Below are 144179 nucleotides of genomic sequence, written 5' to 3' on the forward strand. Positions count from 1 at the left end.
AACCACACTATAATATGCAAATTAAACAAAAACAACATGTAGAATTTGTGTAATCATCAGAGGACAAAAACAAAAGCAAGCACACTTGTTTTGACGAGATGTTTTGTTTGGTAGCAAAGTCTAGTGAGTATAGTCCAGGGTACCCTTTTCATGTACAATGACTCACAAGTTTTGAAGATACTTTTCGAAGGGTACTTTGGGGAATTCACATTTTCGTATCTATATTCCTTGCCAACTACTGAAAGATATGCCAAAGTCAGAAATTATAAATTCCATACATTAAAATAATTGTGATTAAATGATTATGTATAGTTCCACCGACAGATTTCGATGTATCACTATTGAGGTTACGAAAAGGAAGGAAAATTAGGGCTTATATGGTCACAGTCTTAATACTCTTTCCACCAAAACTCCCTCTCTCCTACCATACTGTTGAAGGATACACCAAACCAAACTCATTTAGTAATCTCACCAAAATCATTGTTAATTATACAATAATGGATTCCTCTACCACTCCCCACCCAATACTCATTATAGAAATTACGTTCCTAATTGTATTTTCCATATTGTCTTTTATCACCCAAAATCTATAGTCAATTCTTTTTTTAATATGACTTTCTTAGGTCAAGGAAACCTTCACATATCATACTATACCCACTTCTACACTCCTTTTCTTATTGCATCATATCATATATCATACATATATTTCGATACATCTAATACTCTTACATTATTTTTATGATAATTTAAAAACAATTTAAATACATCTTTACCTTTTATTAATGTAAAATATTGTGATATAAATTCGTAATATTTCACATGTAATATGGAATGTGTTGTGTGACATTAACTATCCGAGTATATAGAGATTTTAAAAAATCAATTTCCATAAGTATATATTTTGAATAAAAGCAGAAAGTTAAGAATCCAAATTCTTAACATCCATGGTATATTAATGTTGAAATTAACTAAGTAACTCTAAGATAATATAAAAAAGTTGACAGCAGAATCCAGGGAAATTATAAACAATGAGATTATTAATATATAGTGTTTAATTAATAAGTAATGAATTATTCATCCATCAATCAAATATATTACCATTTTTGGAGCTTGACATAAATGAGAAGATAGAAGTGAAGAGTAAGTAAAGAAAGGTGAAGAGACAGACAGATAGCCCGCCGGTGGGGGATAGGTCACCCTCCATACATGGAACAGATGCTTCACTTAAGGAAAATGGTAAAAAGAAAGGTATTTGTTTTCTGATGATAAACTTTCCTTCTAAACCTATTAATCCAAATCTCCCAACAAACACTATTACATTCCTTATATATATATTTTTTTCTGATTTATTCAACCAAAAACAGGATGAACACTCACGGGTTTTTTCCAAAAAAACATTTTGCAATATTGATATTATTCGAAATGTCTTTTCTTCTAGAGTTTTGGTAAGGTTTTTTATTCCTTGGTTTGTATGGTACGTACAGAGGAGTCTCCAGAGGACAGAAACAGCTCAGCTAATAATACCTGAGCATATGAGGGAACCCAAAGCCAAGTGGGCCACCACCTCCACTCTTATTTTTCACATCTCCTTCAATGCATCTTTTCCATGGTTTTCTTTATTTAGTACTAATAAACGCACACACTAATCATCATCTCATAAACAACTTATTCTCTGCGTGCTAATTGCGAACTAGTACATTTAATTAATTAATCCCCACTTTTTTTAACGCCTAAAGTCGAAGATCCACACAAAATAATAACTTTACATTACGGATTAATCACCCTCAATTAGCAACTTTCCAAAAGGGTTTCATTGTACAACTCATGCAGAAGGTGAAAAAGTTAACGAAGACAGTCAAAACACTCCATCCACATACTTATTCACAATAATGAGAGTGGGTTTAATGTTTACGGTTTATCATGGTTCATTTATTCACGAGCCAGGTAGCAGTTGGGTTAGTGGACCCCACTCCTTTGTTTCTCACTTCCCTTTCCCCCTCCAATGAAAACCCGCCACGTAAGCCTTGGATTTTCACGAAGCAACCGACACCTCTGGATTTACCCACAGCCATTGACACTGATTAGTAATAACTAGTGTGACTTGTTCAGTCTCATATCGACCTCAACAACATCAAAGGCAATAAATCACACCATTTACCCCACCGATTCCAAAACAAAACCTGCTCTGTCTCAGACACAATCTCACAAACACACCGCAACACAACATAAAAACAACATTGGTAGTGTCTGTGTTACTCTCTCTCTCTTTCTCTCTTCTCTTTCTGTGTTGTGTCTGAAGCAAAAGCCGCCATGGATTGCCGCATCTATGGCGTCACCATCCTTCTCTTCCTCCTTCCAACCATCACATTCTCTCTCCCGCAAGGCCAAATAAACTCAAACTCAATCCTCGTGGCTCTGTTGGACTCGCATTACACTGAAGTTGCTGAGCTAGTGGAAAAAGCCATGCTCCTTCAGACGCTCGAAAACACGGTAATGAAACACAACATCACAATCTTCGCACCCAGAAACGAAGCTCTCGAACGCGATCTCGACCCTGATTTCAAGCGCTTCCTTCTCGAACCCCGCAACCTGCAGTCTCTCCAAACCCTTCTCATGTCTCACATCGTCCCCAAAAGAATCACTAAACCCGAATACCGATCCGGGTTAAGTAACCCAGCTCGGCCCACCCGACACAAAACCCTAGCCCCGAATTACCACCTCTCTCTCCAGACCGTTAATTCCACTCACTGGAACGTCGACTCTTCACGTGTCACCCACCCGGATTCCCTGACCCGACCCGACGGCGTCATCCATGGCATCGACACGCTCATCATCCCTCGCTCCGTACAAGACGACTTCAACCGCCGCCGCAACCTCATCTCCATCGCCGCCGTGAAACCCGAATCCGCTCCGGAGGTCGACCCGCGCACCCACCGCTTGAAAAAACCAGCTCCCCCGTCGCCGGCAGGCTCCCCACCTGTGCTTCCGATCTACGACGCGATGGCGCCGGGACCCTCACTGGCGCCGGCGCCGGCGCCTGGACCGGGTGGACCCCACCATCACTTCAACGGAGAGAGACAGGTGAAAGACTTCATCCAAACGCTCCTCCACTACGGTGGTTACAACGAAATGGCGGATATTCTGGTAAACTTAACGTCACTGGCGACGGAGATGGGACGGTTAGTTTCGGAGGGTTACGTTTTGACGGTGTTGGCTCCTAACGACGAAGCGATGGCGAAGTTGACGACGGACCAGCTGAGTGAACCGGGTTCGCCCGAACAGATTATGTACTATCACTTGATTCCCGAGTATCAGACCGAGGAGAGCATGTACAATGCCGTTAGAAGGTTCGGGAAGGTCCGTTACGACACGTTACGGTTGCCTCATAAGGTGACGGCGCAGGAGGCTGATGGCTCCGTCAAGTTCGGTCACGGCGACGGGTCCGCGTATTTGTTCGACCCGGATATTTACACGGATGGACGGATCTCCGTTCAGGGAATCGACGGAGTTCTGTTACCGCCTCAGGAGGAGGAGGCTGGGCCTGTGACCCGGGCCCAACCCGCTAAGGTCGTTGTTAAGCAAAGAAGAGGTGCGTTAATTGGTTGTTTAATTTTTTTTCTCTTTTTCTTCGCTTTTACTTTTCTTTTTGGTTCGTGGTGTTTGTTTGGTTGTTTTTTAAGTCAAGACGGGGAAAAGCTGATTATGATGTGCGTTTAATTTGCTTTTTTAGATTTAACTTATTATTTGCGTTTACTTTATATTATGCGGCTAGACTTGTGCTAGTTTTATTTATTTATTTTTTTTCAATTATTGATTAAGGATTGGTAACGCATGTGTATAGTTTATTGTTGTATAAATTTTAGTGTATAAGCTGTTTATACAATCAAAGTTTAAAATAGGATTAAATAATTTTCATACGAAATTCTTATATCTTAGTTGAAAATAGATTGTAGCTAAGATCAAAAGTTGTAGTTTCTTGATTAGGGCGTTTGGAATATGTGAGAATTTGTGCAATGTTATAAAAGTTTAAAATGGATTCTTAAGTTTTAAGAAAGAAGTGTAAAAGTTTGAAGAGTGCAGTGGCACCACTCAACGTATCGAATTGCTTGTTAGGTCAAGCTTCTGAAGGGTGAAAAGAAACTTTTGAGAAAAGTTGCGTTCTTATGGTGCTGATACCAATATTTTATTGTCCCACCTATACCAACAAGTATCATCTTCTACTTCTAACCTTTTGCTTCTCAAATGCTTCACCATTTCTCACTAAATTAGTAAGTTCCTACTTTGTGCATGCTTGCATGTAGAATTTGGGAACTAGATGAAGAATAGAGATGAATGACGTAAAAGAAAATTATCCAGATAGGATGAATTTTTTGTTGGTTTAGATATTTGTGAGCTCAACCTTTGTAATCTCCATCTACAAACATGTTTGCTTGTCAACTGATTTTTTCTTAATTTCTCTGATACTTCTGGTCACATGCTAATATGTATATAAAGAAATTATCTGTCTTATTTCAGTAAATTTTTTCTTAATCTTAACTGATTAAATGCTTTTAGTTTCTAAGCTAAAGTTTGAATGGCATGGCAGGAAAATTGTTGGAAACAGCGTGTTGGATGCTTGGAAGCTTTGGTCAGAATTCCAGATTCATCTCTTGTCAATAAACTGCTCTTATCAGCATGCTAGCAAGACTCGTTAAGAACGAAAATAGTGAGATTCTAACTCTGTATCTCATGTTACGTGACAACTATATTTAGCTTGGTAACTGGATCTCGTTGACTTAATTAAGGATTAATTATGAAGAGAGTATTCTTGCATGTCAACTTTCATCTATTTTGTACAATAATTGAATTTTCAAAGCTAAAATTCTTGTGGCAGTATAAAAATCTGCTAAGTTGGTGTTCCCTCTCTACCATGTGGGCTTGAATATCAAATTCTAAAAAGTATAAAATATGCAAAAGTAAACTTCATTTATTGTTACTCTTTCATATCCATTTTGGTTAGTTGCTGTTGGGGTTAGTTAATACATTCTGTAACAATTGTTTTGTATTAAGTTGACCTTCAAGTTAGTTAATACTTACACATGGTTGGATGCAGCTGCACAGGAAATTCCAAAGATGTAAAAAGTCAACGGAATGTGAAGGCCAGGTTACATGAAAATGGTTAATAGCAGGTTCTATGGGTTTGGTTTATATTCCCCAGTTTTTGTGATGCTCTTTTTCTTTTTCCTTCTCGATTTTCTCCTTGTGGATTTGGGTCTTGAACTGGAGAACAAAAGCTTCTTCTTCTCAAGTGTAGTAAAACAATATATAGTGCATATATGCAATTTAGATTCAGTTCTTAGCAGTGCTGCCACAAATCGTTAGGAGGTTGTGTCTGGTGGGATGAGAAGGCTTTTATGTAATAAGATGGCAGGGAAATCTGTGCCCGATTCAGTAAGTAATTTTACAAATGGAAATACAGTAATAATCGATCAATAAAATGATTCTTTTCTGTATTCACAGTTTGTAAATTTCCTCTTCATCCCTTTCTACCATTCATCTCTCTATTTACTCTAAAACGAGTTATAATTGGTTCTTTTAGTTGTAGAAACATTACATAATTCAGTGCCTCTATCGTATATGATGAAAAGCATGATTTTAGTCCTCGATGATGATTGAAAATTACGAATATAACGTCCAATCACAAAACCTCATTATAGCTATAAAGTCTGCCAGTCAACGAGTGTGATCTAACAACACAGATAAAAACAAATATGGCCAAGAAGTCTTCAACCATTTTAACTGTAGACATTCATATAGTATAACCCATGTGATTTTACAGTTCTTTTTTTTTTAATTTATTGTATGAATATTTAAAATAGTAAATATGATTTACAACATTCTGAATCTGAAAATGAAAGGTACATCACCTCTTTACTGCGGATTGGCAAAATTCAAATATTTTACTCACTATTATTACTGTTATTATTATTATTATTATCTTCAGATTGCTCACTCGTGTGCCGAAGAATTTGGGGCCATTTGTTGAGTTGAGAAGTCACTTTCTTAGTTTTTAAGCTCACAACAACCACAGGCCCACGCAGATTTGGATCCTCAAACATAATGCAATTTATAAAGTAATAATAAATCACAGAATTGTAATGGTTGGTGAGTGATATTTAATTTAAGAAAATATAAACAAATCCAATAATGAATATATTATAATTCACTCATTTCTCGTCAATTTGTGCATATATATAAGATAGTGTGCCCTCAATTAAGAACATCCGAATCTTGGGAAGGTGTAGGAAGCCTTCCCCTTAGTTAGGGCGATTAAGATCATGAATTCCCTAACCGAAAAAAAATATTATTCATACTGATACAATGAATAAACATAAAGAAGTTAAGTTCAATCTATATAATGAAACCATATATAAAACATCTTTGAAAAACTGAAATTAATTTAAATAGAATTAATTCATGTTATCCAACTTATTCTTCTTCATATCTATTGGTTCATTTTCCCAACAATTGAACTTTTCCCAAAACAAAAGGAGGCAAAAATTGATAAAGTTTTACGTAATTTAGAATGAACTCATTCAATTTTCTCCGTTTGGAGTACTTAATATTGCTCATCCAGGTAAAACATCATTTCGGCATTCATGTCCTTGCAGAAGAATATCACGGAAGAAAAGAGTAACAGCTCAAACCAGAAATAAACGCTTCATAAAATAGCAAGCAAAATTCTAACTTCTAACGTGGACAGACTGAAACAATCTACAGCCACCACAAGTAGTCAATCCATGTTCTCCTTGGAAAATTTACTAAAACTCAAACGTGAAGTTATGAAGCCTGAACATCAATTACATGAAGAGCATGGTTCTATACAAATACTGCTAGTGGCTCGACAGAAAGGCAAGATGTCTAATATTTCACCTTTTTCTTTTTGGAGCTTGAGCAACCTTTTTCCCAGATGCGGAAGCACCTTTACCTCTACCAGCCGATGCCTTCTTGGAACTCGAATTACCCGTTCCCTTCAGTTCCAACTGTACTTGCGTGGCTACATGAATCAAGATGTATAAATCATAAATCACTTAAAACTCCAATAAAGCAACCTCCAATGGCACATGACGAGCACCTACCTTTTGAATTCAAGCTTTGAAGTTCTGATTGCAGCTTCTCTCCCTTGGTGATGCCTTCTAATGCATCACAAGAACAAAAATTGTCAGAAGCAATCAATCAATATTAAAAGAATAATAATAAAACCAAATAACTTACCCAACTCTTCTGTATCAGAGGTGTTCTCTTCTTCACTCTCGTCCAAGGTGTCATCTTCATTTTTGCCTCCTTCCTCGGCTGGTTCAAGTATAGCAGCAATCCGCTTCTTAGGGGCCTTCTTTACACCAGGAAGTGTGATTTGGTCGGCAACTCGAACCACCCGAGATCTGCTTTGCTCTTTATAGGCTTTTGTCAAAGCTGACTTAACAGCAGGCTGGATCCCATCTAGTGGATTAGATTGACCCTGATGCATGTAAAATCAAAACATTAACCCGAGGTTGATAGTAGTTTGTAGTATAAAGAAAAACATCAAATATATTTAAGGAACCTTGAATTTTGATAACTCTACTATAGTATCAAAATCTTCCTGACTGATAGAGTATGTATTCATGAATTCCACAACTTGTTGAACCGCTTCAGCCTGGTCATTATTCCGAAAGGGCAATTAAATTTTGTTCAGCATTTCAGCTTAAAACATTTGGAATATTTAGAATCAAAGAAACACATATACTTCCAACCTTAGGCAGGGTTCGTAGGGGTTCAGTCAGTCGTTTAAGAATAAGAGTAAGGTATTCCATGCGAATGGTATCCCTGCAAACCATTTAGTGAAGCGTGACTATAATCACTCTACTAGAAACTGTAGTAATGGAGATCACTGGAGATGTAACTCTAGAAACCTAATAGATAAGCCCACATTGTACATATAAAACGGAAGCACCAAAAGATTGGCATAATATTCAAAAATATAAAAAAGATGACACAATGTCACCGGATTTTATCTGCATTTTATTTCTTTCCAAAATCACCAAGGTTTACAAATTTGCATGTATCGACAGAAGCATTTAGCAAGTGACAATAAACTCACAAAAAGATGGGATCTGAAGGTAAAATATTGAATTCATATTTACCTTCCTGAACTGGATTCACGAGAAGCAAGAATGTGAACATGAAGATCATCCAAAAGCCTAAAGTTTTTACCCATTGTCGAGTTCTTCCCCAGCCACCCACCAAACCGGTTGAAATTGCGTTCTCCCTGCAAATATAATACGTGTTATGATAGAGAACTACAAGCAAAATCAGATGAGTTCAATGAAAAGACCAGTATAAAACGACCCACAAAAGCCCACCATGAATAGGGATAATCAAAACAGGTCAATCAATTCACCCCGCCAAAATGGGTTGGTGGCATGACTGAACCCACCAACCCGCAAAAACAACCAACGCAACTCATAATCAACCGAATCAACAATGGACTGCAACTCCTAATCCACCAAGTCAACAACGGGCTGGGATGACTTGCTCAGTTGATTCCTTTCAATTTGAAATTCTAAAAGTGAGGTATTAGGATTGTCATTATATCATCAACGATTTGTGTTTGCACGTTATGGTTATCAGTGGTTTGAATTTTTTTCATTTTCTGTTTATATTTATTTAGTGATTAACTTGTACGGTATAGTTTTTTAACCTACTTTAATTATTTCAAGTTTTTAAAAATTATATTAACCTAACCTGTCTGTTATGGAATTTCCAAACAATGAGGTTGGGTGGACACATTTTGACACCCTTAACCATAACTATAGTTTATGATGTAAAATCATCCTTGACTCCACTTTAATGTTTATTAAGTAAAGATATTGCAGAATGGTAGACAGTTTTACATCTTTAAGTATCTAAATAGGAGAATGCAATGAAACCAAGTCATGAGCCAAGCATACAAGACATTAATATAAAGACATATAACACTTGTAAACTTGAGATAACGCCAATTTTTTCGAGGAGAGACCTAGAGGAGATTGGAAACTGATAAGTCATGAGCAAACACATATAAAGAACCATGACGCTACCTCCAACCAAAAATCTTAATGCAATAGTTTTGTGGGTCTTTTCTTCTTATATGTTTTTATTCTTGTATATTTTTACACGAGATGTGAAACTCCAACACATACTTAACTCTAATGAACTCCCCCTCAAGTGTGTCCCTTTGACATTGGTTATACTCTCCCTCGATGGAAGTATTCTTCACCCAAACCATGTTGGTACACATTTGAGCTAGTCACTACGACCAACGACTTTGATTGTTAAGTATTTTTTAGGGAAGACACCAGGCAAATTTAAGAGATATAAGTCACGAGTAAACCCATATATGGAATCATGACATCCCCTTCAACTTAAAACCTTAAGGAACACTCTAATCAGATCCAAAACTGCAGAATATAGTAGACTGAAGTGAAAGATGGGTTTCGCTGGAGATGGATGCCTCTGTCACTCGGGTAGCATAGAAGGAAGGGACTCTGGTGCTCTAGTTTTCAAAGGTCCGTAAGTTAACTTTGTCCTCACTATAGCAACCCTTCTTTATGGGCAAAAAAATTTTAAAGGGCTGACACGTGAATGAAAAATGAACTCATCATATACTGTCACTGCTGAAGGCTTCTCAGCCACACGCTGAATGTGCCATTGATAACTATGTTCTCCCCCTGAGCCCAAAATAAAGAGGGCAGCAGGATGGTAAAGACATACTGCAACTGCCAACACAATAAATTTTTTACCTGTTCAAGTATTTCTCTTTGGCCATGCAACAATGATGCACTGAAACAGACAAAGATGAAAAAGTGAATGGATAAAAAACTAGATAGAGCAAAATCTAAAAGAAAACTGTTATTTGCCACATCAGTTACAAGGTTACATACGGAATTATGCATGTTGCTGTACAACTAGCTTGAGAGAGCTGCCACTGTCTATATCTGCGAATCTGAACATTCACTATATCCCCATCAGCAATAGACTCAGCAGCACGGGCAATCAGGTTCATGCGTTTTATCCCATTGTCATCCTTACCGGCCAAGCTTGGTTTATAATTAATATAATTTTCCTGCAATGAATAATACCATAAGGAACAGTTATGAAAGGAGTACTTGAAACACAAGCCACATTTGCAGCATTCAAGAATACGAATGTTCATGGATCAATTTAACCTAGGGCAGGTTTCAGATATATTTTCAGGATAGGGAATTCTAACAGATAATTGGTATAACAACTGATTGAAATCTAAAACCATACCAATTTTAAATAAGCCATTCTGCAATACTGTTCATATAAATGTACACGTGAAATCAAATTTGAAAGATGTTAATATAAGAAGTGCTATCCAAGCCATTGTCCACCAAGTTCTTCAGGCTATTGGTCTTCAAAGATAATAATTTAAACAAGCTAAATTGATAAAATAATGAAAATGAATTACCAAACCTGAATAAGAAGAGGAACAAGATCAGGATCACTCATGCTAAGGTTTATCCTCTCATCCATTTTCAACTTCCCAGCATTAAAACCAAAAAGCCTACAAGAAAAGAGATGTTGTTGTGAAATTGAACTTGGCCACAACCTTCTGAGCAGTTAATCCTTCAGATTTGAATGAAATCTAAGCCATGCAGAGCGCCTCCAACTTGGCCACAACTTCATATTTTATTCCAAGGGAATAAAATATTGTTCAGTCCATTAAGGAGGCCCATTGAAATTCTAATGCTACGAACGAAGGCATGAGATATTCAACAGTATATAATGAGTTTAAAGACTAGTACAGAGATAAAATATATATTATACTTATCAACAGCCGTGAATGGTGAAATGTCTTCATCCTTTGCATTGGTAAGAAAGCGTTGTCTAATGTCGTCATAGTTGATAATTGACATAGAGAGGCTCATATACTGTAACTGATTTACTGCCATCCGCATATCTCCATTAACTCTTTCTGCTAGTTCCTCAAGAGCAATCTGAAACAATCATTGTGAACAATTTAAGAAAATAGGTAAGTGAACGCAAAGAAAATATTTCACAATTTGAGATGGATATAAATTATTGGAAGTAACTTTGAACCCTCGAAGTCCACACAATTAATCCAAAATAAAAATCCTCACAAACAAGATGGAACTTCGTAAGTCAAAAAGAAATCACCTCATTGACTTGAAGCCCTTCAGACTTTGCAACATCCATCAACCTCTTTGCCATCTGACATGAATAAAATATTAAGTTCAAAACTCTCCGTCCTCAGCATAATTGTTTTTTTAACATGCAAAGGAACTAACAAACTTAAGAAAGTAATGCTACATGTTGCCGAATAGACCTGCATTTTAGGCTATGCAGACTACATATAAAAACTAAGATAATCTAATTTCCAAATGCAATGAAGCACATATCACTTAACAATAATAATCACTTTTATGATCTAGAACATGGTCATAAAATTGCACGAGTTAAAGATCCCAACTCCTCATTTCAATTTAATTAGGTAGCAGGCTATGAAGAATTGTGGTGGAGTCAAGTAAAACTCAACCAAACTAGCAAGTTTGTGATCAAGTTGGCGAGACTATTTGTTCTTTTTCTTTTAAGTGAAACAACTCAAGTTGTGTTGTTTTGGCTTACAAAGAAAGAAGAAAAAGCAATTAATGTGTAGTTCGCATTTCTCTCTCCCTTTCTCTTTCTTGTTAATAGAAATGTTTTTTGTTGCAGGTTGCATCAATTGTCTTGTGGAGGAAGCCAGGCGGACAAAGAAGCAATAAAATCATGACACTTGGATTGTTACAATCTTAAGTAAAAAAAGTTATACCCAATCTATTAGTTATATCATTTGGCCTAGTAATAAACATTGGATCCAACACTTCTCCATTCATGACAGTACTTCTAAGGTTTGTTGCAAGATTTTGGGCAGTTGAAGGTTGTCATCATGGTTATCGAACAATGATTTGTTCTACTCCCTGCCTTTTTGTGGGATTGCATAAAAGTTTGGAAACTCCACAAGCATGATCTTCTCCTCTACCCACTTACTTTCAATTTAAGGAAGACATTGTGCATTTTAACTGAAATCTGCACAACTATTGAAATTAATCTCTCCTTGCATTATTGAACATAAACTAAAATTTTATTTTCATATTTACTTCTTATAGTCCGAATTTACTACTTCTGCAATTCCTATATTGTTAGTACCATCTTATAATCTAATATACCTAGGAGTGTATAAAAATTCAGCAAAAGGAAAAGGGAATGCCTCTCAAATGTTAAAAGTAGAAGTAAAATGGTACATATTAGGTGGAAACACAATAGATGAAGATATAAATGGAGTCATAGTATGGAATCCTTATGTCTTAAGCACAACAAAGAAACATGTTACACACACACACACACACATATATATATATATAATTTACATTGCATTAAATAGAGATGGGCCTAGATCCATATAGTAAAATACATCTAGCACTCTCCCTTAAGTTAGAGGAGGGTGGGAAAGGTTGTGGGTTCAACTCCCCCCACTAACACTTAAGAGTTATAAGGTTGGCTTGACAGGTTTGGAAGGGAGGGTGAGAGAGGTTGTGGATTCAACTCCCTCCACTAACAAAATACTAACAACTAACATGTGCCGATCAAAAAAAAACTCTACCTTAAGTTGGCATATATATATATATATATATATATATAGAGAGAGAGAGAGAGAGAGAGAGAGAGATACATAGATATATAGATATATATAGTAAAGTACAGCAAACAAATGTTATTGCTAGACTTGTTATGAATTTGCTACTTCACATTGCTTGAGCTTATTTAATGGTAATGAACTACTAGATTTGTTAACTTAATAGAGGATTACTATTTTGCATTGTTATGAAATTAAAATGTTCAACCATTATGTTATTTATAAATATTTTGACAATCTTTTAAATATTTATGAACTCTCATGAGCCTATGAACCTCTCACAGGTTTATGCAAACTTTGAAGTTTGGCAATCTTGATATAGAGAAATAACTCAGTATTGAGATTATACACCCCATCTATGCCATAGAGGGGAAGCAAAGAAAACAGGATAACCAATAACAAACTATTTGCCAAAAAATAACAACTGACTGTCATCATTTCCCTCCCAAAAACAATTAAATTAGCTCCACAGTTGAGGCAAGGTATGTAACATTTAAAATAGTTATATTTGGCTGGAGGTACTTCATTTAGCACCACCCAATAATGACTAACTATTTTTATTGATAAAAACAGAAAGACCTGCTGCTTTGTAGGCTTCCGAAAACTTAGAAGCAAACAGTAGTTCACAAGGCTTTTAAGTTTCTGGCTGTAACGGTCATTGCAAATGCAGATAATAGGAATTTTTGATATCTTGATGGAAGCAATAAGATCAGCAACACCACCCCTATCACCAGCTGACATCCCATCAACCTCATCCATAATTAGCACAGATTTGGTAAGCTTGGACCTGAAATTTATAATTAAAACGATTTAACAAGGTGCATTATGGACTCAAAACTTACATGTTATGATGAGAGATCAACCGTTCCATATTAGCACCAATAGACTCATTGGTTACAAGCTCCTTAACAGAATTTGTCTTGCTTCCACTAATTCCTTTCTCAATTTTGTTATCAGCTTTTCCACGGCTATCACTAGCATTAACCTTCAATGCATGTATGGACACATGTGAGAGAAATTACATGGCAAAATAGATTTATCCAAATATACAAATTTACCGAGAAATATTGCAACCTCTATGGCTTGGAAACCAAGCTCCTGACAGACCAACTTTGCTGAAGTTGTTTTTCCTATACCAGGGGTTCCACTTAACAAGACAGCTTTTTTCAAACCAGAGTCATTTTGCTTTTTACCCTTTGTTTTGTTACCAGTGTCCAAAAATTGTTCATGCCAAGCTTTTAACCAGTTACGTAGTTGAACAATCTGTACATTACATTTAAGGAAGTGAAAACTGATTATTCAAGTTCAGGTATACATTAGAACAGAATATAACCGCTAAAATATGCCAATGAAGACTAGTGATATACAAGTGACTGGTTCCCTATGACATCTTTTGGATCTTTAGGTCGATATTTCTCTGTCCACATGACAGAAGATTGAACAGTAGTAGCAGCCTTTGGCTTAGCTTGCTTAGAAGGTGAGCGTGAAGACAGAGGAACTGCATTTGTTCATAAGGAATGCAACTCAGAACGTACATAAACAAATACCCTTTGATTGTAATAAGTTAATTTGAACCTTCTGCTAATTCATGAATATAAAAAAATGATAGTTAAAAGAACAACCAAACAATGCAGAAAATAGAAGCAGAAAGCATAAACTTATTAGGGCTTACCCTTTACTTGCGATTTCGGAGAAACTTTTGACGGGGATCCTACTGCAACAGCCTTATTCACAGGTTTCTTTTCTGCCTGTGAAGGAGCTTTTGCAGGTTTTGATGCACGAATAATATCAAATAATCCATCCTCCGTGAGGAAGGAAGTTCTATATAGAAATATAAAACATAGGTCGTATTACAATGGAAACAAAAACTGTTTGAAATGCTTTGTAACAGCATAAAAAATAATGCTAACCCTAGCTCTTTGGCCTTTTCAGACTTCCGTCCCCCAATGTCTTCATCACATAGCAAATAATTCTGCAATGGAGGGTGTTAATCACATACTGATTATAAAATTAAAACACACTTGAATGCAAAACCCTTATCCAACCGTTTTCTTGCTGACAGATCCAGTGACTCGACCACCATGGCGCTTAATCAAATCTTCAGCTTCTTCACGTTCCAAACTGTAATTGTGCAGAATAAAAAATGTATAAAAACCTAAACTAGAGAAATATGATCTGTAGACCCAAACTTTCAAAAATAGAATGAGAAACAATATTAAAACTAATAGTGGAGGACAAAAGATGAGCAATGAACAAACCAAGTTCTGAACAAGCAAGTCAAGGAAAATATGAGAAGGCTACGAAAACAATTTAGAATTCAATTACCTGTCCAGTGTTCCACTAATCACAAAAGTCAAGCCAGCTAAACAGTTAGGAGCACCTTCAGGGACTTCCTGACACACAAAAGAAGTCTCAATTCATTGACAAAAATTTTTTTAAAAAATAAATCAAAAAATCCAAATGCTTGATAAATCTGAACCTTTTCTCCTTTGTGTGGAGGATCTTTTCTTTCTCCAAAATTCATGAATCCACCCCTACCACCTCCTCTACCTCTCCCACCACTTGATCGCCCAGGTGCTCCCCTTCCACCACCACCCCTTCCAGCAGATTTAACAGCAGACACGGCATCTTTGTCATCATCTTCGTCACTTTCTTCCAAAACTGCAGATTTTTGGGGAATTCCTTTACCTGATTCACTCTTTAATTTTTTTTTCGGAGTGGTCTCAGCTAACTTCTTTTTATTGGTGGGCAAGACAGAATCATCTCCAACATCTTCATGAATTTTCTTAGGCTCCGGTATATCTTCACTGTCCTTCACATTCTTTCTTTTAGCAGGTAACTCCTGCGTTTCTTTCTCATCTTTCACCTTTTGCTTGTTTGTGTTAAAATATTTGCTAGTTACCCTTCTCCCTGAGATTTCTTGACCTCCAGCCACCTGCAAGAAGAGCAAAAATAATTTTCCCTTTTCCCTTCAATAATTTTCTATACATTCAAATACCCTACCATCCCAAATGATAATAATTAATTCCCTGATTCGCCAAGCACCGGAAGAAACCTACAACAATATTCAGCTGAAAAAGATAGAAATACGCGAAAAAAAAACAAAACAACGACATAAAAAGTTTGCTTTTATCCATTACTTATACAAGCAAACAAACCCGTAACAAAAAAAAAGGTATCCCAAAACGATATTGTTGTTCTGAGGACAATATAAGAACCAAAGTTTCGCATTCTTCAAATTCCATTATTTTTTTTCCATGCATGCCCCCATTTCCATTAACCATTGGAAATAGAAACTAAACATACACTCTGACTTCAAAACTCACTGCATTTAAAAATGAAAAAAAAAAACAAAAAATAAAATAAAATAAAACATACAGCAGCAGCACACTAACATTTTTATCGGACTGGGGTTTATCCGAAGAAGGCTTGGATTGATTGGAAGGCTTGGAGGGAGCGGCATTGTTGCCCTTGTCATGTGATTTCATAAACCACTTCCTTATATCACTCTGCAATTCGACAGAGAGAAAGAAAAAACATAAGGTAACAAATTTCAAGGTGCAGAGAAAGATAATCGAAACGATAACGGTTTTTAAGAGGCGAAGAGAAGAGAAAGATAGAGAAAATAAGAACCCTAACTTACCATCTCTGTTTAGGGCGGGAGAACAGAAAGTTTGCACCACCTGAATGCAGACTGTGTTGTGACTTCACTCCAAAACAGCAATATTATAAGTTATTTTATTTATTATTTTAAAAGAGAAAAAATAACTTCGGCTAATTTTAAAATGAAGACTTGAAAACCCATAAATATAAAATATTAATTTTAATTCAAACCAGAGAAATAAAGTCAAAGTTACTAGAACATATATATAATTAACTTTTCTTAGTACCATAGAAATAAAAAATAAATAAAACAGAATCAGTATTAAATAGTATGTATGTATGGTTTAATATATTTAAGAAAATATATGTTTATTTTTCTTCAGAAAAAAAAGAAAGTATTTGTGGAAAGTAATATGTCTTATAATTAATATTACTATTACTATTTTATGATATGTAAATATTCTCCTCAAAATTTATTTATTTTTTCTTTCGGTACAGAATTTAAAATTTAAAAATATATTTAAATTTATATTCAACTATTTAAAATGTGATGATTTGGTTTCTTTTTTGTTTTCAATATTTACATTTAATAAACAAATAATGCGTATTTATTTATTTCTGTTTTGACATTTTTAAGGTACTGACTTATTCTTAGGAAGTCAAAATAAATGACATTTATGTTTCTTAAATACTTTAAACAAAAATAATTGAAAGACGTTAGTTTAAAAAATCATACTTTCAAAAGATTGAAATATAGTCAAGTTATTTAAAATGTAAAATTTAACTTAAAAAAATAAATTTCATATTAATTTCATTAATTTTTTGTCGTAAAAATAATTAGTTTTGAAAATAAAACTTCTCCCGTTTGAATGAATGAGAATTTTTTTTCCTCTACATATATTTTGTTCTCGTTTCTGTTGTTTTTCCAATTTTTTTAGAATTTTTACAAAGAAGTTATGTTTCACAAAACTATTTATTTTCGGTTTTTCATGCTGGAATGGTGAATAATTATTGTTTTTATCATTTCTCTCCTTCAATTTCCACCTATTCGCTCATTGTACAAACGTATTTCATAAAATTATTCGTCTTTCATGGTAGTATTAAGTATTTTATTCATGGTGGGATTAAGTATTTTATTTATATCATGCTAATATTTTTTTAAATATAATTTTGTTGTAAAATTGAAATTTATTTATATTCAAGATGGTTATGCTATTTGTTTTCGTAATTTTAGAAAATAACTTTTATAGTCCATTTTATTAAAAAAACATTAATTTTTTTAACGAGCAGCATTTTACTATAGCATCTATCTTTTTACACGTTTTGTACTTTCCTAAAAAGAAAGTTTGTGAATTAATTTTTTTTTTAAGTGCAGTGAAATGTTTCACTGAAGGTAAAAGCTTGTAAATGTTGAGTTTTACTAAAATTAAAACATGTTGAAACCTTATTTATTTCTATTGAAATTGAAATCCATGGTATTGAACATTATACGTGGCATTGAGGAATTTTGTGAAAATCAAAAGGTTGATCATCTTTGCATGGAATAGATGCAATTGTGTGGTATTTTTTATGGTTGAGAGGGAGAGTGATACAAGTTAGGTGAGTGTTTCTTTGTATATTTTTATTGAAAAGTTTGGTCTTACTTGACTAAATATTATTTGTCTTTATTTTCATTGCATGCTAACAATATTGATGTTTATGGTGGTCACATTCAGGGTTACCTTGTTTTTTTTAATTGGTTGTTGAATAAAAATTCAAGAAATGTGATGCAAATTCATTTTATTGATTTTCAGTGGAGAAGATGTTTGTGTTTAAGTAGATTAATAAAGTCTAATGAAAATTCTTATTGGACATTTAAGATAACTAAGTTATCGAAATGTGAAAATTCACTTTAAAAGACTCGACTAGAAATAAAAGATGATGAATTTAAGTTTATGAAAAGAAGAAACAACCTAATGAAACATAAAACACAATATAATAAAACATAAGCTAAAAAATGAAATAAAAGATGAAAAATCAAAAAGGAAAAGGAAGGCAAGGTGGTCACATCACTTGGGGATCAAAGCCACCTAAGATAAGTGGTGGTGCAGATAAGTGGTGGTGCAGCCACTGGAACATAAGTTTGAAATAAGACCACTAGTATAAAAATCGTGTACAACGTCGAATATTTTGGGCTTTTAAGGGCGAATTCGCGAACGACGTCATATTAGAAGACGTTAAATTGACGTCGAATTTTGTTAATATACGACGTTAATTTGTCTTCGAATTTTGTCAATATACGACGTTAAACAATTTTTTTTTGTTTTTTTTAATTAATTGTTATCCTTTTTTACAACTCTACGAGACCTGAAAAGCAGAGAAACAACAAATTTCAGTTTTTGGTATTTTATAAAGCAAGAACTATGAACGTGTAGTGTAGTATCAACAACAAACAACAATAACCAACAAAAACAAGTTCAATCAAACAACAACAACAAACAAATTCAACCAAACAACAACAAACAAGTTCAACAAAAAAACAACAAACAAGTTCAACAAATAAGTTATTCAAAACAAAAACTAACCTTCAAAAGGTGGGTTCGTCGAAATAAAGTGTCATCACCAGTGATAAAGAAAGCAGAATATGCCCATGAAGGACAAGAGCACGAAAGTAATTGGTCAATAACATATGAGCCTAACCATATAAGGGATCGACACTACTCTCTACCCAAAACCTTAAGGCAATGGGTTAATGAGTCTTTCATCTTTATATAGTGATCTACTTTCTCATTTATATCCAATGTGGGACTTAGATTCATACTTGGATTCCAAATAATCAATTGTTAATTACAAACAAAGTCCCACATCAGATAATACAAGAGATGGACATGAGTTTATATACACAAAAGATACCTTCATTGGTAAGAGGCCTTTTGGAGTGGTACCAAAAGCAAATTCGTGAGCGGACAATATCTTACCAATATGGAGATCTATGTGTGTATGTTGACCCTCCCTACAAATGGTATCAGAGCCCATGGTTCAAGTCTGGTGATCGGGTTCAGACGAGTATGTCCCTCCATGGTAAGGTGAAGCCTTGACAGGTGGCCAGTGACAGATAGCTAGATGTATCATGAGAGGTGGAAAGCAATAGATGCTTAGTGTTTGACCATGGATCGTGAAAAGAGAGCAAAGAGAAGTGGCGACCATGGTGTACTCGAGGATAAGAAAAGACTTCCGCTGTAGGGGAGGTGGAGGTAGAGAACCATAGTCCTTTGTTTGAGGGGAGGATTGTTGGGTACAAACAAAGTTCTACATCAGATAAAACAAGAGATGGACATGGGATTATATACACATAAGATACCTCCATTGGTAAGAGGCCTTTCGGAGTGGTACTAAAAGCAAATCCGTGAGCGGACAATATCTTACCAGTGTGGAGATCTATGTGTGTATGTTGAACCTCCCTATAAATGGTATCAGAGCCCATGGTTCAGGCTTGGTGACCGGGCTCAGACGAGTACGTCCCTCCATGGTAAGGTGAAGTCTTGGCAGGTGGCTGGTGACAGATAGCCAAATGTATCATGAGAGGTGGAGAGCAATAGATGCTCAGTGTTTGACCATGGATCGTGAAAGAGAGCAAAGATAAGTGGCAACCATGGTGACTCGAGGATTAGAAAAGACTTCCATTGTAGGGGAGGTGGAGGTAGAGAATCATAGTCCTTTGTTTGTGGGGAGGATTATTGGGTACAAACAAAGTCCCACATCAGATAAAACAAGAGATGAACATGAGTTTATATTCACATAAGATACCTCCATTGGTGCGAGGCCTTTTGGAGTGGTACCAAAAGTAAATCCGTGAGCGGACAATACTTTACCAGTGTGGAGATCTATGTATGTATGTTGAACCTCCCTACAAATGAGATATTTTACCCTTATTATCATGATAAAAAAACAAAATTATTTACCCTTATTTTCACCACAAAATTTATTAATACAACTGGTAATGACATATTTTACCATGAATTCAGTAATGAATTAAGAGAAAATGTCAACCCTTCCTTAACTTTTTGCCTTGTAAATCTTAGTTTTCTTTTAGTTTGTTAAGTGGTTGCACCTTAAGCTTTAATGAGATATTTTGATCACTAATCCCTGCTTTCATGTGCTTAAAGTGGTTGGAAGAAGTCTAGGCATCAAATGAAGACACTGGAGAGCAAGGAAAGCAAGAAAAACAACAAAAATGAAGAACCATAATTCTGCTGAAGCTAGCCCGGGCGCCCCTGGTCTATGGGGGCTTGAGCGCCAATGCATCAGGACCGTCGTGCGCTTGAGCCCCCCTCTTTCTGGGGGCTTGAGCGCCAACTTTGCTAACATGACATATTTGCCCTATTTAACTCAGAGGCGCGAAGAGCTTGGGATCTTTTAACACTCATACGCGTTTTCTCTCATTTGGAGCTCTTGGAGGCGAGCTAGGAGCTGTGGGAATAGTCCATCTTCTTCCTTGGGTCTTCTTTGTTCTTCCATTTCCATCATTGTTGTAAGCTCAAGCTCTCCATTCATGGAGAGTTAGTTTCATTATTGTTGGGGGATTGATGCAGCCACCAAACTCTTATGTATTGCTACTGATTTGAATATATTTGATGCTTCTTTCATGATTACTAGTATTTTGTTCCTTCTCTTAAAGCTTGTTGTGACATTACTATCCATGGCATGATTTTAGGGTTTGCTTGATGTTGGGAAATATTGTGTGAACCTAGAATTGGAACAAATTACCCAAAGGGAATTGTATCTAGGGATAGAACTTGAACTTTTGGTTGTCTTAGGTCTCAAGTCTTAAAGCGGATTAACTTGTTAGGTTTTCCAAGGAATTAGAGCTTAATAAGGAAGTCTAGGCTCTTTCTTCCAAGGGATTGAGTTTGAGTAAATTAGCAGATTGATATTAGTAAGTAAATGAAGAATGTGTAAGTTTACATGCATTAGAGTGAAGTGGGTGAAATCATACCCCCAACAATATCAATTCATATCACTTATAATCTTATCCATTTTCAAGTGTTTGAGTCATCAAAGATCACTTTTACTATTTATGTTTCATCTTTACTTTCATTGCATAAAAACTCGAATTATGGAATCATTCTTTAGTCTAAGTTAGTTCGAAATTATACAATTGTTCAGTGACACGAATCTTTTGTGAAACGATATCCGGTCTTACCAGTTTATTACTTGAAACGATTTGATACACTTGCCAAAGCCTTAACAACCACCGTTCTTCAACACTTTTTGTTTTCACGTACACATTAACCTTTTATTTCAATTTCAAGCATTCCTGGATGATGTTAGATATATAATCAAACCACAAATGTAATCACATGACAATAAATATATATATATATATATATATATATATATATATATATATAATCCAAAAAAACTAAAAACATATTTCACTTTTATTTTATACACTGTTATGTTTCCGTTCTTTTTATTTATATACAACTTCATGTTTTACGTTTGAGAATAAAAATAATATAAAATAAATGAATAAATTAATTAAGATAAAATCATCGAAAAAAATGTGTTAAAGTATTTAAATCAAAGCTTATATATAATTCATATACACATGATTTATTCTCAATAAGGCTTTTTTTTCTTTCATCTCCATAATTCTTAAAATATCATTTGACTTTTGGAAAAGTGACTTCCAAAAATTTTGAATTTTTTTTGGAATATATATGATAATTTTTAGAATAAGCTTTCGTAATATAATTTCTATAATAAGTTCTCGAGAATTCATTAAATGCTTTCCGAAACCAATTTTTTTAGAATAAACTTTTTGGAATATATATGAAACGTTTTAGAACAAGTTTTCCATAGACATAAATGCATTTCGAGACGAGGATTTATAACAAAATTTGCAGAATAAACTTTTTGGAACATAAATAATAGCTTCCGTAAGGAGTTTTTTTTTTTTTTCAAAATGAGCCTTTTCTTTTCTTCTTCCTCTCACAGAGAACAGTAAAGAACAAATGCACAATAGTAATGACACAACGCGACAATGGCTATAGCAACGATGACAATGACTATAGCAGCGATGATTACGAGTAACATAGGCGTGATGCAGTTAAAAGGGGTATTCTAGTTTTTTCCAATTTCAATACCAGGTAGTTAATAATAATGGGGTGCAAGAGGAAAAAACCTAAATGTCACAATGGGCAATATTTTCAATGCAAATTCTTCCGACATCTCCATATTTTCATCCTACACCCTCATGAATATAAAATGGTGTATATAAAATTTCCATTTTATCCTTTGTGCAATTTAAAAGTGACAAATATTTTTCAAAATACATAATCCAATAGTAGTTTTTTTTAAATGTGAAAATTGATTTTCAAATTATATAATCTAGAAGCTTCTAAATTATGCATTATTTTCTTAAGAAAATAATTTTTGAATTACACAATTCAAAAGCCACAAATAATATCCCGATTGCACACTTCATAAGCCATTTTTTAAAAAAGTTTCCAAATTATGCAAAATATCCTTCGTTTTTTTTGTATAAAATACCCAAATGTCATTGACTTTCAGATTATCCAAATCTGAAGATTAAAAATAACTTTCATGCAAAATAACTTTCAAAAGTTTTGTTTTTTAAATTGTGAAATTTGGAAGTCTTAAAAAAAAACTCTTCCAAATAATATAATTCAAAAATTAGTTTTTGTTTTTGAATTTCACAATCTCAAAGTTACTTTTAACTTTCAGATATACAGTACAGGACGAAAATTATGGAGATGCTGGAAGAATTTGCCTACTTTCAAACAAATCCGCATTTTTACTATCTTTTTAACGCAAACCCTTTGTTCCAATAATATTTACTTTCAATCTTCTGGCTAGCACAGAATTACATTAACCTTCTAAACACGGTCACGATATTAAGTTAGAGGTAGTAGTTGCTGTTATCCACTCCCGTTGCAGCTAAGTTCATTGAAGAACAATTCATATAAATAGAAAATTTCGAATATCAAACCAAACCAAAGTAATATTTTGGATATTCATTCTTCATTTTGATAATCAATAAAAACACTGGTAGCCACATATAAAAGTTGTTTATCAATGGAAACACCACCAACCACTGTAATGGTAACGTGGAAGCAAAACTTGTTACATAATTTCAATTTCAAACCAGGAATTTAAGACTCATTATTGATAATATTGAATCAAAACCCTCTTCAATTGCCAAGTCAACATAGCAAAGAGAATCTAAAGATTGCCAAGTCAACCTAGCAAAGAGAATCTCATTTCAAGTTGTATACTGCAACAAAAGGCATGAGAACACTTCCTATCCATAGTCTACCATCCTTCTCCTCCACTTCACTTATCGCTCTAACAACTTTCCCCTCACTGTCCTCCAATATCTGCAATATTCTACCTTCAGGACTATACTTCATAACTACTGCATGTTGGTGACCTCCTATTTGTAGCATGTAATGAAATTTTAATGGTATAGGAAGCTTGAGTATGATTTTCCTTATCTTTGGGTACAGACCCATATAGTATGGATACATATACCTTCTACAATGAAGAGCTACCCAAAAATCACCATCTTCATTGACTCTCACATTGTCAGGAAATCCAGGTAGAGTGGCTAAAATCTCTGAAGTCCCAGCCTTTTCTCCTTTCAGCCAGTATTTACGTAACCTACATAACAGAAAATGGTTTGAGAAGTTGACTTTTGCAGTAACTTGAATTCAGATATAGAAGTAATTGCTATCAGCTGACAGCAACAATCAATCAACTGGATTTGCATCATTTGCAACCTAGAGAGATATATTAGTATCAGGCTTTGAGTAAATAAGAACTAAATTTCTTATGCCCAATTGAGCATAAAGCATGCTCATGTAAAAAGGTAAATAACAAACATTGGGAGAAATTCATAGGTTCTCCAAAGCAAGAGAAGATTTTTGTAATTAGAAGTGTAGCATTTCGATATTGTGTTTAGTCAAGTGGAAAACACATTGATGATGAGGTTGACTATATGAATCACATGGTGTCATTCAGCTTGGTTAAAGATCAAATATTACAAGATTCATTTGTGAAACAGAAAAAAAAAGCCAGAAACTTTTCTTGCTTTAAGAGCATATAAGAAATTCTACATAAAAGATTAGCATAGAAAACGCTGAAATATGATATATTAGATTCACCTGCCAACAACCCCTTCACACAAGACAAAGAAGGAACCATCCTTGCTTAAGGTAATGCCATTTGGGAATTGAATGTTCCTAAAAAGAACAGTGGTTTCCTTAGTGACTAGGTTGTATTTCAAAACCCTGCCACTATCATCCCCAGAGAATACCAGTTGAAGGAAATTCCTGTACAACAATTATGTCAGAATCACCAGAACAAAACAGATGAAACAATACAGTACAAGCATTTTAAAATTCCAAGCCCTGAGGTAGTAGATTGGATCATTCTCCTATATTATTCAAATTTCTCATTTCTATAAAATGTAGGACGCCCACAAACTCCAACAATAATAACCTTTACAAACATTTTAAACAATAACATGCCATTTCTTTAAACTGAGCATGATTTAGAAACAAAAATGACCAAATAGTGTATTTATAGTTATTGACTAACGTGTATAACACTCACCAATAATATCACGCCCACACCTCCATTAACAAATACTAATGTAGCACTGCTATAATGTGATGTGTGGCAACAAGTTCAACATTCCTAATTATGGTATCAGTATTCCCTTTTCAGCAGTGGTACATTATAGTTATGTTAGAATACTTTTATCTAAAACGGTGACAAAATAAAAACTTGCAACTCTAATGACGATCAAAATCCTACCTCCTCTGATAATGAGCACTGCTCTCTGTAAAATAAACATTCCCTTCCCCATCGACATCAACATCATTAGTGAATTTCAGTGGAATCCCTTCAGCCTCAGTTACAAGAGATGTTGCTAAGCCACCCTCAGGCCCCACCTTCAAGAGCCCAAAATATGCATCTGCAATGAACAAATCACCTGTTTTCTTGTCAAATCTGAGCCCCAAAGGCCTTCCACAGATATGCTCAGTCTTCACATAACTAAATGGGGTTGCAGATGCTACTGGATTACATATCTCCGACCTGTGTTTAGAAACAAATCATAACTATACAGTGGAAACGATATTGTATGCAAACTTAGCCACAATCTGGATGAGGAAAAAGGTTAACATTTAGTCATCACTCCAATGTTAAAGATTTGTGCTTAAACTTAAATAGAAAATGACACTGGCATGTAAGGTCCATCAATCATGTCACAAGAAGGTAGCGTTTCACAACAGTATCATGGAATATGATATGTGAGGTAGAAAATCAGAGACTAGGGGAAAAAAGGTTTGCATTGATAGTTCTGTTAACATCTTCAAGTAAAGAATTGATAGATTTTCATCCAATTAAGCCATTCATCTATGAATGCAGCTATGATGGATTTGAAATAGGCTGTTGAGTTACAAACCTTTCATCGTTAGAAAAACTTATTTTCAAAGTGTCAAAGGGAACGGGGTGACTCACAGGTGCATAGTCACCCCCCAAATATTCCAACGTTTTTAATATTCCTTTATTAAAATAATTGTGGCACACCCGAATTACTGGCTTGTTTCCTCTGTCGTTAATTTAATATATTTACTGTTACTAATTTTATTCAGATTACGAGCTCAATGGATCAATGACCAGTGACACTCTAAAGTTTGTGCATCTAATGAATTATTTAAGTTCTAATAAAGCCCAAAATACAAAATACTGAAAAAAGAGAAAAAGACTCTAAATATATATATAAACAATGATATTGGAGGAAGTTGAGTAATAAAAGCCTAGATAACCACCTTTTATTAAAATCTTTCCAACATCCTCAACTTTAACACGTGTAACATATTATAAGATTCAAGTTGTTACTATAAAAAAGTCAGTTTAAACTCAGATGTCTCTTTAAAAAGCCAATAATATTATAATACAAAGTTTGCAAAAGGAGACTCTTCCGCGGTCTCTAAATAGACATTCTTAAATCTAAATATTCTTTTTTTTTCTTATGCATTTCAAACCCAATCATCCAATTGGATAAAAAAATCCCACAGAATTGCGTCAAACCACCGTCTGCATTTGATATTTTCAATAGCTAAACTAAAAAACATTTTTCTATTATAAAAAAACTAGTAACTTAAGTTAATTTGAAACCTTACGTTAGGGCTCTACCTTATGATTCTGGAATCATGTTAAGAAATTAAGTAAACCAAACAAAACAGGACCTGTAAAATAAAAAAAGTATTTATCATATAAAATGCACAAAACCATACAATACCATTAATAAAACTGTCCTACGAAATAAACCTAGTTAAGAACAGTAGTGTAGTAAGAGTGAGGGAATGAAGTGAGGTAGTACCTATTGGGAGAGGTATAGGCAAAGTCAAGCCAAGAGTGAGAGTTCCAGAAGACGATTCTTCCATCAGCAAGACCAGTGTAAGGGCCACGACCAAGAGGATCGAAAGCAATGCTCTCTGGTCCCTGCACCTCGTTCAGGAACTTAATCTCGGACTTCTGCAATAGATTGTGTTTGTCTTGGTCGGTGGGAATGTCCGACCATGGGGGAAGGTCCACCCTCTTGCTCTGGAATTCCGGGAAATGGGCTATTGGGCTGTGGTGGAAGGGGTCCAGCCCACAGTAGAGAGCAACCAAGAGGAAGAAGATCGCAAGACCTCGCAGCAGAGTCATGGAAAAGTCGTTACGAGGAAGAAAGGGTTGTTGGATCAAACAAACTAATAGCAGCGTGGGTTGGGTAGGTGACCAAGCATTAGCCTCGTGACCACCTAAAACACTTCAATGTCCAATGCATTTTTTCAACCTCCATCAGACAGCCTTCTTTCCATTATTAAATTCACCACGTTCTTAATATTTGTTTGATAAAAATCAGGATTAAATAAGTATTTAATTTTGGATACATTGGTTTTTAAATTTTAAAATGTTAATTTTTTTTATGTTGAATGTATTTTTCAAATAACATTGATTCAAAGTATAAACAAATTTCAATTAAGTTAAAAAAATTTAAAAAAAAATTGAATTCAACTTTTTTTTTATTCAAAATTTTTCATTCTTATAATATTAATTTTTTTTCATTAAAGATATTAAGTTTCTTCTCAATAAAATTGTTTTACTAATAGATTAATTTTGAATTAATATTATTGGTTGAAGTTAATCCTTAATATTTTATTCTATAAAGTATTTTAAATTTTTATAAAGATAAATTTCACTGATTAGGATTTGGATTGGAACATGACCCGTGTCCTGTTCATTGCAACAAAGCACTTTTATTGGGCCAAGAATCAGACAAATTGTAACAATAGTAGATGGATATAATAGAATTAAAAAAAAGAAAAAAAAACAAGAAGAAGTAACCCATATAATTAAATTTCTTAATAAATGAAAAAAATAATTAATATATTACATATAAAAAATAAGTTATAATTAAAAAATAAATTATAACTAAATTAAGGTTTATATTTTTAATAAAATTTTTGAAATTAAATTGAGTGGTATAAAGAGGGCAAATATTATAGTTAAAAAATATGGTCCAAAAGACATTTTTTTTATCAGGTTTGAAATACACATCCAAAGTAAATGTTTGATTGATGTTTTAATTCATAATATAAAAATATTGGCATCAACTAATTTAATTTAATTTGTTAATACAAGTTAAGTAAAGTCATGTCTGAAATAATTATGAATATAATCTAATTTAATATAGCAACAAAATATATGTTTCACATTTTTTAAGTCACAAAAATGATATTATGGAAAAGATCTGAACGTAATAATTATATGTATGCTTGTTTAGTTTAACAACTATCTAATGTAAATTCATATTTAAACATAAAATGACATCTAAATAAAAATATTTAATTTAAACTAATAATTAATTACAAATACATTAAGTTTTACGTATCTGATATGAATAGTCAACTTCTTAGCCAACATGGTGGTTGGATGTCGAACAATTTGTTTGTACATTGTTTGTACATATTTTACATCTAATATATTATTTAAGAACAATTGATAGCACCTGCTTTGCATAAATTTGGGTAAAATATTAAATATGAGAGTAATACCTAAAGTAGAATGATCTAATTAGCGTAACGAATAAAAAAAAAGTCACAATGTCTAAATGTTTTTTCACTCTGTGATTCAATTTATTTGCCAGTGAGACTTTTTATTTACTTATTCATTGAGCTTATTGTTATTAATTTATCTTGAATTTTCCATGAAGGAAGAATGTTTGAACTTTTTGTTTCTATCTCGAGATAAACAGATTTTATTGTTTGAGAATAATTAAGTATTACATTTAGAGATATCAAATAATTAATTATTGTATTATTATAATATTTTGAAAAAAATAATAAAATATAATAATAAGTTATTATATTATAAAATATTATAAGATATTTTATAATATTTTAAGGCATGTATAGTTTTTATTTACGTTTTAGTTTTTTTAATTGGTTATATAAATTGAGTTAATTATTAGAAAATCTATTAATTTATTGTCCACCTAGTTTAGTTATGTACTTTCTTTTACATGACATAGATTATTTTTTAATTAATTTGCAAGGACATCAGTTAATTTTGACATTTGTTATAAAATTAATAATTTCTTATTATAGTTGTAAAATAATAATAGATATGTGCATCTCACACACAGTTTATAAGTTAGTTCCGATTATTTTTAAATAAATTTCACTTTTATTGATCACCAAATCAATGGACTAAGAAAGTCCCTTCCAAAACCTCATTTTAAAGTAGGTTAAGGTTAATTAGTAGCAAAGTGGATTTAAATCAACTAAAATTTTTAATTAATTTTTAAATATAATATCTTTAGTGAGAGTTGAAAGTCTAGCTGAGTTAGTCTAAATTAAAAGTCGAACTGAGTTAACCCAGGCTGATAGTCAAGTTGAGTCAGTCTAGATTGAAACTTAAGCTTAGTCAACCCATATTGAAAGTCTAGTTGAGTAGCCTAGGCTAAAAGTCAAACTAAATCAATTTAGATCAAAAATTGAGAAAATGTTGTAAGGGTTAAAGTTCGAGAAAATTCAATAAGAGTCAAAAGTTGAGACGAGTCATTCAAGATCAATGGTTAGGCCGAGTCGACAAGGACCACAAGTCGAGATAAGACAATTTAGCAAATACTGAGTTGAGTTGGCCCATGTAGAAGGGGTGGAGCCGGGTCTTTTCACGTTGAAGGTCGAGTTGAATTAGACAAGGGTCGAAGATTAAGCAGTGTCAACGCGGGCTATTGGTGAAGGTGAGTTAGCCTGAATTGAATGGTAGAGTTGAACTAATTCAAACTAAATGATAAAACCGAGTCATCATAAGCCCAATGTAACTTGTCTATCTTGACGTGATATGTACATATCAACTCATAAGTTATTTCTTATCCATGAAACTTTTATTACTATTTTAACCTTGTAATCTTTTTTTTATTAGTTTTTTAACCTTGTGAGTTTTTCTCTCTCTCTTGCAAATGTGAGCCAAAGTCAAGTTTTATGAATTAGACTAAAATGAAAAATATAAGTATTAATAAGAATTAAATATTCTTTCCCATTAACTTTCAATAAAAATTGGAATTAGTTAGTCTCTTAATATACCTGAATTTAGTCCTTTTAACTAAATTATGTTAAGTTTATTTGACATAACATTTGATTTGTTTATAATATTTAATTTACATATGTTAATTGAAAAATACGTTTGAAATATCAAATAAATATAATAAAATTTTATTAAAAAAATAAATTTACATACTTTTAAAATTTGGATACTTCAAAATTACAAAAAAAAAACTAATTTTAATATTCACTAAAAATTAAGAACAAAATCATACTGGTAGATTATGAAAACAGTAAATGGAATCTCACGTGGATTTTATCATCAACATTATAAAAAATTTATGCTACATAGTGAAGTAAAGTGGATACTACATTTTATATATTATTTTTAACTTTTACAAGGAAAAGAACAATATGCAATACGAAATTCTCCTCGTTAAAAACTAACTATTTATTTAAAAATCTTCTTTTAGTTTTTTATTATTTATTATGAAAAGTGTTTTAAATATTATATACTCATTACTTATGAAATATATATATATATATATATATATAATGATAATAACAACTTGATTAACTTTTAATTAAATGGATAGGAGAAAGTTTTTATACATTTTATTTACTTTGTCAAGCATTTTTCTATGTCCGTTAGGTTAGGTTTGTGTATAATGATGATTTTTTAAGATATAACATATTTTCTCATCCATCAAAATTTGGTGACCTTTAAGAGTGTGTTCATTAGGAAATAGTGCGTGGATGATTTTGAGGGATTTGAGAGTTAATTTATATTTGTTTTCTTGATCGGATTTGGAGGTTGGTGAATGAAAGTTAATTTAAAACTAAAGTTTGTGAAAATGTAGAATTTAACCGGACGTCATAAATAAAAAAAATTATTTAATTAGTAAAAATAGAAAATGATTAAAATATTTTTAATAATAAAAGTAATATAAATTTATAATTGTTAATATTATATATAATTATAAAAATTATTATAAAAAGAGAAATTAATATTATGTTTATTATTATTATTATTATTATTATTATTATTATTATTATTATTATTATTATTATTATTATTATTAAAACTGTAGGGGTCATGTTTTCCTTAGTGAAGTTATGTTCAATGAGCATGACTTCAAGTTTTATTTTTGACATCGAAGGTCATGTGTTATGAACAAAATTTATCAATGAAATCGTGACAATTAATAATAACTTTCAGTTGTTAATTTTCAATCTTCGAACATAAAAGTTGTAATATATGGATACGACTTTTGTTTTTCTTTTGAAAATAAGGATCTGTGGATACTTTGTTTTTATTTTTTTTTAAAAAGAATTAAAGGAAGAAAGATGCAGTGGATGATAACAGAGTATAAAAATATAGCAAACAGTAATTATTTTTGTAAGTAATGGTTCATTTAAAATAATATAATTTTTAATTTTGATTTTTAAGTATTAATAATATTAAAATTTATCTATGAAAAAAATTGTCAAAAAGATTTTAACACTCAATAAATATATTAATTACAATCGTTGAAGATTACGTTATTACATGTAATAAAACAATTATTATATAAATTTGCATTATTATTCTATGAATTTAAATTGTTCTTTAGTTGTAGCTTATACCCCACTTAATATATCTTTTACCTTTAATTCTTTTAAAATAGGAAAAACAAAATACTCTATATCCTTACTTTTCTAGAAAAAAAAACAAAAATCATGTTCAATAGATCATGACTTTTATGAAAAAAAAAACACATGTCTAAATCATTATTTATAATTGAAAATTAACAATTAAAAGTAGTCATAATTAACTTCGGTTTCATCTTACAAATTATATTTACAACACACGACTTTTTTATAAAGTAAAGCATTATATAAAGATGAAATACTTATTACTTTAAGGTTTTGAAAGTGATATCAATCTTTTATGTGATTGGCTTCAGATGTCATTAATATTTGTGTCTCCCTTGTGAATCTCTTTCTTAATAGACTCAATAGTTATCTCATCTATTAGCAAAGACAAATCTTTAATTGCTACCTAAGCTGAAAGAAGAACAATGATGGTCCCATACCAAAGAAATAACTAGACATCCCATTAACAAGAATAACCAGAAATTACAGAGTTTTAACATCCTTTTAGACTACACTTTTGCCAAAAGCTTAAAAAAATTTCTACTTTTGTAGTAACATAACATATGTATGATATACTGTTGAAGACCGTCACCATGTTTCTCACACTCACCGTCACCAGTCAAAAACATCCCGAATGACTTCGACCCGAAATTGGATAGATTTATATTACTGTACAATGATTTGATAAAAGCCAAATTAATGCTTCTTTTCTTGTTTCATAGATTTCACATATCTTAAGAAACAACTTGTCTGCAACCAACAACAACCAACCATCAATCTATCTCACCAGCCACCATATCTTGTTCTAAATATCCCTTCCAACAATATTAGTTAAGGAAATCACCAAAAAGTTCTGCCAACTCCTTTTAGCCATCATTTATTTGCTTTACATATTACCTTTTAATTAAGGCAATGTTACACTCAATCACTTCTCATACAATAATTCCTTAATAATAATTTTACTTTCAATCACTTTCCAAACAACCTAGTTTAATATCTTACTTTAAATCATGCCATCATGTTGTGATGATTATAAATCTTTTTTAAATATGATATTATGCTTTGAACGAATATATAAATATGTTTTAAATTTTAAAATAATTAAGAGAAGATATAATGTAGGTAAGATAGAATAAGAACGTAACTTTTTTTAGACTCAATAACTTTTTTTTTAGTAAAGTGAGAAAATTTAAAATGCATAAAATATATACTTTTTTATAACATTTAGTAGAATGTTTTGGCCATGCATGATTAGTAGAAGTACATTTTTGTTGGAACATAAACAATAACACGAGGCTTAGCCACAACTTTTGCTTACAATGAAGTTACATCCACTTTAAAAATTGTCTTCAAAATATCTCCAAACGATTCAATATATATTGTGATGAAAAAGACCTCTGTAACGAAAGCAAGTACAAGGTTCAATTGATCTTTTTTTGTGTGTGGTTAGCGTCACTAAAGATGAAGGTTATGTATGAACATGAGAAAATATGTTTATATACCTGCCATTTATCTCATGTAATTTGCATATCACTTATGTTTTTACACAGGTTGCAATACTCACAATATTCTCGTTGATAAAAAAAAGCAATAAATATATATTTTTATATAATTTATATTCTCATGCTAAAATAGAAAAGGTTAAATAAACAAGTTATTTTCTGAATTCACAATAACGTATATTTCAGATTGCTATAAGTTTAAAAGAGTCATTCTTAATAATATAGGGTAACTTAATATTTTTGTATGGCTAAGTTAGGAAAATGTATAAATCTAAAGAAGAGGCTTAGGAGTTTAAAATTTAGAAACTTTTGACATAGTTTTATTAGGAAAATAACAATGGAGGTTAGAAAAAAAAAGATAAGTACGGCCTTATGGAAAGATATTTTTGGAGTTAAAGTATAGGTTTTAGGAAACTTAAATTATATATTGAAAATAATTATGAATCTTAGTGGTGGGATACTTAAGAAAAGTATGTGAGAAAAGTTTTTGGACGAAAATTAAAACAGGTTTTTTACTGCTGATTTAGGTCTATTGTTAAAATGATTGTCGATAAAAGTATAAAAAAAAATGACTGAACCGCCGTCAATTCTCTTAAAATCATGACGATTTTCAAATCAGGTCGCCATAAGCTATCTGAAACTTTAAATTTTTTTTTTTACAAAACAACAACTGTTATTATTTTAACCGTCATTATAATCTATTTAAAAATTTAAAAAACAAAAAAATTTACAATTAAAAAACTTGGACAAGTTTAACTATAATCATCATTGAAAATAAGTTTTTTTTAATGTAGTATTTACAATTTCTTTTTATCACAAACTTGTTTGAAATTTTCACACAAACACATTTAAAAAGTTCAAAATATTTAAAGATCTTAAAATTGTAACAAATAACTAAATAACTAATATATATATATATATATATATATATATATATATATATATATATATATATATATATATATATATATATATAAAGTACTATAAACTAACTCTAACCACTCTATATTTTTATCCATTGCATGAAGTAATAGTCACACTCATAACTTTCAGTTTGTTTATTGCACTACACTTATAATAAAAATATTTAGATGAATATAAATATATTGAGGAAAATTTATGTGACCTTCTTAGTGTTGGCATTTGATCTACCACTCAATATACTATATCCATTAAAAACATTAAAATTAAAACATTCAATGTTAGAAAACATGACATTTATTCAAGGTCAATGTAGTAGCGGGTGTTTCATAAAATAGATTTACGTATCTATTATACTTGCAGAACTAGCGGCCGCCAATGACAACTGCATTGAAAATTAGTCAAAAAATATATTAAAACTTTTCCATCCCTATCTTGTAATCATCACTTATCTGTGATAAATTAACCCAACTCCGATCCATACTTATGTTTTGTAGATACGTGATTGAAATTAGTTCTCTATAAATTCATGCAAATCTTACTTTTTCCTCATAAAAGGTATGATCTTATCTCATTCGAAAAGATTCACTTTATTATAACTGAATAGTACAAAAATTGTAATTATTACCCCTTATATTTTGCAAAATTTCGCATTGGTCTTTAGGTGACACGAAATAAAAATAGTAACAAAAAATCTCCACAGTCAAATATGAATACGAAAATCAACACAAAGTGCAATAAACCAAAATTGAGTAAAATATATGAAAAGTAAATTATAGTTTATGTATTAATCAACTAACAAAACATGATTACTCTTCACTAACTGTCCTATAAGCCAATTCAAGATTTAATACAATTATTGTTAGTACAACCTCAACTATAAATTAAAATTAAATTTATGCTGCTTAAAATTGGAGTACTAGACAAATCAATGTATTTAATATCAACCGAAAAACTAATGATCGCTCATTGTTTGTTGAAGGTCGGATACCTTCAGACTTAATCCTAACACGTTTAACCGATAATTCAAATAACAGTTCATACTCATTAATTCCAAACTAATTAAATTAAATAAAAACTATCTAACAATTCATACTTATTACCGAAAGAAAAAAGAAAGCATTTTTAAAAATAAACTTATTCAAAATTATGCATTTACATTAATACATTTTATTAAATAGTAATAATGAAACTAAATTAAAATTAAAGTATACTAACCATGAGGAAGAAAAGCAGCAAACGAGAGGTGATGGGGAAAATGTTGGCCAATAGACCACAATGGCGACGAACAGGGTGGTCACGAACATCAACAAATAGGTTGGTCATGAATGTTAACGAAGAAGGCGAGAAAGGTGATCATGAATATCAACGAAGGAGAAGATGTACGGAAACCAGGTAAGAAAGCCCAACTGCACTGTCGAATGGTTATTAACAATGCAGTGACCTGTAGTGGCTTACGAATGATTGTGTCATAGGCGATGAAAGTGGTCGTGAAAGATACCGACAATAGGGGAGAAGACTTATGCAAAACATGTAGGAATTGCACTCTCGAACAATTACTTTAACGGTGGAAGCGACTTCTGGTGGCTTGCGAATGATGGTGCTAGCGGTAATGAGCGATAACAATGAACATTTTCAACGACAAAGAAATAAGCAGTTGCCTGGGTAAGTAGTGAAAAACTAGGGTATGCAATTTGAATGCCCTGTAAAAGTGAAAATTAAATGGTCATGTGATGATAGTTCTACTTAGAACCATCGTTATTTTTAATAACAACGATGATTGTTACCCCCAACTAGGGATGACAATGGGTCGGGTCGGGCGCAAATAGTGTGATACCTGAACCCGACCCGTATGTAAAAAATTGTACCCATACCCGCCTCGCTACCCGCCGAATACTTGCATGAAAAAACCCTGCGGATTTTTTTCAACCCGCTGATACCCGTTTCAACCCGCAATTTTTAAAAGTAATAATATTTTATGATTTTTTAAAAATGTTTAAATTAAATTGAAAAAAAACATACAATTTTCTGAAACAAAATTGGGCCAATGTTCAAATAATTTATTTTATGAAAACGGGCCAAAAGTCCAAATCACCTTTTTTATTATTAATTTTTTTCTTGAAAATAGGCCAAACCCAAACCCTTCTTTAGGGTTTCTTCCTCAAGTTCATCGTAGTGGTCCTTTTCCTCCCCATCTGGTGCAGTACGAAAGCATGAGAATGATGCCATGTGACCGTCCTCATTCTCACCCAAAAAATTAGGGTTCCAGAATGTAGAGAGCTTTCACCGCGAATTGGACTAGGGCAAGGATGCTTCGCGGTAGCTGCTGGAAATTTTTCCCCGCGTTGGAGGTTCTCTCGTTATGATAGGGTTTCTCCTTTTCTCTTTTGCAGCGGCGCTCTCATGGTGGCTCCTTCGAAGGCGGTGGTGGCGGCACAAGTTACATTTTTTGTTCCCTAGAGCCGCGATTGAGAGGTGCAATTAAGTTTGCAATTTTTTTTTCTGGAATCTCTGTTTGGATTCTTCTTGCAGGTTGCGCGAGAGAAAGATGATGAACTCGCGAGATTTACGCGACAAAGATGACTGGTTGGCGCTGCTTGTGACCGCAATTTAGGGTATGGAGAACAACTAGAGGAAACCCTAGGATTGAACTTCATTTTTTTCTTCCCTTCTCTGATGGCAATGTGAATGAGAGGAGAGTGTATGAAAAAAAGTTGAGATTTAAGGTTTGATGGCAGAGACCAGATACAATAGCTACTAAGAAAAATAATTTAAAGGACGAAGGATAAATCCCTACCCCAACCATTTTTCAGACGGTTACGGATATCCGCAGGTACTAAATCCCTACCTCAACCATTGTCATTCAAACAAAAGTTAATATTTTAATGAAAAGAATGGTTTGAACACGAGAAAACACAAGTTATTATTTTAATGCATGAGTTAGGCAATATTACACTAGACATGGAAAAGAAGAAAAATGGGTTTGGAAGGATAGTAAAACTAAAATTTACACATTGAAATCAATGTATAATAAAATTAGAAATCAAGCTAAGATATTAATTTATATGAACTATTTTTGAATATCAAAGTGTTACCAATTGCTTTGAAAATTATTGTTAAATCTAATTTCAACTCGAGACGGTTTAACCAAAAGCGGGGTGGATGTCATAAGTCGTGAATGTGTCATGTGCGCAAGAGGTGATAAAATAATTCAACATGTATTATTTAAATGTATAACAAAGGGAAAATTTTGGAATATGTGTGCCAAATGATTGAAAACTATTACAAATCACAACATAACAATAACATCATTTCCAAAATTTAGGTTGCCTAGGTTAACCAATAAATGAAAAATAATATGGAAATGTATATGGATTGCTATAGGATGAATTGTATGAACATATAAGAACAATAAAATTGTTTGGTTCACTGTGAAAGTTGTTGAGAAGGTATTCAAATAACTCAAATAAAGGCTTGGATTTAGATTGCAATAAAGTGCCAAGTTAAGTTTGTGTATTCCGGTTGGTGTTTTTATCCAATTTTATGCATAAAAGTCTAGATGATATGATCATGTCCAAGAAAGATTACGATATTTTCTAAATTTGAATCCTCAAGAGGCACAATAAAAATAAATCAAAGAAGAACAATCTAGCATATTGATAAGTCAAGTGAAGATTCACCACAAATATGTTAATCTTTGATAAGAATATGAGTTCAAATCCAAAATCAAAGAGAATCCTCTCTCAAAAATGCAAATGCATATATTAAGACTAAATAGTGTCTACATTAGTTTTTGGTATCTCTATATATAAGTATATAAGTTTAAGAAAACCTAGAAACCTAAAATAAAATTCAAAGCCCAAAACACATAAAAATAACAAAAAAAAAAAATCACAAATGCAAACTTTTTGCCTTATGAGACCCGTTCGTCTAGTGAATACAAATTGGCTCACCCAACGAAGTAAAATTAAATTAAAATTACAAATTATTTAATTTCTTAAATTATTCTTTAATTGTGCTCATAATCATAATCATAATGTTCTTTAAATTCTCTCTTTAATGAAACATTATAAGATTTAAGGAGATTGTTTTGATCTTGGACCTTGTCATAAATCCTTTGAATTGCGAATGTTTTTTTTTTCAAGTTCTTCTCATATATGTTTTAGGAGATAGTCCTCTATCTAATAGAGCTTTTACATTCTTATAAAAATATAGCCAAATATTCATCATATGACCTCATAAAAGTACGTATTGAGGCCGAAGAAAAAAAAAGAATAAATGAAGTAGGTTGGACCTATGATCATCATGAGTCATACATCATATTCTTTGTTTGAAGGTAATAATGCAGGTAGACAATTAAATCAAATTTGCATGTGAAACTTAATTCTAATTCTTAACCATATTGTTTTGATTAGCATATAATAAGATGAGCCCAAATGTTATTATATTCGTTGTTAATCCAATTTTTATCATTTTTAAAGGATGAGATAAATATCACGTATTTGTTCTAATTATTGTCTTACGACAAAGTTAAGAGCTCTAATATTTCAAATTGCAATGGATGTTTTACTCAAAGCAATTTTCTTACCATGCAACATGTGAGTTATACTCCATGGGAAAAATATAATTAGGCTCTATATGAATGACAACAAGAAATTTTGAGAATGCAAGTTTTGAAACAAATTAATGTTTTCTTATCGTTCATCTTGTATTTTTCTTTTCAACTAAATATTTTTCATTATTTAAAATATTATTTATTATTATACTAATAAGTTTTTTAATCCGTCATAACAATAATACTTTATATGGATTATATATTAAAATTTAGAAAATGTAGAAAGTATGATTTTGTAAGATATGAAGGGCGTGAGGTGTATGAAGTGAAATGATATATTTTGGGATAAGTAGGAACTAACCCTAATCTCGAAATCCCATAGAATGTCATGTTGGAAGTGACCTTTAACACATGAATGGGGTTTGGGATGATGATGAGAGAGAGGACAAAGAGACATAGTGTCAGAAGGGTTTTGCATGAATACGATCTTGTACAAAGCTCTTACAAGCGAGAAGGAGGAGCTTCTTGGTGGCCCTGCTCATCGCAAGAACTATACCGCAACACAAGGAGGCAAGCTATCGTGGCTTTGACAAGGAGCTTGAAGAAGAATGAGATTGGTCACCACCTACAAAATTAATAATACATAATATTATACTTTTATTTATATATATATATATATATATATAGTATTTTTTAGAAGAATATGTATATTTCAATTGTCATTCTAAATCTTAATGATAGTTCGTTATATTTAAAAACAATAAATCTAGACTAAATATTAATAATAATATGATAAATTTAAAAACAACAATGTTACTAAAATATATAAATCTCATAAAATAAGATTCGAATTCATTTATATGTTGTAATTTGATTTTACTCTAATAAAGGTAGGATCTCCAACACAATAAACATATATTTTCATATAGGACAACAAATAATTTCAACTTTTGATTTCCTTCAATGTTATGGTTGACGTGATTAAATACTGTGGTTGATTTTTAAGAATGATCACGTATATTTTATTTTAATAATACATGTGATAATTAATAAAAATCAAATATATATTTAATTACCTTAATCATTAGCAAAGTTAAAACAAAATTTTCAAGACTTTTTTAATATTATTGAAAATTTATATCAACTAAAAATAAAAGTTAATTTATAGTATAGAAATTAAACCTTGTATTATAAATTGATTTGGTAGAAAAATAAACTTAAAGTCAACTGAGTAAGAAAATATGTTGGAGATCTTATATAATTAAATATATTGTGAAATTACACTGTATAAATGAATAAAAATATCATTTTATAATTTAATTTTATAAAATTAAATTAGTCTTAGATTTAATTCTTAATAATTATACTAAAAACAAAGTAATAAGTTTATTGTAAAACTATTTTTTTTTCAGTGGTGAAAAGTATAACGAGAAAATAAGTTTTATTTGATTTTTTTGAGTGACGACGCACTTGAGAATTATATAGATTCTGCTATCTATCTCAATTATTTAGGGGGGAAATTATTGGTGGGGTGCTAGTTGTAGCTAGTACGATACGTATCCCTACTTTGTGCTTCTTCACATTTGTAGTTTCGACAACTGCATGTTGTCTTTCCTTTATTCCTTTTCCTAAACCATATTTTCTAATAAAAATCAAATATATAATATGAAGGTCATGTAGTCAAACTTTTAAATTTTCTAAAAAATCTAGCTTCTCCACTTTCATTTATTCATAATTATTCAACTAATATTAAACACAAACATTTTTAGGTTTGAATTTTCACTTTTATGTATTTCACATTTGTTTATTAAAACTAAGAAACACATAGGACAATACTCGCTAAATATGTATTTGATTGGTAGAAATGAATTGTCAAATGTGAATTATTATTGAATGTCAATTTTCTATTTTAATTTTTTTATAATAAATATATGTAACCGGCAACCATGGTACTACGAAAAAAGAGGGGTCCCGACTAGTGTCCTTCTTTTTGTCATAATCATACTAATTTATAATTGTTTTATAAAGTTATCATTTGATATTGTGACACATGTTTTGCATTCACAATTTTGTTATGGAATATTTAATTTTACAGTATTTTGAATTAGGAATGACAGGAATGAGTAGTATCAATATGTTATCTATCATGTTTAGAATAACTTACTCTATTATCGTTTAGCTACTTGTCAAATATTCATCAAAAAATATTTTTGATTTTTTGGATTGAAATGCTATAAGACATCCAAAAGACGCAAACTTTTCTTACGAGAAAACTAGCAAAGGGAGAATGTGCTATTACACTACCCAAAGACACGAGAAAAACTGCACCAAAACACAATGGAAACTTATTTTAATCGGTTCAAATGGAAGATAATTCATCAAAGACTAATTTAATCGGAGTAAAAGTAAGTTTAAACGGTTCAAAAGAGACAAAACGCACCTGGAAATGCAATGTCGCAGAGAGAAAAAGCGAGAAGGATGATGATGAAGTGCGCGTAACTACGAGTTCGATTTCTGATTTAACAGGAACCAAGACGTCGGGCACAGGGGGCACCGACGTCTATTCTCGACTAGACGTCGATGACCTCACTAATATGACGTCCATTCGATTTAAAAATTAATATTCGCGGTGTATATCGACGTCGGACGTAAGGGAAGCCGACATCCAAAACAACTTTTCACCTACCCTGTCAGCCCATTTAGACGTCAGATGGCGGGATCAGACGTCTATATGGCGGAAAAAACAACTTTTCACCTACCTGTCAAGCATATAGACATCTGTGACACGGGGTCCGACGTCGATAATCGTATATAAACGTGGGGATGGCGGGATCATACGACTATATGACGAAAAAAAAAAATTTTCATCTACCTGTCATACATATAAACGTGTGTTAGGAGGGGTACCGACGTCTATAATATTATAGACGTCAGGGACCCCCCTAACCGACGTCTATATGCTCAACTTATTTACGAAAATGCCACCAATCAATAATTTACGTTGGTTATTTTGAAATCCGACGTCTACGGAGTGACGCTAAAGGCCAATTTTACACTAGTGAAACATATATATATATATATATATATATATATATATATATATATATATATATATATATATATATATATATATATATATATATATATATATATATATATATATATATATATATATATATATATATATATATATATATATACACACATGATATCTGCCGATATTTTTTTTAAATTTAAGTTAAATTATTTAAAACAAGTCTTACAATATAAATAAGATAAAAAAATAATTTTAAAATACAATTTTAATAAAATTAGATATTAAATTATTTATATAAGTAAATGCTCTCTTTAAAAGATAAATTTAAATGAATTACGTCAAAGTATAAACTTAAAAAAATTAACCTTTTTAAAAATCAATCTCATCTAATAAAAAGTATAAATATATAAAATTAAATTCTAAATAATTATTTAATAATTGATATTTTTTTTTTCAAATAAGTTTATACTGGATATTACTCTCATTACATAAGGATATTATTAGAAAAAAAGAAAAAAAAAGATCACATCAAACTTATATAAAATTACATGACACACATAGACCAAATACTTATTACAAAAAAAACTAAGTGAAAACATGAACTAATAACACTAAACCCATTTCCTTCCCAAAATTTCTTATACTTTAAACTACATATATCAGGATTTAAACTACATATATAAGGAAAAAGACAAATTCTTTAACATATGAAAACTTTTATCATTAGTTAGGAATCCCACGTTCCAAACAAAATCTTTAAAACTCATTATGTTTTTTAGAAGTCATTATTTTCAATGATTTAGTATTATAACTTTCTTTGACCTATTCTACTATGTTTTTTTTTTAGTTTAAACTGATGCATCATTATCTTTAGTATTAGAATTTTCTTCTCATCTAGAATATTAGTCTATTTAAAAGTCAATTTCAACTCATTCGCAAAATAAATTTCTTTAGACGTCAAATAATTAAGAATTTTCTCAAAACTACTAAGGTGAATCTAGCTGTTGTAAACTTTATAAATTATCGCGACAATAGGAATGACGTCTTTTAAAGGAGATAAACCAGCTAAGAAACCAGACTCCACTAATACACCACCATCTAAATTCTTAACAAGAGAATATCCTTTATAAAACAAATATTATCATGATGAACCACCACCAACCCAGATTCTGACTAAGTAACATGTTGTGCCAACACAGTTTACACTATAAAAGACTAATCACATACTCCACTATATATTTTACTAATAACATTACTTTATCATTTATTTTTAAGAATATTCAAATTATATTAATTGATAATGATTAACAAACAAGGAATATTCACCCATTAACTAGGATGTAATTAAAATACCCATATTTATTATTCGCAGCTATTCATTTAATATCTTATATAAATTTTATTTGTGATGTGGAAATATTTTTATCATTTCTATATTTAACATACATCTTATCGTTATACTAATATGAAAGAAATAAATATGTTTTTTCGTTTCCAAACTATTATCAAAATTTGTGATTAGTCTCTAAATTAATCTATAAAGAATTTTATCAATTAAACTTTATTTAAAACATTATTTCCAACGAACTACTCATGAAGGTTATATTTTAATGGAGAGTAGTTATTTGACAACGTAAATTTTCTCGTACTTTCAATTTACACTTTAAAAAATTATTATTTTGTTGTAACATTTAATTTATATTTATTTTTAATATATATATAACTAAAATTTGTTGTCAAATAGACGTAAAAAATAAAAGTGGTGTCAAACCACTTTTTTTTTTCTATTTTAATTATGGAATTCTATTATTACAAGAAAAACACTCTGCACGTCGTTTATTAGAAAAGATGGTTTATATTGACTTTGATAAAGTATAAATACTAAATGCTTTATAATTTAGTTTAAAGATGAAACGTAATATTTTATATTAGTTTAAAAACAAAAAACAAAACATGTTTATTCTAAAATATAATTATTGAAACATTTCAATTTCATAGAAAATATAATTCAAGTAAATTAAAAATTTAATTAATTAATTATTAAAATAGACTATTTATGTGAGAATAATTGATAATACAATATTGATTCAGTGAAGGATATTACAGGAGTAAGAATGTTATTAAATAGAGTAAAACTACATAAAAATAACTTCAATTTGACCAAAATACTTTTTCCTTTTATTTGAAACCAGAAAAAAAATACTTACCACGAGTAACCAGTGATAAAAGTTTATAATTTACATGAAGTATTAAGTTAAGCTTAATTAATATAATAGATAAAGCATATGGTCTATTGTCCAATCAATTCCCCATCAATTGACAATGCTCTCATTTTCTACTTTACGTGAATAATATACGCAACATTTCTAGCTGGATGTTGCGGCATCACCGTTTATTGTAATTATATGTTTCGTGTAATTAAATATATTTCTAATTAACTACTCAAATTTTTCTTACGTCCAACGTAATCTCATTTAATTTAAGCAAAATCTTGAACACTGATAGATCATGTGAATAGACATTAAAAATATTCGTAATTTTACACATCTTTCCATTTACTAGTTACCCCTCCTATATCTGAAAATATAAATAATTTGTTCTAAATTCTTTAAAAAAAACGAAAAAAATAAAAACATTTAAAGATGAGTGAGTGGACTATGAGAAATGAGAAATTCTAAGATGTATATAGTAACTATTGTTATTAGATTTATCATGCGAATTAAAACGTGATTATAATAAAGGCCTGTAATTTTAATGGAATTTAATACTAACATGAGTTCAGTAACATTAGTGTGTTATTTGAGTAAATATATTCGAGATCTAAATATACTGGGAATTGGAAGATTTGAATCCGATAACTCATAAGTCAATTTATACAAGAGATATGGTATCAAATTTTTAACTAATGGTATTATCGACCTAAAAATAATTAATTTAATTATGTTCATTTTTTGGTAATATAGAATTTTTATTATTTGGCTTGACGACGGTGAATTAGGTGAATTGATTTGGTTAAAAATATTTGTATTTTTTTTTTTTTTGTATATATTTTAACGCAGTACAATCATGATGAATTAATTCGACTCTTTTATTTATAATCATACAATTATAATGGATATTTATTTGATCAAACATTATTATAAATATAGTAATTGAAAATTAAAATATCAATAAACAAACAAATTAAATATTTAAACTATTTAAATATTATTAAACAATATAAAAATCTCAATTTGCTAATCTATATAATTAGAAGTAATAAATAATTATGCTAATAAAATTATGAAAATAACCTGTTTAATAATTTAAGTGAGTTAATTTGAATTTGACCTACATTTAAAAAAAAACAATTTTTTAAAAATTAATTAGACTTAAACTTGTAATGAGTATTTAAATAACCTTTTAAAGGATATATTTTTAACTCAAAATTTTAATATTTTAGGTTGGAAGTGTTCCTCACAATTTATCGTATTAAAGTTTCTCTAATTACATCTCTTGGTATTATTTGTATTCGAAGAATCCATTTATAAGTAAGTTGAAGCAATTTTTATAATGGTGAAAATATTTTTTGATTAGGAGAATTGAGCTGGTAGATGTAATTTCCATCAACAGAAAGATCTAAACGAGAAGCTGTATGCTAGAATGAATGAATTATGCAGAAACTTGTGTGTCTAGAGGGTGTCTTTTATCGAGCAGCTGGCACGCATAATTTGGTAATTATTTGTTTAGAATAATGAATGATGTTGAATGAAAGACAGTGTGAAAGAATATGAAGTTGTGCAAAGGTGAGGAAGGTGATGCAGGCGTGTCTTGCACACACACAAGTTATAACTAAATTTAGAAAACCCCCTAAATTCTTCTAACCCATATTTGTGATGAGTGTTAACTCTTCTCTCAAACACAAACTCACATCATAATTTTCAACACTTTTAACTTTCTATTTAAACTTTACAACATCCTCTTTTTGGAACAAAGAATGTGTTGCTCCAATTTTGTTCCTCACTCCTACTTTCTCAAAAAGGAATGTTTAGTGTGTGTATATATATAGTGTGAAACTAAACCATACTATTGAATTTATAGAGCAATACTATTTCTATAATGATTTTAAATAAAGAAAATACACATGATAAACTTGATAGAATGAAAAAAAAGAGAGTAAAAATATTGAACACATTTTAATACTTTTTAATTTATAATATCCACAAAAAATCACATAAAAATACCCGATAAACTGGTTAATATGTGTGATTTTACATGAAGGACTTAATTAATCTATACATGATTTTCAGATGAAATAACTTTAAATAACTTTTGTTTAGACCTAAAAATTTATCGTAAATTTGATTACAAGAAAATCATTAAATAACAATCAATTTCAAAGATAAAAATAATTAGTCACTATATTACTAAATCAGATACTATTTTATAACTAAAAATTATTGATTAAAAAAATATTTTTATTATGAATAAAATATTATAATTAATTTTTAAATTAGAATTTAAATTGATCTCTACTAAGATTTTAGCTAATTAGTATTATTGATTCTAAACTAGTATCTGATTTTGAATTAAATAGATTAGTTTAAACATTAATATCTTAGTAACTAAAACTTTGTTAACTAATGTTAGAAGTTAATTTAGATTCAATTTATACATTTTAAATATAGTAATTAATTACTTTTATCTCTAAAATTAATTGTTATTTAATGATTTTTTTAATTTTAGTCTACTAACTTTTTTTATAATAGAAATCACACATAGATTAAATGATTACTAAAGTCCAATTTTTATGCAATCAAATTTATTGAAAGTAACAAAATTTCATTAAGTAATTTGTTAAAATACTAATTATGATTTATTAAAAAAAAATCTCCTATTAAGAATTCTACTGACCAAATATTCATAGATACAAACAGACACGGAAATGGAACAGCTTATGAATATTTAACGACATGATTATTCTGAATCATGTCACCCAATGTTGGTGACAAATGCACATGTTGGTCATGCCCGTCTAGAGGTTCACTCTGTTTAGTTTTGGATCTGAATATGATTAAGGTTTTATTTTACGAATCAAACGAATAAAAAAGGATTCTAATTATGGTGATAAATTCCACGTGGAGAGTTTCACGGGGAAATACGTGAGATGAATGTGTACAAGAACACGTCTAATCACTTTTAACGCAGTGCACCGCCATAGATAAACAGAAACAAAAATGGACAAAAGTTATTTTCCACCACTTCCTATTTCCATACTCTTTTCCACCTCATGCTTAATTACATCAAAAACATAACTTCTTAATCGGAATGTTTTTCTCTTAATTCATTTTGTGTTCTTTGTCTTAATCCCTGCACAATAAATGAACCTGTTCCATCACCTTTCTATCAGAAACTCATTATTTTATATTATTTTAAGAAAAACAACATGTTTCTATTAATATATTTAATTTAAATAAACAACTAATACATTTATAGATTTTTTAATATTTTCTTTATATTCCAAAGCAAATAATGGAGGAACAATCCAAAAGTAACAAATACAATAAGACAGAGAGAAAGTTAAACAGTTAACTTTTGAAAAAGTTTCATTGAAAACTACAAAGACAATTATTTTCATTAAAAACCCTGGTTAGCTAGGTATCTATCTATCTATGAACGGTAACAAACGTAGGAAAAAAAGTTCAACTCTTTGAAGTAAAATGAAACCCTACAAATTCTTTCATTCCACACATAACAACCTTAATCATAGATGAACAATGTTGTGGTTTTTTTAATGTTTTTTTTTCCTATGTTAGATTGAATTATGAATAGTTTATTGGTTTGGAACACATCCCTAAACATTCATTCCAAATTTCTAAGCATTGATAGCTCGCCCCCCTCGTCCGCTACAGAAAGCCAGTATGGTTAGAGATGGGTCACTCCCACCCACTCATTCTCTCAATCATAACACAGACACATCTACACACCCACTCTCTCATCGCACGTGTCACTCACACGCGCACACTTCCCATAATCCATCTTTTCTTCCTAAATCAAATGCCACTAACCCCACCCCACTTCCCCGACCACACCACACTAGTCCCATCTTTAACCTATCTGCAAACACACACACTCTCTCTCTCTCTCTTCTTAAATAACACAACAATAATAATAAGTAAATAAATTATTTATTTCTTTATTTATTTTCTCTTCCTTCCGCGTCTTCTGTAAATCGTTGATGATCATGTTCACTTTTCTTTCAGCCAAGTGATTCTCTCCCCCGTGATCTGCCTATAAATCCACCAAGCACACACTCAAAGGACACAGTCACATATAGATTAAAAATGTCAATGGAAATGATGGCAACGGAACGTGTTTGTTATGTTCACTGCAACTTCTGCAACACCATTCTAGCGGTACAGAACTCTCTTTCTCTTTCTCTCTCTATATCTATCTACCTATCTATGTCTCTCTTTCTCTCTCTTTCTTTCTTCTCTTTGGTTATTTCTTTCCATACTCTTCTGAGCTTTCTGTTGCGCCACGCCCTTCACCAGCTAATTTGGCAAGTCTGGTTTTTTCTAATTTCTTTAATCGATCGAGATCGTGAGATGATACAACAGCCAGGAATAAAGAAAAAGCGCTTCTGGGTACCCATCAAAAAGCGAAATTCAGTTCAGACCTAATCAGAATGCATGTCTGTGTATATATATATATATATATATATATATATATATATCCACATATTTATATATATTACATAAATGGATGAAAACTTAACTGTTGGAAAGCATGCAACAGAAGTATCCCAATTTATACATAAGGGTAACTTAATTCCCGGGGAAACACTCCAATCTATCACTTAAAGTGAATTAATTCGGTAAATGGGGTGGTTTTTTGTACCAAGGATTCCACTGCTATGTAATATTTTATGAGAAAGTGTAACTGGGTTTTGCTCCCTAACCTCTACCTTGATACGAGTGGTGCTAGTTTGGTCAGCGGCAAGAGATATATATGTATATATATATATATATTTATATTATATATGCAGCCAAAGTAATAGCAGAAAGTTATGAAATTAAATAATTGAAACCCCTACCCATACCTAACAACACAATTGTGAGAAATAAAGGAATTTTGTGAGTCAGAAGTGGAAGAAATTTTGAGATGCTTAAAAAATGCTTACACAGGCTCAGCCTTGAGATCTATATACTAGGGTTATTAACAGGTATTAGGGTTCCCCTCTTTTGTTCAACTTTGTAATAAATAATAATTTTTTTTGGCAGAAGAGTAAACAGCAACTAGTATATGAGTATATGATTTCGTTTGGTATATGGTATTTTTTATTCTTTGTTGGTCTGTGTACTTGTGTGCTAAATTAACACGGTTCAGAAAATTAAATCTGAACACAACAAATCCATGTGATGGTACGCAGTGCAGTTTCTCTCTCCTCAGTCTTTGATTTGATCCTTAATTGCCTTTCTGTGGCGATGAGGGTGAAGCATCATATCGTCTTTTATGATATCGTATATTTCATCAAGTTTTTTCACGGTTTTTCACGGTTTCAGCCTTGTTGCTTCCCTTAAGTACAGAGGCAGTGTCCTCTCTTTCTTTCTACAAGAACTTGTGGGGATTCTGATAAATTCATATTTCACCACCAGAACAAGCTATATCACATCATATCATATGCCCCCTCTCTCCTTTTCTTAAATCTTTCTTGTTACTTTCTTTTGTGTCTCTCCTTTCATCATAGCATGTTGAAATTATAATTACCCCTTTTGAGAAAGCATTCTCCTTTCTTCTCTCCTTCTCAAATGAGATCTTACCATACCTAAAGGGCTAATCTGCTTCATGATGATACATCACTCTCTTCTGGTAGTGGTTAACGGTGGTGTAGCCCTTCAAGGCCTTGATGGTTTCCGTTCCAGTCAAGTCCTTTTCACCCTCTCTCTTTCCACCACACTATGTGCAACAATTTCTATCTTTTATCATCTTGCCTTGTAGTGTCAGCAAAAAGTGATGCGCACCCACAACAAGGGGACATTGTGAGAGATTGAGAGTACTGAATTTTAAATCGCCCCATGTCAGGTTCAGAGCGTTTGCTGCTATTATATGGATGTATTGAATGTGCCACACCACACCACACTCTCCCTAGCTGGACACTGCACACACACCCTTAAAAGTATACCTCTCTCAGAATGAATGAGAAAAAATTACTGCATTCGCTTCCCTCTCTAGCTTATTTATCATCTTCTTATAACCTCTTTCTTCTGGCAGCTGTGCATTTTGTCTTTTTCTCTGTTCATTTTTCATTGCAGTGCTGCATGGTGTGCTTTGGAAGCACTTTTCTTGGGAATGTGAAAGCTTCACTTATCCTATACATGTATTGTTAACCTCTTTTGACAATGTGAACACCCGTATATGTATGTATGTATACATACACACATATCTATTCATATAATATATATATATATATATATATATGTAAGTGCGTCCATTGGTGATCAAAATTGTGCAGCTTTAAGTTCTTGGTTTTCATTCGTGAATGCATGTTTTACTGTATGCATACAAGTGAAGAGGATGTTCTTATACTCACTTTTCTACTGTATATCGTGTTTATTATGTATTTGAAAATGGGGTGTTGCAGGTTAGTGTTCCATACAACAGTTTGCTAACCATAGTGACGGTTAGATGTGGACATTGCGCTAATTTGCTATCAGTTAACATGGGAGCATCCCTTCAACCATTTCCTCCTCAAGACCCTCAGGTGTGTGTATATATATATATATGCATATACATTTCAGACTGTATTGGTCAATTCCCTCTTTCTGACTCCATGGGCAACCATAAATGAGATAACATAATTTCTTTATACTCAGAGAAAAAAAAGAAGAAAAAAGCCTGCAGCTCTTTGAATGAATAACTGTGTGATCCTTTACTAATTCTTCTGTGTAATCTGTTGCTAATGAAGTCACAGAAACAGCACCTAAGCTTTGAAGAACCCAGCAGCAAGGAACTGGGATCCTCATCTTCAAAATGTAACAAAATAGCGCCATTTGAGGCAGTAGAGCATGAACAACCAAGGATTCCTCCCATTCGTCGTGAGTATACATTCTCACATTTCATGATTAATTTTCCCTCCTTTTGGTATCTGCTTTTGGATCGTATCCTAATTCGCCTAAATCTGAATGAACAAAAAAGCAACATGTATAACTAGACCAGCTACCTGATGAGGAGCTTTTTAATATCAGTGACAAGTTTTAATTAAGGATGAAAAAGACTCAAACTACTCTCTCCATAGCAGCAGAAGCTAATTTAATACAAGCAGCAGCAGAGCAGAACGACCTTATCATTGAGGGCCACTAGTCATAAAAACAAGTTTTTCCAGTTTTTTCAGAGAGTCGGCGTCCATCTGAGTAACCAGTTTTTATGTGCCCAATTGGGGCATCTTGTTTTCTCCATCAATTTTAATGGCCCCCTCTAAGATGGTGACCTTACATAACAAAAAATTGACCCATCCTTAATTCATTGCTGTCATGCCATGCCCTAAAACAAGAACAAGGACTTGTGTATTTTATATCACACACATATACACATTTGAACGCAATTATCCACGTGTAATTCATTTTACAGTCACAGATTCCTTTCACCATTATATAATAACAGCTCATCATGGTAATTATATTGATACTTGCAAGAAAAAGGTAGTAAGAGGTAGCAGTACTTAAGTTATGTAGTGGTCGATCTTCTCTCGCTGTGAGTGAACTGTACAAAGCAATGACGACAAAAACTGTTTCAGAAATAAGAAAGAAAACCCAATGGACTCTTGGATAAACAACGGAAATTTCAATGCTATTTGAATGCTAGAGCATATAATTGAATGGTCCTCCACAACCCAGTTCCACAGCTTCAGTCTGTCCAGGGAATTTGGCCTTTCGTGTGAAAAATTCCATATCTCAACCAGTTTTTCTGTTGGGGAATCTCTGATGTCAATTTTTTAGGTTATTGATGATTCATTCTACTTAATTTTTCTCTTACATCGTTATTCAATATTCCTAATTAATTCATCTCATGATTGTTCAACAGCTACAGAGAAGAGACATCGTGTGCCTTCTGCTTATAATCGATTCATTAAGTAAGTAGTTTTCGCCCTTTGTTATTTTAAAATCAACCTCCTTGCTTCTCCCTAATTACTGTGATATATTATGTAGGATTTGATTAAGGACTGAAATTATCATCATCACCATTATTAGAGATAATTATACGCATTTCGTTAAAGTTAATGTCAATTATATTTATACTTTCCTGACTTTTACTTTTTTTTTCAGATTATATAAAAATAAAAGTGATGACATGCATAATAATTTAAATTTTTTAAGAGTCAATAAAGTATTATATTGGATAATTTGTCATTGATTAATAACATTTACCATTACATTATTTATTCTAAAAAGTAGTATATATATAAAGATAATAGTAAAGGGTGTAATTACTAAAGAAAGAAACAAGCATTATTAATTTCAAGCGAAATGATTAAAATTTTATTTTGTATTCAAAGAATAAAGATGATCCAACAATCCAAGTAAATAAGTTTCTTAATTCTAAAGTACAGTAGAGATGATTCCATTGAGTAAAAACAAATAGCAAGTCTTTTCAAGTGTCTGATTTTGCAGGGAGGAAATCCAAAGGATTAAGGCTAGTAATCCAGATATCAGCCACAGGGAGGCTTTCAGCTCCGCAGCCAAAAACGTGAGTTTAACCTTAATTACTACATTAATCAGTATATATCATTCTCTGATCCATACAACTGCGTGCTGCACTTTTCTACATTTTTCATGTTTTTTGGAGCCACTTCTGTCAATTTACAGACACTCTTGTCTCTTCTATAAACTTCTTGCTCAAGGTCACAATCCAATATTATTCCTACGGTTATTTCAAACATCTTTCCAAAGTAATCATCATCTAGCTTGAGGGTATATGTGGGAAATCACATTCTTTAATTGGTTTACAACCCAGGAACATGCTATTTTATGTTATAGCCGTGTGTGTATATATATATATATATATATATATATATATATATATATATATATATATATATATATATATATATATATATATATATATATATATATATATATATATATATATATTTATTGGTCATATACAACATGAGATGTTGATAGAAAAACAATACATACAACATCAGATTATCCAATCTTGTAAAGACAAAGTTTACAAAAGCGGATGCATTAGAAATGGGATGTGAATCAACATTTGTTGAGGAATATGTTTAAGCATTTGAGTGGGCAACTATGTTCATTATCATAAAACCGTATCAAATCTCCCTTTTAAAAAGCCTACAACCAGTCAAATTAGGTCAAGTTTGATAGGCCATAGCCACTTTCACGTGATCACTTTGTTAACCCTAACACATGCTGTAACCAGTGTCACTTGTCTAATTCGTCTACATGTGATTCCATCACTCTCCTATGTACTACACTGTGCTGCTTTTGAACTCTCTTATTTTTCCTATGTACCATAGCATGTTTTTCACCGCATTTTATTTGGACGCCACACACAGTCCAAGTTGATTGAAAAACCAGACCTGATCGATCACCCTTCTTCAAAATGACCATGCCTGTTCAAAATTATGCATGTTAATTTGTACAAGAACAGCACAAGCATCACAGACATTAGAGTTTCCAGAAAAAACTCTCACTTTATCCATCACAACTAATGCCATTGAAAGATATATATACAGAAAAAATAACTAATAAAATGGATCTGAAAGAGTTGTAAAGTGAGTTACTATAATAACATGGTCATGCTAGCCATTTTAAAGACTAATAAGTGAAAATCTGTTCAAAGTTTTGAAGTTAACTTTGGAGTTTATTAGTTATATTACCTGCCAGTTCCTGCAAGAATCTTGACTATATATGGCATAAACAGCAGTTCATTGTTATATATAAATATATATGTTTGTGAGTCCATGAAATTTGTCTTTATGAAGAGTGCTTGATGTTTATATGTGTATGCAGTGGGCACATTTCCCTCACATTCACTTTGGGTTAAAGCTGGATGGTAACAGTCAAGGAAAGTTGGAGCAGGGAGAAGGAGGTGAAAAGACCAATGGATTCTACTGATATAAATGGAAGCCTGTGAGTATGAGCTTGTTTTTTTCATGCTTGACCTAAATCAGTGAAAATGAGGTTGATCAAATTTCCCAATCGTACAACTGGATGGGAGACTCCTGCAAATTAACCTCACCCTCTCTCACCAATGTTTAATAGTACATGTATTGCCCTTTTCTATATAATAGATATATCGTTGTTATGAAATGATTGCCATTCTTGTGATTGCATTTATTGTGTTGAATTTGAGCCCTTAAGTAAACAACACGTTCCTCTATATATCATAATGATGATGATGCTTCTTCAATCATCATAATCTAAAGTGTTTGAGTGTGTTTAAATCTCTCTTTGCTTTCACATTAATTTGGAAGACGTAAAGAGAAAAGATTGTTACATTTATGTACTGTTTATCTAAATGATTTATTCTTTTTATGACAACCCCTAAGACCACCAATAATATTTCACCCTCTCATAGGACCACATGAACACCTTTTTCATCTCTGAGAAGGTTACCGTTTGACCATTTTTGGGTATATAGTGCTTCCTCTCGAGAAACTCTTTTTTACCCACCTTGCATGGTAGTTCCTTCAGTAAATTAAAGAGTGTAATATTACATTTCTTGCTCTTTAATGGGCTCCTTTTTTCTTCTTCTTTCTTTCTATTTTTCTTCCTGGACCATTTTTTCAGTTAATGGAGTACAGCCCTATTAAAAGAGCAACATGTAGTGCAGGTTCTGCATGCATGATCACCTGCCACACTCGCAGAACTCAGTTTGTTTTTAAGCTTCTAAGTAAAAGGGAATTGTATGGAAAGCAGTGAGGGAAACACTCTATCTCCTCATAAATTCAAACCAAAACTGTCCAACTTAAATAAACTAATAAAACAAAAATATAAACCAACCTAGGAAAATAGGTGGCAAAAGAAGAACTCACAATATTAATCATGAAATATCACTATATTCTACAGATAGTTGTATTTTAATCCTTTAGAATCATAATCTGTCATTTAAAAAGATTGTAATATATACTCTTTAGCATCAGTATATATCAACATGCCCATCAGTTCTAAGCAAGAATATCAGATAAATCTTCCTCAAGTATACAAAATCCTAAAATTTTAGTGACAAAATGATGAATTGTTCAATAATATATCAAACTACTTGTTTCAATAATTAAAATTTTCCTGTCAGATATAATGATAATTTTTTTATGTTTTAAAAAGTTGAATCAGTACATAAATGTATGAACCCAGTTAGTTGGAGTTCATTGATGTACATCTGTTGCCTTTATGTATTTCCGTAATTGGTTTCATTTTCATCTTCTACTTTTATATTATTTATATATAGAAAGAAGGAGACTTAAATTTTGATGCTATATCATTAATGTAAAAGTATCATCATTTTACATATGATTTCAAAATAACTATACAAAAAAGTAATAAATAATCACATGCTTCATTTACGTGTGTATATATTTTGTGAATCTTATTTAACTATAATTACCTTTTATTCTCTCAAATACAAAAATTTAATGACCTAGAAGTTTTCATTATGAGAAAATATCAACTGTTTGATATTAATTATAACTATACTTTTGTATTAAAATTCATTTATATATGTAACCCAAACAACAACTGCTTATAAATACTGAATATTAAAAATGAAACATTAATGTTGTAAGTATATTCCTCTTGTTTAGGGTGAGTTGCAGCAAACAAAGATTTTAATTGTAAATGTGGAAAGAGTTCTGTGTTTTTATAAAGTTTTGTTTAAATTCGTGAAAAATAAAATTATGTAACTTTTTAACAAACTTTTGTCATTTTATTTGAACAGTTTGATTTTTCATGATCAGTTGTTTGTAAAAGACTTCGTCAACTAATAAAATTTACTTAAAATATAACTTTAAATTGTAATTATGATTGTTATAAAAAGTAGAGAATCGATCATTCAATTACAAACAACAATGTACTGTAAACCACTTGAATTTTACCATAATTAACTTAAAAATCATATTAACAATATTTTTTAATCAATTTGGAAAGTATAATTTCTGTACAACACCCATATACACTTATCAAACTCTCATAAGAAAAATTAATTAATTTTAGGCCACCTCTTACATTCATTTTGCAGAACCTATACATATGCCTATTAAAATCTTCCCTTACATTTTCATCTTATTAAGAATGTGACAAGCACCAGTTGGTTATACAAGAAGTCTATAATTCTACTTTTTATCAAACAATATTGATAAAAGTATAAAGATGTGAGATTTAATCAGTAAAAACATGTATAAGTTGCAGGGTTTTAGAGAATATAAGAAAGTTGAAATGGTGGAATTCAGTTCACTTGATATGCATTAAGAATTAAAAAAATGTGAGTGATAGAAATAGTGTTATATATAGAGAGTGATAATTAAGAATGTAATTAAGTGTGACATATATAGTAAGTATAATGTATCGGTATATATAGATTATGAAGTAAAGAAAGTAATGAGTAATTAATCTGGAAAATGTGAAAAGGCACGTGAGTGGTGGAAGCAGAAGATTGGATGGTAGCTGCAGAAAGAGGTTGTTTTGTTTTGTTGTTGGGAGTGTTTTCCATTATGAAAAACTACTATTGGTGCAGTCATGGTGACGTGACGTATAATGTTAGACACAGTAGAGGGGGTGGCTATATATGGTTATGAGATGCATGGTCCTTTGAAATGCTACTGTTCCAGCATCATAATGTTTGATCCTTGATTGAAGGAAGGCACACGTGAGAGAGAGGTTTTAGGTTTAGATTTAGGGTTTTGATAGGTTAGAGAGTGTAAAATGATTGTTAAAGATGGTTTAAGAAATGGAAGATTAGAAGAATGGAGGTGTTTGTTTGGTGGGAAGAGGTCAAATGTAGAGAATCTGAGAGGTCAAATCAAGGAGGTTGGTGGGGTTAAATGGATCCATGTGAAATAGGGTGTTGTCTGATAGATGGATAGATGGATGGATGGATGTATGACTTCACTTTATCTTTCTCTGCACAAAACAATAAATGGATGTCTCTCACCCAAACCTATTCAGACTGTCATGTCACTTACACACACCTTTCCTCTTCCCACTCATAACCCTAATTAATTCTCTTTTACATCTCATCATAACTCATTAATCTAAATTACCTTTCTCATTTCTTCTATAAAACCATATCAAAACACACTCTATTTTTATAAATATGTTTTTAGGTTTCAAAATTTGAAAGTGAAAGTCAAACTCATTTCCGTTTAAATTTTTAAGATAATTTAGTTTATAAACTTTTATAAATAAATAAATATAGTCTTTTTATTCAAATTTTTTAAATGTATTAAACAAAATTTTAACCTGCTATAGAAATTATTTGCAAAATCAAATTTAAAATATTACTTAACATGTTAAAAGATTTCACACAATCAAATTATAAAAAAATTATATTTATTTATTTTTAAAATTTGAAACAAAAATCATTTCAATTTTATATATAAATTTTAAAACTAAAAATATATTTAACCATTTTATTTTACGTTACTATGAAATATATACTATTAAAATATATATAAATAAAATCATCTTTATCATTTTTTATGAAATTTTTATTTCAGAAACTTAAAATATATTAAAAACTACGTATTTAGTAAAATACACCTTCCCTACCTAAATCATGATAGCTATCTCAAATTACAGTATACCTGGAAATTATTTTTGGCAAGAAATTGTGTTTTGAGAGCTTTCTTAAATTAAAGTATTTTTTACTATTTTTTAAATATTTAATGTTTTCCAAACTATCTTTTTTCTTATATTTTATTTAAATTAAATTTTAGTTGTCTTAAAAGAAGTTGTCAATAGTCAATGTAACCTAATATGGTAATATGAATTGTTTATCAATACAATTTATAGCTTTAAAAAGTATACATTATTGATGAGTTTTAATTATATATAATATTTTTTTAACTTTTGGAATGCACATATTAAAATACTAGTAATCAATTTTACTCCATGTATTCTTATAGCGATGATTTTTTATTTTTTATTGACAAAAAACATATATAAAACACTTAGAAGTATATAACTTTTTTTTTTTACAAAATTATCTCTAAATATGATTCAAACATAAATAAGTTAAAGAATACAAAATAAAAATTATAAAAAAAATTCGTCACATAAAAAATCGTATTTTTTTATATTCTATTGTTTTAACAAAACTTTAGAGAACTTAAGTTAACTTCTTTTTGGAACATATTAAAACAACGTGGATTCATTTTATTAGAATAAGATTACATAAATATAACCTAAATCTAACCAAACATCACTTTCTATCTAAAACTTTAACAATAAATTTACTTTTTATGTAATAAATAAGTCAAACATTGATTTTAACTTTGTTTTTCTTATTAATCTTTTGAATTATTCCCATCTAAAATCCATGTATATCTTAAAAAACAATATTTTGGCATTAGTTAACCATCTTAATATAATCATATAATATTAAAAGTTACATCGTTAATTTAGCAGTTATATCATTATATTATTATAAATTGTTGTGTTAATTATATAAAAAATAAAAGCCGAATATATTACCTAAGTCTATAAAATTACTAAATGGTAAATCTACACATTATAAAATTATTTTTTTAAAATAACTAACATAGTATAATATATTTATATACGTAGTTAATCATCTAGTGCATAATAAATACATATTGCAACATAATATAAAAAAGGGTATAACTACTAATGTGTCTAGCAGAAACTCCATTGTAGGTTTTGCTGCAGCACTTGTGAGAGTTGCAGAAGGAGATGATGGAAACGAGTGTGAGGTATCCTTAAACACCTTAATCTGATGGATTTGAAGAATCCAAATCTGCGGTTATATAAATGCAGTAGCGATAAATATGATATATGAGACGGTATATGAAGTAATTGATGATTGCAATATAAAAAGAGAAGTTACAGATATATAAGAAATAAGAATAGTGTGTAGTAGTAGTCCTTGAATGGAAGTACGTAAACAGTGACAGCGAAAGTGGTGAGTGGGGAGAGATAAGAATAGGAAGATGGTGGAATTCCATGGCAGAAGTGGTGATGATTAAAGGAAGAAGATGATTCATTTCTTTATTCTGTTCACACCAAGTAGTAGGCCACATGACATGTAACAAGACATGCAAGATAATATAAAGTCACATTGATTCCATGTTTTCATTCTACCATTCAAACATTACCTCATATGGAAAACTATCTCTGCTCATCGCTCAAAGTCATCAAAAGCTCAAAATAACATTAAACCCTTTCATTCTGACATCTCTTTTATATTGGTTGGTTATGTTATGTGTTTTCTGGTCATAGTGTACATTAAATCACATCTCTCTTTAATATCAAATATTCATTTTTTAACATGGTATTATAACCATATTTATTAGAAAGTGAGATTTAAGCAAAACTCAACTCCATAAAATCGGCTTGTAAGATGAGGTTAGCACCTCACTTATATATTATAATTTGGTCTTATCTCTAGTCGATGTGAGACTTCCAACACACCCCCTTCACACCAAGGTATAGACATCTCGTGCGTGATAGTAGAAATTGGGTGGTGCGATAGTAGCCCGACAATGGGTCAAAACAGAAATGCCCACTTAGAACTCACTAGAATAGGCTTCAACCATGATATCAGAGCCATGGTTAGAGCCTATCCTAGCGAGTTCTAAGTGGACATTCTATTCTTCTATTCCACCCGCAATCGGGCTGTTATCGGACCATCCAATTTCTACTATCACGCATGAGATGTCTATACCTCGGCGTGAAGGGGGTGTGTTGGAAGTCCCACATCGACTAGAAATAAGACCAATTCTTGGTTTATAAGTGGGTACAAACCTCACCCTATAAATCAGTTTTGTAGGGTTGAATTAGGTTTAAAGTTGGTTACTAACAATATTAAAATGTTATATTTGATTATTCAACATGTTATTCCATTAATTAAAATTCACTTCTTAGCTAATATAATATGTATAAATTGATTTTAGAATGAAATTTACACCCCTATGGATACAACTCTATTTATTTCATGTCACAATTTTAGTTTTGGATTATGAAAAATGAATGTCGTGTTCGGAGAACACAACTTCGAAGTACCGATTTTGAATTAAAATTTTTTAAAAAGTAGAAATAGTACACATCCATTTTTAATGTTATGAATTATTATTTTGAGAGAAAAGTTTGAAAAAGGGTCGATGTTGGTAGCTAATCAAAGTCAGTATAGTGGTCTTAGTTACAACATGGCATGTGTCCTCTTTTTTTTGTCCCTTCCATTCCTTACAAAATAATGCATCTAAACTGTAACCCAATTAAGATACGGATCATTTACTTTCGCCCTTTTCTTCTCTATTTTTTCTTTTACAAAAAACCAACTAACAAATTAAATACTTCCCTGTGCCATGAATATTAAAAGCTATATATTTTTATAAGCTTATATCCTTGCGTAAAATTAACTAAATTAATTTCATCTATTTAATTAGAAAACTTAAAACATCTATCTAAAGACTTTTGGTGACCAAAATCATATTTTTTAACAAAACAATTATAGTATTTTCCGACTCTAAAAGAAAACAAAAAAGCAAACAAATTTGGAGAGAGAATATATAAAGTGTCTATAATTAGCATTAATCAAGTGAGTTTCTGACAAAATAGATTATATTTTTTACCATATATTTGCAAAAAGATTGTACAACTCTTGTAAAAATTAAAATAAAAACTTTATCTTATTAGCTCTAAACAATATAATTATAAAATTATCTTGATTATTAAATGTTACTTTTCATTAGAAAAAATAGAGTCTTAAATAGTGATAATTGTCGGAATTTTCTTTTCTTTATCTTAAAACTCTTATACTTTAAGAAGACAATTTTGATATGCTTCCATCTAAGTTTTGACCTCTCATTTCCTAAAATTAAAAAAAAAAAAAAAAGTATAAACGTCCTTTCAAAAGTTTTGTTTTCGGCAAACACTGGCAAGTGCAACAAAAGAAAAATGCATTGAAAAGTTATCACAACTGACCAATAACATCAATTAAAATGTTGATGTTTTCTTCATCTTAAAAAGCTCAGTGTTTTTTTTCTAGAAGAACCGATGGAATATATATTATAAAAGAAATTACATTGAAACCTACAAAACATGATTATGTGAGCTATAAATTTAAAATTTGAAATTTTCCTAATAAATACTCTATATCTTAAGAATTCAAAATGTTTGCATTATATAATCAATTAATTTTTTGAAATTATAAAAATTAAAATATAAAAGTATAGGTTTTATAAAACTATTAGAGAGAAACTTGCAAAAGAAAAGCTTAAAAAATATTATGAGATTTAGTTAAAATAAAATAAAATTCTATATAAAAACTTAGAAGACTTTTACTTTGAAAATATAAGCTCATAAGTATAGTTGTACAAAGTACATATTTTATTTAAAAAAATGAAAGTCTAGCATAAGTACATTTAATATAATGAAATAGATTAATTTTTAAAAAATAATCTATTTAATAAGAAAACTTAAAACACACTAAGCTAAGGTGACGTGCCTTTTGGGCCTTATATACCAATATTTGGTTAGACTTGAGACAATTAATTTAATTAATTTAAAAATAATAGTATAATGAAAGATCGTTATATATATATATATATATATATATATATATATATATATATATATATATATATATATATATATATATATAGTATAAGAGTAAAATGGTCATAAAAAATTATATTTTTTTAAGAAAGAAAAAAAGAAGATAATATTAAATAAATGTAAAAAAATTATATATACCAAAATATCATTTTTCTTAATTTAAAAACTGGTGGTCACTAATGTTATCTTTATTTAAGAAAAAAAAAATCATTAAGTATTTTTTGTCTCCTTAAAAAGTTTGTGTTCTGATAAAAGTTTGTGTTCTATTTTTAGTCCATACATCTAAAAACCCACAAAACTGTTTTCAAAGAGATAACTTTATTTTTCATTTAAACTTAGATTCTAGTTTAGATAATGTAAGATCCTACTCATTAAAATAATCATTAATAAGAAAATGCTTGCATATAAGCTCAGATTAGGAATTTGCTATGAGTTTGATATAGAATTTTCATTATGCATAGGTATAAGAAAAAAATTATTTTAAAAACTAAGTAATTAAATAACAGAAATCGGCCACTAATATATTTTATAATTGAATTTTTATGGTAACAAAAGTCCTAATAGCAAAGTAATTAATGGCTGGTTTTTAATTTTGCCTTTAAAAACAATCATTATCATACACATTCTTTGTTTTAAATTACTTATTTAGTGTATTATGTAACCTAACGTATTTTCCTTATTCTCCTTTTGATTCTTTAATTCATTATAATTGGAAAATTCTTCTTTGTTACATAATTTTTCATTATCTTTATTAATTGCCTTCATTCAATATTCACTAAATTCATTTATTTTAACTTTAGAGGTATTTTTCTTTTCATCACAATTTTAATTAAATTTTTTATTTTATTCAAATGATATATTACGCCTCAGAAAACATAAATTACAATTTTATCAAATTAAATAACTTTTAGATTACATTTGACTCTTCCTTTTTTTTTTTTCAGGAAAGAATGTATAGTATCAATAGTGTAAATCCTTAGTGGGTAAACTAAAAAGACCATTTTATTTTTTCTTGGATTCTTAGTTTCAAATATATTTTTTCACTATACAAATTTTTATTCTCCATCTTATTATTTGGACTATTTGATAAACAACAAGATCACTAAAATCCTTTTATTAACTTTGACAATGAAGAAAATAAAATGTATGTTCTTTTTACGTTAAATTGTTAATAATGTAATGTGTTTTTTCTTTATAAGAAAAATATTTAATTAATATTTGGGATAGTATCCAAGAATTCATACTTATTATCCAATGAAAATAAAAATAAGACAAATTTTATACTCAACAAAAATGAAGACAAAGACATGTATATATGAATTTTATACACATATTTCCACACTGGTAAGATATTGTCCGTTTTAGGTCAAGTTTTCATGGATTTGTTTTTGGTACCACTTCAAAAGACCTCTTACCGATGAAGATAATTATCTTGTGTGTATATAAACTCATATTTATCTCTTATTTTATCCTATGTAAAACTTTGTTTCTACCCGAACAAAAAGTAAATTACTTTATATGAGAAGCACTTTTTTTACTACATAACAACAGGACTGGCCAATATTATGATAGTAAGAACAAAAATTAGCATGGAATAATCTCTCACAAAACAATTTTTTAAAAAGCATAAATTAGATTCTGGTGTTGTATAAAAAAAACTGTCTGAAAAGTAATTATTAAATCATTGTATAGCAGAAACAGTTTCTTTTTTTGGACATAACAAAGAGGCCATTATGTATTAAATAACTGATTTCTGAAAGTGTTGTGTAACTGAAGTGGCACAAGTGGCTTCTTCTATGTCTAGTTTGATCATCCTTGTCTTATTTAAACTTTACCTCAGTCTCTTGCATTTAAATTATTATATCTGTAAATGTGAATGACAAAGACAAATTCACCCTAAGTCCTATCAATCACTGGTCCCTCCCTAAGGCTGTCTCTCAAGTACTTTCCTACAACACACCAACACTTCTGCCACTCCTTAACACCAATATGGAAATGTGGTCCATGATGCTCAAAACTAACAAATGTCAGACATTATGTTACTATACTACTGCTCAAATCCTGTGCTTCTGTAATCACTCCAAAATCTTCTTTCTTCTTTTCTCCCTCAACACCTCCTTCAGAATCAACAAACTTATCCTTCAATCTCTTCCAGGGCTTTCATGTTTAATCTTTCTCATGCATACATTCATCTTCTTCTCTTAATAATGTCAATCACACAAGAATCTCCTACTTTTGTTACCTATATATATATATATTGTATTGTATACTTTGTAATAATGGTGATAATAATAGTAACATTGTCTTATCTTATCAGCTACATGAATTTTACAATGTCATTGTCAGAGTTAGAAATCAAAGTTTCAAGATATTATTTATCATAAGATAAGATGTCTAGTGACAATTTCATCCAAAATTTTAAACCTCATTTTTGTCTTCTGGTCTCATAGTGAGATCTCTTGAACAAAATTAATTTCCATTACACAAATGAGACTTTAATTTAACTCACCTATAAGAAATTTACATAATTTCCAATCCAAACTTTTAAAATAGTAAATTTATTGATTTTTTTTATACGATATTCAACTTTCTCATTTTTATTCTATACAAAACTTGGACTCCTATTTACATTTCCAAGAATCTTCATGTCAAATGTAAGTCTCTTCACATTAAAAATTAAAAATTTAACCTCTTTCAAGCTAAACCATGAATATTCCTTTATTTATATTGTTATTCATTTTAACAAGACACATGATATGATATTGAGAAAATATTTATTATAAAGTAGAACACCGATTAAACATGAATTTAATGCATTGAATTAATATCACTTTTAATCAAAAGCCTTAATATAATAAATTCAAAGATTTTTTTTTCTTATATAATATTTAACTTTTTCATTTTTTCTTTTATATATATATATATATATATATATATATTCTTACAGAAACTCTTCTGAAAAAAAAAAAACATAGACAGGTGCAGATTTTGTCTTCTCTTGATTTGCTGATGGGGGTGAACATGGGTATTGAAAAGATGAACAGCAGTTTTAGATGGACAGATGCTCTATGATGAGCACCTGGTAGCACAAAGGAACATGTACGTAAGATTTGTCACTTCCATGCGCAATACAAGCTGACAGATCAAGATTATTATCTGCAGGAAAATCAACATGTCTCCAGCTTCTTCTTCATGAAGTCACTATATTGGAACCCTTATCAATCACCAAACTCTCTGTTAGTCTCAACGATCTAACTTCTCACTAGCTTCACAATATCTAACACTACACAAAACTGCACCTCAGAATTTACTAACACTCATTCACACACTTCACAATGCGCAGTATAACCTTCATAGTAACAACTATTGTTGAAACTTGAAGTCAATTCACAAAAAAGAGTTATAGACATGTTCTGTGTAAGACTCTAATATAAAGAACAAAATGAGAGAGAAAAAACCATAAACATAATCATATGAAAACTTAAAAGACAATATTTTCTTGCAGAAAGTGTAGTATATGTAAAGTACTTCTGATGTATTGTTAATGACAGTCTAGTTACTGTGGCTTTGATGACATACTCCACATAACTCCATAATGTACAATGACGAGTTACATATGCATAAATTATTTGCATGCTAAAGTTTGAATGCATTACAATCGGCAAGTATAATATATTTAAATGACAGCTTAATTAAGTTTTGAATTCAAAAATACAAAAATTTAATAAAGACTTCATTGAAAGTTTTCAACTGTATCAAAGACTTACAATTGCACTTTTAAAATACACAAAAGCAGGACGTAATTTATTATATATATAACTTTGGAAACTCAATATTCATAAATTTAAGAGTTTACTTAAAAAAATATATATTTAAAAAACTATTAATGACATGTATATATAACAACTCCGTAATAAAGCATAGAAACCACATTTGTGATATTGCATTAATTCTAAATAAGATCAAACTTCATGAATAATTAAATCATACATAAAATTCACAAATGAAGATACAAATTTCGAAGTGAAAATATTTCTAAATGAAGTTAATTTTTCAAATTATCATGAGTCCTAATCAAATAGTTACCTTGTAAGGTTAATGGAACAAAAATTACATATTCGTAATTCAAGAATATATACAAGTTTACTCGAAATTATTTGAAAGAGCTCAACGAGAAGTTAGCTTCTTTTTTCTATAATTGTAAGCTTATAATGGTTATTCAGGGTGTCCAGCTCAAAAATAGATCCCCTGAAAATTTTGCTATTTGTTTTCTTCTTGATTACATAATTGTCCACTTAATTAATTTCTTTTAAACCCACTTTTGTGATCCATCAACGTAACTTAGCTTGAATAGCAGCAGCAATAAATTTGCAAGCTCCGTTTCAGTATAACCTCAACATCCAATAATTTCTAAGAGAATCTTTAATAAAGCAAATGTCTTCGTGGTTGTCTTATTCTGATACAATATTTTATTTTATTTTTCTTCTCATTAAATAAAATCTGTATTTTATACAGAATACAGTCGCGTATTTTACCGTTATAGAGAGAGGAGGAGATCGGGGTAGAAGAGAGAAGAAAAACAAATCAGTAGCAAGAAAAATCATAACCAGCAAACTTGAAAAATTAAAACCAGCAAACCAACGAAAAAGCTTAAAAGATGTTCTCCTTCTACAACCAATCAGTGCCAACAGATGCAATGCGCAACAACAGTCTTCTTGGAATCGCAAGAAGCTCTTTAAGAAGCAAGATCTGATGGGCTTGTACAAGTTCGCGATCCAGGCCCACCGAGTGGTTGGAGGCATCGTCTTCTGCCGTATGCTCCTTGCCTGAGCTCCGATTGCGTGCACCCCAACGCTACCATTCTTCTCCCACGTTCTGATCATGCAGGGCTATGGTGTGTACGGTTACATGGGCTGGGGAAGAAATTAGAAGAAAAAGACTTATGGGATAAGTTTAACTAACTACAAAAATTATATGAATTGCTCATTGTTCACCCTCCAAACAATTTTATACAATTAACTTGCTTATTTATAATGTAACATCAGTCACTTAATAAAGTTCTTAAATTTATGGCATTAGATATACTGCATCATATGTCCTATCATGAGTCATTGAACATTTAAAGGCCATTCTTCTGTGCCCAGCTTGGATTTTAGAGTTTTTTTTTTCAGTAAATCACTTTAGTCCTAAAAGTGTATATCAATCACAATAGTCCTAAAACTGAAAAAAAAATAATAAAAAACACTAAAAAGATTATCTAAAGTATAATTGATCAACCATACTACTTTAAAAATTTCAATGTGACTGAAATTATAAGTGACCAACATGACGATAAATAGTAAAGCGTAGAAACTTATTTAAAATCTCCTTAGCTTAAAAAATCAAGGTGTCAACAAGACAAATTTAGGAACTAAAATGGTTCACTCGTTTGTTATCTGTTTGGTTGTTTAAATTAGCGTTTTTTACTATTTGAATCACAAACATCGAAGACCAGCAGCAGAAGCATAAGGTTTGGTGCTTTGCTATGCTTCTTGTGTGGTTGGCATCGATGCTTGCTACAAGTTATCCGAGTAATGCTATCTCTCCGAATGCAGTTGAATTAAATGAAATACTGTATTACATAGTTTTTTATGTTATTGACTTTAATAAGCACAAACAACAAATATCCTAGCGGTTCTACATCTAAATGCACAACACCAATGTTGCACCTCCAATGTTGATCTATATAAATAACAGTTAACTTCCATAAACAGGGTAACCAAAAGATGATAAAACGACAAAGCATTAGATCATGTCAATATAATTTCACCTGCAGTAGAAACCCAAAATGAGAGATAAACCTTTGGGTCAAAACTCAATTGTAGTAGCGTGAACCAGTGTCGTAGACACGACCACCAGGATATGGACCCCTCGGTTCAAATCCTTGATCTCTACCACCTCCAAGAAATCGAGCTCTCTCCTTGTAAGGATCAAAGTGATCAGCGGAATAACCTCGTTGCACTTCTCCACCTACACCTGGAGCATTCGCATTGTTGAAACCATGAGGGTCTCGGGGTGCCATGCCACTGCTTGGGTAAGGATCCCTTATGAGTTGCTGGTACTGTTGTTGCCTAGCATGTGCTTCCCTTTGAAGAAATTCAGCTCTTCGGTTGCTATGCTGAGCTCGAAGTGCTGCCAGTTTTTCCTCATACTGAGCATTGATTGCATTAATTTTCTGAAAAGAAATATGTAGAACTTAGTTAAAGCTCAATGGAATTGAAAAAATACAGAATTCAACACGAATAAGATTATCCTTGCAACACCCAGTGTGCTTCAAATATCAGCTTCAAGACATAGTTATATAGATTATTTAAAATACAAGGAAAGATGCAGGTGACAACTGACCCAGTGCTCAGAGTTAGCTAAAAGAAGAACCCAACTCAATAATAAAAAATAAGAATACTCATGCAAAGATGATTTTGCACATCAATTTAATATCCAGGAAGTATTATAAAAATGGGTCACAGAACTAAGATCAGACAACACACTGGGCTAGTTCATATAGTTTAAACGATGCACAAAAGAACACGCAACTGATGTATTCAAAGTTTTGCATTATCACTTCAAGTTTATTAACCTAGATGCAAAAAGAGCAGTATATAACTGCAGTTTCGCATTTGCACAATGACTTCAAGTTTATCAAATGGAAAAAGCCTAGGTATACAAGTTACAACAAAACTATCCATTACAAACAATTTTTTCCTTCCATAAATCAAGATAGCAACCCGTCGATAAGCTTGCATTGACATAGTTCGATCCCTGCAAATCGTAATTCTAAGAGGATCTGTATCTGATACCTTGGTGTGTTTCTAACTTTCCGTAACAGCTATAAAAAGTTTTATAGCTTCAACAGTATCTTTAACATCTTCTAAAAAAAAGGTAAATTGTCTAGCATCTATTAGGAAAAAGAAAGAAACAAGACTAAAGAAGTTGCAAAAAGTGTAGAGGACATGGGGTATTTCAACAACACAGTAACAAATTAATAATGTTTACTTTTTATGTTTATCACAAACCTCTCTGTGTCTGGCATATTCTGCATCTTCAGCATCATTCTGTTCTTTAGTGAGTTTAATAATGTCATCACGAAAATTCTGCTCTAGACCTTCAAAAGTTTGTGATAAGTGATTTCCTTCGTATCCAACATCCATATCTTCTTCATGAGCCTGAGATCTGGAATCATTGTTGTTCCGGCCCTGCCCTTGAAAATAGGACTTTGAAGCATCAACCCCTTGACCTACACTAGAACATGAAACGGTTCCCCTCTGTTTAGGAGTTTGAAAACTCTGTCCGTAATATAAACCTGTGTAACCAGGCCTTCAAGACACGGAAGCTAATGTTTTAAAAATTCAAAACTAAAATAGGTTCTGAAAATGTGCCATGTTTGCTGAATTAGAACTCCATAAAAGCAGACATCAAAAGTAAAATAAATTCATCTCCTATACATCAAGAACTACTTTTAAGTCTGTTCATTGAAAAAGAAGCAAAATTTGCAGAAAGAATGCCAGGAATTAGAATAACTATATGCATTTAATAGCAAAATGGAAAGGATGACATTTAAAAGGATTATGCTGCCCAATTGAGTCACGCTAATACCTCACTTCTAATTTAGAAACAAAAATCTCCATATTGAAATACAGAAGAAAGATTAACAATCACAGTCTACAGGGAATTTAACTGTTTTTTTTTCATTTAGTAGAGATGATATAACTCTCCGCACAAAATTAAAAAAATATGTATGTATTTATATTATATTGATTTTTAGTCCTAGAAAGTTACAAAAATCATGTGCTTTTAGTCCCTCACCTGAAAGTAAAACCACATTTTTTAAAATGTTGGGACTAAAAACACACAAACCTTTTATAGGAATTAAAACCAAAAAAATATCATACTTTTGAGGACAAAAAACATATTTAAGCCACAATATTTTAGATAACTATGACTACACCATATAACGTCTCTTCCTCTTCTTTTCCTAGTCTTCTTTATAATCTCATTTACTATCTCTTTGTTTCCTCATCTTCTCTTACTCTCTCTCCAATTCAGCATTTTCACTTTCTCGATATTTTTTTACAAAATTCAGTACACTAGTGCAGCATGAGTTATTCTTCTGTCTTATGCCATTTATCAGGTGATTTAGTTCTGGCAATAGCGTAAAAAGCAGCAGATATATCATACATACACACTATTCTCCTTTAAGTCTACATCATAGATCCTACTTTTTATTTAGTGAAAAACCAACGGTTCAACACTAAATATTTTTGTCAATTTCATGAAAAAAATGGCAAGAAATCAAAATATACATTATACTAAATAAACATAAAAACTTGTAAAAACAATACTTAGTTACAACTTCAAGATATATGGGCCCCTCACGTGACATACTTCAAAAACATGATTGTTTCCGCAAAGCCAGATGCAGCACATAGCTAGGTTAACAGAAGGATAAACAAGTGTGAAGTGGCAGCGAAAAATTCTTGCCTTCACTAAACATTCGAGATGCCATTGAATTGGACATCTTCGATTCGTCCATTTCCCATCTCCACTGACCCTCTGGCTTGGAATTCGCATACGGATTCTCTCTTTCTGGAGTAAAGGCTTCGAGCCGTCCTTCAAAATTACCAGACTTGGCCTCCCCCCTTGGACCGGCCACCATATGATGCATCTGACCACCAACACTAGTGTTGACCGATGGATCCCCATAGTGCCCCTGCCGTCGCATTGTCACAAACAACTCCTATGTGAACACAACCTCTGAGACATCAAAACCACAAAACCCAAACCAATCACTAAACCACATAACCCACACTGCAATCATACAGCAACATGCATGTACCGATTACTTGCTCTCACATGAAACATTCCACAAACAAATTGAAACAGATATTTCAAAATAATTACAAACTCTGGGAACTGAATCCCAAATAGAACCATCAAGACATATCAGTCTGTATAATAGACATAAGTCATAGAATCCTAGGGTTGAATAAAGAAATCAAACTAAAAAGTTAAGTAAATCAATCATAGAAGACAAGCAAGTGTATAGAACGTGCAAAATAACAGAAAAATTAAAAAGATAAAATATGTCAACAGAGCTCTTTAACGTACCGAATCAATTAGCACTTTGGAATATCGAGCTAGCGAAACGGAACGAGAGTAGAAATGCAATGATATGTTCAACAATTAGCGATCCAAAGGAAAAGACATTGCAGGTGACGAGGATGATGAAGTGAGAGTGAAATGAAAATCTGAAAACCCTAATTCAAGAAGGAGGAAGAACCCGTAATTCTACCAGCATTGCTCACAGTTTGCAAAATACACATGGAGAAAATAAAGACAAAGATTTTAGCAATAATAAAGAAAAATATATAAGAATTAAATAACATTTTCGTAAATTTGCGAATTTTGAATACGTTCTCAATATTTTTTTTCTTCAGTTTTGGTATTAAAATTTTTTATTCGTTTTTTATTCTTATTATTCAGTTACATTCAGTAACAAGTTGTCTGTACTTTTTGTTTCCCATTAATCTATATATTTTTCTTTTAGCCTTCAATAATTTTTTTTTCACTTTTTTTCTGTTGTAAATTTTCTTTCATTCGTGTTTATGTATTTTATTAGTATATGTGTAAACAATTAATTAATAACGAGTATTATCTATATATATATATATATATATATAATTCTTATTTCTTTCTATCTTAAGAAATGTGAATCATACATGTTTTTAAAAGTTCTTTTTGTTGGAACAAAAGTTAATCAACTTGACCCAAATGATGTTCATAAGGGTTTTAATATTTTTTTATTTCAATATTTTCAATTTGAAGGTAAAATCTAAAGAAAAAAGGTAAAAAATACAGAGAATAAAGAGAATATGTAAAAGAGATTTCTAAGAGAATATGCTATTCCAACACTGGATTAAATGGAAAACAGGTAAAAAAAAAACAGAGTGAATATATTATTTCAATAATACAAGTTTTTATTACTGCTGTATTAGAGATGTCTACAAGAAAAAAAAATTGTATTTTTATACAACTATCTATCGAATAATTTAGTATTTTTTTTTCTATCCTACCAAAACAGTGTAAGAGACAACATCTCATTAGGCAATTTTATAAAATTGAATTAAATCTAAACAGAAATAGATTTCAATCATGAACCTTATAATAGCATCACAAGTCCAAAGTCATGCAGTGACTTTGACATCACTGAATTTTAGCCTTACATGATTCTGACTGGTGAAAGGTGATATACGGTACACATTACAATGAAAACACTTGACAATGAAGCAAAGAAGTTCGCCATATCAATCATACAAAGGACACTTCATATATCAGACACCAAAGATCCAAGAACGATCTTAAAATTAAACTTAATGCAAGTTAACAACTCGTCCCGATCATTCTTCAGTGTCATCTTCAGAGAGTAAGGTCCCTGCAAAACGAACAGTGAGGGAAATGAGCTCAGTAATGTGAGGTTTAACCAAAACAAAATTTTGCTGTCTAAGACAGATGACTAAACCAAGAACACAGAATTCAAGAAAATTTTACCACGTCATTATTCTGTGACTTAGGACCCAACCAAAACATCAGTACAGTACGTGACAAAATAGGTGCTGATTATCACCTTATCAGTGTCTATTACCCTGAGTGCTCAGATCGAGCATCAAACGAAACAAAATTGTCTTTTTGTGGGATATGGGTACTCTCACAGTTCACATTCAGCTGCATTTTTTTCTTGTTACAATAGGATGGTTTTTTTAGAGGATGTATTCATTAGGGAGAGATTATATATATATGTGAAAATGTAAGGAATTGACACCACTTTTAACACAAAATCTCCGGACAATGGGTTTATAGATATTTAATTTTGTCATTTTTATCTAATGTAGGATTTAAACTTATACTTAAATTATTCTCAATATAGTAATTACAAAGCTATAATATTTTCCTTTTATCTTCTGGTTTGACCTTGTAGAAAATGACCGCCCGGTCAGCCACAGACCAAGTGGTCAATATCCCTTCATCTATTGTGAAACAAATATCCCTTCATCTATTGTGAAACAAATATCCCTTCATCTATTGTGAAACGTTTAGTCTGCCAAATGGTCAAATTACAAACAAAATTAGTAATAAGAATAATCATGTTAACTTTAATCTTGGTCATTATCGAATTGGATCATAATTAAGTCAGCACTAATTAGAAACTCATCCCAAAATCTATAATTACAGGTTTGATATTCAGGTAGTTATTTACTTTTACTACACATTTATTACTAAAGTGCTCGAACAAACACTAACTTTAGCATCATAGTGCTTTCTGGAAGTAACACCCTGGCGGAAAGAGGACTGAAGATTAAGACTTTGACCTAAGCTTGGAGTTTGGAGACTATTTGTGTAAGAAGACTTAACCACAATCCCACAAACTGAATCAGACCTTAATAACTAGTTATTTTTCTTTTTTGTCATCAGCTTTATTTTCTATTGCATGGGTTATTGTTTTTTTGGGTTGCTGATGTAGCACTAGACAGTGGGATGGTTTGTTAGACTCTTTTCCGGATATTGTTTTAACTGCCTAATACTATTTGGTTTGGCCTAGTAGGCTCATTGAAAAAGTAATCAGACAAAAATAACATACTTCTCTCAAATTTTATCTCTGCCTTCTCTTTCTTTCCATTGGCAAAGGATACCATTCATAATTCTGGCTTCCCTGCTTCTGGTTATGGACATCCTCCGATTTGTTTTCCCTGAATCCAAATTTCATCACAGTTTTCTAAGATTTAGACATAGTGACACACCATGTGGAATGCACACTTCATCCCAAAGTCCCTGACACGAAACATTGAAAGAGATCACAACAATTGACAAATAGGAAAAGTAAACATCCTAGCACCCGCTCTAACTTTACCATTTTCATCTACCACTTCCTTCTAGCTACCTTTAGCAGGAAACTCCCTCCCTTCTAATATTCTATTACATCTATCCACCAATGCATAAATGTGCCCATCCATCCTTGTAGCTCCAGTCTATTCTATTATTCACCTTCTGCCTAAGAAGGCCTTATATCCCTATAAAATTAGAAAGGTTTGCACCCTATGAAGCCCAGATACGGGTGCGGACACGGATGCGACACGGACACAGAGCTATGGCTAAATTGAAAAAATAGAGAACACAGGACACGGCATGTATACACACATTAGTTTCAAACTGTCAACTAACACATTTCAACTAACACAAAAATGAATTTAATCTATCTATCTAATATCCAAAAAGTGAAAAGTAGTGATCATATACGATTTGTTCCTTATTTTTATAATCATAATAGAAACTTATGTAACGAGTTTAGAAGTTTGTGAGTTTTTTAGAAAATCATTAGATTGTGATTATTAACATTATGTTGGAGCCATGTCAAAATCATGTCAAAGACAAAAAAATGTCTTTTAAATTGGACACTTTACGGATGTGTGTCATACAAGTATCGTAAGTGCGTTGGTGTCTGATATGTATCAGACACGGGACACGGGACATGGGACACGCCATTTATGAGGTGTGTCCGAGCTTCATAGTTTGCACGTGCATAGGACCAACAACTGAGTCAAATCTAACCTTTCAAACAATCATATAAAATAAATAAATCCAACACATGAATCATATATTGTTCTTGCCTACTAAAAGTTTAAATGCCACTTGAAAAGAATCATGCTCGACTAGCTGCAAAGTATTTCAAAAATTAAAAAAATATTAAGAACCTTAGAAGATACTAAGATGGAAGTATGAACACCAATGACTTAATATAAAAAAGACAAAGGCCTAGTGTTCAGTTATAGTAAAAGCATGTTCTAATGGTTATTTTTCTGAAGCTTCATTCAGCATTCCTTTATCACTTTTGATTGAATTATCTTCCACTTGATTAACATTTCTTGATAAAGCTTATATTGTTCTTCCCATATGTCCAAACATAATCGTATCAATAGGAGATACTTCAACTTTCCCCAAATACATTTATTCCTAATTTTATCTTTCCTCGTGTCTAACCATATCATCTCTGCTACACATGCTTATCACTGCCTAATATTAACTATCATAGAGCATTGACCATCTTATACATGTATTGTAACAGACATTTGATGTCACCGGTCTCGCTTTAAACACTTTTAGCCAACAGAGACTGATTTAGACAGGCAGAACGACTATTGATTCAAATTCAATCTGTTATATGGGTTTGTTAACTCAGTCTCCATGACCATCACAGATATAAATAGCATTTCAATGATCACTTATTTGCATGTTCACTGGTAGCAAAATGACTTGTGATTTCACATTTCGGTGATTCTTGATGTCACGGAGAGAGAACAAGACAACTTTTAAAAGTACATTTTGATATTGGAAAACTTGTTATGTGAAAAAAGGATAGTTTGAATGTCTCCAATAAACCCACTTTTCAAAAGAAAAAGAAAATCATGTGTATAAGAACTACATGTGAGCATCAAAGGAAGCACCAGAATGGTACAATGCACACCGAGTGCAAATTTGTAAATGCCCAACAATAACAAATAAATTAGCACCAGAATCAAAGGAAGCTACATTTCCTGATAGGATTATATTTTTACAAAGTCATCAGCATTGGTAAGATAGTGATAAAGTGAAACTAACCGGTGGAGTAATTGCAGGCAATGTTTGGGTATGTGAAATCACAAAATTGCCATTAGAAACAGGGCACTTTACTTCTTTACAAAGATCAATGTTTTCTGTATGGACAGGCACCCCAACGTATGAAACTCCAATTACTACCTCTCCACCAAGGATAGATTTACCTGCATGAAGGATAGACAGAAATCTCACTTGTAATTTGTTAAAATAGACAAGTGATACTCTAAGATAAGGAGCATATAAAGTGAGCCAAAAATATAAATGATGGCTTCTGAATCATTTGCAAATTACAGGCGTCTAGACAAATTATTTTGCTTACACATACTTAAAATTCAAAAACAACGCTGAAATGTATGTAATGTACTACAATGCAGATAAATAAAATTTGATGGAATTTTTTAAAACAACAAAACTAGACAAATAAGAAGAGAGGATAAGGGTATTACCTGAAGTAGCATAGATCTTAAAGGTAGCCGGATGGCCACTCTTCACAGGGTCTGGTGATATATCAACTCCAGTCACCTTCACAGGATAGTTTGCCTTCTTATCTGCAAGGATTGTTTAGTGGAAAAATAAATATACACAAGAAGATTACCATGACCTAAACAATCTGAACAAACCATGAACACAACAGATAAGCTATCAGCACTACATGAAATCACACAGTGACACATTCACAAAATTAATATAAAGAGAAATATTAGCAATACGTGCTCTTGCTCACACTAAAGCACGCCTTAATATATACTAAAACTTATTAAAAATGACAGTTTCATAGGTCTCACCGAGCATCCAAAATATACGGTTGCTTAAATGAACTGTTTAGCTTAATTTTATGGATCTTGAAATATCATACAGATTTAAACACTATTCAGTGAAACTCATGTCAATAATAAAGTTGCTATAGTCTTTGTTTATTCTAGTTTTGCGGATCCTACGATTGATTCCTTTTAACGATTTTTTTTTTTTTTGGGATCAAAGTTCTATTTCTTGAGTTTCATCATTCAAATTGTTTAGGTTTCATTGCACCTTCTGTCTTGTTGATCGATAATTTTTCTCCTCAATAGCTATTTTTTCTCCAAAATATTTTAAGCAACATTTCTATGCAATCAATTGAGCTAGTATAGTCAACGCCAGCTCATATGCTTGGATGCTATAAAAATTTAAGCAACAGTGTTTTATCACTGATCAACCTCTTAAAAACGCACATGGGAGGAGATAGTCGTAAGGAGACAACCACTTTCATGATTTTGTTGTTTTCAATAAATTTCAACCTAATAGCATCTTCCTGCAGTTTTTCTTCGTCCAGAAACAACAGGTTCCAATTTCAAACAGAAACCAAATCATAATCCAAAAAAGAAGGTTTATATTTTCGTATAAACTTTGAAATTTGCAGGACCAATTGGAGGCTGGGAAAGGGAGCAGAAAAACCCCATTATGCAGATGAAAAGTTAATATCAATAAACAGAAGTAGTCAAACATTAAAACACAGAGAAGTAAAAATGAATTTCTAATCTTATCTTTAACTGATCGGATCAAACCAAAATGCTAAGAATAAAAAGTCAACACAGAAAGAGAGAGTGGTGAAGTACCGCAGTAAGAGATTTGAGTTGCAGCTTGTGCTTGAAAGGGTGAAAGGAAGATAATGGATAAGGAAAAGAGAAGGTAGAGTTTGGGAAGAGAGTGAAACTCCATGGCTCAGTGCAAATCGGTAAACAAGGAAGAAAGCTTGGATGAACGAGAGAGTGAAAACTAGGAAGGAAGAGATACACTGATAAACACAAGGTTTTGCTTAGATATTAAACAAAATTTGTGGCTCCCACAATGTGAACCAACGAATACAGCAGAATCAACATTAAATATGACTGTGAAAGCACGTGAGCGCGTGTGGGTATTTTTCCTTTTTCAGTTACCAAAATGAAAATAACATTTAGCACAGTGGTTTTTATTGTTTTTAAAATAATTTAAAAGTAAGGATAAAATTATAAAAAAGTTATACCAAAAAATTGTGTCGGATTAGTATGGATAATCATACTTTCACAATATTTTGACATAGATTACGTGTCAAAATGTAATTGATCCACGTAAAAAATAAAATTGAAATATCAAAATGATGTGGAAAGAGAATGGAATAGGATTTGAAGTGGTATGATTTATTTTTTCATTTCAAAATTAATCTCAAGCAAGTTTAGAGAGAACCTGAACCCTAGAAAGAGTGTCGCTTCTTTCCATCCACCCAACCTGTCTCTTTCCAGAAACGTCGTGGTGCGTTGTCTGCCGGAGTCTCGCCTGAGGAAGTATTGTCCGTTCCGATGACCGGTGGCGTTGGAAGCTTTGTAACGACCACCAACAAAGACGTGTTTTTGTCGTTCCGCAGTCGTTTAAGCATAAATAACTTCATTTATAAATATAGGAAACCTTGATTTAATTTATGAAACCAAATCAATTGAAAATGATATTAGCAAAAAATCACTTAAATGCACATACAGTTTATTAATATTTTATTAAAAATTGGGATAAAAATTTGCTTTTTTTTTCTTCAAAATTTAATTTTAATTCCTACAAAATTTTAATTACATTTTTCATTAATAATAAACTTAAGACATGCATGATATAATAGTGAACTAAAGCCATGCATACACAATGACTAGAGTTGTCAAAATAGGTTATAACCCACGGATCAACCCGGCCCACCACGGGTTCGGGCTGAGTTGGGTTGGAAAAAATGTATTTTTTTTATGCGGGCAAATTTTCAACCCAACTCATTTAAACCCGCTCATCTGGGTTGAACCCGTGATGAGCCAGGTTGGTCCATCAACCCACCTAATTTTATTTTTATTAAATCATTATCTTATAAAATCCTAAAAAGTACCATCTAGCTCATTATACGTGGATTGTATTGTACTTTTTTTTATTATTTTGAATTGTCTTTAGTTTAACATCATTTTGGAAGTGAAATTTATTTAGATTTGAATTACAAAAAGTTTTGTAATATTTTTTATTTTAAAAAATTGTAATTAAAGAGCTAGTGAACTAACTTGTGTAATCCACCAACCCGTAGTGGGTCGAGCCGAATTCGAATTTTTCTGACTCGCTAATAAATAAGTTGGGTTGGATTAACTCACCAAATAACCAACCCTAGTGAACCGGATCGGATGATCCGTTTTGACATCACGAACAATGACTCATGCCGATGGGATAAATAATGACGTGTGTCATTTATTGAACTTCCATTTCACAAGAATCCAAATCTCCACTGCAACTGTAAAATCTGGTCTGCAATTCCCTTTCCATTGTCAATACCACATAACTCATTATTTCATCATTTAGTCAAAAGAGTAGTTAGCTTGTTAGTTGTGATTGTGAGGATAACAAATAACAGAGTATTTATATTCAATTTATTAGCTGTAAATTAAATTATAAAAGGATTTATTTTAGTAATTCAAATATTAAATATGACTGAGGTAAAAAACTATTTATCCTATTATTCATATAACACTTCATGATAGATTCGGTCTTATGTAAAAATGTTTGTTGTATTTTATTTATACTTCATTTGTGTCAGAACCATGACAATCCCTGCTGAGTGGAAGCTAGGTGTCATGGTGAGGGTTTAGAAAAATCAGAAAGTGGAAGACAAGGGTGTGTAGAGGATTGGCCGTTCGGTTTTGACGGTAGTATATAAGCAAAATTTTCAAACTTTGAGGCACTTTGCATGCACCTCTTCTCTCCAGAATTTTGAGTTTCCTCCTCCTTCTCTCTACAATCCTCCTTCTCTCTACAATTCTCCTTCTTCTCTCTAAGAATCCTCATGTTATTCTTCTTCTGATCCTAATCTAGGACGTGTTTGAGTTCTTCCTTGGTGGCAAGAATCTCTCCTTCCATCAATCTAGCTGTTGTGTGAATTAGGTAAGGAAACTCATTCGTTTTCTTGGTTTTGATATTTTCTGGAACATGCAAGCACTGTTCAGCTTGCATGTGTTTTTCATCTATCTCTTTCTGAATTTGTTTCTGTTTTAATCCTCTGGTTGGTCCCTTTTCACCGATCGAAATTTGTAGTAGGCTGTTTAGAAGTGGTTACTGGTTAGTCAAACGGTGAAAGCTTAGGAAGTGCATAGTTTATTCAAGGTAAGGGAAACTATTGATTTAATTATATTTTTATGTATTTGGGATTGATGTGTGTACGTTTGCGTGTATGAAAAATGGCATGTTTGATTGAATTGTATTCAAATTTGTGTTTGGACGAGACATGTGTACGGGGTTGGAGTTTTCTGATGTAAACCGTTCGGTCTTTGCGGGTTTGTATAAGTGGGGATGGGGATGTGAGTTGGAGTTGAATAGGTTCAGTGGGGTAATTCTAAATGAACTTATGAATCTAGTTTAGAGTTTTAGAAGTTCAGCAAAATATCCTGTCCTTTATAGAGTGTTATTCAGTATTCAGTAGAAGTCTTACTAAATCCGGTATATAACCGAACAATTGTTGTTGACCGTTCGATCGTGTCCCGTACTCAGTCATTGACTGGGTTCGGTCCAGTGGAAGTAATACCTATTCATGACTGTTCGGTCTAGTATCAGTTTTCAATATTTAAAATAGTATTCGGTTTAGATGGAGTATCCAGTACAGTTTAAGTGCTCGGTATAGTATAAGCATTCGGTCTAAGTTTTTTTTTAGAGTTCGGTTTGAGCTATGAATGTTCAGTTTAAGGTCCTTTGGTTTGGACTAAGTTCCTAGTAGTTGGTGTTCTATAATGGTCGGTCAGTAATAGCGTTCGGTTATTCTTTACTGTTGTTCTTATAAACCGTTCAGTTTTTCTCTCGATTGGGTAGTGTGAGGGTGTTCGGTCTCTAATGGTCACATGTTCTCTTTGTCCTATGAATGAAAATATAACTGATGTATGATATATTATGTTAACTATGAGAATTTCGAACTTATGTGTGTTGTGGAAGAGAATTCCAAAGCGGAATATCTCATGTATGGTTATGGAATTGTAAAGTATGAATATGGATAGGCTAAGCTGACGTTCATTCTAATATTCTGTGATTACTCATTCTCAAGTAGAGATGAGTAAATCATGTGTAAGAATGACAGGAGGTCCTACCACCTCAGGGTGCCAAGGTAGGTATTACGGGATTAACCTTGGGTAGTAGCTTGATTGGTGTCAGCTGTTATACTACCACAAGTGCAAGGACGACTATAGCTACATATTCATACAATCCGGATGGTCAAGTCATAGTATTCGGTTTATCTATATTTATATGAATTATGATGTTTTGTTTGTATGTGATGAATTGTATGCATTGTTGTATAATGTACCGTTCGGTTTTGTATGGATTTAACTTGCATGAAATGCATATATGTGTTTATAATTAAATTTCAATAGCTTACCTTATTTTTCTTGTTCTATCTTGTCTTGTCCGTTCGGTTTTCTTTTCCCTTGCGATGATCATCCTGTGGATATGAGCATAAGGCGACGAGTGCTCAGTGGAGCAAGCATTGGAAGAAGATCTTGTAGTTTAAGGTTATGACCGTTTGGTCACTAGATGTACCTAGTTTTAGAATGGACCGTTCGGTCCATAGTTTTTTTTTATGACTTTTGTAAAGCCGATCGGTTTATATTTATAGAATGTTGTTTAACCGTTCGGTCTATTTCTTTCTTTTGTATTAGATTTATGTAAATCTGTGAAGTTTTTAATTGTATGGTTATTTGGATAACTGTACTATTAAAATACCTCAATCATTTTATGTGAACTGATCTATCATATTATATATGTGATTAACCTATGATATAGTATTATGCTATATTTTTGGGATGTTACAATTTGTTTAAACAAGTATAACTTTTAACAAATGTATTAAGTAATATAGGTAAAATAATGTACTTATATTAAAATTATTATAAAGATAAACTAGAAAAAAAAATTATCCTAATAATTTAAATGTTAATAAATTATTCTTCGTATGTGTCTTAATTCTTACATAACTTTTAAATTAATATTTTTAATATAAAAATTTGGTGTAATTTTTATCAAATATTTCACTATAAATAGGATTACATGTTTTGCTTTTTCAAATATTTTAAAAATTGTGTTTTGTTTTTAAATTAAGTGCATATTTATTTAATTTATAGTTATGTAAGACGTTTTCTTCCACAAATACATACTATCTATCATAACATAATTTTTTAAAATAATTTAAAAACAAAAATATTTATAAATAATCGTATATATATATATATATATTTATATATATATATATATATATATATATATATATTTATATATATATATATATATATATTTATATATATATATATATTGTCAAATTAACTGTTAAATTAAAATTTTTATATTATAATAACTATTTACGTAAAACTTTATTAAAATTGAACAATATACAATAATTTACATTTTAGTATAATTTAAAATATATGTTATATCAATTTTATTTTATAAATTTGCACTCGGTGTGTATTGTACCATTTCCATGGAGAACCCTAAAGCTTAGAAACATGGAAGATGGAAGAAGAAGGAGACCCAAAGAAAGAGGAGGAGATGTTCCCACAAGCTCATCGCGCCCTCCATGAGCTCCAGACGTGAAATCGCGCCTCCAAAGAACCAAAGACCCTTTTTCTTTCTGCCTCGTGAGTATATATATTGTCCGAATTCTCGCTTAAGCTAAATTATTCTCGCTTAAGCGAGAATAAACTTCTTGGAGAAGATAGTCATTCTCGCTTAAGCTAAATTATTCTCGCTTAAGCAAAAATAACTTTTAAATCAATGACTTCCTAGATCACCGAGGCTCTTCAATGTAATGGAGGATCTTCCTAACATCGAAATAGATCAAAAAACAAGGGATTGGAGTATTATTTACGTAATGTAGCTCCAAATATAGATAAGTACTAAAACTAAATAAAAGAGAGGATTTAAGCAAGTAATAAGCTAAAGAAGAGTTGATTTTGCTACTAAAATGATGCTTAGATAATGGTAAGAATTAGCATTATCAGCGGTGGAGAGCATAACCGAGACGGAGTAAGTGACACCGAACGGTCAGAGTCAGCGAGGGATAGAACCGAATGGCAGAAGGCAATTAGGGCGCAAACCAAACGGTAGAAGGAGGTGAAGAACTGGAACTGATCGATTGAATAGTAAATACTCTAATTATTTCAAGTCTAGCATATAATCGATTATCACTTATAATAATCGATTATCACTGGCAATTGTAATGCGTCTTTTTAGTTTCGGACCAGTAGGCTATTGATGACAATATTTTTAACACCGAAAGTGGCGCCAAAAACTTGTTAAACCTCGGCAAGTATGACCGAATCGTATCAAGTAATAAACTTGGTAAGACCAAGTATCGTTTTCCCAAAGGACTCACGGCCTAGTTAGTTATATGATTGTTTGATTATTTAAGACTTGTAAAAACAATTACTTTGGGTTTTCTAATGCAAAATATAAAACGTAAACATGTATGCATGAATTTAATCAATGGAAAAGAAGAACAAAACACTTGGGACGAATTATATGGATGAGTATGTTGTTGGGGTTTATCAATTTCATCTTATCCACTCTCATATATTTAGGAATTCATCATTTTTTTCATCAATGTTAATGTCACTCTCTAAATTACCTTAAACCCGATGTCTCGGCGAAGAAAGCCTAATCATAATCACTAGTTTATAATGTCTTGTCTCCCTAGCAATTAATCATGCATTATAATGAACAGAAGCTTAAAGGCAACCAACCATCATACTCCTATGTCTAGGTTTATACTACTGTTGGGAGAGATTCCTCAGATCTAGATTTTACCGTATGTGTCCATATCAACAAAACTAATAATCATGACATCGAATGAGTTAAACAATGCATGCTTTGAGCAAAGAGGAAAAACCCTAACTATTGATGAAAGAAAACATGTATCTCAAATAAGATGTTTAAACACAAATTCCATATATGAGAGCTTCAAAAGATTATATTGATTCCCCAACAACAGTACAAAGTTTAGTTCACCATATTCATGGTGAAACTAGATGAAAAATAATGATAGAGTGAAGGATAGAACCCTAGAAAGTTGAGTAGGTAGCCTTAGCATCCAAAATCTTCCTCCAAAGGGTGGAGAGGTGTGTGTTTGCTTCGTTCTCTGTCAAAGATACAAATCCTAGAACGTCCTAAAGCTTATATACTATTCTAAAATTTACATAAAAGTAGGCCCAAGCCCAAAATAATGCCACTCAGCGGTAAAATACCGTTCAGCGGTACCAGCGCATAGTCAGTTCTTCCCCTCAGCTGCATTGTTACCCCCACAGCGGTGCCAACGGGTGTTCGGAAGTGTCGCTCAATGGTAAAATGGCGCTGAGCGGTACTTGCGACTTCACTTCTTTTGCACTTTTTGTGTCCTTTTCTGATTCCAACTCTGTCCTACTTCACTTCTTTCATAAAATTCATCTTAAAACCTACACAAAACAATGAAATCAAGCATAAACCTGTCCAACTCTCTTCTTTCTAAAAATATAAGCAAAAGCATGATTTCAAGCAAGTTTCTAAGTTTTAAAGGTTGCTTTTAGTATCAATTTTAAGCATGAAAATAACAGTTTTTCAATTGTTACCAGCTATATATACCTTTGCCAAAAATTTAGAAAGTATCTAAGTCATTTGAGAATACAATGTGATCGGAGGAAGTTCTCAAGTGTTAGTTCATTGCTCTTGTCAAGTCTTGTGAATAGGAGAAGTTCGCGCTTTGTGTGTCAAAGGTCGGAGCGGTTCTCTTCAAGTTAACAGAGCTGTTTTCTTCCGGTTCGTTGGTCGAAGGAAGATATTTGTTGCACTGTTCCGGTTTGTCTGTCGAAGGAAAGTGTTTGTTGCTTGCTTCCAGTTTGTTTATCGAAGGAAGTTTCCTTCCGGTTCGTTCGTCGAAGGAAGGTTTTATCATTCTTATTTCATTCAGGTATTGTTGAGAGTCTATCTCTTAGGTTATCTGAATATTGTTTAATTCCTTTATTAACAAAAATTAATCATTAGCATTTATCGATAAAAAATTGTATATAAATAATTGTGATAACAATTTTTCATAAATCATACATAGAGTAATAAGAAAACAAGTGAATAACATTTTCACGTCTTTTTTGTTTTATTTGGACAGTGGCTGCACGTACCACGTATGGATTCAACGTCCTTTTTGTTTTATTTGCGTAGCTTTTTCATTCGAACATTCTGGATGGTCAGCAATATCAAAACAAATTGTACAGACTTTTGTTACGCGCAGCACTGCCTATATATTTGTATTTTTTCATTCCACTCTGATGCTTAGACCTAAATCCCAGACGCTATCACACACTGTTATCATGATGTTATCCTTTGTTATTCAAATATTAGGTTTGATCTTCCGCTTCCTTTCACCCATCATTAACAAAGAAGTGGAGGAAGAAGAGGAATTTGTTGTCCAAACAGAAGCCCAAGAACATGGTAGTATTATTATGCCTGGAACACTTCTGGAATCTTCACCTATAGTGGCACCTGCAGTGGCACAACCTGCGGAACATACCGTACTAGAAGTCGAACCAGAGACCATACCACAAGTCCAACTGGTAGCTGGTGCAAGTACAACAATATTAGCTAGTGGAGCCCAACCTAGTGCAGCAGAATCAATCACAGCAGGAGTAGCAGAATCTCTGGACAAAGAATCGGCCACTACAACAGAAGTAGCAAAGCGACGACAAAACCATGCAAGGCAAGAACTATTTCGAAACTTTATAACTAGATTTACTTTATTAACTTACGGATTTTTATCCGAAACTCTAATTCGTACCATTGAAAAAGAGGCCCAAGAATATGGTAGTATTATTGTGCCTAGAACACTTCTGGAATCTACACCTGCAGTGGCACAACCTGCGGAACATACCGTAGTGGAAGTCGAACCGGAGCCCATACCACAAGTCCAATCGGTAGCTGGAGTAAGTACAACAATATTAGCTGGTGGAGCCCAACCTGGTGCAGCAGAATCAGCCACAGCAGGAGTAGCAGAATCTCTGGACAAAGAATCGGCCACTGCAGCAAGAGTAGCAGAATCGGCCACTGCAGCAGGAGTAGCAAAGCGACGGCAAAACCATGATAGGCAAGAACTATTTCGAAACTTTATAACTAGATTTACTTTATTAACTTTCGAATTTTTATCTGAAACTCTGATTCGTACCATTGAAAAAGAGCCCCAAGAACATGGTAGTATTATTGTGCCTGGAACACTTCTGGAATCTTCACCTGCAGTGGCACAACCTGCGGAACATACCATAGTGGAAGTCGAACCGGAGCCCATACCACAAGTCCAGCCGGTAGCTGGTGCAAGTACAACAATATTAGCTGGTGGAGCCCAACCTGGTGCAGCAGAATCAACCACAGCAGGAGTAGCAGAATCTCTGGACAAAGAATCAGCCACTCAGCAGGAGTAGCAAAGCGACAGCAAAACCATGATAGGCAAGTACTATTTCGAAACTTTATAACTGGATTTACTTTATTAACTTTCTGATTTTTATCCGAAACTCCGATTCGTACCATTGACAAAGACGCCCAAGAACATGGTAGTATTATTGTGCCTGGAACACTTCTGGAATCTTCACCTGTAGTGGCACCTGTAGTGGCACAACCTGCGAAACATACCGTAGTGGAAATCGAACCAGAGCCCATACCACAACTCCAACCGGTAGTTGGTGCAAGTACAACAATATTAGCTGGTGGAGCCCAACCTGGTGCAGCAGAATCAGCAACAACTGGAGTAGCAGAATCTCTGGACAAAGAATCGGCCACTCAGCAGGAGTAGCAGAGTCGACCACTGCAGCAGGAGTAGCAAAGCGACGGGAAAATCATGCAAGGCAAGAACATTTTTCGAAACTTTATAACTTGATTAACTTTATCAACTTTTGGATTTTTATCCAAAACTCTGATTCGTACCATTGAAAGAGAGGCCCAAGAACATGGTAGTATTATTGTGCCTGGAACACTTCTGGAATCTTCACCTGCAGTGGCACCTGTAGTAGCACAACCTGCGGAACATACCGTACTAGAAGTTGAACCGGAGCCCATACCACAAGTCCAACCGGTAACTGGTGCAAGTACAACAATATTAGCTGGTGGAGTCCAACCTGGTGCAGCAGAATCAGCAACAACTGGAGTAGCAGAATCTCTGGACAAAGAACCGGCCACTGCAGCAGGAGTAGCAGAATCGGCCACTACAGTAGGAGTAGCAGAATCGGCCACTGCAGCAGGAGTAGCAAAGCGACGGCAAAATCATACAAGGCAAGAACTATTTCGAAACTTTATAACTGGATTTACTTTATTAACTTTCGGATTTTTATCCGAAACTCCGATTCGTACCATTAAAAAAGAGGCCCAAGAACATGGTAGTATTATTGTGCCTGGAACACTTCTGGAACATACCGTACTGGAAGTCGAACCGGAGCCCATGCCACAAGTCCAACCGGTAGTGTGTGCAAGTACAACAAGATTAGCTGGTGGAGCCCAACCTGGAGCAGCAGAATCAGCCACAGCAGGAGTAGCAGAATCTCTGGCAAAGAATCGGCCACCACAGAAGGAGTAGAAAAGCGACGGCAAAACCATGCAAGGCAAGAACTATTTCGAAACTTTATAACTGGATTTACTTTATTAACTCTTGGATTTTTATCCGAAACTTCGATTCGTACCATTGAAAAAGAGGCAAAAGAACATGGTAGTATTATTGTGCCTGGAACACTTCTGGAATCTTCATCTGTAGTGGCACCTGCAGTGGCACATCCTGCGGAACATGCCGTAGTGTAAGTCGAACCGGAGACAATACCACAAGTCCAACCGGTAGCTGGTGCAAGTAACACAGTATTAGCTGGTGGAGCCCAACCTGGTGCAACAGAATCAGCCACACAAGGAGTAGAAAAATCTCTGGATAAAGAATCGGCCACCGCATCAGGAGTAGCAGAATCGGCCACTACAGCAGGAGTAGGAGAGCGTCGGAAAAACCATGCAAGGCAAGAACTATTTCGAAACTTTATAACTTGATTTACTTTATTAACTTTCGACTTTTTATCCGAAATTCTGATTCGTACCATTGAAAAAGAGGCCAAAGAACATGGTAGTATTATTGTGCCTAGAACACTTATGGCATCTTCACCTATAGTGGCACCTGCAGTGGCACAACCTGCGGAACATACCGTAGTGGAAGTCGAACCGGAGCCCATACCACAAGTCCAACCGGTAGTTGGTGCAAGTACAACAATATTAGCTTGTGGAGTCAAACCTGGTGCAGCAGAATCAGCCACAGCAGGAGTAGGAGAATCTCTGGACAAAGAATCGACCACTACAGCAGGAGTAGCAAAGCGACGGCAAAACTATGCAAGGCATGAACTATTTCGAAACTTTATACCGGATTTACTTTATTAACTTTCGGCTTTTTATCCGAAACTCCGGTTTGTACCATTGAAAAAGAGGACCAAGATCATGGTAGTATTATTGTGCCTGGAACACTTCTACAATCTTCAATTATAGTGGCACCGGCAGTGGCACACCCTGCGGAACATACCGTACTGGAAGTCGAACCGGAGCCCATACCACAAGTCCAACCGGTAGCTGGTGCAAGTACAACAATATTAGCTGGTGGAGCCCAACCTGGTGCAGCAGAATCAGCAACGGCAGAAGTAGCAGAATCTCTGGACAAAGAATCGGCCACTACATCAGGAGTAGCAGAATCGACCACTACAACAGGAGTAGCAAAGCGACGGCAAAACCATGCAAGGCAAGAACAATTTCGAAACTTTATAACTGGATTTATTTTATTAACTTTCGGATTTTTATCCGAAACTTCGATTCGTACCATTGAAAAAGATGCCCAAGAACATGGTAGTATTATTGTGCCTCGAACACTTCTGGAATCTTCACCTGCAGTGGCACAACTTGCGGAACATACCGTAGTGGAAGTCGAACCAGAGCCCATACCACAAGTCCAACCGGTAGCTGTTTCAAGTACAACAATATTAGTTGGTGGAGTCCAACCTGGTGCAGCAGAATCAGCCACAGCAGGAGTAGAAGAATCTTCAGACAAAGAATCGGCCATTACAGTAGGAGTAGCAGAGTCGACCACTGCAGCAGAATTAACAAAACGACGGAAAAACCATGCAAGGCAAGAACATTTTTCGAAACTTTATAACTGGATTAACTTTATTAACTTTCGAATTTTTGTCCGAAACTCCGATTCGTACCATTGAAAAAGAGGCCCAAGAACATGGTAGTATTATTGTGCCTGGAACACTTTTGGAATCTTCACCTACATTGGCATCTGTAGTGGCACAACCTGCGGAAAATATCGTACTGCAAGTCGAACCGGAGCCCATACCACAAGTTCAACCGGTACCTAGTGCAAGTACAACAATATTAGCTGGTGGAGCCCAACCTGGTGCAGCAGAATCAGCCACAGCAGGATTAGCAGAATCTCTGGACAAAGAATCGACCATTGCAGCAGGAGTAGCAGAATCAGCCATTGCAGCAGGAGTAGCAAAGTGACGGTAAAACTATGCAAGGTAAGAATTATTTCGAAACTTTATAACTGGATTTACTTTATTAACTTTCAGCTTTTTATCCGATACTCCGATTCGTACCACTGAAAAAGAGACCCAAGATCATGGTAGTATTATTGTGCCTGGAACACTTCTGGAATCTTCACCTGTAGTGGTACCTATAGTGGCACACCCTACGGAAAATATTGTACTGGAAGTCGAACCGGAGCCCATACCAAAAGTCCAACCTAGAGCTGGTGCAAGTACAACAATATTAGCTGGTGGAACCCAACCTGGTGCAGCAGAATCAGCAACGGCAGAAGTAGCAGAATCTCTGGACAAAGAATCGGCCACTACAACAGGAGTAACAAAGCGACGGCAAAACCATGCAAGGCAAGAAATATTTCGAAACTTTATAACTGGATTTACTTTATTAACTTTCGGATTTTTATCCGAAAATTCGATTCCTACCATTTAAAAAGAGGCCCAAGAACATGGTAGTATTATTGTGCCTAGAACACTTCTCGAATCTTCATCTACAATGGCACAACCTACTGAACATACCGTAGTGGAAGTCGAACCGGAGCCCATACCACAAGACAAACCGGTAGCTGGTGCAAGTACAACAATATTAGCTGGTGGAGTCCAACCTAGTGCAGCAGAATCAGCCAACACAGGAGTAGCAGAATATCTGGACAAAGAATCGGCCACTGCAGCAGGAGTAGCAGAGTCGACCACTGCAGCAGAAATAGCAAAGCGACGGATAAACCATGGAAGGCAAGACCATTTTTCAAAACTTAATAACTGAATTAACTTTATTATCTTTCGAATTTTTGTCCGAAACTCCGATTCGTACCATTGAAAAAGAGGCCCAAGAACATGGTAGTATTATTTTGCCTGGAACACTTTTGGAATCTTCATTTGTAGTGGCATCTGTAGTGGCACAACCTGTGAAAAATACCGTACTGGAAGTCGAACCGGAGCCCATACCACAAGTTCAACCGGTACCTACTGCAAATACAACATTATTAGCTGGTGGAGCCCAACCTGGTGCAACATAATCAGCCACAGCAGTAGTAGGAGAATCTCTGGACAAAGAATCGACCACTGCAGCAGGAGTAGCAGAATCGGCCACTGTAGCAGGAGTAGCAAAGCGACTGCAAAACTATGCAAGGCAAGAACTATTTCGAAACTTTATAACCGGATTTACTTTATTAACTTTCGGCTTTTCATCCGAAACTCCGGTTTGTACCATTGAAAAAGAGGACCAAGATCATGGTAGTATTATTGTGCCTGGAACACTTCTACAATCTTCAACTATAGTGGCACCGGTAGTGGCACACCCTGCGGAACATACAGTACTGGAAGTCAAACCGAAGCCCATACCACAAGTCCAACCAGTAGCTGGTGCAAGTACAACAATATTAGCTGGTGAAGCCTAACCTGGTGCAGCAGAATCAGCAACAGCAGAAGTAGCAGAATCTCTGGACAAAGAATCGGCCACTACATCAGAAGTAGCAGAATCGACCACTACAACAGGAGTAGCAAAGCGACGACAAAACCATACAAGGCAATAACTATTTCGAAACTTTATAACTGGATTTACTTTATTAACTTTCGGATTTTTATCCGAAACTTCGATTCGTACCATTGAAAAAGAGGCCCATGAACATGGTAGTATTATTGTGCCTGGAACACTTCTGGAATCTTCACCTGCAGTGGCACAACTTGCGGAACATACCGTAGTGGAAGTCGAACCGGAGACCATACCACAAGTCCAACCGGTAGCTGTTTCAAGTACAATAATATTAGTTGGTGGAGTCAAACCTGGTGCAGCAGAATCAGCCACAGCAGGAGTAGCAGAATCTCTAGACAAAGAATCGGCCATTACAGTAGGAGTAGCAGAGTCGACCACTGCAGCAGAATTAACAAAACGACGGAAAAACCATGCAAGGCAAGAACATTTTTCGAAACTTTATAACTGGATTAACTTTATTAACTTTCGAATTTTTGTCCGATACTCCGATTCGTACGATTGAAAAAGAGGCCCAAGAACATGGTAGTATTATTGTGCCTGGAACACTTTTGGAATCTTCACCTACATTGGCATCTGTAGTGGCACAACCTGCGGAAAATACCGTACTGGAAGTCGAACCGGAGCCCATACCACAAGTTCAACCGGTACCTAGTGCAAGTATAACAATATTAGCTGGTGGAGCCCGACCTGGTGCAGCAGAATCAGCCACAGCAGGATTAGCAGAATCTTTGGACAAAGAATCGACCACTACAACAGGAGTAGCAGAAACAGCCACTGCAGCAGGAGTAGCAAAGTGACGGTAAAACTATGCAAGGCAAGAATTATTTCGAAACTTTATAACTGGATTTACTTTATTAACTTTCGGCTTTTTATCCGAAACTCCGATTCGTACCATTGAAAAAGAGGTCCAAGATCATGATAGTATTATTGTGCCTGGAACACTACTGGAATCTTCACCTGTAGTGGTACCTGCAGTGGCACACCCTGCGGAACATACCGTACTGGAAGTCGAACCGGAGCCCATACAAAAAGTCCAACCGGTAGCTGGTGCAAGTACAACAATATTAGCTGGTGGAACCCAACCTAGTGAAGCAGAATCAGCCACAGCAGGAGTACCAGAATCTCTGGACAAAGAATCGGCCACTACAACAAGAGTAGCAAAGCGACGGCAAAACCATGCAAGGCAAGAACTATTTCGAAACTTTATAACTAGATTTACTTTATTAACTTTCGGATTTTTATCCGAAACTTCGATTCGTACCATTGAAAAAGAGGCCCAAGAACATGGTAGTATTATTGTGCCTCGAACACTTCTGGAATCTTCACCTGCAGTGGCACAACTTGCGGAACATACCGTAGTGGAAGTCGAACCGGAGCCCATACCACAAGTCCAACCGGTAGCTGGTGCAAGTACAACAATATTAGCTGGTGGAGCCCAACCTAGTGCAGCAGAATCAGCCACAACAAGAGTAACAGAATATCTGGACAAAGAATCGGCCACTGCAGCAGGAGTAGCAGAGTCGACCACTACAGCAGGAATAGCAAAGCGACGGATAAACCATGGAAGGCAAGACCATTTCTCGAAACTTTATAACTGAATTAATTTTATTATCTTTCGGATTTTTGTCCGAAACTCCGTTTCGTACCATTGAAAAAGAGGCCCAAGAACATGGTAGTATTATTGTGCCTGGAACACTTTTGGAATCTTCATTTGTAGTGGCATCTGTAGTGGTACAACCTGTGAAAAATACCGTACTGGAAGTCGAACCGGAGCCCATACAAAAAGTCCAACCGGTAGCTGGTGCAAGTACAACAATATTAGCTGGTGGAACCCAACCTAGTGAAGCAGAATCAGCCACAGCAGGAGTACCAGAATCTCTGGACAAAGAATCGGCCACTACAACAAGAGTAGCAAAGCGACGGCAAAACCATGCAAGGCAAGAACTATTTCGAAACTTTATAACTGGATTTACTTTATTAACTTTCGGATTTTTATCCGAAACTTCGATTCGTACCATTGAAAAAGAGGCCCAAGAACATGGTAGTATTATTGTGCCTCGAACACTTCTGGAATCTTCACCTGCAGTGGCACAACTTGCGGAACATACCGTAGTGGAAGTCGAACCGGAGCCCATACCACAAGTCCAACCGGTAGCTGGTGCAAGTACAACAATATTAGCTGGTGGAGCCCAACCTAGTGCAGCAGAATCAGCCACAACAAGAGTAACAGAATATCTGGACAAAGAATCGGCCACTGCAGCAGGAGTAGCAGAGTCGACCACTGCAGCAGGAATAGCAAAGCGACGGATAAACCATGGAAGGCAAGACCATTTCTCGAAACTTTATAACTGAATTAACTTTATTATCTTTCGGATTTTTGTCCGAAACTCTGATTCGTACCATTGAAAAAGAGAACCAAGAACAATGTTAGTATTATTGTGCCTGGAATACTTCTGGAATCTTCACCTATAGTGGCACAAGCTGCGGAACATACCATAGTGGAAGTCGAACCGGAGTCCATACCACAAGTCCAACTGGTAGCTGGTGCAAGTACAACAATATTAGCTAGTGAAGCCCAACCTGGTGCATCAGAATCAGCCACAGCAGGAGTAGCAGAATCTTTGGACAAAGAATCGACCACTGTAGCAGGAGTAGTAGAATCGACCACTGCAGCAGGAGTAGCAAAGCGACGGCAAAACCATGGAAGGCAAGAACTAATTCAGAACTTTGTAACTAGATTTACTTTATTAACTTTCGGATTTTTGTCCGAAACTCCGATTCGTACCTTACAAAAAGAGACCTTCATTAATACGATAATTGGTACTGTTCTAGTACCAATTAACGAATTTTTAATAATTAAATTATTACATCGTAATATTGTAAGAGAAACGAAAAAGAGAAAATTAATAATTACATTAATAGTATCAACATGTGGATTTTTTCTGGGTGCCTTAACTGCTATAATATACTTCAATGTTGTTCGTCACTTGGAAATTGGACTAAGAATATCAGTTACTCCATTGAGTATAATCCTTCTTATAATTCTAGGGAATACGAAAAGAACATTTGAAGAATATTTAGAAGGTTTTAGGAATGGTTTGGTGCAAGGGATTGGGATAGCAAGGTTAATTAGCTTTTTTCTTAATAAATATTTTGCAAAACTTTAAATTAGATTTAGAATAGTTTTAGTTAATTTGTAGATGTTTTTATATTATCGTGTAATAGTTTCAGATATTTTTATATGAAATGTTGTGCTTTGTTGGTTTCTATATAATTATTTCTCTTCTCTATTTTCTTTAAAAAATACTAACATTAATATTTTATTTTATTAAAAAGTAGTTTCTTTTTAAATTAAAATAAACATATGACAAGCACAGCGTGCAGTGCATGGTGCGATGTGGTCTTGTAATAAAATACAGAGATCATAGGGGCCCATTTCAGTTTTAGGATTAGTGAACTAAGAGACTACATCTAAATTGTTTATTAACCTTCTTTGTACTGACAAAAAGGCATTTAAAGAAGTTTACTTAAATCTATAAACGTGATATTAAAGTTAATCTTCAACTTCAAGCTTAACTTTAATTTTTGCAAACTAAAAAAACATCACTTTCCTTTAATAAATAATTAAATTATTTGTTCAACTCCAAACATTTAACCCCGATGGTTCGATATATCATCTTTTAACCCCGATCGTTCGATATATCATCTTCTAGTATATCAATCATTAATAAAAAAAATCGATTAAACTGTTATGAATCCATTAATTAATGAACACATTCAATTCAAGCACAATCTAGGAAATGAACAAAAAGTTATTTATTTATCAGCATCTCCCTGCAAATGATGTTGGAACTCCAATAAACCTGCTGGAGAAGACCTATGGTACAACAACCCACCATATTTCAACCACTTCAACTGCTCATCCAACTTCATACTTTAAAAACCAAAAAACATACAATTGAAAACCTCTTCCTAATCCTGACAAAAACTTTCAGACAGAGATACTTCGTTCTGTGTGAGAATAATAAGGTTATCCCCATTCCACGCCAAATTTCCTAAATGCACTCTTTAGCAAGCAATCACATTCAAGAAATGGTAATAAAATTGAATAACCGTAACAGAAATACTTAAAATAAGCGAAGTATTTAGGACGCAAAACGAAAATTATCCTTTCCACATATTACTGCTTCACTTTCTCACAATCAATTACTAAAATACTAGTCATTTTTTAGTCTATAATCCACGCTACAGTTACGGAACATCAAAACAGTATCATCATCGTCGTCATTCATTTTTCATCAATTCAGATTCTACATTCCTTCCGCACAAGTTATTACTGTTGGGCGCACTGTACCCTCTGTGCACCACCAGGCATATCATCATCCTCCTCATATGCTTCCTGAGCAGCTTGTTGCTGCCTCCTCCTAGACTCCTCATCCATATTGACATCATGAAGTGTGGTCTCCTCACATTCGTCCAGCTCCATGTCTGTTAACTGAGAAGGCTGCTTTGGGGGCAGAACGACTTCCAAAGCCTTAACCTGATCAGGATTTAGAAAATCAGGGAATTCCACAGTGAAGTGAAGATAAAGCTTCCCCTTCATGAATGGCCTCTGGTACATGGGCATCCCCTCGTCATTAATAGCCTTGTATGAATCTGCATGTGTAGACCTTACAAAAGTTAATGATCACAGATAAATAGAAACCTAAAAGGATTATATGTGAATCATTTATGTACCAGGTTTCACAATTTCCCCAGGATTTGATTTAATAAGAAGCTGACGGCCATCCAGGTGGGTCAGGACAAATTGGAAACCACACAAAGCCTCTGTAAGGGACAAGGTGTGTTCAACAAAAAGATCTTCAGCCTTTCTTCTGAATTTAGGATGCTCCTTCTGCTGAAGAACAAAGACAATATCCCCAGTAATTGTGTCCGGCTGCACACACAAACAATCATTAAACGTAAGATAAACTATGTAATCAATAATCATAAACTAAATGCCAATACGAATATTGTAAGCATCACAGCATACCGCTTCATCAGCTTCACCAGGGAATGTAATCTTCTGCCCATTCTGCATTCCCTTTTCCACAATTACTTCAAGAACTTTCTTCTCCTGCACAACCTTCTCTCCCTTGCATTGTGGGCAGCGATCTCTATCATTGATAGTTTCTCCAGTACCCTTACATTCATTGCAAGCATGCTGCATTTGTTGAATCATGGATGGACCAAGGTGTCTTATAGAAACCTTCATACCAGTTCCTTGACAACCAGCACACTTCATCGAAGCCCCAGACTTAGAACCCTTGCTGTAAACAATTCACAAACAAGTAATACAATAAACCCCATCGATAGAACAGACAACAATAATGCAAACAATAAAATCCAACGGTATAGGGATAAATATGAAATATGATTCCGCTTATAGTCCAGTAAATATAAAAACGTTGTTTGCTTACAAACTGTCAAAAATAATGCCATGTCTTCCACAAGAAAATAAAATATATATGGTTTCAGTCCTTCATTTATGAAAATAAGGTTATGTATGGCACATGTCCACAAATGAGAAAACAAAAGAGGTCATCATATTTAGAAGACTATATAGGTGAGCATTGTCCTACACAGACGGACTAAAAAGTAGCAAATACTAATCGCATCCTTCCCTTGAACTTAATTGGAGTCAAGAACTAAATCGTTCAATACACCTACCAAGAATAAAAACTACTCCATCTCTAAATTAAATAAAAAAACAATGTCCCTAAAAATTAATTTGTTCATAAAAGAAAACATTCAACCTCCCAACAATATAAAGTACATCATGTCCAAACCAACTAATAACATAGTTCTAAACACAATACAAACGACTTTTCCAAAAAAGAAAACTAATATAAATCAATACCCAAACAAATTCTGAAAATACCCACCCACTGCACTTGGAGCATATGACATTTCTGGAGAGGGACAGCTTCTTTGAAGTCCCTAGGTAAAGGTCCTCCAGAGAGACCTTGAGAGGGTGAACCACATCTTCTCCGCGCCTCTGTCTCCTACCTCGACTACTACCACCTGTTCACATAGCCTTAACCCCATTAGCACACAGTCAAACTTATCATAACATTATGAGTCGATTAAAATTAACAAGCATTCATTAAATGAATAGCCAAACCTGATCCAAAAGGACTTCCACCGCCAAAGAAAGATGAAAAGATATCAAATGGATCATGGCCACCGCCACCACCCATTCCTTCCTTGAGCGCATCTTCACCATACTGATCATATATCTCACGCTTCTCAGGATCACTCAGAACCTCATAAGCTTGAGCCAACTCTTTAAACTACATCATACAACAAAAAAAACATAAGCATAGCCTCACTTGCATAAAAACTACAGAGGACAGGAACAGAAAGTAATTAATCCCTAATTCAACCAAAAACTCTTAAGTAACCTCGTAATTGAAACCTAAATCAATGAATTAAACCCTAATCAAAGTAGACATGGAATAATTGAGAACTGACACAGTACCTTCTCGGGATCACCGCCCTTGTCGGGGTGATTCTTGATGGCAGCTTTCTTGTAAGCCTTCTTCAAATCATCCTGTGAGGCGTTTTTGGAGACGCCGAGGATTTCGTAGTACCGTGTGTTATCGCTCTTCTTTGGTGCCCTCCCAAACATAGTGCTCTAATGGATCGAAATGGAAACCCTAGTTTGAGGATGCGAAGAACAACGAGAAGGGAAAGTTAGATCGGAACAAACGAGAGAAAAAGAAACACCCTAGATATGAAAACTCCAGAGTTGAATATTTATACTTATATTCAAATTCTTCTTTATTTTGTCTCTATTTTTTGTGGTGGAGATTGAGTGAAGAGTGATCAATGAACGGCTGCGATAGGGGTGATTGTGGCATGGGTCCCAGAGTAGAAGAGTCTAGAATTTTTTGTTTGCTTGTTTAGGTGAAGTTGAAGATGTGAACCATTGGATATGAATGTGTTTGAATGGGAATTTTGTTCTAGATCCTTCCCCGTAAGCTCTGGGAAATGCAGGAGGGTTCTATTTCTTTTTCTAATGTTATATTCTTTAAAAAAAAATTATTTAATTCAGTCAAAATTGTAAATCATATGTATTCTATATATATATATATATATATATATATATATATTCTTACATTTACTTTATAATTTTATCTTTTAAAAAGAATTAAAATTAAATTAATCATTTTATTAACTTAATATTTTAATTTTTTTTTTTAAATTTAATTTGGCCTTTTTTTAAATTTAATCATTCTTTTAATTATAAAACTACTTATAAAATCAATAAAAAATATTTATAATAAATTTATAAAAAAAATTAATATTTCATTTTATAATTATAACTATATATAATAAAAAAATTTACTTTTTATTATTATAAAAAAAAAGTAAATATTTGTATAAAAAAGGATAATGATACTTTGATAATATTTTTTTAACAACATTTTAATATCATTTACGTGTCATTATGTGATTGGTCCATGTTGGTGATTATGATTATTATTATTGATTGTGGAGTAATTTTGAACCAATCACAGAATGACACGTAAAGGATGTTAAAATGTTGTAAAAAAATATTGTTAAAGTATCATTATCCCTATAAAAAAAGTTAAGTAAACCTGAGATTGTTAAAATACTTTTTTAATTGTGTTGTAAACAAAATGTTGATAGAAGTGTTTTTTCTTTATGATTTGTAGTTTTGTAATAATATTTAACTTATTTTAGTAGATGTTGATTTAGTGTTTAAAAATAATTTATTCATGTTAAGTTATTTTATTATTTTATTTTTAAAAGAAAATAGAAATATGAAAGTTACAAACTTTATGATTATGTTTTCAGAAAATTCGTTTGCAGTTACAAATTTTTAATGATTGATGTAATGTTATACTTGTTTGTTTTTGTTTTAATTATTTATTTTTAATAGAATGCCTTTTTATTAAAAAATGTTAACTATTTTAAATTATCAAGAGATTTTAATACAAATATTATTTGAATCTTAATGTGTATACAAAATTTGACTGTATTTAAAAATTATATTAGTTTATAATTGTTAAAATATATAATTACGTAACATTAATATTTGAGTAAATATTAAGATAAGTTTGAGATGTTTATGTACATATTGAAAATTTTATTTGTGAGTATCATATGTAAAAACATATATATAACAATTATTTGTATAAAAAACAATTAAAAATTGTGAAAAAGAAACTAAAAATATTAAAAGGGATATGTGAATTTTTTATTTAAGATTTTTTTAACAATTTTACAAAGTTTTATCTAATAAAGGAAGGAGACAAAGTTTAATTCCAAAAAGGAGATAATATGTTATTTGATTTAATTTTTTTAATTTGTCATCAATAGCATATATTAATAACATATAACGTAAAGATGATAAAAAATAAATAGATTTGTAAGAAAAATGTTGATTCATTGGATAAATCCAAACTACATTTAATTATTGATTAATTTGATTAAGATATCATTGAACCAATATGATGGAATACAAGGTAAATATTATTTTCACTCAGCCACTTATATTTAATATAAATATTATCTTAACACATATATTTTTTTGTTAAATCTAAGTATTATTTTTAATAGAATCATTTCTATAAGAGTCTGAAAAAGTTTAAGGCCATTGGGCCCTATGTAGGGCCGCCAGGCCCATCAGACTAAGACTAACCTAACCTTAGGAAGGGCTCCTCATAATTTTTCATTTTCTAAGCTCTTCTCTCTCTAAGACTCTTTGCCCTAAACTCTTCTATGCCTTCTCTCTAAATTTCCAGCTCTCTGAACCGTTCAATCTTGGGTTGGAAGGTGCTCAGACGTTCACCACACCAAAGGCTTCCTTTTGAATCGATCGTATTTTCGTTTGGACCGGTAAGTCGTTTTTCCCTTCTCTTTCACTATCTCCGAACCTAGAGCATGCAACATTACTGGTTGTATGTTACTAGGGGGTTTCGTTTTCCTGTTTCTGCCAAATCAAGCTCTAAGAGCTGTTGCTGTCACCACTTTGGTGGTTTGTAGGGTTTGGATTGAGTTCGGGTGTGTGAGATACCAAAACGGGGCGTCCTTGTGAGCTTGGTAATACAACTCTGAGGTAAGGGGAGCTAGTTACATTTTAGACACTGTATGATATGCCTGTTTGAATTATTTTGATTGTTTTACTGTATGCTACTTTTGGTGATGAGCATGTTTAAATTATGTTTGTTGAAAATGAGGAATTGGTGTGACCATGGTATGCTTATTTTCACTTGACTTGGATGAGTTTGTTGACTGTAATTGATTTTGTTGGAGAGGTGGGAGTAAGAATTATGAAATATTGGTCATATGGACAATAATTAGGTGCACAGGTACTGTTTTTTGATTTTGTTGGAGAGGTGGGAGTAAGAATTATGAAATATTGGTCATATGGACAATAATTAGGTGCACAGGTACTGTTTTAGGTTACTGTGAAGGGAAGTGAGATAAGGAAATGGGGAAATCGGAGTCTAAAACACCATAGGACAGTTTGGATGACTTAGATAAATCAATTGTGACTTGTTGAGAGTATTGTGTTGGTAGGATAGAGGAATCTTAAAAACCTGAGTTGACACATCCCTGATCATAGAGCAGTCCTGGTCTGATCCAGTCAGTTGTAACTAGTCATATGTGCTAGCGCCGAAGGTGAGACTGATGCGTTCAGACATTTGATTTTTCTCTGATGACCAATTGGGTTAGTAAGGAGTGGTTGAGGTGGAAATCATGTGTTAGTCGCGTTAGAAGGGTAAACAGTTAAGGAAATACTGTTTTGGGTCTTTTGAAAGGAACTGAGGTAGAGAATTTGAGCATAGGTAGTCCTGAGTGCAATTGGGCAGTTTGGCTAGCTAGGATGAGTCAATTACAACTGGTTAGGGTCATAAAATTGAGTAAAGTCATGTTCAACATGGTAGAATTGAAATTGGGTTCTTGGGTTAATATAATCGGAGTTTAAGTTAAAACTTGGGTACTGATCACTTTAAAATCATGTTAATAACGCTTGATAATCATCTAGACAAGTTTAATTAGGTACAAAATATGAATTAGAAGTCTTAAAAGTTGGAAGAAAGGCCTAGAAGTGGTAAGGAGTGGGTGAGTGGGTAATTCTGCAAAATTTGCGTTCTGCAGATTATGCAGACTCGCTAAGCGAATGTTTTCGCATAGCGAGTCCTCACAGAGAGGTGCTCTCTGTTTGAGCATTCGCACAGCGAGTTGGTGCGCTGTGCGAAAGACTAGAGAGGGTTGTTATCTGTTTGGTAAGTCGCGTAGCGAATGTAGTCGCTTTGCGACTGTTGCTAGCTTAGGAAATTAGCCAAATTAATTCGAATAGCGAATTTGGGGCGCTATGCGAATTTTAGCTGTCCCCCTGTCAGGAAAATTCGCTCAGCGCATCAAGGGTGGTGCGCTATGCAATTTTTAGTTGAAAAACACTCTCCTCGTCAGGAAAATTTGCTCAGCGTTGCCATGCATCTTGGTGCGTTGTGAGACCTAGTTCAGTGAGTTTCATATTTTTCCACATCTATTTAAGATGTTTGATGTTGTTTGACTGTCAGGATGTATGTATGGTGTTGTTGAGTGGTTGTAAAGCATATGAATGTGAAGTACAATGATGTAATTGGGTATGAAGTGGACATCTCAGGGTGAGATGATTGAAAGTGATGTGTGGGGTGTTGTTGTTGTTCTGTATAACTGTATGGAGCTTTGAACTGGTATGTCTATCCCTACACTCAAAGCACTGTTCATGCTCAAATAGAGAAGAACAATGTGAGTGGTGAGAGTAGAGGGAGGTCCTCGTTTATAGTCTTAAAGTTTAGACATAGACAAATGGGGGATTTACCTTGCATAGTGTTGGGGAGTGCCAGCTGAACTACGCAAGTGCAAAGACGACCAATAGTTCGACAGTTATACCAATCCGGATGAGTCGTGTGAGTGTTTGAGTCATGGTTTAAAGTGGTATGCCTTGATTGTTCTTTATATGTAGCTAAGCACGATGATATTTATTGATTGTACTATATGATTATTGCTTGTTTATCTAGCTTACCCTTGCTTCTTGTGGTGTGTTGCTTTTGTATGTTTTCTTTTGCGATGATCATCCACTTGGATGGGAGCAGAAATTGTTGAGGAGATACCTTTGGAGCAAGAACTAGAGGACACTGATGCTGCAGTGCAGTCTACATAGGAATTTCCAATTTGAACGCTTGAAGTGTTGAATACTCTAAACTGTTTAAGTTTAAAATTCTATCTTCATATTTGGATGACTGTAATTTCGTACCTAATTGCAAGTCATACTCTAACTGTTCTCTTTATTTGGATGTTGACGCCTATATTATATGATTGTGGTTATTATATATTTGGGATGTCACATTTATGGTATCAGAGCAGTTTCTTCCTTAGAAACCTGTAGGTTGTGGGTGTGCATTGTTTGTGATTGTGTATTCTAGTCATGTGTAGGAAGTTATATTAGTTTCATTGAGTTGGGCTAATGGTCTTTTCTCCCTGTGTGAACAGAAGATGGCACCTAAACTTCCTCCTCCTCCTCCCCCACAGGTCGATCCGTCTGACTCCAACCAGATGTTAAATACTGTGCTTCAAGCATTATAGCAACAAAATGCTGCTTTGGTGCAGCAGAACACATGTGTTAGAGGTTAATGATATACAAGTTCATGAAGATCTTACAATTAAAGTTGGGCCAATCAGGGTGTTGGAGGTGCAGACGAAAAATCTGAGGGGAAAGGAAATTCGCACGGTGAAGGTGTTGTGGAACGAGGAAACCCAAGAGATGACTTGGGAGCTTGAAGAGTTTATGAGAAATGAATACCCGATTTTTGTTTGCATAGTAGCCTTAATTTTCGAGGACGAAAATTTTTGGAGTGGGGGAGAATGTAAGACCCGTATAAATAAAATGATTTCTTACCTTAAGTATTTTATTTTGTGGTATTATATAATAAATTGTGATGAGAAACAATGTTGAGAAATATTTAAGGAAGGGAAGAAAATTAAATTAATATTGGTTTCATAGTAAATTTCGAAAAAGGTTGAAAGAGTATTTAAGTATAATTGTTTGTACTATTATATCAGCAGATGGAGCTTGGTCTAGTGGTTATTGTGATTGTGCATGGGATGATATGTGTGCTTGGTCTCAAGTTCTAGCCCTCTTAAGACCAAAAAGGCTTTTCATGCATTAAATGATGAAAGAGAAGCTTGTAAGTGACCTTGGGGAGGTTAACCATTGCATTTACATTGAAAATTATAATAGATGCACTTAAGCACACTTTAAAACTATCATTTAGTCACATTAAAGTGAAGTTTTATTGCAATAATGAAGAGTTAGGAATAAGAATCTGAAGTTAGTAGTGTAGGGTGTCCTTGAGAGTAACCTTAAGTGGTTAGTGAAGGGTTGGTGAGGTTTAGAGTTAGTTTCTACTTTAGTGTGTAAGTTTAAGTTAGTAGGGTTGAAAAACAAAAACTTGGAGAGTGGAAAAGAGAGAGAACCGGGAGTTGGAGAGGCACTTTTGGAGAGCAATCAAGTTGGTGAGAGAAAGGAAGAGCCACCCTAGCCTTGGAGTTTTTGGACGTCACTTGTAGGAGACCAAGAGGAGTGGAAGCTTGTTGTCTAGTGAGGAAAGAAACCTAAAAGCCTTTGGAAGCTAGCTTGGAATTGAGGTAAGGGGTTTAACTTGGGATATAACATAATGTATGATGAGTAGAAGGTAACATTATACTGTTGTTGCATGCTTTCTTTCTTGTGTGTTGGAATTAAATTTAACATGTTGATGCATGCACTTTTCTTTTGGGTTTAAGTTTCATGTGTTGTTACATGGAGAATGGGTATTCACATGTTCATTTTCGTTTTTCTACTATATGGGGTATTTAATGGATTATACATGTTTATATTTTATGAAAAAGTGGTGTTGTTGTAATGGGTATACATGTTGGATGTATTGGGGTGTTGTTTGTGTATGAAAAAGTGTCATGGGTACACTTTAAAATCATGTATATTTTGTATATCTTGGTTCTTATTACCTTGCAAGAATTATATATTGTTGGGAGCACTTATCTACACTCTTTAACCAAGAGTGTGGGTAAGAGGGTATTGAGAATTCTTTTCCATTGCTGGAAGAGGAAATAATGAGTTATGAGAATGAAAAGAGTGAAAGTGATATTTTGGTGAAGTTGGGTACATGGGATTGATGAAAACAGTGAAGATGAATGGAGTTGGTGTCATTGGTGGAAGAAGATCATGAAGGAAGAAGGAAGAAGTGAAGAGTGTATTGTGTGCATGTGTTACGTGGAAGATAGAAATGAATGGAAGGAGGTGTGTGTAGGTTGACATAAAGTGAAAAGAAGAGAGAGGGAAATGAAGGTAGTGTGCTGCAACTTAAGGTGTGTGGAGAGATTAGAAAAATAAAATAACATAAGTAGAAAGATGTGGGGCCGTGGGCATTAAATGAAAGAGAGAGAAGAGTGAAATGAAAGAAGGGTAGTGTGTGAGAGTGGTTGTACATAAATGAGGTTGGGAGAGTGAAGAAAGAAGAAAATAAAAATAAAATGTTATGTGTAGTGTGCGGGCCGTGAGCTTTAATGTAGAAAGGAGAAAAGGAAAGAAAACACTGGGAGAGTTGTGTGCATGAGAGTGTGCTACGTAAAATTTAAGGAGAGGAAGAATGATTTTGTTTTGAAAAGTCAAATAAAGTGGAAAGTGGGGTCCACGATTTTGTGAGAAAAGATGAGCGAGTGGAACTTGTGTTTTAATTGAAAAAAAAAAGGAGAGGAAAGAAGTGAAAGGTTACGTAAATGGTAAAAGGGGAGAGAGAAAGAGAGTTTGATAAGAAGTGGGTGGTTTCATGTGGGACCTACTTGGAAGTGAAAGAAAATGTAATTTAATGGTTTTGGGGTCCACTTGAAAATGTAGATATAGAAGGGAGTGTGTTTAGAGTAAAAAGGGGGTGTATTAGAATTAGGTGTTTTCTTTGATGTTGGGTATTAATTAAAAAGTGGAGGTGCACTAGAAATGTTGTTCTAGTTGATGGAAGTGTGAAATTAGTAATTTCATGGGGGTGCATCAGTAGGAAAAATAATTAAATTAATTTATTTAATTATTTGTGATTCTAATTAATTGTTGGTGAATGAATTTGGTTGACTTTGTGCATGATGGTGGTCTGCGTATGGTTGTGATGGTAAAATTGTGAGAGCAAGCGTTCTGTCATTTCCTTAGAATTTTTGTCGAATCGATGGTGTTCGTATTGCGATACAATAGTGTGTTGAGTCTCTACGGAGACTGAGATTCGAGTGTCACCCTTTCCTCATGCGCGGGGACTAGAGAGGGTTGGATGTCTCGCCCAATGACTTCGGCTCGTGTGAGTATAGTGCTCGGTAGGTGCGCGTAACCGAAGTTTTTACTCGTAATTCCTTGAGGAGTTGGGGAGATAGGCCTGAAGTTGCGATGGAAGGCGGCTCGAATCACCCTGTTTTGCGAAACAGGTTTGGTACGACAAAATTCAAGGAAACAACAAAAACTTGTGTAAATGATTTGAGTTGTGAGTTTAATACTGTGATGTATTGTTATGTTGTGACTTTGATAGTGTGGGTGGTGATGACCTGAGTTATGAGTTGAATATTGTGTTGTATTGTAAGGTTGTGACTAGGATCGTCTATGTTATGATATTTTGATATTGAAATTATATGTTATGTTAGGTTCTTAGTTACTCACCCTTCCCTTTTGTGGTTGTGGTTCCACCTACGATGATCGTACTTGTACGGGAGTAGATGGCGTTGCAGATGAGGCAGAAATGGAGTAGCACGACGAGAGTTATGGGAATAGCTATGGGGAATTTATCATGTTTTAAAGTAATTTTATGTTTTTGAATAATGAATTTGATATTTGTAAGGTTTTAACCTTATGTTGTAAGACGCTTAGACTTTTGAGGTTTTGTTTCCGCAATGTTATTTTTAAAAGAAAAAAAAAACGGGCGTAAAATTTTGGATTTTGTTATTTTCTAGTGGCATTCCGTAAGGGGTGTTATAGACTTCATGACCCAAACTCTATGCATCCATCACACAATATATCTCTGACATATTCAAGCATTCACATCACAAGTATACAAACCCTAATTCCTTAGAGACAAGTTCTAAATCTTTGTTTGAAAATATTAATCCCTTCGATATTCAAACACAAGATTTGTATTAAGAAAATATGTCTAGAATGACCAATAGCCTTGGTCTATGCCTAAAACTAAGTTTCTTGGTTGTTCTATTCATGTCTAGGTTCCAAAGCATTTTCTAGTGATTAGACACCACCAAAATAGCATAAATATTTTATCATGCAAGTAAATAAAAAGGATAGAACACAAGAAGTATGAAAGATATTGCATAGAAATAACTGCAAAGAGTCAAGGTACATTGCCTCCAATCCCAATGAAATGGAGTTTAGCTACTCCTATAGATCTAGAACACAATAATGTATTGGAATGAAAAGGATGGAGTTTTTGAGCCCCATAAACGCCTCAACCTGTGTCTTGAGTGTTTGGTTTGTTTCTACGTTCAAAAATTATATTTTTCTTTCACTCTCGATACTTTAAAATATTCATCAAAATATGTTCTCTCGTTGGGCCACAAAATCTTCTCGTTTAGCGAAATGTAGCTTTTTTGACACGTTGGCTTCTTTAATTCCTTGAGCTTCTTGGCTACACTAATGTTGCCAAGGTCTCACTGGACGAGTGAAGATGACTCGTTGGATAAGTGGCTTCTGACTAGGGATGACAAAAAATTCAGCCTGCGAATATCAGTGGATAAAATTCGTGACGGGTAGTTGGTATTGGTAAATATTTACTATCTACGAGTTGTGGGTAGCGAATATTTTAATATCCACTTATAAACGGATAGGGTGTGAGTATTATACTATCTAACCTGCGGTTCTTGTTTCATGGAAAAATAAAAAATAAAAATTTAATTTATATTTAATTTAATTTAATTTAAAATAAATTTAATTTATATTTTATTAGATTAAATTTAATTAAAATTAAATTTTAATTTATGTTTTATTTTATTTATATTAAATTTTATATATTTTTTTAGTAATTTTATTTAAATTTTATTTTAAAAATATATAAAATATTTTTTTTTAATATTTACATATATTTGTGGGTTGTTTTAAAATATAGGTAGATTTTTTTTTTTATACGGGTACTAAGGTTAAAAAAAGTTAACAATCTAAAACTGAACCAAGTTAAAGAAAAGTCAGCAAAAGAAAAGAAATTTGTTATTTGTTACCAAATTTGCCACCATCCCAGAACTCTAATCACCTTTTTCTTCTTATAGCTCTCCAAAGTTTGTAACTTTACATGGTAGGATAAAAATCAGTTACACCCCGTTAGTAGCCAGTAGATTCAAAGTTGAGGGGAAAGAAGAAAACAAAAGCTTGGAACTCCTACCACACTATCATCATCATCAAATCCAAACACAACAATGGCAGCGAAAGGGGCATTGTGGTTGATGATGCTGCCACTGGTAGTACCTGTTGTTATTGCCACTAACACCAACAACGTGTACCAGCCTTGTGCTGATGCCAAGATTCAGAGATCTGATGGCTTCACTTTTGGCATTGCCTTCAGTTCCAGGGAGTCTTTCTTCTTCAATCAGTCCCTTCAGCTCTCTCCCTGTGACCATCGTCTTTCTCTCTCGTCCTCCAACTCACAGCTTGCTCTCTTTCGTCCCAAGGTTGATGAGATCTCTCTCCTCACCATCAACACCTCTAGTTTTTTCCCTGTAAGTAACAGTGTTACCTCTCATCTCGTTTTCTCACCATCTGGAGTTATTCTTTGATCGTTTTTTTATCTGGGTCTCTGGCTGATTGAAACTGATGATATCCATTTGTTTCTCTTGGTTGTTGACTTTTGGGGCTATAATCTTACTGTGATATGGATGTTTGATTTTGTTTGTGTTGAAAAGTTTGGAACTTTGAGGTGATATGTTGATTGTATTCATAGAAATTTATCGTTTTGTACCATAAATATAGAAGATAGTAAGAGAAGACAATGCTCAGGATAAAATAGTCGACATGGTGATATTGTTGTACGAATCAGTGATGTATATCAGATGAAGACTATATTTGGATAAATTTTATTGGTATAAAATTTTTGTACAAAATTAGTTAGTTGGTGTGATAGAGATAGAGGTAAAAGATAATGTTAAAGGAAATGGTGGATGATACCATTGTACAGACAAGGGATCCCTTATATTTATGTGTTATAATTTTCATTGTAGAATATGGGATGGGGATAATGGGATTGTGGCTTCTGTTCATTGGTTGGTCAAGTGGGGCATTTCTGTATTTGATATTGACTTGGTGACTTCTCGGGTTTGTTGTAGTTCTTGTGAGCGATGAATTCATCTTTCGTGTCATGGTGAGGGTTCAACAATCATTCGATATTCTTTTGGAAAATATGAATTTGGTCTGGGAAAATGTTAGATGTAGAAATAAGTTTTCATACATTTTTATAGCTGTTATACGACTTTCTCGTTCGACATGACCAATGAACCTAATTTTCTGTTCTAGTTATGGCAAGAAGAAATTAAGCTGTACGAGGTGGTTATTGAGGTCGTTGAATGTCATAAATCAGCTTTAAAGTGTTTTAGATGAGATATAAGAGGTTATTTATTATTGTAGCACATGGAGGAGAAATTGCTATGTATTTCAGAGACTTGTGCTCCAAAATAGAAACATCAAATATGGCACAATATACCATGTTGCTGAAAGATCAACTAGAGCTTTGGTCAAAATGGTAAACCTAAGCCAGGGAATAGAGATTCAACCCCCATTGCAGTAATACCCATCATATCATGCACGCCCTGTCCTGAATCCTGCTTAAAGCAGTTAGGTACAATGAGCAAACCTGACCTATATTCTTTGCATTTAGGTAATAATGTCATTTTCTTTTGTTTTTGCATTGTGCTAATTAAATTTTTTCTCTTGCTAGTATTTGCCTCTATAGGATTGGAATAGTCCTCATCCACCAGTTTCAGCCATAATGTATTTTTACTATGTTGACATGTTACTATGTATTAGTCAATAGGTTTATCTTTAACTCGATCTCACAAAACTGGCTTATAGTGGAGATTGCATCCTATTTATATATTACAATTTGACTTTTTTTCTAATTGATATAGAATCTTCAACACACTCTCTCATGCTGAGGAATAAACATTTTGAATGTTGGATTAGATATTTGTGGGTGGCTTAAGAAGAGCACAATATTCGGTGACAGAATAGCCTTAATGAACTTGATTAAGATGAACTGTTTTTTTCTTAATTACTATGAAGATAAATCCTGATAACCTGCTATTTACAAACTATTTCCCCTTATTCTTGTTTTAGCTCCAACTTAAAGTTAAGCCACCCCTTATTGGTACAGCTGTTCAACTTGATTGCACACAGTGTACTGACCAAATTATCTATTTTTTTTTATGTATTTATCTTCACTGTTGAAATTAAACCACTCCTCAACGAGTATATGCTGAAGTCAGGCCAACTTGGCAGTATTTCTATTTCTGTTTGACATGACAAATTTGTTTAACACATTGTAGAAGATGTATGTACATATGTTCAACATAAACTCAAATTAAGATAGTAAAGCTAACTGTGACTCTTAACTGTTAGGATTGCAGTATGCAAATGACTCTTAACTATTAGGCTCATTCACATGTACGTAGACATAAAATCAATAACCACAAATTCAAATAATTAGGCTGCATAATCTAAAGTAAGGAGGTTGCTACTTTTAGAGAAGAAAAAAAATTAGATGTACTATTAGTGTAAAAAAAAATTTAGGTCACAACTGGTTAGAAATCATGGGAGGAATGAATTTTCATTGTAATTCGGTACAGTTGTTGTCTAAGTTGACAAACTCATCATATATGGTGATTTTAACAGATGACTTTTGTAAAAACTTTTTACACTGCTATTGTATATTATGATTTTTGTATGGAATTTGAAAATTCAGTTAATAATAAAATGGCTTTTGTTATGTTTTTCATGAAACATTCAAATTCACAAGATTGTTATTGTTATACAAGTTCCCTGGTTGACTTTAAGTATTGGAGGAGGCTATACTCAAACATCCGTTTGAAACGCTTATGCTTTGATAGGATAGAATTGAAAATCACAAGTCATGGTAACTTGCACTGGGATCCCTTAAACCAACTTTTGTTACCCTGGAAGCAAAAATGAGAACCACAGGCTGAAATAAAACTTGCATTAACAGTGGCATCATAACAACTAATTTATAACTTTCATTTTCATCTCAATGAGTAGGATAGTTATGGTGGATATATGGTGGCATTTGCTGGGAGAAAGTATGCTGCACGGTCTCCACTTGCATTTGTTGCAAACAGCACATATACAGTGACAAGTTTCACACTGGTAAGAGATGTAGGTCATGGACATGATGAGTTGAGTTTTGTTTAGTTATTGAAAAATCTAAGGTGTGGTTGGACTTTCCATTTGATTAGGTGCTGGAGTTTCAGAAGGGTAGGCTGCAGAACTTGTACTGGAAGAGAGATGGTTGCTCTTCATGCAAGGGAAAATCCAACTTTGTTTGCCTCAACAAACAAGATTGTGCTATCAGAACATCATCTTGTAAAGGCAGAGGAGGGGCAGTAGATTGCAGTCTAGGAATTCAGCTAGCATTTTCTGGTACAGACAAGCATCTATCAGTGCTTAATTCATGGTATGAAGTGGAAAATCTGCGGCAGTACTCTCTCTACGGCTTGTACTCAAATCTGAGGGACTCTCTCACCAGCCAGTATAACAAATTCTTTTAACAACATAAAGAAAATTTCTTCCCATGGATTGTTTTAATGGTTTGGGGATGGTATTGTAACTTCTGTGACTATATTGTTCTTTGCCTTCTTATTTGTTACTTCATATTTATTGCATACCAGTTTTTGGTTTATGTCAGCATTACATGAAGAGAATTTGTACATTCTTGCAGGCTGGATGTGCTTTTACTTGTTCATTTATTTAAAAAGATTTTAAATATATTTTAAAACATTAAAATCAGTGTATATTAGTATATTTTAAAGACCCAACAAATGACAATATAAAAAAACTCACCACAGAATTTAAATTTGTTTATTTCATTAGTTTGATAAAAGAGTTTACTACCAAATCTGAAATTGTGTATTGAAAATGTGGCTTGAGAAGAGGTTATAGCATATAAGAATTGAACGATATATACTACAATGGCTTGAGAATGAAAAGAAAAGGTTCCATGTCAATTCAGAAAAGAAAAAGATACAATGTATCACCTAATTAACTAATCACTAGCAATTCACGCAACTGTTCTTTTACAGAAAAATCATAGTAGATTCTACACTTTATTAAAGAACATTTTCAGCATTTTAATTTGCACACAAATTCTACCCTCTTTTTTTAATTCCACTAATCTTTCTCCAAATTAAATACACAAAACATCTATCAAATAAGTTTTTTGTTTCATTGGAAATTTTGGTTCCTCAATAATTGTAGTATAAAAGACAATAGTAAAATATCACACACACACACACATATATATATATATATATATATATATATATATATATATATAAAGTGAACTACTAATTATTTAATTTAAAATTTATTTTATTATGATAAGAGATAAAATTGTTTATTAATTATTTGAAAAGATTTATTTTATTCAAAAGAATATGATAAGAGATATAATGATTTATTAATTATTTTATTTAAAAAATATAATAGGAGATACAATGTTTTATTAATTTTAAAAAAAAATTATAATATTTAAAATATTTTTTTAAAAATAAAATATTTGAAAAATAATTATTAAAAGAAGGATTAAATATGTTTTTAATCTCTAAAGTACAAAGCGAATTTGTTTTTAGTCAATCTTTCAAACTAAGTTACATTTTGGTCTTTCCCCTCAAAGAAACTTTAATTTTTCATCTTGCAAAACTAACTGCGTTAAAAAGAAGAAGTTGAGTAATGTATGGTCATGTATGATGACATCTTTCCTTCCTAACTTTTGCTACGTTGGTAAGGAGTCGAACGGTTAAGGAAAGGGGTGAAGGAATCGAACTTCTTAAGTGTTGAACCGTATGACCCTTCACCCCATTTCCTTAATCGTTCAGCCTCCTTTACCCTCTTCCTTTAACCGTTCATACCTTTACCCCTATTCCTTTAACCGTTCGACTCCTTCATTCCCATTCCACATAAAATTAATTTTATTACACATAAAATTAATTAATTTAAATTTAGGTACTTTATATAATGATTTATTTTTATGTTTTTCTTAAATTTTATTTTTACTAATACTCATATTAATTATAAAATTTCGTTTTTATTTTAGTTTAAATTTTATTTCAACCTTTATTTATATTCTTAAAATTTATTCATTTTTATATAATATTATTTTACAAAATCAAACATGCTCGCACTGAATAATGGATGAGTATATTATAAAAAGATATCAAGAAACAAACATCTTATAAGTAGATGATAAATATTTAAATAATTTTTAATAGTTAAGTAAATCTAACTTTTAATAAAGAGTTGTTTTATCATTCCATGAATTATCTAATTATTACATATTTATATTCTACTACATATAGTTTATTATGAAAATTTTATTTATTCTTATCTTCATTTTTATCTTGGTATAATACTTTATATTCTACTACATATGGTTATAGATAGAAGTATTAATTGCGTATCGGGTCGGATTAACAGGCTAAATAAACCGGACGGGGCCGGGTCACGGCACCTCTTCGTTGCAACAAATCCGAACCCTAAATCCGAAATCAGCCATGGTAGCGTAGCGGAAGCAGAAAGCGAAAAGCAAAGAAACAGAAAGAGGAAGGAGAAGAAGCACTGCGTGGAAGCCATGGGCAAGAAGAACGAGAACCAGAAAACGGGGCTAGGTCGAGCCCTGGTGAAGCAGCACAATCAGATGATTCAACAGAGCAAGGACAAGTCTCGCTTCTACAAAAAGAAGGTTCTCGAATCCTTCACCGAAGTCTCCGACATCGACGCCGTCATCGAACAATCCCTCGAATCTCTCCCCGAACACGCCGTCGCATCCACCACCATCATCAGCCTGTGAGTCTTCTTTCTTTTCCTTCGGCGCTCACGCGCCACGCCCTTCTTTCCGCGAATGTCCCGTGACTTTAATCCTTCTGTGAGAGTAGGGACCCTACCGAAATGACGCCTGAAGAAACGAGAAAGCAGGAGGAGGCGCTCCACGCCAGCAGCCTCCGAGTTCCGCGCCGGCCGCCGTGGACGCCCGACATGTCTCCCGAGGAGCTTCACGACAGCGAAACGCAAGCTTTTTTGGTTTGGCGTCGCAGTTTAGCGAGGTTAGTTGTAGTTGGTTTAGGCTTTTCCGGATATTAGGCTATGAGTCGGATTTCTAGACTAAATTATGGAAACTAGGGTTATTGCATGTTCTAGGATTACGAATGTAATTTCATCTTTCTAATTTTGCTGGCGTTATTAAAGGATTTAGAGGATTTTAGTTTGTGTTTTGGCGGTGTTTCAGGCTTGAGGAGAATAAGAAGCTTGTCCTTACACCTTTTGAGAAAAATCTTGACATCTGGAGACAGCTCTGGCGTGTTGTTGAGCGTAGTGATCTGGTGAGTTCATATCCTCTTTGAAGTTTTATGGGTTGATGAACAGTCTGATTATGTTATATGCTGGAATGACTGATAATGACCTAGTTACTTGGATTGTACACAATGAAGATAAGCATGGTTCTCCTTTTTATGAATATGATTGCAAAACAACGGCATCTTCTTATCCATGCAATACTTTATGTTGTTGAAGTAAATAAGTCTAGTCTGTCATGTTCTTGTTTTCTATGTTGGTGAGTTCTATATCAATTCCCTAATCACTTCATTTGCTGGAAAGAAAACAGTATATTGGTATGATAACAAATAATGGAGCTCTGCTCTGTTTAAGATAATTGTTAGTTGTATATTAATAGATACAAAGGAGTTCAACAACACTTTGTGATCCTTTGTTATTATTTTCTTGTTTAACTATACTGGTTTCATTGATTCCATTTTTTACTGGCCTTATCTTTAATTTGGCCTGTTATTCAAACAAAAAAAACAAGGGAAATCGGCTAAACAAGTTGGAGCTGCATCATTAGCTGCAAATTGAAAATTGTTCGAAACAATCTCATTTTGCAACTTTCTAATACTATGGAAAAAAGAAAGAAAAGCTCTAGTAGGAAACCTGGTACAGTGGATATCGGTCTACTTCTTATTCCTCCTTAGATGTACATTCATTTTTTTCTTCCTATCAATATATATATTGATAATATATATATATATATATATATTATCAGTAATGGATTTGTATGTGTATTGAAGTATCAATTATGTTTTGCTTTTTATATATTTCCTTTTTTTTTGAAGTGCATGAAATGTTAAAGTTGACGATCCTTTCATACCTTTTTGTCAGCTTGTTATGGTTGTCGATTCCCGAGATCCTCTGTTTTATCGGTGTCCAGACCTTGAGGTGAGATGTTCTTTTCGTTCTTCATAACTAAATGCTAACTTGACAACTCTAGAGGTGGTTAGGTTTGTAGCAAATAATGGAAGATTTTTGACTGGGTATTCTTGTGTAATGAGTTCAGAACAGTTAAAGCATCCTTTCAGAGTTACTACTTCTATTCTCTAAAAAATATTAACTTAAATTAATCTCCATAAAAATTATGGCAAGCAGTAATGAGATAGATTTGATCAGACATTGTATGTTTGTATAGCCTACTCTGAACCCTTATCTTTATTTATTTCTTTTAAGAATCACTATCGCATGAGCCAAGCATGATTTGTTTTGCACCTATTTCTTTGAGACAGGCTTATGCAGGGGAGGTTGATGAACATAAACGCACATTGCTTCTGGTTAATAAGGCAGATCTTTTGCCTGCTTCTATCAGGTTTGAATGTCCCATTCCACGATGAGGTTTATACAGCATCAAATCATTGGCCTTGGTTGTATCTTGCCTCATTATTTGTCCGTATTTCTTTTATTTTTTGTAGAGATAAATGGGCAGAATATTTTCGAGCTCACGATATTCTCTTCATCTTCTGGTCTGCTAAAGCTGCCACAGCAGCCCTGGAAGGAAAAAATCTTGGTTCATCATGGGATGATGATAACACGGGGAGAACTAATAGCCCAGACACAAAGATATACGGAAGGGACGAGCTATTGGCCCGCCTTCAATCAGAAGCAGAACAGATAGTGAACAGGAGGAATTCCGGCACCTCCGGTGCAGGGCCATCTAACATTAAATCACCTGCTGAAAATACTGCTGGCAGTTCATCATCGAGTAATGTAGTTGTGGGATTTGTTGGATATCCTAATGTGGGGAAAAGTTCAACTATCAATGCTCTCGTTGGTGAAAAACGGACTGGTGTCACCTCCACCCCTGGGAAAACAAAGCACTTTCAGACATTAATTATCTCTGATAAGCTGACCCTATGTGATTGTCCTGGATTAGTTTTTCCATCTTTCTCTAGCTCAAGATATGAGATGATTGCTTGTGGGGTGTTGCCAATTGATAGGATGACTGAACACCGGGAATCTGTCCAAGTTGTGGCTGATAGAGTCCCAAGACATGTCATCGAACAGATTTATAAGATAAGGCTTCCTAAACCTAAGCCATATGAGTCCCAATCCCGTCCCCCTCTAGCATCTGAACTTTTAAGAGCATACTGTGCTTCCCGTGGGTATGTTGCTTCTAGTGGACTCCCTGATGAAACTAGGGCCACCCGTCAGATACTGAAAGATTACATTGATGGGAAGCTGCCTCACTATGAAATGCCTCCAGGTACATCAGAAGAGGAACAAGCTTTGGAAGATCCCACCACACATGACTCAATTGACTTGCATGCATCAGATTCGTCTGATATTGAAGATTCTTCAGATGTCGAGAGTGGTCTTGCACCAAATCTTGAGCATGTATTGGATGACCTCACTTCATTCGACCTAGCTAATGGACTTGCTCCAAAAAGTACGACTCTTAAGAAGTCCAAGGCATCCCATAAACATCATAAAAAACCGCAGAGGAAAAAAGATCGTGCCTGGAGAGCAGGAAACGATGATGCTGATGGGACGCCGGTTGTAAGATTCTTTCAGAAACCAGCTAACACAGGTTCTCTGAAGGATTGATGAGGCCATGTGATCTTGTTCTTGTACAACAGCTTATGTGTTAAAACTTATTTACATTGTTAATACGAGGTTAAAGATAACGTTTGTTTGGGATATTCCGGTAATATGATTTGAGCAATTTTACGTAAGCTCGTCTTGTAGGAAAAAGATGTTTGTGTGAATATTGTTGTTCTTATTAATGGGTTGAGAATGATGCCGTAGGACTGAAAAATTAGGTTCTACTGTACTAGTACTAGTGATAGCTACGCATCTGTGTGCCAATAATTGAGACGATTTTGAAGGTTGCTTGATGTTTAGGACAATAAAACATTATACAAAGCATTTTTATTTCTATCTATATGGATTAGTTTTATTTGAGCTATTTTTTCGGCCACTATGTATGTGCGCCTTTGCTTCTCAAGTTTCACTGTGCGTGAGGTTAGAAGAGAGGAAAATGTTTCATACATATCTGGTTTGCTTCTATTCATTAATGAGAGAAAGAATTATGTGGACCTCACTCTTCATTATCACACTTTGAAAAGACAGACTTAATGTCTTATGCATCTAAATGAAAGGAAAATAAGTCTAAGCTATAAATCCAGAGAAGCTATAAATCCAGAGAAGAGAGAATGCATTTTTATTTAAATTAATGTTTTGTAGACCATCAGAATAAAAACTCCTCCAAATATTCTGCTTCACTCCTTCACAATCAAGGAGAGAATTAATATTTTCAGTTCCTATATTGATCGTCTTAAGTTCCTCTAGTTTGAATTTATTTTCGCCCTTCTTACCACTCTAAATTTCATTCTATTAATTGAAGTTCTTCATTTCAATAGAAAAAAAAACTAATGTTTTGAGCTCTCTACTATTCCTTGATGTCATCAAAGACTTTTTAAAGAGATAAGCGTTATCTCTCATAATTTAAATTCAAAATAATAATTTTCTAACTTTTGTAGCCATTATCATGTTTTTTCTTATTTTTTGCGAATACAATTGTACAAATTTGAGTTCACTTTGAAGTATGAAAACTTAATCAACGTTTTATGGGAAAAATTATAAATAAAATACTTTTTCTATTTTCGTACAAACTTTTAAGCGAATTTAATGTTTTAATAAAGTGCGTTTAATAAATTTTCAATATTTTTTTAGTGAAAAATATTTACATTGTTGATTAATTAAGAATAAAAAATTGTACTATGATTTACAAGATAACTATCATAAAAAGTAATAAACTTACTATACGCTATATTTTATCATTACATATCATTATATAAATGATTTTTCTTCTAAGTTACATGAATATGGAAACAAAATTATGTACAGTATTAAAAAACAGTGATTGATTAAGTTAAAATCTCTTAAAAAAAGTTAAATGAATCAGAAGCGGATACATACTGATCTGGCATGCATTTTGGTCCATGTGAGATTGTCTACGAGATTCCACCTCGCATGAAAACAACGAAAATGATGAACTCATGAAATAATAGAAGTTAACCTTCTTCCACAGTGAGCCAAACATGTATTCCCCACCATACTTCAAACCTCAAATAATTAACTAACAAGTACAAGAATAAACCTGGTTAATGAACAAATCTTGTGTAAAGTCGAAATCTGATTCTTGGTTGTGTGGACAAATTATTAATTAATAATAAAATTAATTTAAAATATATAACTAAATGCAAAATTTATTTTATAAATTAGTTTTATAGTTTAAATTAAATTTAAAATTTATTTCAATATGATATCATAATCAAAATATGAGTTCAAATCTATTTTAATAAAAAAATTTATTTGATTGATTTATCATGTCATCTGTTATCAAAATATTTAGTATTTGTTAGATATATATTTATCAAAATATCGGATCACTCGTTAATATACAAGATAGTTTTATAAAATTAAATTAATATTAAAATTCAATTCTTAATACATAAACCATATTTAAAAATAAAAATTAAAAGTTAAATCTCAAATAAAAAAAAGCATAAAGGAAACCTTTGTAGGAAGACATGGAGGTCCTATCCTTAGTTGTCAATAATTGGCATGACATGGGAAATGAGCTAAGCAAAAGGAATGCAGTCATGAAATGTGACATTGTAATGTAGTATTTAATAAAGTGCCTTTTTTTCCATAACCAGAAAGAATGTGTACCCTCATGTTTTCATAACTCACCTAAACATAATACAACACATGCCACTCAACACCATTAATGTCTTTATGAATAGGTTTCCTTTCCACTCTACAAACTTCCCTTCTCAACATTCCTTTTGCCAAAATATACTCATACCACAACACTTTCACCCTTTTTTTTATTTATTAAAAAAACAACTTTTAAATTCATGTTTACATAACTATCACTGAAATCAGAAACTACAGTGAAGGGATACGTGTTTTTATTTTTGTTTCATATGAAGAAAAAGAGAGTTCAAATGTCATCGCTTTCTTTTATTTTATTTTAGTAAATAGTTTCCAATCAAAATTTTCACCATCATTTCACTCACTTTGACTTTTTGACAGTAAATAGTTTCAGCGGAAAAACAAATAACAAAAGTCAATGCTCATATATTGTTGAGACAAAAAAATATTGCAATTAAAAGAAGTCAACTTATTCACTACTAGCAGTGTTATTATAAAATATTAGTTTAGGAGCATAAAAAGATTTTTTAAATATAAGTGATAAAATAAGAAATTATTGTTTGAAATAATTTTCAAACATGAATTTATGCTACTTTATTCATTGATGATTATTCAACCATAGCTTATAAGATAATTATATTTAATTTTTTCTAAATTATTTTTTAAATAAAAAATTTCCGCTTCTTAATCATAAAAAGAAGAATTCTTTTGTAAAGACAGCGCGTGGTGTCACCTTCCATGTTTATTGGCACGGTAATGCGAAAAAGAAAGAGAATGATGTTACCTTAACTAGCTGGGTTGTTTTTGTACAGTTAAACCAATCGCCGGTTGTCCCGGTAACTCTTCCGTTCTCCGCTGTGTCGCCGCCTGTGATTTCGTCCGTACGACCGCCCCTACCGGTCACCAACTTCACTCTCCGTTCCTCGACACAATCAACCTTGTCAACCAACCAAATACCGAATAATTCGGTATCAATAAATACATGCCCTTCAAAATAATATATATAGTATAATATAATATATAATTACCTTTTTTAAAAAAAGATTAGAAAGGTAGAAAAATAAAAGTAGAGAGAGAAAGACACGATCCTTTTGCCTCAGTTAAAGAATTTTTTTTCTTCTAATTTTTTATTAAATTTATTTTTCTGCTTTGGGTTGCGAATTGTGTGTGAGAATTCAGATTGCTCCTCCGTCCCGTTTTGTTTCGTTCACCACCGCTTCTTTCATTTCTTTGTTTTTCGCACAGACAGAGAGCGAAAACACAGAGAGAGAAAGAGAGACGAAATAACCTAATTGAATTTTCCTCTATTTTTGGAAAATTTGCGTGCGTGAAAATCTTAATTTGAATTGGAGGAGCGGAGGATCTGTCTTAGGGTTTTTAATAGCAATTTTTTGAACCGAATCGAAATGTTGGCTCAGGACGCGGTTTCGCGGGAATTCTAGCTCCGATCTTAGAGCAATTGCTCGAATCTTAGGGTTAAGAAATGGACGTTGATTCCTCGATGTTGCCGGAGGCCGATCACGATTCGGCGGTGCAGAACCATGCTGAGAGAGACCAGTTAAAAGAGTCACCGCCTCCTCCGTCGCCGCCGCCTTTGTCGACGGCAGGTGGATCTCAGGCTCAGTCGCCGTCGCAACAGCAGCCGTCTTCGCCGGTGACGGGGGGTCAGGTGCAGCATAGTCCGGTGGTTGGTCCGAGACTCGCGCCGACTTACTCAGTGGTGAATGCTATTTTGGAGAAGAAGGAGGATGGGCCGGGACCGCGGTGCGGTCACACGTTGACGGCGGTGGCGGCGGTCGGAGAGGAGGGGACGCCGGGGTACATTGGTCCGAGGCTGATTTTGTTCGGCGGTGCAACTGAGCTTGAAGGGAATTCTGCGGCCTCAGGGACTCCTTCATCCGCTGGAAATGCTGGCATACGTATGTATTTTACTTTCCTTTTCGTCGTGAAGGCAATAACATAACGTAGATGCAGCTGCCGAGTATTTTAACTTTTGGTTTGTTAGTCTGATCAGAATCTGGAAATTTATGCTTCGCGCTTTGCATGCGGCCATGTATCTATTTGGCTAGTTATTATAGATGTTTATACACGATGGCTTCGATTGTTTTGTTGGTTAAGGTTATGGAAATGTAAGTGCTATGCCAGAGGTTTTTTTCCTTCCCGTCGTTGTCCTTATGAACTATATGCTGGTGATGGAGACCATGGTTGTCATTAACCTTGTTTTGGATACTTCATTCATCTTGGGCACACTACAATGCAATAAATGAGTTGAAATCTATGGAAATTTTTACCTATATTGAGTTTTATTATTTGTTTCCTTTTTTGTGGTCTGTGGGTTAAATTGGAAGTTTATAGTTAATTTTAAAACGTTTCCATTTGCATGGCTTTCTGCCCCCTTTTTAGTGGGGCACGAAATGGATGGAAAAAACAGTATTGGGAAACATTTCATCACATTAGCTGGTCTTTAATTTCTGAATATAATGTGTCTCATCCATTCCAATCCAATACATGTTTACTCCATCCGTACTTCTATGCTTACTTATGAGCCAGAATTTTATTTCATTATCAATTATATCTTAACCAATTGTTGAATTAGACCAATACCCATTTCTTTGCTGTGGATTATGGAATATTGTCTTTGTCTGAAGCTATGAAGCTCAGATTCTTAAAAAACTGGTAACTTATTGGTGCAATCCACATATCTGATATCTGATACCAATATCCTATATAAAGTATTTAAGGAGTATTCTTCAACTTTTATTTTCATTTATTTTTAAATTTAATTGACTGATGTTTGGATGTGTTTCTGCTACTTTGAGTACAAATAAAATTATATATGATTGTATCTTTTCCTCAATATCCATAAAGCTATTGGCAATTATATGTAGCCAGAATTCTTTTAAATAGTACAAATGATACATTTTGTCACATTCTAACACAGGTTATGGAAAAATATGTAAAGGGAAGATACTTTTTTGGTTGCAAATTTTGATCATCATCCATGATAAAGTCTTGAATTAACGGCAAAATATCAATATCTCTTTACAAACACTATGCATTTGCATGGGTTTGTCGTTTTATTTTTTGTATATAATTCATGTCAACATATCTAGCACTCAAATTATATATTGTATTTTTACTAAATTTCTGTATTCTTGTATCCGTGTCACATAATTTCCGAGGTACTTGAAGATGTAGGCTCCGTTTGTCTTAACTTTTTTAATTCCTTTCTTCCTATTGCTTTTCTTGCTGCTGTAACTGGTAAGTTTTTTGTTTGAGGTATTGTGATGTATAATGGAAACAGTCATTTTATTCCTGAAAAACTTTGGATTCAAAAAAGGTACTTATACTTGAGATCTAAAACAGAGAAAAATAGTTCTAAAGGGCTTGAAAGACCCTTCTCAGTTCTATTATTTATATAGATAAAAATCTGATACAATAGATAGATGGAAGATGAAGAGATTGTCCTAGATTGCTAGGAACAATCATTATAGATAACCCAACACACAACTACCTACTTTAGGCCCTGCTCTACTAATCATAGGTAGACTTAATAATTATTCTAACACTCCCCTCAAGCTGGAGCATACAAATTGTATGTACCAAGCTTGGAACAAATAAACTCAATCCGAGGTCCCCTTAACGACTTAGTTAACACATATGCGAGTTGGTCATTTGATCCAACAAACTCAGTACATATTTCTTTTGACAATAATTTTTCCCGAACAAAATGACAATCAATTTCTATATGTTTGGTTCTCTCGTGAAACACTGGATTTGATGCAATGTGAAGAGCAGCTTGGTTATCACAATACATCTTCATACTTTGGATGCCACAGAAGTTAAGCTCTTGAAGGAACTGCTTCACCCATATAAGTTCACATGTTAATGAAGCCATTGCCCTATATTCAGCCTCAGCTGTTGATCGAGCCACTACATTTTGTTTCTTACTTTTCCATGAGATAATGTTTCCTCCAAGGAAAACACAATATCCAGTAGTAGATCGTCTATCAATAGGAGAACCTGCCCAATCAGCATCACAATATCCTGATACCTGAAGGCTTCCTTTTTCTTCATATAACAACCCTTGCCCGGGAGCCTTTTTCACATACCTTAGAATGCGAATGATAGCATTCCAATGGCCAACACATGGAGCTTGCATAAACTGACTAACCACTCCAACTGCAAAAGATAGATCCGGCCTTGTAATAGTGAGATAGATTAGTTTTCCAACTAGCCTCCTATATCTCTCCGGGTAGGAGAATAATTCACCTTCTTCTGTTGTTAATTTTTGATTTGGATCCATAGGGCTATCAACCGGTCTACAATCAATCATGCCTGTTTCTTGCAAAATATCCAGAGCATACTTCCTTTGGGAGATTACAACTCCATCTTTTGACTGAGCTACTTCAATGCCTAGGAAGTATTTGAGGCTCCCAAGATCCTTGGTTTGGAAATGTCTACACAAGTACTCCTTCAATTGAGATATTCCAGCAGTATCATTTCCTGTAATAACTATATCATCAACATATACTATCAAGTAAACACATTTCCCAGGAGACGAATGATAATAAAAGACTGAATGATCTGCTTCACTGCGTTTTAGTCCAAATTTTTGAACAATGGAGCTAAACTTTCCAAATCAAGCACGTGATGATTGCTTGAGCCCATATAGAGATCGGTTCAATTTACAAACCATACCAAACTCCCCCTGAGCAACAAACCCTGGAGGTTGCTCCATATAAACTTCTTCCTCAAGATCACCATGGAGAAAGGCATTTTTGATATCCAACTGATGAAGTGGCCAATGACGAATGGCTGCCATTGCAAAGAACAATCGAATGGTAGTCATCTTTGCCACGGGAGAAAAGGTGTCACAATAATCAAGACCATAAACCTGAGTGTACCCTTTTGCAACCAGCTGGGCTTTGAGCCTATCAATGTCACCATTAGGGTCGACTTTAATTGCATATACCCATCGACAACCAACAACCTTTTTGCCCGGGGGAAGTGGCACAAGCTCCCAAGTATGACTGTGGTCAAGAGCCTGCATTTCTTCAATCATGGCTTGTCGCCATCCAGGATGATCAAGTGCTTCTTTCACATTTTTAGGAATAACCACAGGAGATACTGAGGATAAAAGGGAATAAAAGGAGGGCGACACTCTGTGATAACTAATAAAATTATAAATGGGATGAGGGTTTCGAGTGGAACGAGTACCTTTTCTGAGAACAATGGGCCAACCAGAATCATCTTCACCAGGAGGCGTGACAGGAGATGGTGACGGAGAAGAATCTAAAGGAGGAGATCCACCATTTTCTGAAAGAGGATTACTCACCGGGGTACTGTGTCGAAGGATATCAGTATGTGGAGAGGAAGGTTCGGGAGGACCTTGGGCATGACTTGGATTGACTGAGGCATTGGAGATATTAGACTCAACCACTGGAAGAGGAAGGACCTGGTGAAGGATATGAACATCTTGAACAGAGGGAGAGAAGAAAGGTGTCTCTTCAAAGAAGGTAACATTGGCCGACATGTAGTACTTTTTGGTTTCAGGAGAGTAACACCGGTACCCTTTTTGAAGCCGAGAATAGCCCAAAAAGACACATTTGATCGCACGAGCAGAGAGCTTGTCGAGCCCCGGAGACATGTCGTGAACAAAACAAACACAACCAAAGACTCGAGGAGAGGTGTGAAAGAGAGGATCATTGGGAAAGAGAATGGAGAAAGGGACTTTATTATTGAGAGAGGAGGAAGGCATCCTATTAATAAGAAAACATGCAGTTAAGATGACATCCCCCAATGATGAACAAGAATATTAGCACCAAGCAAAAGGGTACGATCCGTTTCAACCAAGTGTCTATTTTTTCTTTCGGCTATACCATTTTGCTGGGGTGTATGAGGACAAGTGGACTGATGCAAAATACCATGGGAGCTAAGAAGTGAAGAAAAAGTTGATGAGAAATACTCTTTAGCATTATCACTTCTTAAGACTTTAATTACATGACCAAATTGGTTCTTGATTTCATTCAAAAAAGATGTGAAAATGGGTAACAATTCAGAGCGATCTTTCATTAGATAAACCCAAGTACATCTAGAATACTCATCAATAAAAGTAACAAAATACCTAAAACCAAAAGAAGAGACGCGACTAGGTCCCCAGACATCAGAATGAATAATAGAGAAACTAGAAGTACACATTGATTGAGACCTTTTAGGAAAGACAGATCTAACATGTTTTCCTAGTTGACATGACTCACATTCTAAAGTCTGAAGACCACTAAGTTCAGGACAATCTTTTTTAACTTTGACTAGTGAGGATGGCCAAACCGATCATGTAACACTTTAGGGGGAAGAGCTGCAACACAAGATACCCGTGGACGAGATCCAAAATGGTATAAACCTCCAGCTTCATATCCTTCTCCAATCTGTCTCCCCGAGCCACGCTCCTGTATAACAAAAGATTTTGAATCGAAAGTTATTGAACAAAGTAACATTTTGGTTAACTGACTTAGGGAAATTAAATTGAATGGACAGTTAGGGACAAAAAGAACATATTTCAGAGTTAGAGAGGGAGACAGGGAGACTTGACCGACTCCCTTTGAACAAGTTTTAGAGCCATTTGCAAGGGTAATGAAATGGGGTTTTTCTTGGAGGGAAAGGGTTGAGAACAATGAGGTATTACCAGAAATGTGATCAGAAGCACCCGAGTCAATTACCCATGAATTTAGACCTTCCATGGATTGAGAAATGTAAGTTGTGGACGTACTTGGGGACTGAGATGATTGCGCCAAACTGTTAGACTTTAATCACAGATACTCTTGATACTCTTCCTCAGTGAACTTGGAGTTGGAAGTGGAAGTTTCAGCCTTAGAGATATTGGCGGTTTTTGAAGGAAAGTCATGCAAGGAGTAGCAGTTTTCTTGGGTGTGACCCACTCTCTTACAGTAAGAGCATTGTGGACGTCCTCGACCTCCACGTCCTCCTCCTCTAGTGCCACGTCCTCCTCTTCCTCGCGTGGCAACCATGACAGATGGTTCCATTGTTTCATGAGCTTCCTGAGACTGAGACACCGGAACACGAAGAAGACGTGTGGTCAAGGCTTCCAAGGAAGGGACCTCATGACTTGCATATTTGGCTTTTTATTTCCTGAATACCCGAATATGTTTTTTTCTCGTGAATTGCAGTATGAAGTAGTATTGATTGTAAATTATCATAAATTATAGGACAGAAATGGTTCAACAAGATTGATGGTTGACTGTTGTTGTTTCTGGTGGGTTACTTTATATATCACTACTGATCAAGGAAAAAAAATAAGGCTGATAAAGAATGTTTTGTTTCTCATCTGGGCCCAAGTGATATTGTTTTGGGCAAGCAATGCCACCCATTTCTACGTAGTTGACAGGCCTTGCTATATATCATAATTTAACGGTTATACTTTTGTACATCATTTGAAGCTCCATACAATTGGTGCAGTTCTTGAAGTTCCAGCTATCATTCATTATTTCTGGTGCAAGCCAATGTCAGAAGCTAAAGACTGATGTTAAAACTTGATTAGGCCATTCCTAATTTAATAGAATTTGCATAATCTGTTCATTGTGTTAGGGATGTTTCAAGACAAACAATGATTTTTGTCTACATGTTGTGCATTGCTCGCCCCACCCTTTGCATTGATATTGATTGGATTGGATTGGTTGGTGTTTATGGTTGAAATTTGTCATGACTGGTACATTTCATTTGCCATGCAGGTTTATCTGGTGCCACTGCTGATGTCCACTGTTATGATGTCATAACTAATAAATGGTCTAGGTAAGCCCAGTACTAAGTTATTCTTTTCAGCCTCTTTTATGGCTTAAGTAATGCTTGTATAGCCTTGTATACTTTGCTTCAGTGCTTATAAGGAAATTTGATGCAGGATAACTCCCATTGGTGAACCGCCAACGCCTAGGGCTGCACATGTGGCAACTGCTGTGGGAACTATGGTTGTTATTCAGGTACTGTTGATAGTCTATCTCTTAGGTTATCTGAATATTGTTTAATTTGTTTCCCTAAATGAGTACTGCCATTCTCACTGGAGTATTTGCACACCATAAAACAGGGTGGCATCGGTCCTGCTGGTTTGTTTGCTGAGGATCTTCATGTTCTTGATCTCACTCAGCAACGACCACGATGGCATAGGTTAGATAAAATAATAAACTACGTTTTCTTTTTCTCCTTAATGATGTTTATCTGATTTAGTTTGTTCTGAATTGCATTTAGAGTTGGTGTTCCTGGCCCTGGACCAGGACCACGCTATGGACATGTTATGGCTTTGGTGGGGCAGAGGTATCTCATGGTAATTGGAGGCAATGATGGTAACTACTGGAATGCTCCTTTTTACATTGTTCGTACTGGATGTTTCCTCTGAATGCAAATTTACTGATGTTAACTCATTTGTTCCCTGCTTTCCAGGAAAGAGACCTTTGGCTGATGTATGGGCTTTGGACACAGCTGCCAAGCCTTATGAATGGCGCAAGTTGGAGCCAGAAGGAGAGGGTCCACCTCCATGCATGTAATGTGTCCATGAAACTTACCCTTCCTTAGAAATATCTTGACTTCACTACACACACATGTCAATTAACCATATTGAATATTATGCATGTCTCGTTTCAAAATCCATTGATGTCATGGACTAGGTTCTGAGGGTCACTTAGGGCAGGTTTTTCTTGTTCTGTAGCCTTTGATGTCTTAACTAGGTTCTGATGGTCAACATAGAGGTGACTGTAATTGAGTTGAATAAATTTGAATCCTTCATGTTGGTTTGTTAGATTGACATGCGTGTGAAGATGTGGATGTGTTGGTTTGTTAGACTGACATGCTTTTGGTTAAATTTATTTTTAAGTTTGCTTCCCTTCATATCATATTATTTGTCCCATTTTTTCACTATTTCTATGCCTTGGGTTTGTTCCTAATGTTCTTTGTTCTTTCTATCCCCCTCTTCCCCCTCCAGGACAAAATTGGTGAAAACAGAATTTTCTGTAATTTTCAGTAGTTCTGCCATGTTAAGCATGCTATTATCTAGTTTACTATTGCATTGTATATTTGGGCTGGTATATTTGTTGATCACTGCTTTATTCTTCCTACAGCTTGAGAACGTTTTGATATTAGAGTTGGATTGCCTTTATATTGGGGTTGCTTTTATGTATGATGATAATTAGGTTGTGGAATATTCTTAATGAAGAGTGAATTAAATGCTACATTATTGTTTAATGGAAAAGGCAACTCGGAAGCAAGTCTGTATTTGTTGAGGTTAGCAAATAAAGATAACCTCCCTTAATTTTGTTGGAGATCCTATATCAATTAGAGATATAGCCAAATTATAGTTTATAAATAGATACAAATCTTACTTTGCAAGTTATTTTTATAGGGTGGAGTTAGGCTTTACTCCACTTTCTATTGTGCTTCTTGCTATTGGACCACTGTCAAATCCCCACAAGTATTTAGTCACATGCTCTAAACATATTGTAGGGTGTATTGGAGATCTCACGGGAACTAAACATATAGCTATATTATAATATATAAGTGGGTGCAAACCTTATCTTATAAGATAATTTTGTAGGGTTGAGTTAGGTCTAGTTCTACTTTCTTAGAAATTTAATAAATTACATTGTAATCTTAACTCAATATATGATGTAAGGTTGAATGTACCCTTAGTTGTTCACTTTGGTGGCAAACTTACTTTAGGGGAGCTTTCTCCTGTTGTTATTTAATCAATCATGATTTATGACCCTTTTTGCTAAAGTCTTGCTTAGCTAATACTGTTTTTATTGAGCTCAGCAGTGTACTATAAGGATCTTGATTGTTGTTACCACATGACTAAAACTTTCCTTTTCTTTATTATCTTGTATACTTGAATTTTTTATGATTTGGGATTGAGTTACTGTTTTGTCATTTACTTTTTATTAGGTATGCAACTGCCAGTGCACGATCTGATGGGCTTCTTCTGCTTTGTGGAGGGAGGGATGCCAATAGTGCTGTGAGTTATCTATTCAGACATTCACTTTGTCATTCTATTGAATTAAATTCTGTAGGAATTTCCTGGTATGAATTTGCCATAGTTTGTCATTAGTATCACTTTTATTTCCCGTTATGCCTTTGTGGTTTAGCTGCACAGTGACCCATCCACTTTTCTTAAGCTACCATGAACTCACCATAATAATTAGGTCTGTCTCTACCTGGTTGCCATATAAGGAACATTCTGATGGAGGAGTAAACAGAGGCAAAGATAAGGTATGTTCAAGAGTTGAAAAAAAAAGGCAAAAACAAAACAGAGATACTAGGAAGAATATAGCAAATTACAGGACAGTATATTTCTTTTGCAAATTGGATTGATCCAAAGAATCGTGACTGCCTTTCAATTCTTCATAAATAAGTGATCTTCTGTTTTTGTGCTTGGCTTGAGTGTGAAGTAGATCAAGAATGAGAGCAATGTGAGGCTTGCAATTCAGTGGAAAATAATATCTTAATCCTGTTGAACTGCTGTTTGAGCAAAGGAACCTCAATTTACTATTGAGGGAACTTTGAACTTCCAGCTAGTTTTGTCTGGGAAAAACCTTTGACATTCAGGTAACTAAGAAGCCTCAGGAATATAAAATGAAGAATAATCGAGAAGTGAATTCAAACCCTTGTGCCTGAATATGCACAGAAGCAAGTAGATTCAAGTGAATTAATAAACAAAATTATGAATACTTGGTCTAACTTGCCTCTAATACTGAAGGTTTTTTCCTCTTCCTAAAATCTCAATAAAAGGAGCAGCATGGCTAGGATTTTATTTTTTGTGGCCTATTATCAGAATTAGAAAAGTTATATGGTCAAGCACACGTATAGTTTCCACCCAGGCATCATCATAAAACTTAATTTGGGCGAAGTCAGGTTGATTTTAAGAGTGACCAGTTCTCTGAAAGAAATGTTCCTGAGATAAGCATCCATGGATTAGTGTGAGTAGAGGTAATCACTGGAATGACATCTCCATCCATTCTGTTGTAAACTGTATTTACTCTTTCTTGATAAGTAAAATAACTTGCTTCCTTGTAGAGTTATTACTTTGAAGGAAAAAAATCCATGATCCCATTAGCTCTTCATTTGTTCAAAGTGCGGCACAAAATCCAGCTAGTAGCAATATATGATCATTTCGTAGATCCCACTCCCTTGACTAAGCATAATCTCTGTTCATTTTGCCCACTGTTTTAACATCCATCCAGAGCATATTGTTGAATTGAGTCTTGGCACCCACTCATTTAATTTTAAAATCTGACTTACCCACTGATACAGACTGTTAGGGTAGGGGTTGGAAAGTATATGAGAAGGAGAAGAGAGGTAGGAGGGAAGTGAGGCCGAACGGTATTAACGGTGGAAGGCGTGAAGAGGTCTAACCGAACGGTGGAAGACCGTGAAGAGCTGGAGCCGATCGGTTGAGGAGTGACTATCCTAATTGGGACAACAATTAGGATGGGCGGGAAATAATTATAATAAATAAGAATATATCCTAGGAAAATATTTTGTATAAGATATTTACAGTAAATAAGGATATATCCTAGGGAAATATTCAGTACAAGTTAATTATAGTAAACAGAATTATATCCTAGGGAAATATTCAGTATAAGTTAATTATAGTAAATAGAATTATATTCTAGGGAAATAATTACTATAAATAAAGCTAGAGGCTATTGTTAGGGTTATGCTTTTGGTTATTGAGTTTGGTTGCAGGCGACTATGCGTCCTGTGAGGGAGGTTATGCTCCCAAGTAATTGAAGGAGGTTATGCTCCCAATTATTGTTTACTTTTATTTATTCAGATATTACCATCAATAAAAGAGATTCATTCGTCCATTATCATTCGTAAATTGTCTTTTCTTCTTATTGTGATCGTGTTTAATTACGTCTCCGACTTGGATACGTAACAATTGGTCCGACCTGCCGGATTGATAGAGAGGAGTGTGAGGCCAGCCGGATCGATAGAGAAGAGTGAGAGACATCATGGAGGGAAGGATGAATGCAGTCGAAGTAAAACTGGAGCACGTGGGGCTGAATCAGGAGGGCATGCGACTGTCCGTAGTAGGAGTGGAGACGGAGATGGCGACAATCCGCAAAGATTTACAAGAGCTGATGAGGATGATGGGGGACGAACCCATCAACTAGATGGGAAGTCAGGGTTTTGTTAACGGAAAAATGAATGAAGAGGAGGGCGAGAAAGATGGTGGACCGAACGATGGGGGAGATGGTGGACCGATCAGTGGTAGAGGTAGTGGACCGAACGTTGCTGGACGCCAGGAGGAACAACTGAATTGGAGAAAATGGGTAGAGTTACCCATTTTTGAAGGGATTGATCCGTTGAATTGGATCAATAGAGCTGATAAAATCTTTGAGCTACAAGGGGTGTCCGAGGAAGAAAAGTTGCGTCTAGCCTACATCAGTATGGAAGGTAGTGCCGGGTTCTGGTTCAGATTTTGGAGGGAGCAAGCGGGGAACCGAACGTGGATGAGACTGAAGGAGGCAATGGTGGTACAGTTCGGAGGAAGAAATCAGGGATCAGTCTTCGTAAGACTGGCGGCTATTAAGCAATCGGGTTCCGTGGAAGGATACATCCAAGATTTCGAAATCTTGGTGGGCCAGACAAAAGGAGTGGCCAAAGAACAGCTGATGGGGTACTTCATGGCGGGGTTATATGAGAGGATTCGTAATCAAGTACGACTGCTTAATCCGCAGGAGTTGATGATTGCCATGAGAATTGCAAGGGATGCCGAGGAGGCCCAGGGCGGGACAAAGGATGAGAACTGGAGCGTGACAAAGAACCCATCACCTTGGGAATGAACGAACCGTGAGGAGACACAGCCTGAAGCAAATCGCTATAACCTAGGCCGATCGGCAGTCGTCGAGCGGTCCGAAGCCAATCACTATAACCAAGGCCGATCGGGAGTCGTCGAGACTGTGGAGTCAGTACGGAAGGAGGGTAGTGATAATAATAGGAGAAACACCAGGAATATGCCTTATTCAGAAGCCCTGAAACGGAGAGAGGAGGGAAGGTGCATCAGGTGTGGGGGACCGTTCGACCCTAGTCACCACTGCCCGGACAGGAGTTTGAGAGTCGTGATATTGGCGGAGGACGAGGAGGAATTGCCACCACCCAAACCTCCAGACCTGAATTGAAGTAGAGCCATAGGATCAAGCTCCCTGGTTCCAACCTGGAGGACAAGGTTGTTCTGTAGCGAGGTGTATTGTTAGGGTATAATGTGGGAGGTAATGATAGGGGTTGGAAAGTATAGGAGGGAAGTGAGGCCGAACGGTATTGATCGTAAAGGTCGAACGGTAGCCGAATGGTGAAGACGTGGAGAGGTCTAGCCGAACGGTGGAAGGCGGTGAAGAGCTGGAGCCGATCGGTTGAGGAGTGACTATCCTAATTGGGACAACAGTTAGGATGGGCGGGAAATAATTATAGTAAATAAGAATATATCCTAGGAAAATATTTTGTATAAGATATTTACAGTAAATAAGGATATATCCTAGGGGAATATTCAGTATAAGTTAATTATAGTAAATAGAATTATATTCTAGGAAAATAATTAGTATAAATAAAGCTAGACACTATTGTTAGGGTTATGCTTTTGATTATTGAGTTTGGTTGACAGGCGACTATGCGTCCTGTGAGGGAGGCTATGCTCCCAAGTAATTGAAGCTCCCAATTATTGTTTACTTTTGTTTGTTCAGATATTACCATCAATAAAAGAGATTCATTCGTCCATTATCATTCGTTCATTGTCTTTTCTACCTATTGTGATCGTGTTTAATTACGTCTCCAACTCGGATACGTAACACAGACCCACACCTTAAATGCTTAAAAGAAAAAGAAAGGAATGAAATGAACACTGATGTAAGTATTATTCTGTCAACAAAACATGAAATAGAAGGATAATAAATCCCACCCAGAGCTACGCTCCTCTCTAGAGCAACATAAACGGTTCCTCTCCTCTCACAACCAAAATGCCAGTCCTCCCCGACGTTCAGTCAAAACTAATACAAATAGAATCTCTCCATTCCCCTCCTGATTTCTCTCTCCTCTAACTACATGCCACCTCAGCCCTTGGATTCTTCTTTCTCAGTTATACTTTTCCCCACCATGTCTTGGTACCTTCGTGGGCTAGAGGTTGAGGAAGCTCACTCATTCTCTAGGCCTCATCACCCATATATAGGCTTGATATAGAATCCGGTGATAAATGGTTGAATATTTTTTTATTGATATTTGAGTTCCAATAAATGAAGCTAGATAATAATTTTGGCAATATGATAGGGCCAACAGAACTTACAGAAATATTGAAGACAGACTCTAGAATGATAGGGCCAACAGAACTTACAGAACAAGACTGTCTCTTCGAATGTGGTAGAAAACAGTAACAGTGTACAACAATTGAGGTTCCTTTGAGGGGACCTTACCCTCCCACCACTCCTTTCCCCTCTAGAAAACAGCAAGCTAACCTCCCTAAAACTAAACCTTGACTATTTATAATAGTCAGGTACATGGAAAACATCTACAGGAGGTTATGACTGTCACATTCAGTTATTCCTCCTTTTATACACAAGGCCAAACCTATCACAATAATCTGTTGAAAAATCTGACAACTATACAGAATCTTTAAATTGTTCAGGCAGGCTATTACCTGCGGGAACATAGTCAACACTCGTGGTTATTTTATGATTGACCTCGTTTCTACTGATAGCTATTATCAATTTCTGTTTTTTGTTTTCTTATCAACAAACACTTATTGGTGGATTCATGTAATTCTGTCTTTGTTAAGCATTTTCACGTGGCTCATACGAATTTCTTGTTTCTAACCTGACCACATGTTCTTTCATTCTTGCCCTTCCCCTAAATCTTATATTACAGCCATTGGCAAGTGCATATGGACTTGCTAAGCATAGAGATGGTCGTTGGGAATGGGCCATTGCTCCTGGTGTCTCACCATCTCCAAGATATCAACATGCAGCGGTATGACTTAGTTTCTTTTATTTTTTATATTTATTTCTTAGTTGGTCATATATTCTAAGGATTTCAATTTACTTGTTTAACGATTCCAGGTATTTGTTAATGCAAGGCTTCATGTGTTTGGTGGGGCTCTTGGGGGAGGACAGATGGTTGAAGATTCATCAAGTGTTGCAGGTACTTGGTTCTTTGTTGTGATGCTTAATCTTGGATAAAGAGCAGAGGTACAACTGGTGATTGAAAAGTTAGTGGCTTATATTGTACTAACATACATCCTATGGCATAACAAACTATGAAGTTGTTAAAATCTATGCCTTTTTAATTTTGGATCAACTGTTATGACTTGTACTTTATCTGTGTATCCCTCACTTTAGAGAACTTATATCTTTTATAAAGTAGCCTTTATAACCTTATATCTTCCTATATTCTTGTGTACATATTTTTCATTTTTGACTGAAGGATGAATTTACTTTGGACAAATTGAGAAAGAGAATCTTGTGGAAATTGGGATGATCTTGTTATAAGCGATACCAAATACTTTTGAAGTTTCATTACTGTTTTAGCTACTGTTTGTAGGGTAGCTTGCTCGTGCCTAGATGCTGCTGTAGCCTTTAGTTATTTTTTTCCGATGGTAATTTCTTTTGTATGTGAAAGCATGATTTATTGCTATGCCAATTAATGTGGCATTTATAAGTATTTCTATTGTTTTTTTTTGCCTTTTGTAGTGTTGGACACCGCTGCTGGTGTTTGGTGTGATACAAAATCTGTTGTTACCAGTCCAAGAACAGGTAGATACAGTGCTGATGCTGCTGGTGGAGATGCATCAGTTGAGTTGACACGGCGTTGTAGGCATGCTGCCGCAGCTATCGGTGACCTGATTTTTATCTATGGTGGTTTGCGTGGGGGTAAGTCTTAAATTTAAGTTAAATGGGTTCATCTAAATTGAATTAAATTCCTATTTGCTTGAACATGCATGACTGTTTTTGTTATAATTATAAAAATAAGGAGTAAATTTTATATAATAAAGAATATCTAGATTATATATGTATTATTAGGAAAGTTTTTATGTATTACCGTATCATATCTTTATTATTAGGGGATATAAAATCTCCTCTAATTATTGTATTGATTATAAATAAAGCAAGTGTTGTTTTAAAAACACATACAACTCAATGTCTCTCTCTTTCCTATAATTTAACATGGTTTTAAGCCTATTCTAGCAAAGTTTGTTGTTGGGTCTATTGCACCAACTACTATTGTTCAAAAGTATATTGATAAGGAGGGTATCGTACAACTAAAACAGTATATTGTTCAAAAGTTCTAGACAAAATATCTTGGACACATAAGGCATTTTCTTGGTATAGAAGTTGCACAATCCAAGGATAGTCATATGTTAGAGAAAATATGCTCTTGACATTCTAGGAGAAATAGAGATGTATAGTCTGTGGACGCATGAATGACTGAGTGTCAAACTTGTACTTGACCGAGTAGTGCTGTATTTTGATTCTGGGGTATACATTATGTTAATTGGTAAACTAAATTCCTAACTGTGACTAAACCTGAGATGATCTCTGTAGTGACCATAGTGAGTCAATTTTTAAACTTTTCTGGTCAAGTTCACAACCATACAAATACTAAAGTATGATAAGAATGCTCTTGTTAAAAGCCTCATTTACAAAGATAAGGGAAATAATCAAATCGTTGGATATTTTGATGTCGACTAGGCAGGGTCACCAAGTGATTGACCCTCCTCTTTAGGGTATTGTATTCTTGTTGAGGTGGTTTAATATTGTAGAACAATAAGAAACAATTTTTGTGGCAAGATCAAGTACAGAACAAGAATACAAAGAAATAACATGAGTCATTTGTGAGCTCATATGGCTAAAACAACTCCTCAAAGAGCTTAGACTTGAATAAAATTTCTTAATGCACCTTATATGTAACAACTAGACAATATTACACATTGTCTCGTATGCTGTCTTTAGTAGGAGGGCCAAGCATATTAAGGGGGATTGTCACTCATAAAAGAAGAAACTGGAGTCTCCAGATATCACCACTAGATTTGTCAATGCTAGTAAATTGTTGGTTGGCATTCACGAAGTCTCTAAGAGGATAAAAAATGATTATATTTGCTGCAAGCTGGACACATATGACTCATGCTCCAACTTGAGGAGTGTTATACTTAAAGAAACAAGGATCATATCTTTATTATTTGAGAATATCAAATCTACTTTATTTATTGTATCAGTTCCTTTTTATTAGAAAAACACAGTTTCAGCTCAATCTCTTTTTTTCCTATTGTTCAACACCTTTATCAATATCAAATCTCCTATATTTATTGTATTAATTCCGTTTTATTAGAAAAACACAGTTTCAGTTCAATCTCTTTTTTTTCCCATTGTTCAACACCTTTATCAATATCAATGTTGTTGATAAGGTCAGACTGCTTTATGATGTTAATTTAGTTACTTTAATGTATCTAATTCACACATTTTATTTTTCTTAATATTCAGTTGAATTTATTATTATTATTATTTTTTTATATTTTTGTTTGGACTTTGAAGCAAATGGTATTAAATGTTAGTATTGCTTACTAGAATATGAATTCTTAAATGGTGTTAGGAGATAAGGTGGAAGGTAGAAACTTAAGAAATAGCTCAAATCACATGATCATCTTAGCATATCTTAGAATATGGAATCAGGCTTAATTTAACCTCAAAATTAATTTATAAAGTGAGATTTACGCTCCATTTATATACTACATTTTAGTCATATTACTAGTTGACGCAAGATCTTCAATATACTATTTCAAGTTGAGGATTGGACATCTTAGATGTGAGCATAAATATGAGTGGTCTAATTATGACCCAATAGTTTATTGGATGGTCGGTCTTACAAATGGTTTTTAAGGTAAGGTTTACACTCACTTATATGTTATATTTTGACCATACCAAGCCATGTTAGATTCTCAAGCATGAGACTAGATATTTACAAAATATCCCACTTCAACCATATATGTGGCCAAATAGTAGCATATTAATCGGAGCAATTCTCATCTTTTTATTTTGTCCCACTTGCTATCGACTACTGTGTCATCTACTATTGAATTACTCACCACAAATATTTAGTCTTATGCTTGAGATGTTTGATGCATAGTGTGAAAGAATATGTTGGATATCTTATATTAACTAGAGAATGATCAAATTATAGTGTAAAAGTAGGGAACGATCCTTATCATGAAAACTGTATTTGCCATTATCAGAGCTTCAATTTTTCGGATCGATGAATATTTCTTAGCTTTTTACTATTTTGTCAGAATGATTCTGTTGAAGATATTTCTTTCTCTTTTCTGTTGCACTGATTTTCTGTTAGACTCTCGTATGTTAGTTTTAACTGACAAGAGCAGTCAGTTACTTCTAATACCTATCAGTGATTGTTCTCTGGTCTTCTTACATGACTTCCGAAAATCTTAATCTTAATATTGCTCAACTGCATGTTTAGCTAGCTGTTTTTGAGGAAGACTTTGAGTTGAGAAGAGCACATCTAGACTGTTGAGAGAAACATTGGGGTATTGATAGTTGCTATAATTGTAGAAATAAAAATAAGGTGCTTATCCTATATAATCAGGAAAATCTAAATTATATATGTATGATTAGGAACATTTTTATTTTTTTCCCGTTCTATATCTTTATTATTATAGGATATAAAATCTCCTCTATTTATTGTATTGATTCTTTTTTCTGAATATAAATAATGCACGAGTGTTGTGTCAAAAATATATGGTTTCGGTTTAACTTTTCTCTCTTCCCACACTAGGCATGCGTGAACATTATGAGAGATAATTCCTATTAACAGTTGTAAAATTCATTAGAGGATATAAAATTCATTTATTTTTTCTTTTTTATGGATCTAGGATAACAATATTATTTCAAATTTGAACTGTTATTGAGCATGACCAGTGACTTTTTTTTTCTTGCAAGCTGAAAAGCTTGTTATGAGGCTCAGTTTGGTATTGTATGTTGTGGTGAGTTATGATTTTTTTGCTTGTATGATGTGTGTGAGTGACCATGTTGTATTCTTCATGCTGTAGGGGTCTTGCTGGACGATCTACTTGTTGCTGAAGATCTTGCTGCTGCTGAAACAACAGCTGCTGCTTCACATGCAGCAGCTGCAGCTGCATCTAATGTACAAGCTGGACGACTACCTGGACGATATGGTGGATTTGTTGATGATAGGACAAGGCAAACCATGATTGAAGCAACTCCGGATGGTGCTGTTGTTTTGGGAAATCCAGTTGCACCCCCTGTAAATGGGGACATACATACTGATATCAGCACTGAAAATGCCTTACTCCCAGGATCTAGGTATGTCTGTTTTTATTATCTGAACGTATTGAATTGTTATTTTGGCTGTCATTCATGTGAAGAATTTTTAACAGGCGAACAAGCAAAGGAGTTGAATATCTAGTTGAAGCATCAGCTGCAGAAGCTGAAGCTATTAGTGCCACACTGGCTGCTGCCAAAGCACGGCAAGTAAATGGGGAAGTTGAATTGCCTGACCGAGATCGTGGGGCTGAGGCAACACCTAGTGGGAAACAAATATATTCCTTGATTAAGCCTGATTCTTCTGCGTCAAATAGCATTCCTCCTGGTGGAGTGAGGCTGCATCACAGAGCTGTGAGTAATACATTTTTTATTTCCTTGGGAAAATTTTGTTGTCTCAAATTCCATGGATGTTGAAGCCCAATTTCCATTTCCTGGAATTTTCTGCAGGTGGTTGTTGCTGCAGAGACTGGTGGTGCATTAGGTGGCATGGTTAGACAGCTTTCAATTGATCAGTTTGAGAATGAAGGCAGGCGAGTCAGTTATGGGACTCCTGAAAGTGCAACAGCTGCTAGGAAGTTATTAGATCGGCAGATGTCTATCAATAGTGTACCAAAGAAGGTACGTGTCTCTTTATTAGTTATAATTGATTAGAGTATTCATACTAATAGTATTGGAAAAAAATCTTTAATCTTCCATATATTTTTAATGGTATCAATAATAGGTTGCCACACTGTTGGAAGCGTTTGAGCTAATGGTGGTTATAATGGTCAAACTCTTTAATGACGTTAAAACTGAGAATAGATGATTGGATGACAGTGAAGAATTTTTGCACTACTAGAAGATTAAAATTAAATTCTTTAAGAATAAATAGCATTTGTGTTTATTAGTTAAGCACTAGTAGTGGATCGGTGCACTATATCTTTATATGTGATCGGTTTAAAATAACATGAACTACTAAAAATTAACAACCTGACCAATAAAATCTGGTAGTCATGAGTAGGGTCAGGTATTCGTTTAGTCTTGTTCGTTAACCTTCCTTTTGTTGGCATTCACTAATAAATACACCATTACATTCACACCATTTTCCTGCATTGCAATATTTTAAATCTGTGGTGTTGAAGCTTGATTTCCTTGTACGTCTCTTCATGGGTTACTTTGTAAATATTACGTTTAATCACCCAGCTTGTTGGCTTCAAGTTATATCTGCCTGTTTCTTATCAAGCTTCTGGACCTTCTTTTATAGGTTGTAGCTCACCTCTTAAAGCCACGTGGTTGGAAACCTCCGGTTCGCCGACAGTTTTTCTTGGACTGCAATGAAATTGCGGATCTTTGTGATAGTGCAGAACGAATATTTTCAAGTGAACCAAGCGTCATACAGCTTAGGGCTCCAATTAAAATATTTGGTGATTTACATGGGCAATTTGGAGATCTCATGCGCCTCTTTGATGAGTATGGCTCACCATCCACGGCTGGTGACATAGCGTAAGTTGCTTAGTTTTTGTGGATTATTTGTATATAAATGTGAATGAAGGATAGTTATATTGTGTCACTAATTTTATTTATTGTTATTATGGCATCTGTCTCTTATTTCTAGTAATAGCCTATGGGTCAGTATTTATCAGATCGTTTCTCTGCATGATTAGTAGCGTGTTAAGATGTCCAAACGATGGCAACCTGCTTTTTAATTGTTTGATGCAGAGGGTTTGCTTTCATAATATGTCTTGAACATCGTGGAGTCCAACTGTATGGTTAATGTTAATGATTTATTTTAAATCAGACCAAACAATGGATTGGTAAGGGGCTTGATTGAGAGCTCGCTGGTTTAATTGTGGTTGAAGTAGGTTGAGTTGGTAATTTTAACGCATACTTTTATATTATATCAAGCAATATACTATTACAGAATTGTTAAATTATTTAGTTAGATCGTTTTTAAGTTAGCATAAAAGGATCATATTGCAGATTCTTAATTTTTTAAAGTTCTTTATAACTAGTTAAATGAAAGCAAAATATGTAAATATCATGTATGATCCTTTATTCATTTCTAAAATTATTGATTCCTTTTCACTACTAGAATCTTTCCTTGAATCCGAGACGAAAATATTTACAACAATTTTTAGAACAAACAAAGCTACTAATGCTTAGAATTTAGAATCAAACCCAATTCTCAAGACTCCTTTCTTGCTTCTGCTAGAAAAAAAGTTTTCTAAAAAAAAAATATAATCTTTCATTTCAAGTTTCTTATCAAATAGATTGTTTAGAATATTTTTTAAATTAATAAAAAAATTGAATAAGTCATTTTTTTCTTGTTTTTTCTAGAAAGACCAGTTCAAATCAGTTTATAAGAAGGTTCTTAAACTTTTACTGGTTTTCTGGCTATTGCAGAGGTACTGAAGAGAATAAATAATTTGTATTTATTTCCCCTTCCCCCATGACCGAGCAGCATTATATTTTTTGGTCTATTCTAATGTAAGTGATTTAGGCATTTAATGTCCTCTAATGTTAATTTGTATAATGACTATCAGATACATCGACTATCTATTCCTTGGAGATTATGTTGATAGGGGTCAACACAGCCTGGAAACTATTAGCCTTCTGCTTGCCCTGAAGGTACTCCGGATGCTATAGGTTGTCTTTTTGTGTTGTTTGACATGTTTGATGGCATCAAATTTATGCATGGTTGTTTGGATTATGCAGGTTGAGTATCCAAACAACGTACATTTAATACGTGGAAATCATGAAGCTGCAGATATTAATGCCCTTTTTGGATTCCGAATAGAGTGCATCGAGAGGATGGTAAGGACTTTGACATTACATATGCAGGTCATATTTTCTTTTGTTATTTGTCACTCAAGAACTTCTGTAATTTGCTGATAGGGTGAGAGAGATGGAATTTGGGCATGGCACCGTATAAACCGTCTGTTTAATTGGCTTCCTCTGGCAGCACTAATTGAGAAAAAAATTATTTGCATGCATGGGGGTATTGGTCGTTCAATAAACCACGTTGAACAAATTGAGAATATTCAGCGTCCAATTACGATGGAAGCAGGATCAATCGTGCTTATGGATCTATTGTGGTTGGTGCTTTTTGTATACTCATGATGTTTGTGACAATTTATTTCATTTTCTTTTGAAAGAATGACAGCTTGAAGTGTTTCTCCAGGTCTGACCCTACAGAGAATGACAGTGTGGAAGGGCTGCGGCCAAATGCTCGGGGTCCAGGATTAGTTACTTTTGGGGTGAGTGGTTGTTATTTGGTATTTGGGCAAACCATTATGATTTTTAGTTTGCAGTAGAATGACAAATAGGTTCAGGTTTTGTTTTTTCTACATTTGACAACAAATATACAAGAGTTTAATTTTTATTTACTGGCATTGTAAATATTTTTATTCCATCAAAGAATTAAAAAAATACCTTATATGAGTTATAAAGTAATTGTTATTAATGTCAACAGTTGTACATAATTGACTATATATGATCAGAGGATGGTGAATAAAATCTTTAGAATGTCAGTACATTCTAATTCAATTTGTATAATAATATTGTTTATTTTGTTTTTCGGTTTCAGAAATTTGACAAATTTTTAATGCTCATGCATTAATTGTTTTATTATTCTAGAAAATTCATGTTTATGTATTACTGTATATTAATTTTGATGAATCATTTGAAACTTTTCAAATAAATTGTGCAGTGTTTATGCCCTGAAACTTATGTACTTGTAACGTGCATATATTGGGCGATTATTTTCAAAGCTAGCCTTATCATAGATAGTTGCAAAAACTACAAATCTGATTTCATTCATGTCTCCAGTCTCATTTATTCCCTTCCCATAAAGAGTCTCTCAACAGCTGAAGAATGAGTGTTCTTGAGCCATCGTAGAATCATAGATAGGGTAGATGAAGAACGAAGAACTCACCCTAGATACAGTTTTTTCACATACACAAGTATTCTTTGAACCGAGCAATAAGGTCACCCACAATACGGCTCTCCAACTTGAGTTACCTTAGCCCCAAGCATTTTCTGACGTTATTTTTAATGCTACAACTTGAGTTACCTTAGCCCCAAACATTTTCTGACGTTATTGTTAATGCTACACTCAATATTTCGTCTAATTTGAAGTGCATACATTTTGTGATGGCTATTATTTTTATTGCTTTAGTGTTGGTAGAAACAAGTTAGTCTGTACAGCTTATATAGTCATCATATGTAAGTCATTTTGTACAGCTTTAGGTTTTATTAGTGAGTTAGTTAGTACAACTGTCAGTAACCAATGCCTATAAATACATTTCTGTACGCATGTTTTCTGTGTGATGGGATAAAATATTTTCGGTTCTTCTCTAATTCTATCTTTTGTTTCGTTCACCTAAGATCTAGGCACTTGCCTTCTTGGATAGTCTTTTTTTTTTTTTAATAAAAATTTTAAGGCTTCCATTGGCTTAATTGTTTAAACTCCAAACTCCTATATGTGATATTATGCTCATCTAAATGGGTCTTACGGTTGCAGCCTGATCGGGTCATGGAATTTTGCAACAACAATGATCTTCAGCTGATTGTTCGGGCACATGAATGTGTGATGGATGGCTTTGAGCGATTTGCTCAGGGACATTTGATCACACTTTTTTCTGCGACAAACTACTGTGGTATTTGTTACTGGCCTTTGTCTATTGCACTTTCCTCTAAAGATAATTCTCCGTTCTAAATTTTTGGCGCTGTATTGTTGGCTGGGTAATAGGTACGGCAAATAATGCTGGGGCGATTTTAGTTTTGGGAAGAGATCTTGTTGTGGTTCCTAAATTGATTCATCCATTACCACCTGCAATTTCTTCACCGGAAACATCGCCGGAGCGACACATTGAGGACACATGGATGCAGGTATTGTTCATTCAATTTTTAGCACGCTCTTGGTGCTGCATAATATTTCACTTATTAAATGATTACGTTCATATCTATCTAAGTGAATTTTAATCTGAAAATTAGTATTATGGGACTGAATCTATATATCTGGCGTTTTCTATTTGCTATTCACACATTTCTTTTTGGTTAAAACGTAAATAGGAGTTGAATGCCAACAGACCACCAACACCAACTAGAGGCCGTCCTCAAGTAACAAATGACCGAGGTTCTCTTGCTTGGATATAGTGATTATTAAGGAAACCCGTAATGTTTATGCCTTGACGCTTGTGCTATCGCCTGAATTTCCGGTGTTACATATATAGCATGATGCCATTTACGGGGTATTGGAGCTTGTGATCTGATACCCGCAGAATGCTTGAAGGACCAAGCTTTTCTTTGTCTTGGTTCTCACTACTCAATCATCTGGCATCTACAAGATACAAGCTCGAGAAGCAAAGTTGGTAGCCACTGCTAGGTTGGTTGACTTTGACAAAGCTAGAAGTTGCAGTTTGGGTTCCCACCCAGCTGCTGTAAATTGAGCCGTAGGTACAAAATCAAGGTCATGGATGTGTGCATCATGGATTGTCAGTGCTGGTTATTTTTTTCATTATTTTTCTTACATATTTTTTACTCATCGTCCCTAGGTTATTGTTTTTTAAATTTATATTTTAAATGAAGAGGACGGGTTTCTTTTCTTTTTCCCTGTGATGGTGAGATATATAAAATCAGAAATCTTTCTTGGGGGGTCCATGTATCATAGGTGTTGCTTTGTGTAATTCCCATCCATGCTCTGTACAACTAACTTCTGTGTGAACCCACATATTCTGACAGAAATGTGAATTTTGAAAATAGAATTTTGTATATTGCCTTGTGCTTCAAATAGCATAAACTGTTCCCGGCAGTGGTAGAAATTGCATGTTTTAATTCCCATTCTAACTTTCCAAGTCTGAATAGGAATATACTCTGTCCGTTTTCATCTGTTTTGTATTTTTTATATGTTTTGTATTTAACTGGTATAAAAGCGGATTGAGATGCGAGTCCCATCTGCTAAGAATTTCAACTTTTCATTCCAGATCATGATTGGTCGGTGGACATGCGAGTCTTAATCTATATAAAAAAATTACATAAAATTGATAAATTTTACTTTTTAAAAATAAATATTTTTTGTACATTGTAATTGAAATTCATAATGAATATTATATTTAAATACAATTTATGTTTTCGATTTACAAAGACTTTTTAACTACCAATGTTTCTTACAAAGATAGGATGATGATAAAAAGGTACATTGGAAGGGATAGACAGTTAGGAAATTAAAATATAGATATCTTGAGGTAAAATAAGAAGTTTGAAATGATCGGAGAACATTTCTTTGGTTAATTTCAGATATGAAATGCACATTCGGAGAATACTGAGAATGTTTAATTAAAAGTAAAATTAATGAAACTAAGAAAATACTTGAGGGGCCTATACTGAACAGTAATGGAATTTTCAAGAAGGTAATTTATATGTACAGATTTATACAAAAGTGGTTAATCTAATGAAGACACAATTATATCATAAGGTCTAATATATGAAAGTGTTACTTATATGTGTTATTTGCTTGAGGCTTAACATGTGAATGTGTTATTTATATGTGTTATTTGCTTGCAACTAAACTCAATTGTTAGACTTTGAATAAAAGATTTAAAATTTTATTTGTTATTTTACTTTTTGTAAAAAGCATATAAATAATTTTGTGAGCGAAGGAATAGATAAAATGTTTAGTAATTATTTGAAGTAAGAGAAATTCTTTTTTAGGATTTTTCTTGAACTATTTTTATTTTATTAAGAATTTATTATTTCTTGTTGTGATTTTAAAATACTTATCAAACCTTATGGTTGGTAGAGTCTATATTTATGTCTTTTTCCGTCTAATTATATTTCTATAAGTCAAAATTTATATTTTTTAGGGTTAAATATGTTTTTAGTCCTTTAACTATTATGTGTTTTTAGGTTTAGTTTCTCTTTCAAAGTTTGCTCTACTTTCATCCTCATCCTTAAATGAAACTGTAATTTTTAGTCCTAAAAAATAAATGGTGTTAAATTTTCAATGAACTGGCCAACGGTATATCTGTTAGAAATTGAAAATCTGGAATTCAGGTGAAATAACGGTGTATATCTGTTAGAAATTGAAAATCTGGAATTCAGGTGAAAATGCTTTGGTTCTCTTCCTCGTTACCATGGCTAACGGTTCTCCTCCCTCTCTCCGCCTCGGCCTCCATCCTGAACTCCATTACCTTCACCCCGACCTTCCACCTTGATCCTGCTGCCCTCCACTGCCTCTCTAGAAAGCCTCTCATCTCGTCGTTCCTATTGGGTGCGTGACGCCAAGTTGTTGGGTCGGGTTCATCCCATCGTTAACCTCTCCCCTGCCCTTTCTCACTTCAAAACCTTCCACAGCGACTGGAGTTGATACATTAGACTAAGTCATACGTTAT

The 144179-nt window shown here is 33.6% G+C and overlaps 10 protein-coding genes across 17 annotated transcripts; 5 read left to right on the forward strand and 5 right to left on the reverse strand.

Moving 5' to 3' along the window:
* The first annotated feature begins 2122 nt into the window (after window positions 1-2122).
* On the forward strand, window positions 2123-5492 carry LOC108340676 (fasciclin-like arabinogalactan protein 15). Its single transcript, XM_017578194.2, has 3 exons — window positions 2123-3589; window positions 4586-4705; window positions 5093-5492. The coding sequence occupies exons 1-2, from the start codon at window positions 2311-2313 to the stop codon at window positions 4657-4659; spliced, it is 1353 nt and encodes a 450-aa protein (XP_017433683.1). The 5' UTR covers window positions 2123-2310; the 3' UTR covers window positions 4660-4705; window positions 5093-5492.
* Window positions 5493-6673: 1181 nt separating this feature from the next.
* LOC108340513 (replication factor C subunit 1) lies at window positions 6674-16424 on the reverse strand. Of its 2 annotated transcripts, none has more exons than XM_017577963.1 (22): window positions 16362-16424; window positions 16114-16227; window positions 15198-15653; window positions 15044-15111; window positions 14764-14839; window positions 14629-14690; window positions 14391-14539; window positions 14086-14216; window positions 13793-13981; window positions 13582-13703; window positions 13298-13505; window positions 11203-11256; window positions 10852-11021; window positions 10498-10588; window positions 9942-10123; window positions 9801-9840; window positions 8163-8287; window positions 7773-7845; window positions 7583-7675; window positions 7255-7498; window positions 7119-7172; window positions 6674-7036 (listed from the first exon to the last, which is right to left on the reverse strand). In XM_017577963.1, the coding sequence occupies exons 1-22, from the start codon at window positions 16362-16364 to the stop codon at window positions 6909-6911; spliced, it is 2832 nt and encodes a 943-aa protein (XP_017433452.1). In that variant the 5' UTR covers window positions 16365-16424; the 3' UTR covers window positions 6674-6908. The 2 variants fall into 2 exon arrangements, with proteins under 2 accessions (XP_017433452.1, XP_017433451.1); XM_017577962.1 differs by having other exon boundaries at window positions 7119-7175.
* Window positions 16425-23309: 6885 nt separating this feature from the next.
* LOC108340835 (protein STRICTOSIDINE SYNTHASE-LIKE 3) lies at window positions 23310-27175 on the reverse strand. The gene is made up of 4 exons (XM_017578437.2): window positions 26718-27175; window positions 25145-25426; window positions 24490-24657; window positions 23310-23986 (listed from the first exon to the last, which is right to left on the reverse strand). The coding sequence occupies exons 1-4, from the start codon at window positions 27044-27046 to the stop codon at window positions 23584-23586; spliced, it is 1182 nt and encodes a 393-aa protein (XP_017433926.1). The 5' UTR covers window positions 27047-27175; the 3' UTR covers window positions 23310-23583.
* Window positions 27176-47638: 20463 nt separating this feature from the next.
* Window positions 47639-53998, forward strand: LOC108338933 (putative axial regulator YABBY 2). 3 transcript variants are annotated; one of them, XM_017576009.2, is made up of 7 exons: window positions 47639-47732; window positions 47821-47973; window positions 50202-50321; window positions 50526-50655; window positions 51641-51689; window positions 52228-52303; window positions 53596-53998. In XM_017576009.2, the coding sequence occupies exons 2-7, from the start codon at window positions 47902-47904 to the stop codon at window positions 53698-53700; spliced, it is 552 nt and encodes a 183-aa protein (XP_017431498.1). In that variant the 5' UTR covers window positions 47639-47732; window positions 47821-47901; the 3' UTR covers window positions 53701-53998. The 3 variants fall into 3 exon arrangements, with proteins under 3 accessions (XP_017431498.1, XP_052734400.1, XP_017431497.1); XM_052878440.1 differs by lacking the exon at window positions 47639-47732 and having other exon boundaries at window positions 47762-47973; window positions 50532-50655; XM_017576008.2 differs by lacking the exon at window positions 47639-47732 and having other exon boundaries at window positions 47766-47973.
* Window positions 53999-65949: 11951 nt separating this feature from the next.
* Window positions 65950-70743, reverse strand: LOC108340773 (uncharacterized). 5 transcript variants are annotated; one of them, XM_052878441.1, is made up of 5 exons: window positions 70519-70743; window positions 69892-70164; window positions 68427-68647; window positions 67215-67588; window positions 65950-66287 (listed from the first exon to the last, which is right to left on the reverse strand). In XM_052878441.1, the coding sequence occupies exons 2-4, from the start codon at window positions 70130-70132 to the stop codon at window positions 67229-67231; spliced, it is 822 nt and encodes a 273-aa protein (XP_052734401.1). In that variant the 5' UTR covers window positions 70133-70164; window positions 70519-70743; the 3' UTR covers window positions 65950-66287; window positions 67215-67228. The 5 variants fall into 5 exon arrangements, with proteins under 5 accessions (XP_052734401.1, XP_017433832.1, XP_017433834.1 ...); XM_017578343.2 differs by having other exon boundaries at window positions 67184-67588; XM_017578345.2 differs by lacking the exon at window positions 65950-66287 and having other exon boundaries at window positions 66956-67588; window positions 69892-70120.
* A 785-nt stretch (window positions 70744-71528) lies between these two features.
* Window positions 71529-76880, reverse strand: LOC108340831 (uncharacterized). Its single transcript, XM_017578432.2, has 4 exons — window positions 76650-76880; window positions 75504-75605; window positions 75061-75221; window positions 71529-71842 (listed from the first exon to the last, which is right to left on the reverse strand). Exons 1-4 carry the CDS (start codon window positions 76750-76752, stop codon window positions 71735-71737), a joined length of 474 nt encoding a protein of 157 aa, XP_017433921.1. The 5' UTR covers window positions 76753-76880; the 3' UTR covers window positions 71529-71734.
* Window positions 76881-94267: 17387 nt separating this feature from the next.
* Window positions 94268-96963, reverse strand: LOC108340496 (dnaJ protein homolog). The gene is made up of 6 exons (XM_017577920.2): window positions 96644-96963; window positions 96287-96455; window positions 96048-96186; window positions 95156-95432; window positions 94861-95059; window positions 94268-94779 (listed from the first exon to the last, which is right to left on the reverse strand). The coding sequence occupies exons 1-6, from the start codon at window positions 96791-96793 to the stop codon at window positions 94457-94459; spliced, it is 1257 nt and encodes a 418-aa protein (XP_017433409.1). The 5' UTR covers window positions 96794-96963; the 3' UTR covers window positions 94268-94456.
* Window positions 96964-106462: 9499 nt separating this feature from the next.
* LOC108339679 (uncharacterized) lies at window positions 106463-110155 on the forward strand. Its single transcript, XM_017576865.2, has 3 exons — window positions 106463-106932; window positions 109478-109585; window positions 109675-110155. Exons 1-3 carry the CDS (start codon window positions 106633-106635, stop codon window positions 109984-109986), a joined length of 720 nt encoding a protein of 239 aa, XP_017432354.1. The 5' UTR covers window positions 106463-106632; the 3' UTR covers window positions 109987-110155.
* A 1711-nt stretch (window positions 110156-111866) lies between these two features.
* On the forward strand, window positions 111867-115485 carry LOC108340702 (GTPase LSG1-2). Its single transcript, XM_017578229.2, has 6 exons — window positions 111867-112279; window positions 112369-112536; window positions 112719-112812; window positions 113645-113701; window positions 114043-114122; window positions 114226-115485. Exons 1-6 carry the CDS (start codon window positions 112065-112067, stop codon window positions 115355-115357), a joined length of 1746 nt encoding a protein of 581 aa, XP_017433718.1. The 5' UTR covers window positions 111867-112064; the 3' UTR covers window positions 115358-115485.
* A 3037-nt stretch (window positions 115486-118522) lies between these two features.
* On the forward strand, window positions 118523-142560 carry LOC108340251 (serine/threonine-protein phosphatase BSL3). The gene is made up of 21 exons (XM_017577496.2): window positions 118523-119391; window positions 125221-125281; window positions 125388-125466; window positions 125571-125650; window positions 125732-125826; window positions 125924-126023; window positions 127418-127487; window positions 132389-132490; window positions 132580-132661; window positions 133210-133389; window positions 136575-136848; window positions 136923-137160; window positions 137257-137427; window positions 138053-138291; window positions 139332-139416; window positions 139504-139602; window positions 139684-139883; window positions 139970-140045; window positions 141311-141446; window positions 141539-141678; window positions 141862-142560. Exons 1-21 carry the CDS (start codon window positions 118956-118958, stop codon window positions 141943-141945), a joined length of 3027 nt encoding a protein of 1008 aa, XP_017432985.1. The 5' UTR covers window positions 118523-118955; the 3' UTR covers window positions 141946-142560.
* The last annotated feature ends 1619 nt before the right edge of the window (window positions 142561-144179 follow it).

Source organism: Vigna angularis, chromosome 5 (genome assembly GCF_016808095.1).
Source record: "Vigna angularis cultivar LongXiaoDou No.4 chromosome 5, ASM1680809v1, whole genome shotgun sequence".
NCBI lineage: Eukaryota > Viridiplantae > Streptophyta > Magnoliopsida > Fabales > Fabaceae > Vigna > Vigna angularis.

Bases quoted from the DNA above. Each gene is read 5' to 3' on its own strand.
- LOC108340835 (XM_017578437.2), bottom strand. From the start codon at position 27,046: ATGACTCTGCTGCGAGGTCTTGCGATCTTCTTCCTCTTGGTTGCTCTC. The intron at 25,427-26,717 runs GTACTACCTCAC...TTCTAAACACAG, and splicing joins GCCTATACCTCTCCCAATAG to GTCGGAGATATGTAATCCAG. The intron at 23,987-24,489 runs GTGAATCTAATA...TCTGTTATGTAG, and splicing joins TGTGAAGGGGTTGTTGGCAG to GTTACGTAAATACTGGCTGA.
- LOC108340496 (XM_017577920.2), bottom strand. From the start codon at position 96,793: ATGTTTGGGAGGGCACCAAAGAAGAGCGATAACACACGGTACTACGAA. The intron at 95,433-96,047 runs GTGGGTATTTTC...AATTGTTTACAG, and splicing joins ATATGCTCCAAGTGCAGTGG to CAAGGGTTCTAAGTCTGGGG. The intron at 95,060-95,155 runs GTATGCTGTGAT...TTGTGTGTGCAG, and splicing joins CTGGTGAAGCTGATGAAGCG to CCGGACACAATTACTGGGGA.
- LOC108339679 (XM_017576865.2), top strand. From the start codon at position 106,633: ATGGCAGCGAAAGGGGCATTGTGGTTGATGATGCTGCCACTGGTAGTA. The intron at 106,933-109,477 runs GTAAGTAACAGT...CTCAATGAGTAG, and splicing joins ACACCTCTAGTTTTTTCCCT to GATAGTTATGGTGGATATAT. The intron at 109,586-109,674 runs GTAAGAGATGTA...CCATTTGATTAG, and splicing joins CAGTGACAAGTTTCACACTG to GTGCTGGAGTTTCAGAAGGG.
- LOC108338933 (XM_017576009.2), top strand. From the start codon at position 47,902: ATGTCAATGGAAATGATGGCAACGGAACGTGTTTGTTATGTTCACTGC. The intron at 50,656-51,640 runs GTGAGTATACAT...ATTGTTCAACAG, and splicing joins AAGGATTCCTCCCATTCGTC to CTACAGAGAAGAGACATCGT. The intron at 52,304-53,595 runs GTGAGTTTAACC...ATGTGTATGCAG, and splicing joins TCAGCTCCGCAGCCAAAAAC to TGGGCACATTTCCCTCACAT.
- LOC108340676 (XM_017578194.2), top strand. From the start codon at position 2,311: ATGGATTGCCGCATCTATGGCGTCACCATCCTTCTCTTCCTCCTTCCA. The intron at 3,590-4,585 runs GTGCGTTAATTG...ATGGCATGGCAG, and splicing joins CGTTGTTAAGCAAAGAAGAG to GAAAATTGTTGGAAACAGCG.
- LOC108340831 (XM_017578432.2), bottom strand. From the start codon at position 76,752: ATGGAGTTTCACTCTCTTCCCAAACTCTACCTTCTCTTTTCCTTATCC. The intron at 75,606-76,649 runs GTACTTCACCAC...CAATCCTTGCAG, and splicing joins AACTCAAATCTCTTACTGCG to ATAAGAAGGCAAACTATCCT. The intron at 75,222-75,503 runs GTAATACCCTTA...TCCTTCATGCAG, and splicing joins TAAGATCTATGCTACTTCAG to GTAAATCTATCCTTGGTGGA.
- LOC108340702 (XM_017578229.2), top strand. From the start codon at position 112,065: ATGGGCAAGAAGAACGAGAACCAGAAAACGGGGCTAGGTCGAGCCCTG. The intron at 112,813-113,644 runs GTGAGTTCATAT...CCTTTTTGTCAG, and splicing joins TTGTTGAGCGTAGTGATCTG to CTTGTTATGGTTGTCGATTC. The intron at 113,702-114,042 runs GTGAGATGTTCT...TCTTTGAGACAG, and splicing joins ATCGGTGTCCAGACCTTGAG to GCTTATGCAGGGGAGGTTGA.
- LOC108340513 (XM_017577962.1), bottom strand. The intron at 9,841-9,941 runs GTATGTAACCTT...TGTCTGTTTCAG, and splicing joins ACAGCAACATGCATAATTCC to TGCATCATTGTTGCATGGCC. The intron at 7,846-8,162 runs GTAAATATGAAT...AATGGTTTGCAG, and splicing joins CGTGAATCCAGTTCAGGAAG to GGATACCATTCGCATGGAAT.
- LOC108340251 (XM_017577496.2), top strand. From the start codon at position 118,956: ATGGACGTTGATTCCTCGATGTTGCCGGAGGCCGATCACGATTCGGCG. The intron at 133,390-136,574 runs GTAAGTCTTAAA...TTCATGCTGTAG, and splicing joins CTATGGTGGTTTGCGTGGGG to GGGTCTTGCTGGACGATCTA. The intron at 139,417-139,503 runs GTACTCCGGATG...TGGATTATGCAG, and splicing joins GCCTTCTGCTTGCCCTGAAG to GTTGAGTATCCAAACAACGT.
- LOC108340773 (XM_052878441.1), bottom strand. From the start codon at position 70,132: ATGCGACGGCAGGGGCACTATGGGGATCCATCGGTCAACACTAGTGTT. The intron at 68,648-69,891 runs GCAAGAATTTTT...GTTCTAGTGTAG, and splicing joins ATCTCGAATGTTTAGTGAAG to GTCAAGGGGTTGATGCTTCA. The intron at 67,589-68,426 runs GTTTGTGATAAA...ATTTCTTTTCAG, and splicing joins AATATGCCAGACACAGAGAG to AAAATTAATGCAATCAATGC.